The sequence below is a fragment of the Cantharellus anzutake genome, assembly GCF_015039405.1.
Source record: "Cantharellus anzutake strain C23 chromosome Unknown EI90scaffold_66, whole genome shotgun sequence".
In the NCBI taxonomy this organism is placed as follows: Eukaryota; Fungi; Basidiomycota; class Agaricomycetes; order Cantharellales; family Hydnaceae; genus Cantharellus; species Cantharellus anzutake.
This window is the reverse complement of record NW_024067016.1, coordinates 339410-468416: the sequence shown is the minus strand read 5'-3', so window position 1 is coordinate 468416 and position 129007 is coordinate 339410. Positions and strand designations below refer to the sequence as shown.

Genomic DNA, 129007 nt, shown 5'->3' with positions numbered 1-129007 from the left:
CTGAAAGGTTATCTTACTAGTTTGGGGACGGTAATGTTCCGTTCCCCCGTTCGCCTCAGGCCTCAGTAATCCGTCTAAGTATACGCTTGATTTGCTGTATATTGACGGGGTAGAAGTAAAGGCTAATCTGCCTTTTACAGCTACCCGAGGGTTTATATACAATCTTATACATTCTCGGCACAAATAAATAGAGAAGCTTCCGCGACGCTAAATTAGCGTCGCGACATAATTATTACACAACACAACATCAACTGATGTTGTGGGCGGAATATAGACATGGGCCGGGGCCTCACATCCTCCTCCCTTGCGATACTAGATCGCAGACAGGGTACTAGCATATATACACAAGGGGAAAGCAAGCATTTTTAAAGAAATTTTACGTTCTACATACAAAGAATGTATGCAAACGGGGGCACACTCATTGCAGGAGGCTATAATAGTATTTTGTAGGCGAAGCCCACTTAGAGTTTCTCCTGGAACATATGCACCCAGATCTCGACGACAGTGTTGTCGACGATGGAACGACTTTCTCGTGTTGTGAGTTTATTAAATACCATCGTCCACCGTGACGATGTTGACAGTGTAGGTCGTCGACGGCAGAGTTGTCGCCGACGAGAAAATGAATATCAACGACGATTGCGTTGACGAAGGACGAAGGGTACAGAATAGACAATCAACGACAGCATTGTCGTTGACGAAGGTAAGAGATTATTGATCAACGATGGCCTTGTCGTTGACGAAAATGGGTAATCAACGACGGCGTTGTCGTTGACGAAGGTATGGATGAGGGGGGGTCAGTTCCTCATTCGTTTACGCGGCGCTGACCCGGACGGGCCAGAGCCGGATGGGCGATTCGACGTAGTCCTACGAGTCGTCATGGACCTAGCCGTGTCGACGGCGACATCGTCACTCAGATAGTTGTCGTCGTAGTGACGAGTCTCGACATCAGCGTCGTTCATGGACGAATCCTCGTCTTGACGACGGTGCGAATAATGGACATGGTGCGCGGGATGGCCACGTCCATGAGAAGAGGGAGCACGCCCTCGCACTGGTGGTGCGTGGGTGGATTCGTACACCGACGAGTGTGCATACGTCGGAGGGGGGTATTGCGGCGGAGGTGGGGCGTTTGAATACGCCACAGGGTGTGGGCTCGCGTACATCATAGGTGGGTTTGAGTACGACGTTGGGGGAGGGTTCGAGTACATAAGTGCTCGTTCCTGGCATTGAATTTTACGACGCTCACGAGCGTCGTCAGTCATTGGTTTTATCCATCGACACGCGAGGATGTACATTCGTGCAATACGAGCCGGGGGTACTGGTCGGGAAGTCTTTTCGCCTCCGTCTCAATGTCGTCGCGTGACATACGCATTCGTGAGGCGCGGTTGTTTGTAGCCACCCTGTACCAATCGGTACAGGTGTCGATGTCCTCTTGCGAGGGCTTGCCCGTCTTGAACGACCAGGCAAGATGGTACATTGTAGCATAGAACCTCACACCCTCTTCAGTGTGTATGTAGTTACGAACCAACTCGAACCACTTAGGTTCTTTGTCGCGGACGAGCGCAGCCGCGTCTGGGAATTCGATTCTATCGACATGGTCGATGTCGTAGAAGCGGGTAGGAAGGGCCACCGATCGACAATATGTCGGTGGGGTAGGGGTTCGCCATGCACTTCAGTGAGTTTGGCATCGTAGTACTCGTAGTAGTGGTAGCCAGGTGGACGGTTCGCGACGAATTCTTCGAACGGGGCATCAGGGTCGACGACCCATTCGCCTTCCATCTCGTCATCGTCGGACGTGGGAGCCATCTCTTGGAAGAGGTGGTTTTTTTCGACGGCGCAGACTTGGCCGACGCAGATCCACCGGGCCAACCCCGGGGATAACGATGGTTTGGGGAACAGTGGGCTGTGACGACGAGGGAGCAGAAGATGTGATCGGGGCGGGTTTGGGAGACGCAGGGCGTCCCCTCGCCGTGCGCGCGACTCTAAAGACGTCCTCGTTGAGTTCGTCGTTGGCCTTTCGGAGGGATTCGACCCGTCGATGAAGACGGTCGTTTTCAGAACGCAGGTCGTCGGCCTCGTTCTGCAGCATCTCATACTTGTTCTGAGCTCATCAAGCTCATCACTCCTACGTTCGTCTTCGAACGTAGTCTCTTTGCGTTTCTCGAGTCTCTTCTCGATACGGGCCACACAACTTCTGTAATCATTTCGAGTTGATCGAGCCCTGTCTGCATGGAACGCGGCAGGTGGGGGTATTTCTCACTCGCGCTTACGCGAGTGGGCAGGACCAAATGGTCCTGTTTTGGGTTAAAACACCCGTGCTGGGCGTTCCAGGGGTGACAGTCTGAGCGACTGTGGAGTTGTCGTCCATTGACGACATGGCAGCATCCGTGGTGGGACTTACAGGTGGGAGTTTGGACTGGAGTCTACGAGGGCCTCCTTGATGGGGGAAAGGTCGAGGGAGGAATCAGCGAGGGGGATTCAGTAGCGTTCATTTGAGCGATTTCAAATTTGATGGTAGGAAGCAGGATTTGATCCCGCTTTCGTCGCATTTATCCGATATTATTTGGATATTCCCGGACTTGCCAGTTTAGGCAACTCATGGCTTCAACGCCATAGTTGGCCGTGATAAGGCATTGATATCCGCTGGTATCGGACCGGTAGGCGACGTTCACGCCGTGGTCATGATGGTCCGCTGGATCTATTGTCCGGCGTCTGATCCGTCGTTGACGGTTCAGTTCCTCGACGTTCTCTACCCCTTGTACTGTTAGGTAGTCATCCAATGCAATTAGATCGTTTACGTTGGCCAAGGGTTCCCAAGTAAGGTCACCAAGTCCCCATCGGACACGGAACCATAAAGACTTATCGTCGTCCCATCGATGGTCGACGATTTCCTTAACCTGGTATTCCCGTTCTGGGTCGTTGCCAAAGTCGTAAAACACTTCTACGGCGCGCCCAGGGAACAGCACAGAATCATTCGGCTCATGAGGTGCGAGCCGTGAGACGTGGAACTTCGCAAAGATATTTCTTTGCGTCAACACTGGGGGAAGCCTGAGGACGTAGTTTGATGAGTCCTCAAATACCTCCAGTATTTCGTAGGGGCCAATATAAGTTGGCAACAACTTATGCGCCCTCCCCTTGGGGAGGTTCAGATCTTTCGTTGAAAGATATGCGTAGTCCCCTTTCTTCAGTTTTGGGGAATCAGGGCGCCGATGTCGGTTCGCCTGGATAGCCTGTTCTACACGACTCTTAATAATAGCGTCGTGAGCGGCCTGGATGTTGTCCAGGGCCCGCTGGGCAAAGGATTTCACCCCCGGCAATTCGGATGACGGCAGAGACACGGTCATTTGTGGGAGGTATCCGTATACCAACTCAAACGGGGCGAATCCCGTTGATTTGTTCGCACTTGAGTTCAATGCGAATTCTACCATGGGTATATGCACGGCCCAATCTCGCTGATCGGGTCGGACGAATGACCAAAGGATCTGGACCACCGTCTGGATCGCTCGTTCTGCTTGGCCATCCCCTTGAGGATGGAATGCGGTAGTTAACTTGAGTTTAACACCCATGAGTCGGTGTAACTCAGTCCAAAATTGAGACGTAAACTTCGTGTCACGGTCTGACACGATGGATGTTGGCATGCCGTGCAAGCGCACGACATGTTGCAGGAACAGATGCGCCAGTTCAATAGTCTTGACCTGGGTCGTCACAGGCACTAGGTGAACCTGGCATGTTAGTCGGCACAGAACTACCCAGAGGTAGTTATAACTCAGGCTCGTCGGGAATGGTCCGACGAAATCCATGGCGATTGACTCCCAAGGTTTCTCAGGGACCGGGAGCTGGTGAAGCAGTCCCGGATATCTGAGTTTGCTTTTCTTGGTCGTCTGGCACGTCCCGCAGGACGTGCAGAATTTCTCGATGTCTTTTGACATCGAAGACCACCAGTAGTGTTTGCGTATGTACTCGAGCGTCTTCTTGGCGCCGAGGTGACCAAGGATGCGGTGTGCGTGCTCGATCGCGATGCCCGTTATCCTCTCCCCTTTATGAATAGATTCAGGGAGGACAAGTCGTGGCTCGCCTGAATCATTCAGACGGAAAATTAGGCCATCGACGATCGAGAACCTAGGGAAATCCCCAGGTTTTGCCAGGATCCCTCTCCAAGCATTGTGTTTGGAGTAGCCGTCTTTCACACTTGCGATGAAAGCTTTGTCCTCTACATGAGGACGTAGCTCTGCCAATGGCGGCAGTACATCTTCGAGGGAAAGCTCCCTCCTCCCTTGACGATCGTCAGGGGGATCGAGCACGGATGCTTCGAGATCTCGTGGCTCCTGAGCGTCTCCGATAGAGTGGGACGCGCCCAGCCGTATGCACTGCAGTCTCAACCTGTGCAGGTGTAATAATTCCCGTGCTTCCTCAGCACGCGCCAAGGGCAGATCGTCGCCCTCTTTATCAATTCGTATATCTGCGGATACGTAATCGTCGTAGTGGACATCCTTGTCTGACGAGGACTCATAGTATCGCGACAGGGCGTCAGCCACTTTGTTTGTGTGGCCTTGTACATACACGATGTCACAATTGAAACCGTGAAAGAAATTCTGCCAACGAATGTGACGCGGCGCAGTGTGATTCTTCTCTTTGAAGTAAGTAAGCGCCTTGTGGTCAGTGACCACAGTGAATTTCCGCCCACCAGTCAGCTCGTCGAGCCATTTGGTGAGCGCTTCCAGAACGCCTAGAGCTTCTAGCTCATAGGCGAAATACGCCCGTTGAGTCGGGGTGAACTTCTTCGACATAAACGCAGCAGGGTTAGAGGTTTGCCATTCTGCACCCTGTGCGAGCACGGCCCCGACGCCAGCGGGGCAGGCGTCCATGATCACCCAGACACGGTACTTGTTTTGGTCTTCTGAATCCGGTATATCCCAGATTATGGGCTTTAGAATCGGCGTCTTGCACGCGATTATTTTGATCTGCACGAAACATTTTTCGTGTAGGGCGCTCCAGCGGAACGGCATATGGCTGGTGCATATGGATTGCAACGGTCCAGTGTATGCACTGACGTTGGGTAGGAATTTCGCTAGGTACTCAATGAGCCCTAGGAATCGCAGAACCTCGGTGTGGTTCTCTGGCGTTCGCCAGTTCCTTATTTTCTCTAGTTTGTCGGAATCTGCGTGGATTCCGTTTGAGTCCACTTTACACCCCAGTATGTCGAGTACAGGGGCGAATGGCTCAAATTTTCTTGGGCTTACATAGAGCTTCTCGTCCCTTAGACGAGTATATATCCACAAGAATTTCTCGTTGTGTTGCTTCACTGACGTAGTTCCAGTGAAGATGTCGTCGAACCATACGTGGACGGCTCGACCGATTTGGTCCCTTAGGATCCAAGTCAAAACGCGCTGGAACGTGGAAGGGCCGTTACAGTCCCCTTGTTGCAGTACGTTCGATATGAAAGTACCGTACGGGGTACTCATCCCCGTGTATTGTACGCAGTCCAGTTCGATACGAATCTGTTCGTACGCGTCTGTCATATCGATCTTTGATCGATAAGTTACCCGAGCCATACTATCCATGATGAAACGCATGTCAGGCATGGGCATGACATCGAGAATGGAGTTCGCGTTGCGATTTCTCGCATCGATTACAGTCCGTAAAGAACTGTCCTTCTTTGCAAGACAAAGAAGTGGAGCCGCCGTTGCGACCGCCTTGCGTTCCCACCATTGGGCTCGCTCATAACGAGCGATCTTTTCTCGAAGCTGCGGTTCGAGAGCCTGAGGGCACGTAGCCCTTCTTTCTATATATTTTTTATTCGGATCAATCAAGTTGATCTGGTGGTTAACCTCCCTGAACGGAGGTAGGACCTCAGGGGCTGGCGCCATGACGTCTTTGAAACGTTCACGCCACCAATTCCTGAGTGGCACGAATTCAGGGTCTGTCATTGGCAGACCTTCTAAATGGGAACAGTCGGGAAGCCTGAGATCTTTCGACCTCGGGCTTGGCCAGTGATTGGGCCACTGGGAGGTATCCGCGTCTTTTTGAGCGGAGATGGCAAGGATGCGTGGCGAAGGGTTTCCAGCCTTCGCCGTATTGCGTCATGCCGTCTGTTTAGATGACAGTTCGGATCTCGGTGCACGGGGAAGTTTGGGGCGACCGCGTGCAGCAGCCCCCACTGAGGTTTTACCCCGTTCCGTCAGGACATCAAACGTTTTGATGTCGCCCGTCTTTATGTGGACGGTGTGAGTTTCGAAATTGAGGCACGCTCCGTTGGCATTCAGCCACGGAGCTCCGAGAATGGCGTCGTAGCGGTCAATGTTGACGACGTCAAAATAGTGAGTAGACGTAACCCCGTGAATGGTTATGGGAGTATTCGTGCCGTACATTATGCACGAACGACTGTTTTTGGTCCCCATCTGGAGAACCAAGGGGTTTGGCAACTCGAGCAGTGGGATGTGAACTGCTCGGACAAAATCTGGAGATAGGGCGTCTGTTTCAGCGCCACTATCAAATAGGACAAAGGCGTTTACCCCGGCGATGTTAACCTCGCCGGTGAGCGTCCGCCTTAAGTCGGCGCTGCGGTTTTCAGGGTATTTACCCGCCTCTCGCGAGATTCTAAACTTCGCGTCGAATATTGGCGGGATTTTCTTCAGAAGCTTGTTAGGCACTGAAGAACTCGTCACACTTTGCGTTGACGGTTTCCCCGATGAAGATTTTGGGACCGGTATAACACCGTCCCTTTTGTAGGTCTTTACTGCATCGTCGACAAGCTCAGCTACTATCTGCTCATCAGATGGCAGTTTGTCTGCTTGCCGAGCAGACGCTAATTTAATGGAGAAGTTTTCGTCCGTGGGATCCACGAACGTCATAGCACCGACGAACATGTCGGCGTCCACTTCTACGTACTCCTCCTCCGCCTCAGCGAGGAGGTTGGGATCGTATGGGTCGTCCACGAGTTTATCGTCGAACGCCTCATCGTCGGCCATATAGTCCTGCACCTCTGCAGGATCTTCAACACCTTCCGGTTCTTCTACAGGCTCCGAGTCCTGTAGGTCTCGTTCGTCAGACTCGACCGCTATGTTGTACATGCGCGGTTTGGGCTTGTCGTGATTTGGGCAATCACGTTGATAGCCTATTTTCCCGCATTTAAAACAACGCGGTTTCCCATCCTTATCCAAGGATGGCGTCGATTTCGTCGCTGTAGACGACGTCGATTTCTCTGTTTTTGGAGCTGGCGAATAGCTCGCACGGAAGGTTGGGCGTTGTCCGCTCTTCAGAGCTGACGTGTTTCCCCCGAATGTGTTTTTGTACACTTTCTTGGCGGACGAAGAATCAGCAGCTTTTTTGGGTGCTGCTGCGGCGTTGGCTTGTTTTTGCATCGTTTTTGACGCGGCTGGCGCTTGCGAGTCGTTACGATACGCAGAGATCGCCTTAATTGAATCGTATGCGTGGTCCAGGCGGAGCATGGCGGTCCACAACTCGTCTTTCGTTGTGTAGTCCACGGAAATGTCGTGGCGCATAACCATCTCCCGACGCATTTCGCCAGGGATGGCGTTCAGGAAACGTTCATTGAACGTTGCCTGGTCAGGAGGCGTGATCATCTCCCCAGCTGCACGATACAGCTGGTTATAGAAGTGTTTGATTCCTTTCGCGGAATCGTATGAAAGCGTTTTGAACGCTTTCGTGGATGCTACTGCTGCAGACTTCTTGATGAAGGTGCAGATAAGGATCTCTAGTAGATCCCAGAATGGGGGGGTTACCCCATTCTGCACTCCAATGCGTATATAGTGCATCAGGAGGTCTTGTGCCTCACCTTCAACGGCGGTTGTCAAAGTGTGGACGTGAAACTCGTTGTAAGCTTCACCCTTCCACCCACACGACGACATATAGGCTAGCCAGGAGTGCAGCCGGTTGTGGAATATCTTCGAGTTATTCTCTCCAGACCATTTGATGGTCGGAGTCAGTCCCTGCATCTTCTTGAGCAGTTCTGGGCGTACATCTGCAGGCAGTGGCTGCAGGATTCGGACCTCCACACTTCGGCGTGCAGATTCAAGAAGCTGAGTCATGAACTCAGATGGATCAGGCACTGCTCGTGCCGCCAGTGCTGCGTATGAACGCATGGTTGAATCAAACAAACCGGGTCGTACAGACGAGCGGTTTGGAAAGTTGGATGAAGGCTCCCGTTTTGCTTCGGTGCCAAATAGGTCAGGAAGTGGTGGGTTGGGCCAGGATGAGCCACCCTCGCCACCATCCTCGTCATCACCATCGCCACTCGGACGGCGGGGCCTTCTTCCGGAGTTAGACCTAACTTGGTCTACACGCCTCTTGCCCCCTTCTGGAGCCGCAGGCGGTTGTGAGAATCGGTGGTAGTTATCCAGCACTCGTCTGAGTGCTGTGCCGTGGGACAGTCTTTCGGGGTCTTCACCATTTGCCCCACGACCCACGTTGTATACGAATGCTGCGTCTGCGTCCAGACGGGCGTTAAAGTCAAAAGTAGATTCGCTGAGACTACGCTTAGCGAAGATAGGTCTGACCTTGGCGGGCTGTCCGCCAATGTCATCTACACGATCCTGGACGTAGATCGGGCATTTTTTCCGTGCGTAGTAATCGTACGGAACACTGGTGGCTTCCGCGTCACCGTCTTCCTCTTGTATCGTCTCCACAGTGGCCTTCATCGGCACTGCTTTCTTTCTCCCGTGGTCGGGAGGGAAATTACGCGTTTGAGTAGCGTCAACGCTTGGTATCTTCACCCCACTGTTCGTGGGTTGGGACGACAGAATGAACGGTGCGGGCACGAAGCCTGGCCTGAAATGGAATGGAGAAGTTCCACTCTCCCCTGTAATCGATGATCCAGCCAGTTGTCCTGGGTCGATCTCCCTACCCTTTCCTTTGGCGTCAGTGGTTACTGGCGCCATCGACGGGGTAGGTGGCTTAGTTCCACTAAAAATAGGAACAAAACGTCCGTCAGATTCTTGTACCTCGACAGACGCGCGTGAACTTGTCGCCTCTGTGACGACGGCAGAGACAGTGGGGATCCCTCCAGGTATGGGGACCCCACTGATTGGTTGACCCGTTGGATTAACGGGAACTACAGGGACCTCCTGGGGCGCTTGCGCCTCCACAGTGGGTTTAGTGATTTGTTGACCCGTTTGATTAACGGGGACTACAGGGACCTCTTGGGGCGCTTGCGCCTCAACAGCGGTTTTTTTCGTCTGGTCAGAGACGACGATGGGGTTTCCACCCATTGTTGGGTTAACTGGAGGGTTTGCAGATGGGTTATCCACCGTTGCTGCGGGTGGCTTAGGCTCGTCGCGTCGAGAGAGCGCGAGGAGAATTTCGTTAAGTTTCTCATTAAGTCTTTCCTCCACCTTAATGATGTTACGATCTAGACGAGCGATGTTGTCGCTATTCCCAGAGATCTGGGTATTCATGTTACGGACATCGCCTCTCAAGTCGGCGATGTCGTCGTCGACTTGGTCGACGCGATTTCTTAGTACTCGTGCCGTTTCAGACGCGAGGGAGTGGGTTGGGGATGGAGGACGCGACGCGTGCATTGGGACGAATGCCGCGAGAGTCTCCGCTGCGAGGGCTTCAGACGTTGTGACTTCGTCAACGTCTCTCATATAGGTGGGACGCGTCTGAGACGCGTCCCTGGGCCCTTGCAGGCCCAGATCGCCACCATCACTTGAGGTGGTGTCGTCTTCTGCCCTACGGCTAGTGGAGGGGCCGGCCGTGTTGGCGGGAGCGTTGGACGTGCTCCTGGTGTTGTATCTCCACGACATCCAGAAGAGGTGTCGAGTTGTTCAACAAGTTCGCGTGAGAACTTGATCGAAGTCGCGCGTTGTCAGGGGCCGACGACGCGCGCGTTGCCAAATGGGGTTTCGGCGCCGGTAACGTGGTGCCGAGAATGGAAAGAGAATAAGAGCATAAAAAAGTGAAAGGTTATCTTACTAGTTTGGGGACGGTAATGTTCCGTTCCCCCGTTCGCCTCAGGCCTCAGTAATCCGTCTAAGTATACGCTTGATTTGGCTGTATATTGACGGGGTAGAAGTAAAGGCTAATCTGCCTTTTACAGCTACCCCGAGGGTTTATATACAATCTTATACATTCTCGGCACAAATAAATAGAGAAGCTTCCGCGACGCTAAATTAGCGTCGCGACATAATTATTACACAACACAACATCAACTGATGTTGTGGGCGGAATATAGACATGGGCCGGGGCCTCACAGTAGCATGTATATATGCAATCCTGCTTCCATTTTTATCAGTCACCTGCCAAGACTTTAACCCACATAGATGTGGAGGTGTGTCCATGCACCCTCCCTCTACCTGACATCTAGGGCTCCTAGCAGATCAGACCCATATTGGCATATCTTTGTGGGCCAATCTGAATGTTGGGGACATAGCATATGACTACATATATCACCGCATGTAGCTGCATCAGCCCATAACTCTCTCACCCCTTTCCCTGATCTGACTCCGCCCCTTGATCTGAGTATCTCCCTGCTTTTATTACTTTGTTGCCTACCTCATCATTTAGTTCTGTTGATCCTTTTTCTTCCAATTGATTTATATCTCTCATGTATATAGCCCTATGTGTTGCTGAGGGTTGGAACCTCAGCTTTGTCTATGACTAGGTTTTTGGGTGATACTTGACTTGAACTGACAAGCGATCCCTGACACTGAATGCACATTTCAATCTGTGGATATGGCTCAGATTCTTGGATTGGGTATGGAGTTTATTTACTGCAACAAATAGACCATTGCCTGAACTAAACACTTTGCATACAAATGAAGATGGCATATATTTGAAATTGCAGTACGGTTTGTTAGAGGGTTCCTCCCAAACTGGATGGCCAAGCTTGCAGCGCAGCGCCGAAGGCGCTGCAAGCTCGGCCATCCAGTTTGAGGGGAACCCTCATAACAATTGTAGCCTGGTAATCGATGAACATGATGTGCGGTGAAATTTGCTACACCCTCTTTGAGATTTGAACTTGTTGAACCACGCTGAGTTTCGCAGAGCGTTTCAAATGCTCAACGAAGGCATTTTTGGAAACCACTTTACTTGGCATCGTCTGGTGAATTGACGCGAATGCTAGCAGGTAGATATGGAATGAGCCACCAAAAAATAATATACTTGTCACAGGTTCATGAATTATATGTCTGACTTGTCTGACTTGATCGACATACTCGGGTCCGGATCCAAATTTTGTAGTACAAATGTAGAAGTCACGCTCTGCTTTCAATACAAAAGATCACATGTTACACGGGGATAAACCCAAGTCCGATCATTTAGTCCATTCTGGGAGTGGGCTCAGGCATTTGCCGAAGTCTGAGGAAACAAGTCTGGGGCATGCGAGGTTCCCATGCAGAGAGAAGGAAAATCTAGACACATGCCCAGTTACTTTGCTATGAAGTCGGCACCCAAGCCGGTGTTGGGTTTAATTACTTATATATTACTTCGCATGCAATAAATATGTTAGGTGTTGCGGCCCAGATGGCAGAGTGTTAGTTTGTGGCTTCCATTTTGAAGGCATAGGTTCGATTCCCACTGTGTATATCTTTTTTTTTGTATTCCATGCTTGGCCTGAATACTTATATGAAGGCATGGATTCGGTTCTATTTTTTTCCGGTGTTCCTAATTTACTGGCATTGTGCATAAAACATTCCCACTGCAACCAGATGGGAATGCAAAAAGCAAAAAACAAAAAAGCAAAAAAAAAAAAAACAAGATTTACCCCAAGTGGGAATTGAACCCATGGCTTCAAAATAAGAACCACAAGCTAACACTCCACCATCTGGACCGCAACACCCAACACTTTTACTGTGTGCGAAGTAATATATAAGCAGTACAGCCCAACACCGGCTTGGGTGCCGACTTCATAGCAAAGTAACTGGGCATGTGTCTAGATTTTCCTTCTCTCTGCATGGGAACCTCGCATGCCCCAGACTTGTTTCCTCAGACTTCGGCAAATGCCTGAGCCCACTCCCAGAATGGACTAAATGATCGGACTTGGGTTTATCCCCGTGTAACATGTGATCTTTTGTATTGAAAGCAGAGCGTGACTTCTACATTTGTACTACAAAATTTGGATCCGGACCCGAGTATGTCGATCAAGTCAGACAAGTCAGACATATAATTCATGAACCTGTGACAAGTATATTATTTTTTGGTGGCTCATTCCATATCTACCTGCTAGCATTCGCGTCAATTCACCAGACGATGCCAAGTAAAGTGGTTTCCAAAAATGCCTTCGTTGAGCATTTGAAACGCTCTGCGAAACTCAGCGCGGTTCAACAAGTTCAAATCTCAAAGAGGGTGTAGCAAATTTCACCGCACATCATGTTCATCGATTACCAGGCTACAATTGTTATGAGGGTTCCCCTCAAACTGGATGGCCGAGCTTGCAGCGCCTTCGGCGCTGCGCTGCAAGCTTGGCCATCCAGTTTGGGAGGAACCCTCTAACAAACCGTACTGCAATTTCAAATATATGCCATCTTCATTTGTATGCAAAGTGTTTAGTTCAGGCAATGGTCTATTTGTTGCAGTAAATAAACTCCATACCCAATCCAAGAATCTGAGCCATATCCACAGATTGAAATGTGCATTCAGTGTCAGGGATCGCTTGTCAGTTCAAGTCAAGTATCACCCAAAAACCTAGTCATAGACAAAGCTGAGGTTCCAACCCTCAGCAACACATAGGGCTATATACATGAGAGATATAAATCAATTGGAAGAAAAAGGATCAACAGAACTAAATGATGAGGTAGGCAACAAAGTAATAAAAGCAGGGAGATACTCAGATCAAGGGGCGGAGTCAGATCAGGGAAAGGGGTGAGAGAGTTATGGGCTGATGCAGCTACATGCGGTGATATATGTAGTCATATGCTATGTCCCCAACATTCAGATTGGCCCACAAAGATATGCCAATATGGGTCTGATCTGCTAGGAGCCCTAGATGTCAGGTAGAGGGAGGGTGCATGGACACACCTCCACATCTATGTGGGTTAAAGTCTTGGCAGGTGACTGATAAAAATGGAAGCAGGATTGCATATATACATGCTACCCAGGGAAATCAATGTTATTAAGTTGCCATCATAGTGTACCTGATATTAATCAGAGACAGCTAGCCATGTGTTCTGCACTTGCTCCCTGTCCTTACTCCACATTGGTCACTGCAGGGGCTGTCCTGCTCTGCTCCATATGGCATTATTAAAGAGATACATTCCCACCACACCACAGCCCCATACCCAACTTCCCAACCACTAACCCAAACCCCCAACCACCAACCCAACCCATGGGCAATTACTTTCCAGGCATGCATACACTCACTCACTCACACAGCACACAGCACACAGCACACTCAGCACCCAGCACTCAACACTCACACACACAGCACACAGCACACCACACTCACACTCACAGCACACAGCACACAGCACACCACACTCACACACCACATACCACACCACACTCACACACCACACTTGCACACCACACTCACACACTGCACTCGCACACCACACTTGCACACCACACTCACACACCACACTCACACACCGCACTCACACACCACACTGCACTCACACACAGCACTTGCACACTGCACACACACAGCCCTTACCCAAACAAATGCATGCCTTGCAAGCTCAGCCAACAAACCACTGTCTCAACCCATGGCAATTACTCTCTGGGCATACTGTGCTGCTGGATGTGACTGCATGTATAGATGTCAGAGGAAGAGGACCCAATCAATCAATCATCATCTAAAAATACATATTCAGATACATCAACATCATATGGGTTTTCATGAAAATCAAGCTGTTCACGTCTAACATTATCTCGGAGCAACATTCCCCGAATCCCACCTTCTGGATTATTGACTTTTTGGAGACGGGTCAGGTCAAATGATGTTCTGAATGCAATTCCCTTGATGGACTTGACCCGTGAGATTGCAACATATGATAATCCAACTGCAAAGTCACTTGGTCCCAAATCAATCACTGCCCTTTCAAGTGTTAGACCTTGACTCTTGTGGATGGATATACCCCATGCAAGGGTGAGTGGAAATTGAGTGCGGGAAAGTGAGTGTCCATCTCGAGTGTCCCAACATGTAGTGAAGGGGGTAATGGGCACAACTGGGCAATCTGGATTGGCTTGAGATTGCCACCTTGGATCCACAGGGCCAGTGTATGTTGGGAAGCATACAAAAACAACCAGAGGAATGTCTTTTGTGGGATCAGCATGAGGTGCATATCCAATACACTCCACTGTTCCACGAGCACCATTTACAAGACCTGCCATTACATCAGTGCCTTGTGGGGAAAACCATATATTTATATGTCTCACCTTTATCTGTCCAAATATTCCGGGTGAGCATGACAGAAGCACCTTCAGCTAGCAAAATCTCATTGTCCAAACCTTCTGCCTCTTCTTTGGATGCAGTTGCTGCCCCTGTCCCATGGTTTATTGCCTTGATACAAACAACAGGTTTATTTAATGATGCTAATCGATGAAGGTTCAAGGTATCAACAAGCTCATTGTGTGGGAGGAGATGAATTTCTGTTGAGAAACTCTCTCTTTCATGCTGGGGGAGACTATTCCACATGCGTGGAACCAGAAGTTGGCTGAAATCATCCAAAGTGACCTCATTGGTCCGAAGACGTTGAAGGAAATCACGGAAATGTCTCTGTTCTCTATCCACACCTTCTTGGCGGAAGATTTGCTTGAGGGTGATTGACTCAGGAATGGAATGATAGAGACGATTTCCAACACAGCTGAGGTCATGCTTCAAATTAGCTGTGGTAAATAAAGGGGCTTCACCAACTGGTGGGAGTTGACAGAAGTCTCCAAAGAGGATTAGGGACATGCCAGCCAGTTGGTCATCTGCTGCTTCAGGGAAGATATCTTTGAGGCGACTGATGACCTTTCCAGCAGTTCTACACCCAACCATTGACTTCTCATCAAGGATAATCAACTTGATGTCCTTCCACCGGGCTTGAAGACGTGCTTTCCCAGAATTTGTTAACCCTGCCCACTTCTTGGCACCAATTCCCAGAGCATAATGGATTGTCCAGCCCCTAATTCCAAATGCTGCCACACCTGTGGGTGCAAGACGCACAACAGGGGATCCAAGGATGCCATATCCAGTGGCAAGGTCATTAAGGGATGTGCATATGGCCCCTATGAGGAAGGATTTTCCAGTCCCAGCGCTTCCATCAATGTTGATGCGGAGAGGGTTTGGCTTAGGGTTGGTATGGTCTTGCAGGTGCCTGAATAGTGCTTTGAAGTATGCCATAACCCAAATGAAGACAATTCTCTGGTTGCCTTTCAGCCTCTGGTATTCAACTGGAGTGAATTCCAGATCTGAACTGCCTCCTTCAGTGACTTTTGCCTCCTTCAAGAACTTTTCTGCATCCCTGAGAATATCAATGGGTGGTGAAGACTGGCTCCAGTTGTGTTGAAGGTCCACAGTGTCACGACCCAGCGTTCCCCGGGGCCAGACGACCTCTTCCCTGACCTTCTCCCATGCCCGAACACTCCCCACACACTCCGCTCGCCGCCCGTCGCCATCTAACCACTTCCCGCCACCTCTCCACAACCCCTCTCCTAATTGTCGTTGAACGACCTAGTGGCGCAGAGCGCTGCGACCTGTTGTCCCATGTTTCTCCGCACCTTGTTACCTCGCGGCAAAGGTCACGCTTGACCTTTGCTGTCTTGAACACGTGCCCTTTGTTTGTTTTCCTCCTTCTTTTCTCCGCCCGCAATCTCCGCGAGATCTGGCGACTTATTCCCTATTCAGTTCCCTAGCGCTTATATACAGCTTGTAACTAATGCTTGTACTGTAGTTCGAAATCAACTAGAATTACCCCTAGAGCTTACCTCTGTCCCCGCGAGACCTCTGACCTTCTAAGTATCGGGACCGCGTTGAGAACGAGGCGCAACGCTCCTCCTAGAGTCGTTGAAGCCGAAATCCCGGCTCACTCGCCTAAGTAGCCTCGGCCTCGAGATCGGTGGGGTTTATCCCTTGCTAAAGCTCGGTCAGGTGTAGGACGCCTTTACCACTAGCGGGCAACGCTCGGTCGCCTACGGCTACCCTCGGCGAACCTTCGCACGGTTCTGACACACAGGCCTTGTTCCCAATGCTGTGATTTCAACATCTGGTTGTTGATTGGGCCCAAGTAATGCTTCAAACTGCCAATCAGCTCTTGGGTTTAAACCCTCCTCCTGTGTGAGGTCCTCCAGGTCATCCTCATCATCTTCACCATCCTGATCATCAGTTCTGCTCTGGTCCAAAGAGGGTAGTCCATCATCCAGAAGTTCACGGTTTTCGGACCATTCAGTCCACTTCTCCACCCAACAATCCTCATCCTCCAGCCAAGCATCCCCTAGTTTCCATGGAAAATGAAGTAGCAATTTTGCATAGCAGAAGAGGGGATAGGTGTCTTCATTTTCAGGGTCTGGGTGTAGGATTGGATACATGATGGTGACCCGTTCCTTTGCAGCATTTGCACGCTCTGGATTTTCTCCACGTGCTCTATAGCTGTGAAGATCATACCTTCGCAAAAATGTTATGTAGGGAAGATCCTCAAGACCCTCAGGACGTGAGCTGTATTTCTCCCTGAGTGTCTTGAACTCTCTTGTTGCATTTTCAAAGTCAAGGGGGAGTGAGGGTCTTGGGGAAAGTGGGACAGATATGTAGGAGCGTGTAGAATGGTGCATCTTCAAACCATGAAGAAGGTGGCAGACCTCTTGAGCAGAGAAGTCTCGCTCAGTGATGAGGGTCTGGAGTAATTTCAAATATACCCCTTGCACCCTGTCTGAAGCATCAGACTTGTCAAGGATGGTTTGCAGGACTTCATCATATGCTCGAGATTTTGATTCAGCCTTTGTGACATATTTTGCAGCATATGCCAGGACAGCACCAAAACTTGTCACAGGATGGAAGTCAATGTTCCCATGCCAACCCAGGATGACAGTGTCATTGTAGGAGTTCAAGATTGGATCATTTCTCCTTGTACAAAGATCAATAATCCCTTTCTCATTATTGACAACCCTAGTGAGTTCTTCAAGGTCCTTTGAAAAGCCAAACCGACACTGGACTTCCTTTGTGTGCTTGTTTTGTCGTGAACAATATGAGGAAGGGCATTTAGAATGGCGTTGAACCCGGTTGAGGAGTTCTGCAAGTTCCTTGTGGGTGTCTTCCAGTGAAGGGTAGGATAGGGAGGATGCATGTTGATGGGAGAAAGCATGTACATCGGGATTCCAGGTTGACACAATTGGATCCCAGAAAGAAATGAAGTTCTGGATTGTCTCCTGATTATTGAGGTCCAAATCCTCAACAGATGGTGCATTCTTCAACCAGATGAAGCCATGTACATGGCTACTCCCCCTAAATTGCCACTCATAACTAAGGATTTCATAAGAATTAGACAATGAAGCCAAGTAAAAAGTTGAATTAACATACCGCCACCACATGTCAGCAATTTGGAACTTTTTTTTGAGGACCAAATCAACAAACAATTCCCATCTCTTCACAAAGTAGTATGCTGCAATGGCAGGATTGTCATTCAAGTCCTCTCGCCTCTTCCTATAGGCTGCCTGCTCCCCAACATCCTGTGATTCTGCTCACTGTGGCATGTGCTGGTGGAGGTCTGGCCATTGGAGATCTGCAGCTGAGGCAGTTATGAATGCATGAGGTGAATGGAGCTGGTACATCATGGCAGTGAGTTCACGCTGACGTGCCATCCAAAATGGTTTGGTTCCAGCAAGTTTCACCCCTGATCTGGAGACACGCTTTGCAAGTTCCCTCAGCTGATCAGGCCCAGCATCTGCCACCATCTCCCTTATCTGCTCCACTGTCCACTGCCGTTCATCTGGGTGAGTGGTAAGATACCATGAGGAGTCCTTTTTGGCCTGAGTGCGCATGATGGTGTTTAATGCCCAATAGCGAAAGCGAGGGTGCCTTGCAAAACGACCATCTTCATAGCGCATTAGGTGTGAAGCCCATTCAGAGAATGAGACTGGTTTTTGATGGGGAGTGTGAAAGTCTGCCTGGCCAGAAGGAAAGAGACTGGGGAAAGCCCTTGAGGCAATAGGGTTGTTATGCCATTCACTCACTGGCTGAGACTCAATGTGTGGCATGAGAATAGGTTCTTGTCCCACTTGTGCTGCCAAGCGCAAGTTTTGGAACTCAGAGACTCGCTCCTCATTCACATTTGGGACAAACCCTGATGTGAAAAGTGCCCTCCCCCCATTGTACCATCAGTTTCATCCCCATTTGATGGCCCTACAATATCATCACCCCCTCCTTCATCACCCACTTCACTGATCCTAATGGACTGCAAATGTCCATGGACACTGCCACTCTCTGGGAGTTGGGAAAGATTCTCCTGACTAATTATGACTTGGTGATATGCTGGGTGGTGCTCAACAAGCCATTCTAACCACTGCTGAACAACTTGGCGCCGGACATAGTAAAGATGCTGAACATCATGGCCAAGGACATGGTCTGGGCCTTCCCGTTGGATCTGTATGACCTCACACTCCTCAGGCAGGATGGGAAGCAACTGGCGAACTTCAGATGTATCACGGACAAAGTTGCAAATATGTCCAGAATATTTCATCTGTCCACCATACACAGTGTGGGCTTGCATGACAACATGGATAGGGGCAATCAGCATCTCCTCAATTTGTGTAAGCTCCAAGGAAGGATCATCCAAGACAAACTGTGGCTTGGGGCCAGGGTCCATGGAATTTTCTGCTGTGTACTTGGTGTCCTTTTTACACCTCACACAACAACCATTCTTGACTTTCAAGTCAAACCATGTCTCATGGCAGTTATTGCAGTGCTCCATCTGAATCTTCATCAGCTCTTCCCGGAACTTTGCCAACAGAGCCTGATCTCCTGGAGATACCGCAGATCAAAATCCCCTCCTCAAATCCTCATCATTGAGCCCTTGATCCCACTGTGAGTCTGATAGGGATGGTGGTGGGGATGGAGTCAGGGGAGAAGGTTCAGGAGAGGACTGTTCTGGTGATGAAACTGGAGATGGAGGGGGAGGTGAAGATCGATCTGCCATTTGCTCCTGGACTGCCCTCTGGCGAGCCCTCCTGTGATGATCCTCATCAACACACCTCCGACACCTGTTCCTATCCCCATCAAATGCAGAGACAGGTGCATTGTGGCCACGATTGCATTTTCGCATTGGCTCCGGAGGATTGGGCACAGGAGATGAAGGGGGAGGTGAAGATTGAACTGCCATTTGCTCCTGGACTGCCCTCTGGTGGGCCCTCCTGCGATGATCTTCATCAATACACCTCTGACACCTGTTCCTATCCCCATCAAATGCAGAGACAGGTGCATTGTGGCCACGATTGCATTTTCGCATTGGCTCTGGAGGATTAGGATCTTGAAAGGGATCTTGAGATGGCTCCTGATAGTGACTTTGAGGCAGAGATGGGAGTCCAGGAAGAGAGAGGGGTTCAAGACGCCCAGGGAGCGCATACATGCCATCATCAGCCCCACCTTGAGCTGGAGACCCAACACGAGTCCTCTGGTGCTGTCTACGTGTCTCTTCAGGAGTGTGTGAGAGACATTCAGAATGAAGTCTAGGGCCAGTAGAGTTTGGTGGAGTGATTTCTACACAGAAAAGTCATTCTTCATATCCTGCTGACAACAGAACACAACATACGTGGTGTACTCCTAGGTGTTTCTGGGGCTTTGGACCCAACTTGAGACTGAACATTCAGTTCTTGAAGCCCAAGAGCAAGTTGTGTCCCAATAGATGGATTTCGGTTATGTTGGGGTCTCTGTTGAGATGGCCCAGAAGAGTTGGGTGGTTGTTGGGACAGCTCGGCAGGGGATTGTGGTACAGCAAAAGTAGATTGGGAATGATTTGGAGTGGGAGACTCAGTTGAGTGTGGTGAACCCTGGCTAGCTGCATAATTCAACCTCCTCCTCTCATTTCTTCTCTTCTTCTTCTCTGCAAGGAGCACCTCATCCTCAGTGGGCATCTAAAATTTATTCAAGTTATGTAAGTCTTAAGATGTCAATTATAAATATTGCTGCACCCACAGTTTCAATGTGCACACCAAATAAACAGAAAAGGTCACTGTAAAGGCAAAATACCCTATTACAGGCAAATTGAATAAATTTCCTATCGTGAAGCAGGGAACAGGCTCGCTGCACAAGTTGACCAAATGGAGCAAGGCTGGCGCATTTCCCAAAGGGAAAAAGGGGCCAGGAATCCTGGCAACTTGCAGGCTCTGAGCGGTACTGGTCTTAACTGCCGAACTGATCCCAGTCTGTGCGGGCTAACACAGGGGCTGAGGGGCAGGGGTCGCACTTCAGAGACCTTTGAACCCTATAGATCTACTTCAGATAGTACTATTCACACAAAGTCCTAAGCCCAGGGCACTCAAGACTTCACAGGATGGGATGGGATGGGGTAGCAAGGAGTTGCACAGAGTGAGAGAGAGAGCTGCAGTAAGTGCGCGTGTTTTCAGCACAGCCACATTTTCGCGGAGTGCCATCTCCTCTTGTGTTGATAAAGCCAATCACTACATAAAGCTTAAATTTCACACCAGTTTAACAGATATGAAGCTTGAATAATAATAATGATTTTTTTGTATTTTTGTGTGCAAGGAGTTGCAGAGAGAGAGAGCAGCAAGCAGTACGCATGTTTGCAGCACAGCCACATCCTCGCGGAAGTGCCATTTTCCCTTGCCTTGATCAGGCTAATCACTACATAAACCTAAATTTCACACTAATTTAACAGATATAAGGCTTTAATTATAATTGTGATTTTTCTGTATTTTTGTGTATATTGTATGTTTTGTCCAGTGTTGCACCATTGCACACACACAGTGCACGGTTGAGATGTGCATTTGGATCCGATGTCCCACGGGGTGACGATTTCTCACGGGGTGACGATGCGCAATTCACAACGCGCTTTCCCACGGGAAAAAAAAACGAACCCCCTCTGTAAACAAACGCCTCGCAAGCTCGGCCAATAACGTGTCGTTCTCCGAAATCATCATCGGCGTATGGATCAGTGTATCAAGCTAGGCAAGCCAGCGAACGCACACCGATTATGCAATATACCCCGAGGCTATTTTTGTTATGAGGGTTCCCCTCAAACTGGAGGTAAAACTGATCTCCAATACCACTTCAATTCAGCCAGCTGAAAAATCTTTCTCCCCAACACTCGCTGCATTATCGTCTCGCCGTTCACAAGCACGCAAAACTTTCCAAATAGTTCAAAGTATCATGTATCCCCAATAAGACTGTACACCGTCTGAATTCTACTTAGAGAACGCTTGGGCTTGTAATGTATAGAGCTTTGCATAGCCTCCATCCGGTATACTCATCAGTTCTTGATGCGTCCCGGCTTCCGCGATGGTCGAGTCTTTCATGAACCTAGAAGAATCCCGGGTCAGTCCAGAGGACTCCACTGTGCAGCAAGATCACAAACAAGATTATATCGGCATATCTGGTGAGATAGCCAAAACGATGGGTGCTGAAGATCATGGTTTTATTGCCTTTAAGCACTCGGAGCCGTTCAAATAGATCTTTGGGGACGTTAATTCATTTTCGTCCCTTCGTATCTGATAAATGTGAGTGACAGGCTTACCAAATTCCGCTTGCGGATCGAGCGCCGCACTGGGTTCGTCGTAAACCAAGAGCGAAACTTCTTCAGGCTTGCGCATAAACGTTCTAGAGCTAAGATGCGGATGCATTTCAGTCTTTGGATTCGGTGACAAGGAATAGACCCACAGAGCCAACCGTTGCTTCTGGCCTCCGCTAAGATTTGTTCGTGTATCTTTCGAACTGAGGCGAATATCTTCTGGAATGGCATAAAAGATGTCGTTTGCTTCGGGTCCAGAAAAGGAAAAGTACTGTCGAAGATGACTCAAGTTCGTGTCCTCTTTCATGGGAAGTTCATTAACGAATCCTTCGGCTCCGCCCAGCTTCAGGGCTTCACGCACTTGCTCATCTTCATATTCTATGGTATTGCTCCCTAGACGGATACCTTCTTTGATCTAAGGCGGTTTTATCACACCAATGATCCTAGGTGATCAAAGCAACATACCGTCATCGGAAAGGTTTGGAAGTCCTGAAATAGAACATTGAGGGACTTCCGAAGATCCAACAGTCGGTAACGGTTTATCGGTAGGTTGTCTAAGTATATTGTGCCTTCTGTAGGATCGAAGAGCCTTGGCAAAAGCTTCAGTATAGAGCTCTTCCCTTCCCCGTTCATTCCGACAATTACACAAAGACCGCCCGCTTTGATATCAAAATTGACGTTCTTGAGGGCGAATGAGTCAGAGCCAGGGTACCTAAACGACACATTCTTGGAGCAGTGTGGAGCACGAACTATTGAGTATTCGGTGTATGCTTACTTCGAATCTAACAGAGACCCCTTCTCCCGGCTTCACGCTTGAAGGGAATCGCTCCGTACCGTCTTGCACTTGATTAGGGATGGAAGCAAGCTCGTAGAATTCCTTGATTGACAGGAGCAAATGATAGAAAGAAGATTGATCATGATACATCCTCAACATTAGGGAAGTAACTGTCAGCATTTGGTCTTGGACGACATTGAGGGCGACAAGAGAGAGAGGAATGTCGCGAGGAGTACGAAGAGCTTGCAAGGCGAACGCAACCTGTGTTTCCAGATAAATAATTCGAGTGACATAAACACATGTGTGTCCATACTTTAGGGAGCTCTCCACAAACGTCCTGGAGCAAGCGAATGAATATGCCCCTGTAGCTCGGCGACCTGTGTTTCTCCCACACCTGGTCTGGAAGGAGGGGTGCATGCTTGGGCATGGTCTCCACGAAATCTGATCATGAACGGCGGTGTCAGGGTAATCGGATCGCTTCGTTCATCCGATGGATGCACACCTCGCTTGATGTGTTGGCCGTAGTTTCCAGCAACAAGCTCTTGACGGAAGGGCGAAGGATTAAAGCACACGATGGCCTTGCGCTCAGCATGTATGTCTGGCGTTGGGTCCGTTCTTCTTGCCACGAACGCTGATCCGTTGCCGAAACGCATCAGGTGGAGCACAATCACCGTGAATGGTCAAAAATTTACATTCGGGGCCCAGAAGCTGCAGGTACCACTTCAGAAGCAGTCCAACAAAACTCCAAATAGCCAAATGGTAAGTCCCAGGGTTATTTTTCAGTAATCCGCGGAGTACAAAGAGTTGGGAACCCAGTTGTACCACACTCCCTGCTGTGTTTCTAATTATGTTGACAACATCCAAGGAGCGGCTTGATGTGAATGCCGCTGAAACTTGGACGCAACCCCAGGATCCTGGGAGGTTGGGAGGTCAAGTCTGAGAAAAGCTTGCATCGAACCTCAGTGAATAACACCAAGTAAACTTGAAATTGTCGCTAACCATCGAATAGATACAGATCGAAGTGGAGATTCACTTCTCTCTTCACTCTTTCCGAGATATTGTACGTAGATAGGACACTTCTCGTCAGATTGCAAGCTCCCACACCGACGGTTGCCCACAAGAAAGCCGTTTGATCTAGTTCGCGTTGGTCAATGGAGTGTCGAAACTATCACGAAAGAAAGGATGTGTAAGAAGTCCATTTTACGACAGGCAAACAAGCGCTCACGATCTCAAACAAAGCCACTGAGAAATGGAGATTTACCGCAGGAATGAGGGCCTCCAAGACACCTGATATTCTACGCCATATTCATTTCCATAGGTAAGTATGGACTGGAGGGGGACATACATAAAAATAACCCAAGACCAGGGACATATCCAGTACAACTCGCGTAGCCGCAACAGATACGGAAACAGGTCTATATATTTTCGAATGGGTTTTCGCGACTCCCGAGTATATTCTTCCTACAATGTGCCTCTTTAGTCTTCTTGGAGTTTCCCAGATACCAAAACTGATAGCCATCCTTTACGAGAGTTGAGATTTGATCAGAGCTGAGGGGCGATTGTTTGCTCTGACGCGGTTGTCTGTAATGGCTCTGCTCATTTGCTCAACTTGGAACAGCTGCCAAAGTAGAAACAATGAAACTACCGGTTCAGTGGACAATGCGAGCTGACGTAGGCAGGTGACCACAAGGTGACCGCCTGAGTTGACGTACCGTACTATGTAGCTTGCTGCTGCTTGGCGCCGTCTTCAGGTCCCGTGATTACTTGGCTTGAGGGACTGAGTCATTCACCTTGAGGCCACCCTCTCATCCCAAGACCAATATGGAAGATCTGTCTAGTTTACTTAATACAGCGCGCGAACTCACGTCGCATGTCGCGAGATCAGACTTGCCTCCTGTTAATCTTTCATTGGAGCAAATCGAAGCTCAATCGAGACGACTAGGGAGGCAGCAAGCCCACACCCCGGATAACGGCAAAGGGTTGGAGATCTTCACTTATTCTTCCTATCACCTGCTCAGTGCGCGTCCCTGTCATGTAGGAGCTACTTGCTTGCTAAAGCCAACGTCGACGCCCCGGCACTCGCGTCATCGATTGCCACTCTGAACACGGCTAACACTTTTCTTCCACTCAACCCACTGAATGACACGGATGTTTCCGGCTATCTCAAGCATGCTTACGAGCAAACACTGATATCAACTATTGAAGAAGGGAGACGGCAAACCGAACAAGAATTTTACCAAAATCTTGAGTTGAGGGCGCGTAAAGATTGGGAAGCGCGGAAGAAGCGCATCTTTGAAGAACTGGGAGTAGGCCAGGGTCCTGCCGAAACCGAGGGTGGAGACCGTGAGGGTAGAGCGCGATTTGCTGGTCAACATGCGGGGATGAGGAGCAAGAAACTCTTCGGCGCGTCCGTAAGTGTTTCTGCCTCTGGCGTTCGCCTACACTGATCTTTGGCTGTCACGATAGTATGTTGCTCCCCCAGCTCAATCAATAACAATGAACACGAAGTTTATGGCGTATCTTCGTGTTGTTTCGGAGCTCAACTCTCATCGCTTGGCAAGCACATCCTATCCACTCCTTGCCAACTTAAGCGAGGCCGCACGAGCAATTAGTGAAGATGTGAGCCCCCTGAAGGTCCCTGTATGCATTCGCTTACGCTCTCACTCAGGCGCTGAGAATAACGCACACCTACGATATCCTCACTTCCATCACTGGCGAACGACCAAAACTTCCACCGTCACATACCCAAGCTCATATCCTGAACTCCGCTGTCCTTGAAAGAGCATATGCTCGTGCTTATCTTGGCTCTCAGGAGTCTCAGGAAGCACTGGAACTGCGGAAGAGAATTGCTGAGGGCTCGCGAAGAGCCTTAGAATTCCAGTGGGTCGCCTGGAATATTTGCCATTTCAGCCTTAACCCTAATATTGTAAGGTATTGGGAGATTGTTGAACGCACTATCCAGCAAAACCCAATAGATGCTGGCCTTGGAGGTGATCCTTCCCCGGCGAACAAGACTCGTGCTTTCTTGAATGTTCAGTTCTATAAGAACGGTGCCTGGGATAGCCGTATTAGTGTAAGGAGGCGCTGATTACGGACTTCACGATACTAACACGTCTACACAGTTGTTGGCTGGGAAACCGCTGTGGGCCATCCTGTACTACCTCGTCCGAACGGGGCATTTAAAGGAGGCTATTGAAAGCGCCTCACAACATGCCACCATCTTGAATAGTCAAGAGGAACTTTTCACCACCCTTCTGCAGACATGGGCCGAGTCCCCTGATAGAAGGTATTGATTGTTGTATATTTGGTTCCCTACGCCGGGCTTACCTATCATAGACTACCATTAAACCTTCGGGAGCGTTTGCTTGCCAACTACAACTCGCACGTACTGCACGCGCGAGACGTCGATCCATTCAAGTTGGCACTCATCAAGCTAATAGGGAGGATCGATCCGCAACGACGCAACATTCCACTGGTCATTGCTTCCACCGAGGACTGGGCTTGGTTCCAGCTGGCTATGGCGAGTTTTCGATACCGATTTAGGGTTTAGACAGGTTCTGATCGATTCCCAAGATTGACGAAGAAGCTGTGTCTTTGAAAGACTTCGCACAGTCGCTTTTAACCTATAAAAAATCACATTTTGAACCCGAAGGAAAGCCACGGAGGGGCATCTGGGCATGTCTTCTTCTCATATGTGGTCTCTTCGAGCAAGTGAGCTGTTTTCACGAACAGCAACATCAGTTACTGATAAATTGTAGGCAGTTGCGGCTCTATATGAGATACCAGAACTACAAGTTGAGGCAGTTCACCTCGCCATTTCCCTGTCGTATTACGGTCTCCTACGCGTTCCCAGCAAAGCCGAGTCCTCTGATGTTGAGATTTGTGAGTGCGAAAGCTTTTCATGGAAACTTCATATGCCCAACATCGGAACTAGTGATCACATCTCCCGTACGACCAGCAATGCTTAATTTAGCTCTCCTCGTCAGCCGGTATATAAGGCAGTTTCAACGAACTGATCCCAAGGAGGCCTTGCAATATGTATACTGCATCACTCTCAATTCAGACAAGAGCAGTAGCCTGGCTCCGAAGCAAAATCCTTCCAGCCGTGAACAAGTTGAAATTGCTCGGCAACTTGTCCAGCGCGTCATCCTTGGTTGTGATGGCAAATGGGACGACCTTGTTGGAGCTTTTCGAGAAGATGGTACTAAAATTGTACGTTACTCCCTATTCGTGTGGTTTCCTAGTTGTTCTAGCTCATTGCCTCCTAGCCGGGGATACTCGAGCGCAGCTTGCCTTTGCTGCACCTGGGCTCACTTGCAGAGTACCACGAAGCGGTCCTGCTGCCAGCTGCTGATGAATGCGAGCAAGAAGGCAAGCTGGTTGACGCTATTAAACTGTACAATATCGCCGGTGCCCACGATACGGTTATTGCTTGCCTTACGCGTGCCCTTGGGAACGTTCTCTCTGAGCCAATGGGCGGAGAAGGCGATTCCCTAGAATCGCTAACTCGAAACATTCTCGACCATTATTCGCGTAGAGGAGATGCCATCGGGCCAAAGCGCCAGGATCTTATGTGCCTTCTGAAAGTAAGAGAAGCTGGAGTTGCCTACGATGACAAGCAATATGAAACGGCACTTGCGGTAAGTTCATTGTATGTGATCTTTACTGATCTCATCACCACAAAAGGCAATCGAAGCTTCAGGATTGATTCCGTTTGATGGGGATGTGCAGGCCATCACACGGAAAGCCGACTCCTTCAAAGAGAACGACGAAGCGATCACGATGAATTTGAGCCATATTCTGTTATTGGCCATGAACATATTACATGGGCTACATGGAAAGGTCAAACATGCTATGCATGGAGACAACTCTCGCACAGCAGTATGTGTTTCATTTTATGAGAATGACTTCTGCCCACATACTCATAACCAATCCAGGCATTAGCAGAGATCCGAAGAAAGTCTCGTGCACTGATGATGTTCGCGAGCATGCAACGATATCGTATGTCAGCGGACGTGTATGGCCAGCTAACACGACTGGATGTAGCTGTGGCGCATTGATTTGGGACATCTCCAGTTGTCTTGACCCATCTTGTATTTAATCTTGTTGTGTCAAGAAGGAAATGAATTATTCACGCGTGTTTCCCGAACGAAGGATGTTGAGTCCAACGACCTCTCAACTTCTTCAAGCCTTCTTCGCCACCAGTTATGTCTCTTCGATCTATGTTCATCCCGATGGCCGCCTGAAGTTCGAGATAACACCTCGAGGGAAAAAATCTCCTACGAGAACAAGGAATGACCCTCTCGTGATCCGCACCCGACTAACCGCTGTCGTGCTCGCCACCATTGTGAGCTGTGTGGTGGTCATTACCACAGTATTCGCCACACTTCCCAGTGTAGAAAAGGTATTTTGCGGTTGACCCACTCCATCAAGCTAGTTACCGATAAGATGTTCTAGACGTTGCCGAATGCTTTGACGCAGGCATGGTCACTTTTGGGATTGAAGCCCTCATTCACTACACCCCGCATCATACTACCATATCTCCTCGTCCCAGTGCTCTACAGTGGCCCTCTATTTACTTCCTTTCTTGCGTCAGCTCTTCCTTTCCAGCGTAAATTCTCATTCGAGCTTGACGTGGTCAATACATACTCAAGCTTACAGGGATTACGGAACTACATAATAGTGGGTTACGCGAACTGCACCCGGTATACAGCCAGTTCCAAATACTTATAGGCGCCAATAACGGAAGAAATTGTGTTCCGAGCCTGCATTCTTTCTGTATCGAGGATGGCAGGTGCTTCTTGGCAAAGAATGATTTTTGTGACCCCCCTTTGGTTCGGAGTTGGTGCGCCTCCATTATCGCAATATCCTAGCGCGTCCTTATTTGTTTTCTAGCTCATGCTCACCATGCTTGGGAAGGGTTTAACATGTACGGAGGCACACAGCGAGCTCTCGGGAATGCCGTTGCAACCTCAAGTATGCCTCTGACGCCACATGCCACTCCATTTTATTGATCATTCCTATCTCTTCTTAGTCATACAGCTCTGCTATACAACTCTGTTCGGGTGGTATACCTCCTTCGTTTTCCTGCGGACAAGGTCGATCTACGCCGTTTGTGCCGCACACATGTTCTGCAACTTTGTGGGTCTTCCAACAATTAGCGGAGATTTGAAAGATTTCCCTCGGCATAAGCTAAGTACGTGATTAGTCCGCAAGCCGCGGTTTAAACTGAACATCGACATCTCCTAGTGATTTGGTGTTCTCATATTGGAGGGATTGTAGGGTTTTTCCTGCTCTTAGGTCCATGGACCGCTGGGTTGTAGACCGCTCCATGTATTGTAGTGATGATTTATGTTATTGTTGGATGTTCTCAACTTCAAACTTGATTGTGGAAGTCAAGCAATTAGCAGTCTGAGCCTTGATCGACGATCACTGCGGAAGTCACGGGACACAACCTATGCGTTGCGGCACAGCTGAAGCCTGAAGCCTCACTTAGTTCTACCCGCCGTTCCACTACTTTCTCTTTATTGCTACAATTCATCAACACTGCAGCCATCCATAGCTCTTTGTTGTAGTTTTTATCAATGTCTCCTCCCCACTATGATTTTCTGATTAAGGTGGGAACCGCGTTGTTGAAGGGGTCCTGCGCTAACTTTGGCCTTCCAGCTTCTCCTCATCGGCGACTCTGGTTAGCCTATTAGGACATTAAAGTGTTTTAAACATGTGCTCAGGAGATTGTTTGTTGCCCCATTGCAGGTGTTGGAAAGTCCTGTTTGCTTCTCCGGTTTTGTGACGACGCGTGGACTCCCTCCTTTATTACGACTATTGGCATTGATTTCAAGATTCGGACCATTGAACTTGATGGGAAGCGTATCAAACTGCAAATCGTCTGTATCCATTGCTTTCTTGGACCAGCTCCTCCTGACCCGCAGTTCCTTACCACCCCACTCTGCATCTGTAGTGGGATACCGCAGGACAAGAGCGATTCAGGACTATCACGACAGCATACTACCGAGGAGCTATGGGGATCCTACTAGTATATGATGTGACTGACGAGAAGTCGTTTAACAGTGCGTATTCAGTTTCATCGATACGCGAGGCTATAACAACCCTCGTCTCAGACATTCGTACATGGCACTCCAATATCGAGCAACATGCATCGGAAGGCGTTAACAAAATTCTCATTGGTAACAAGTGCGATTGGACGGAGAAGCGTGCCGTTACCCAGGAGCAAGGCCGTGAGCTGGCACAAGAATTGGGAATCGACTTCATGGAGACCAGTGCGAAAGCGAATGAGGGGGTTGAAGAAGCGTTCTTTTCACTCGCAAGGTTCGCTAAGTTGATTCAGCCCCGGTTTCACTACTAACCCGATGAACCTGCAGGGCAATCAAAACTCGCCTCATCGATTCACAGCCGCAGAGTTCGACGGTCGGGCAGCCAGGTTCATCAGATAGCCTAAGGGTTGGACAGGGTAACACTCAAAACTACTCGTCTTGCTGCTGAGAGTATATTTGGGCTTGCTTCCATGACGTATTCATCTCTCCCTGTATCATACATCACCGATACATAGTTGTTGAATATTGTCCGATCTTCCCGGAAATTAGACGGCTGCATTCCAATTCCCTCCCCACCACCGCTTCGTACGCTCACCGCCGAACTCAAAGTATTCGTCTTTAGACGTGCTGGCATCTGTATAACTGCTGCTACGAGCAAAGGATGCCATCCCTTTCCAGGCATCGATTCGGGGATCTGATGCGAGACGCACTGTAAAGGGAGTATCGGGAGCAAGAATAGGCCGCAGAGAATTCTGCAGGCGCTCAGTGAACCCTGGCATCATCGCTGGCCCACCCGTCAGAAACACATCCTTGGAACATGCTCAGTCGATTGTGATTCGTAGAATGTGGTAGGGGTAGCATACCTTTACAATGCGGCTTCGCTCTTCTGCTGCAAAACTTTTGAGAATATTCTCAATTAGCTCACTCAGACCAGCAGAATCCACCCCTGCGGCGCCTGGTCCGAACCAAGCCTCGGGTACTCGCCACCGCTCGATGTTGAGGTGCACTCGATGGATGCCCTCAGTGTCTCCTTCCTCGTACTTGGGTCGAAATGCGGACATCAATGCTGAGCGCCTTGTTGTAATAGCCGAGTAGGTGTCAGCAGTGGTAAATGAGGGATCATGGCTCAACAGTTTCGACTCGATTGTCGTGAGAGTTGCGAGATCCTCTTCCTCTTCGTCCGACGCGTTTTCCAAACTCTATATCAATGAGTCTCATTGACCTGCAGCGACGGTTACGGAGTCACGAACAAACCTACCACTTGACGGTAAATGAGCCAATCGTCATCATTCTCGCCGAACATGTCCTCTGCCACATTCCATGAGTCGATTTGAGTAGCGATTTTCATTTAACATACCAGCTCCAGCTTTCTTGCGTTTCTTATCCGCAGGCACTTCATCAGCTAGATTGACGATATGCTTCATTCGCGTCTGAGACACAGCACTTTTCCTGTCCATTATCTGAGCCCTCCGCTTCTTTCGTTCTTTAATGCGGTTCATCACCTCCTAGTTTATGTATAAACATGTGAGGTGGGGACTGCAGAACAGGGGACGCACTTGATGACTCCGACGCATCTTGAGCGACCAGCTTTGAAAATCCTGTTCACGTTCCTGTTCCTCGCGTCTTTCAAATTCCTCTTTTAATTCTTTCTCCCGCTCTTTCTCTTTCTTCGCCCGCTGACGCGCCTCGTGGGCGGCTTTCATCAATCGTTGCCTCTTTTTCTCCTTTAGTTGTTCTTCGTCTAACTACCACAAGAGTCAGGGTCGGTCCTCTGGGGTTCAAAGGGATCTACTTTATGATCTGGGACGTCCACTAACGGAAACGTGGTTTCAGCCTAACAGGTTTGGGAATCAGAGACATAATTGCGAGACTAGAGGTCAACGTACATCAATTTCCTCCTCCTGACCTTCCTCTTTACGCTTAGCGCGTTTGATAGAAGTTTGTAACTTCTTAATGATGTCGTCCAGCATCGCATCGGACTCAACTCCTTCCGCCTTGAGCCTGGCCTGGAAACAAATGGGTGGGGATATGCAGTAAACCAACAAGCCTCTTACCGCATAGTCCGACTTCTTGTCTTTTGATCTTAGCTCCCTGATGGCGAGGAGATTGTCGAGATCTTGCTCTCGCTGGAGCATCTACCAGAAGTTAAGTATTCAAACACAGTTCGCAAGTGACTCTGAATGAGTCAGGTACAAACTTTTTCGCTTCGAACCTTAGCAGCCTGTTCCTGCAACCGGCGGCCGGCCTCTCTGCGTCGTTCAGCTATACGAGCAAGCTCTTCCTCCGTTTTTTCTTCGCCCTGTACTTCGAAATCGTGGCTCAGAACTAGATGAACGGAATGACGATAATATATACCGTGATCGTGAATGGAAACTGGACAATGATGTTTGCAGCCGAAAGCGATGATGGCACTTTGAGCTGTCTGATGGTGTCCACGTAGTTTGAAGAAACCAAGAAAAAATTATGAAGCATCCACTAACACGCTCAGTGTGAATAACACTGAATCCTTCGAACAAATGTGCTTACAGTTGCATGCTGAGGTGTGATCTTAGTGGGGAACCCTGAATATTTGAGGTTAAGAAGCTTTAGAAGATACTCTGAGGCTTGAGAACCACCCCAAGGTAGTCTATGAGGTAACATGGAGCACACGTGCGTCGTAAGAGATTACTAAGACCGCCTACCGTTTGGCCTGATTAAAAACACCCCTCCCATTCAAGAAGGGAATGACCGAAGTGGATGAAGTGTTGAACGAAATTACAAGGCCTTCTTGTGGAGCGGATGGTTCAGGGCAGTTATAAGCGTGCGAAAGCAAGGCGTCAACGGCGTATACTACTCTCGGAACAGAATAGCATTCGAACAAGAGTTCGGACATCACTAAGAGGGGAAGCTTGTGTGAAGCGTCGCCACGCATATGGAGCAATGAACTGACAGCGGCGATTGGCGAGAGGAGTGCAGAATCTCTCCGACATTATTACCGGATGACTGACAGAATCATCATCCAGCCCAAGTTTCAAAAAAGCATAGTCAAGACATCCTTCCTTGAAAGAACCATAGGTGTGAGGGTAAGAGCCTTGTCTATGACTGTACAACACAATCTTCACCAGAGCTTCGGCATTCAAAAGCACTTCTGCTTCCCACGGAGACTTGGCAGCCCCGCGTGATGGACCATCGACCTCCGCAGCAGCGCCAAAAAGCCCAAGCATCTTGCCGCTTCTTCTGTCTTTATATTTCGAAAACATATTGGGATTGGAGAATGGGGCCCCGGATGTTGCGAAGCCATATCTCAGGTCGGTTGAGCCTCCAGAACACACGGACCTTGAGCATGATAAAACCCATAACGCCAAGCCTCCACTCACCGTTGTCGATCACGATGGGGGTTTTTGCGGCGAAGTGCGTATTTCTGTAGTCCGTTTCAAAGGAGTCCAATGACAGCAAGGACTGGCTTGGGAGGTAGTGCACGGACATAAATGATTGGGCAAGCTATCGCGGGGCTGCAAGCGCCCTGATCGCGGTGTGACGTTACGCGAACATGTCACGACATGTGACTTACCTTCATACATTCAACCTCCCGACTCCGAAACCCGTTGCAACACGTTCAGCCTCTCTTACTTGAATCTTACAGCACTTCTTTCCTTCCTTTGGACGAATATACCTTTTTTTTGCTGTCTAATTTACATTCATGGCCGCCGCATCCGTCGGCTCCCTCTCTACATCGCTTTCTGCCTCCGTCACACGAATCTTGTCTTTGACCGGATTCTCCCCAGAGCTCAAGACTAAGGACATCCAGAACGCATTTTACGAGTGGGAAAGCCAGGCAGGCGGATTTAAAATCAAATGGGTGGATGATACCAGTCTTCTTCTCGTCTTTGCTGATGCTGGTGTTGGTGTGTCAACTCTGATGATATCCACGGAAGCCTGCTAAGACAACTGCCACAGCCAAACGAGCATACTTGCAATCCCTCCTTAATCCTCCTCCTACTCTAAGTTCTTCAACTTCACCCGATAGTCTCCGAGTCAGACCCTATGATGGACCCGATGCTCAGGTAATGCTCAGGTTTATTTTCTTATTCAACAACGCTGAAATTCCATTCGACTTCAGGCTGTAATCTACACCGTAAACAATCGTCGCAACAATAACACCCGCGGATCGGTCTCTGCCCCTGCAAACAGCCACTCTCGGAGCATAAGCGTCAGTGGTGCTGGGAAATCTGGTGGATGGAAATCGAACAATGGCGCAGGCCTCGCTGGATCAATGCACGCGCCTGGCGCGAGTGGCAGCGGAAACTCTTCCCCCACCTTGCCGAACCTCGCTACTCAACCGACTCTCAACTCACTCATCAGTTCATCGCTCAATATGGGATCATCTGATTCCATTGGGATCAGTGTTTCCCTGGAGAACGGCACCATAGCTTCACAGGGCCACGACTCTGCACCGCCACGTTTTGGAGATCCTGCACGTCGTATGGTGGGCGCTGCGTTAGGTGTTAGGCATCCCGGAATTGCGCCTAAGGGAACTCCTGAGAGGCGTGGCAATGGTATCAATAGTGGCGATATCAGGTCGTTGGGCAATGCGATGGGAGGTTTGGTCATTGCTGAATGAAGGTGGAGTTGTGGTCATGGACTGTGTCTATTTTTCGATTCTCTTTTCTTCGCCGTTATCCTTCATGATAAAGCATACTTTTTTAGCCTTTCAATCCATGTTTTGGCCATGCTATGGAAAACAATTAATACTGACCAATACAATTGATGTTGTCTATTCAATTTGGATGAGGCCTCGTGACGCCCCGTCGCCCGTGTTACATACGAACGCCACCTTGAGCCTAGGATGCTCGGTGCTCTGCTAATAGCTTACGTGTTGGGCGGTTTCACTCTGGTACCCCTCGTTCTCCTCGGGTTTTTGGCTATCATTGTGTACGCGTCTCCACCTGCGGATGATGCTGGCCCAACAAAGCCTCGCGGAGCGAAACTCGAAGATTCCAATGGTCCCGAGCCTTCTGGATCATCTCAGGGGGAAGATGAGAAGGCGTTCCTGCAGGTGCCATCTCGTCCACTTCAGGGTGGCTCACGGCCCGGCGGACTTTTGAGGAGACACCGGCCGAGGGGTCATACGTCAACCAAATGGTCCGCTCGTTCCTTGACGCACGTTCCAAGGACCCGAAACGCACCCGTCCCAAAGATCTTTACTATGCCGTTCTCAAAGGGACTGTTCTATTCTTATATGAGGATGATCTCATGTCGGATTGTTGGGCTGCCATCGAGCTATCGAGCTATGAAGTCACCATTCACCCCCCTGGAGGGCTTGATGGTGAGCTTTTTGCCAGGAGGAATGCAATAATGCTGCGAGTCAAGCCGCAAGATGCAGATGCTCATCCTACGTTCATCCCAACCCTAACCAAAGAGACGACTATCGACGAACTGTCCGTGGCTCCAACACCCGAGGAGGCAGAAACGGGAAACGGAGAATCTAAAAAAGCTCCAGCGCACCCCAGCATGGACAACGACATCACCATCAACGGTACCGCCACGCATCAGATGCTATTTGACGAGTCCAGACCTTGGTTCCTTTTCGTAAAGTCAAATACGCAAATGGAGGATTGGTACCTTGCACTTGTTCAGCGATCAGTCCATCCCTCTGCAACTTCCATCTTCGAGCCACTTACGGATGTGTACAACATGTCGGACATGGACACCCTCGTTTTAACTCTAGACAGTCAGCCAGATCCGATACCCATGCGTTGGCTGAACGCACTTCTGGGGCGCATGTTCTTCAGCGTGTACAAGACGGAGGCAGTCGAACAGTATATTATTGGCCGCCTGAAGCGAAAGCTTTCCAAGGTCAAATGGCCAAACTTTCTCTCGGACATCAAGGTCAGGGAAGTGAACGTTGGAACGACTGCACCTACTTTCAGCAAACCTATGCTGAAGCAACTCACAAAAGAAGGGGATGCTAGTGTTGAGATGGGTCTTCATTACAAGGGGGAGGTGCGAATCACTGTCGAGGCCACAGCAACAATCAATCTTGGGGCTCGATTCAAACCATATACCGTCAAGCTGGTATTGGCCGTAGTGTTAAAAGGGCTACAGGGAAATCTTCTCGTAAAGATTAAGAGCCCTCCTTCCAACCGCCTTTGGTACGCATTCACGACCATGCCCAAGTTAGAAGTTGAGGTTGAGCCTGTGGTCTCCGATCGACAAATTAAATGGAGTATGATTCTGAAACCTATCGAGTCGATGTTGAAGGACGTTGTACGTAAACACCATCACTGTTCATTCAGCACATCCATTCACCCCTACCGCGTGTAGATCACGGAATCCATTGTCCTCCCTAACATGGACGACATCCCTTTCTTCAACACCCAGCCATATCAGATACGAGGAGGCATCTTCGCAGACGCAGCCCGCAAACCCTTATCAGATGCCACTCGTAAACCCTTGTCACAGGTCGATCCATCGAAGCAACAGGCAATATCACCGGAGCCTGGTTTGAAACGTTCAAAATCCTCGGATCACCTTCCCCAATTGTCTGAGAGTGCATCGCAGAACATCCCCACTGATGCGGCTGGTCGCTCAGAACCAACAGTATCACTTCCTGCTATTGCTCTACATGAACCTACCAAGGTTCCCTCTGAACCTCCTACTCCGCCCAAACGGAATACATGGTTCGGTTATGTCAACCCGTCCCAAAAGTCCCTCAACAAGGAGGATGAGTCGGTCAATGCCGCCCTCATTCTGGAGGCGCAAAACGAGCCTGAAGTTGAACCCAGGGGGCGCGCTCAACGGCAAAGCATCACATCTACGCGCGCCCCATCTACATCACCATCACCTTCGCCGTCATTTCCGCCCAGTCACTCTCCTCTTGTGGAGGAATCCCCCATCATTCCTCCCGGGCAGCCGAATGAAGGCACTTTAACTACTCAATTACCTGGTACCCAGTCCCCTATGCCACCTGTATCACCCTCTGGTTCTCAAACGCTCCCCAAGCTCCGTTCTCCTTCGTTTCCCCACCAAGCAACTCGATCGGCTGACTTCGCCCCCAGCCGTTTCTTCTCGCGACCCCAAAATGATGAGGCAAGAACCGTGACCTCCTCGAAAGCCAGCACTTTGTTGACTCAGTGGAAGGCGAAGGCGACGGACAAGGAGGCGCTCAGTGCAACGGCTCGAGAGACCATAAAGAAATGGGGTTGGGGAAAGAAGAATGACACAATAGCTGGAGGAGCGTCGTCGAAGAAGAAAGAAGATAAACTAGTTGGTTCGCCACCAAAACAAACATTCGAGGAAATACGAGCTCAGGTTGAAGAACGCAGACAGGCAGAGCGACGGCGTGTCGAGGCCACTGCGCCGGGTGTTGGTGCCCCAACTCACCAGCCTGATCTCCCCACTGGTTCAGAAGGCGCTCAGACTTCCATAGTGATTGATGGTGGGTCTAGCCGTGGCGAGGCTACCTCCGCTCCTACCGAATTTTTGCTAGAGCGGAGAAGCTCGAATGCTAGTTCCTTCACAGGCGGGGTTTTTTCTAGTGGTGCAAACCCGAATGTCCCTGTTTTGAATGGGAATGCTAGAACAGGCTCATCACCTGGCCAATTCATTTCCCCTTCCCAGCCTAAAATCACCACCAAAGTAGCCACTCCCAACTCGTCCCCTCATCTTACACCTGTAGACTTACACTCATCGCGACCAAAACCAATCCCCTTGCACTCTGCACAGCCTAGTTCGGCGCCTAAGATGTCAATACCTGGCATTCATGCCTCACACCGTGGAGAAGTCCAGGCACTCGGATCTACTCCGGCGATGTCATCGGATTCTACATCGGCGTCGTCATCAACGTCCACGCTCCCACAAAAATTGCAGTCGATACAGAACATGTATAAGATGTTCGGCAACAGGAATAGCAAATCTACTGCTAATGATAGCGTACCTAATTGTGGCGATGGTCCAACAACCACTACAGGCTTAGGCCCGGGATTAGCTCTTGGACCCGGAGGCGCGACGCATATGGAGCCGAAGGAGTTCCTACCTGGGTCAAGTTTGACGGAGCCCGCCAAACAAGGTACTGAGGACTTAGCTTCCCAAATTCCTGATGCACCGGTTGGCACGCAATCTATCAAACCCACAATTGCAGATGGGATTATCATAGGATCTTCGCACCCTGTCACAATTAACCGCGGAAGTCCCTTGGACAAGAATGACATCCGGAGAGATCCTGTAGCTGACATTCCATCCGGGGACAGTCCTCCGCTTCCTCCACGGCCTCAATCTCAATCCGTTTTGTCTGCAACTCCAGCATCAAGTGAAGTTCGGCTTTGCACTCAGTCTCCATCCAAATCCTTCCATGAACCGCCATCTCAAACTGAACTTTCTTGCTCGCCAGCCGATGATCAGGATACCCTCGGGGTTCCACAGGATAACGAACTATACACTGAGGTATCGTGGAAAGCCTCGAGCGCAGACGACATAGCGGGCTCGGTACTCGCACAGGAGACAGAGGCGGGTTTGCCTGGAAATGGTAGCGCTAATCAACGGACTGAACTAAAACCAAATCCTGGTTCCGTCGAAGGTGCCGTTGCATTCGGTCGCAGCAACGCTCACCCCCCGGAAGTACGGCGTGAAACGTTGTGGGTTCCCCCTCCATACGACTCATAGGATTAGATGCCTGCTGTTGAAATTGATCTAGAGCTGTTCCTTTCCATTCTTTCCATTGGCACTCTTTCCCTATCGATTGATATATACTCTGTCCATTTTGTTGAACTCCCCTCCTCGGCGCACAAAAGAACGTAGCTTTGTTCATTCATTCTTCCGCCCGCTTACACTTGTATCGCTCTTTCGCTGTCTCGATATCTCGGACCACAGTTCCTTTGTCACGCATTTCACATCTCATCAAGTCTCCCACTTGTATCTCGGTACATGCCAGTATTATTACACGCGCACGCATTTGGTTGATTATTCATGTACAGCGCCGGAGGCGCTTTTTCTGTGATTTTAGCAGGGACCTTACAACATTGATTTGATATTTTTGAAACTCCGACTGACAGTAACATTTATGTAACATTGCATAAACAAGGCGGATAAGTATTGGACCCAAAGGAATAACGCGATTTTTACAAACTCTCCAATCCTTCCGCCTTGGCAGGCCTCCACGACCTTAAGATGTTATGGAATAACTACTTATTGACCCGCAAGCACGAGTGGCTAAGTACTTTGCTTAGATAACAGGTAGGTTGGCTGATGGGAGGATGAAGAGGAAGGATATTGGGTGGGTCAGAGGGTTACACGAATTACGAAGTGGGCTGTGGCGGAGCAGAAGGGGGAGAACCGAATGTGAAGTTCTGGAAGGGAACGTTCAGCCAGATGGTGTCCATGCTTAGATCCCTGGCTGGATCAGAGGGGAGGGGTCCACCAAGTCATCACATTCAGAACCGCCTACCATGACCACACGCTCGACTGGTCGTACTTACTGTGACTATCAACTTCGAGGTCTAACTTGGGGCGACATTTGGCGGCGTCATTGACATATAGCGATGATACCCTCGCGCGGGCCAGGACCTCAAGGGACGTAACAAAAAGAATAATTAAATCCTGCATCCGGAGCAAATAACTAATGGGTGGAATTGGTTATGCATGACTTCTTGATTGTAAGTGGGGCATGAGACTCGCCTGTGGAAGGCAGCAAGTTGGACCTCAGACATGGCGGCTGCAGCGAGGAGCTTGGCCACAATATCGATTTCTTCGTCTTACTTCTTTCCCAGTGGTACTTTGAGTTTGATGAAGAGCTAGTGGTTGTTGTCACCGGAATGTGTCAGACGTGCCTATGGGAGAGATGGTGAATGTAACTGGAAGGTGAGTTAGCTCAAACATACATCATTCTGCTCTGTACATGCCATCCGCACTCCTCGACGTCACGAAGCGCGTCATTTTGGATGCGCCCTCTCCCTCCAATGCTACCATAGAGATTTCCACAAACACGACCGTAATGCATGGAATAAGATGCGCACCCCGCATGACCGCAGCGTGTGCATTTGTCTCGATGTGCGAACCTCACGACCCCCCACAATAGTAAATAAGCAATCTACTGCCTGTTTCAGCTACCAATTGAATTTTAATGAATCTGATGTCAGCGACATGTCATCATGACCGCCGCTGACCACCGACTTGCAGGTGGCGTCAACTACATCCCCGAACGCCAAGAGGCAACCCAAGGAGGGCGCGGGCGCCCTACATGCGCGTCGGCTGTCCCCGTGGGGATTGGGGTCGTGAGTGGCATCAAGGTTGCAGCATCACAGCATGTTATTCACATTGTCATTAGATATCGTGCTCTCAGCTCACACACTGTGTTTACAAGTATTTCAGGTGTGTGACACAAAAGAACAAAGCGCTACAAACTGAAGCAATAAAACAACAAAGCAAATCACAAAAGGGAACAATTACATGAAACCTCAGCTTTGTCTCCAATGGTGGCAACATATGGTTGACTGGCCAACCATCGGCACAAAGGGCATCGGAATGTTCAACATGTACCAGTTTGTAAAGTGTTCACTGGCACCGTGTCCACCTCACCCCCCGACGGTTGATATCTAGCCACGTGGTAAGAAATTGGCGTCCACAGTTCCAAACCTCAGACAGTTCTCATTTGACGGATTTTGAAGAGGGGACATATTTGCATTCCCCTCATCGACACCAATGCGAGGCCGGGAGCAGGGGCATCTCTTCTGGAGTGCTGCGCACGAGCCCTGAGTCTGGGAGCGCTTCAAACCGTCAGAGATGACGATGACGACAATATGTATTCTCTTACGCACGGGAAGGGGATGTCAATTTTGAAGGCAGCAGCAGCATTTTGAGTGCTGCGCGTCCGCGTTGCTGATATCAATACTCTGTTTTTCCAAGTCAGTCAACGGAACGGAATAATGTTATCGCAAGGAAGGCAAGGTAAGTTCAATGGATCTAGTCATGGTAATTTAGGGGGCAAACTAAATGCATATGATAGGATAGCTGCGCCGAGATGCATTGAGTTGCACATGAGATAGCAGATGGAATACTGTCCTCGTCCAAGCAATACCACCTGCGTTCTTCGACTGACGGAGCAGTTTGGCCAGGTCCGAGGGGGCCCGAAGGGCTTCGTCTGCCTGCAAGCGAGCTTGCGAGGTCTGGAGGTCGGTCCGAGAAACATCACTCAGGTACTTTTCACTTCAGGACTTCAGCGCCGCATTCCACTCACCTCGTTGTCCAAATTCAACTCCAACGCTTTTACCCTGCATGTTGCTAATCACCGAAATGGAACTGACTGAAAGCTGCATAGTTTTAGTTTTTCGGTTCAGGGTCAAATAGATACAGAAGGTGGCCTATTGGATTAGTTATCCCAGATGGGGCAAGAATCGTGCACCTGTCAAATTTGGTCAATGCCAGTACAAAACATGCTGATCTGCGTAGCGGTATGCATGAGAAATGGCAGGGAGTATGATGGGACTGCCAGTCATCCTGAAGGCACGTAGGTGACCAAGTTGGAGAGCTGCCAGCTGTGACGAGAACAGCAAAGTGAGCAACTTAACACAACGAGCAATCTGTTTTGAGCACTAAACGCTGATCATGTCTTTTTGGAAAGTTAGCTGGGGCAGCGGCATTCATATATCGCACGGACTTAATGATCCTCTGAATCTGGTACAAGCCCAATTCATAAGGTGGATTCTTACCAGGAGTTGCATGTTGAACGGGATTCCTCATTCCCTTCAAAGAGACTAGTCTCTTAATGAATGGAAGTGTTTCATTGAAATTTATGACCGCTTTACAAGATTCCGCTCCCGAAGGAACACCACCCCGCTCCTGAAAACCGCATGAGCGCTCTCTCCATAAAAATGCTGCAAAGCATTCTTTGATGCGCGCGCCGATGCTTAAGGTAGATCAGCCCATTCACTAGCTGATAGGCACTGCCGGCATCTGAGACATGGGGAAAACTGGTGAAGCTGTGCACTAACCTGCCATGGTGGATCATTTTTTTCGTTATGACGTGAGTCGTACCCCATCCTTCCTCCATTCTGAGTGGACTTCTTACTCTATGTCAAGCTGAGAACGGAGTCTGGTTCCCTCCGCCATGAGGACGGAGAATCCTAACTCAGATCCTTTGGGAGGTGGGCTGAATCAGGATCTGGGCGCCCCGAATGGCTAACTCGCGACGCGTTATGATACGAATAACGTTAGCAGCGTGCCATCTTTTCCTTCATCTGGGCTCTCTTTGTCCCACCTTGACACGAGGCAACTCCAAGGTGTTCGGTCAACCCGTGATGGGGTCTGGTCAGCATACCGCTTACATGATGCGAATCGTACATCGGATCCTTTCTTTTTGGGCCATAGTTTCCTTATATCTTTTCGAAAGCTTTTCAGAGTTCCACAGGATGGTTTTTTTTTTTGAATTTCATTCTTACCCGTTTCGAATGGATAACTCGATCTAGGATAGCTGTGCTTTGGTCAGGAATGACCTCGTCGGATCTTTAGGCTTTGTGAAACGTGTTCAAGTCATGCATCCGCTGTACCACTGTACTACTGTACCTAATGCAGAAGATTGAGGAGGTTCCGAAAGCCGACCATTCAGCCACGAGAAGTCATCGAAGGGCCCGGTGTCGCTACCCTATTAATTTCTATCCGTCACTTCACTTTTCATAGTTCTGGGCTCTCCGTTTTGATCCGTTCTCGGCAGTTTGGCCAATTGTTTTCAGCAACGAATTGAGCATGGCGAGTCTTGCGGCTAAATATTTTGGCAGGAATTCGCCCTGACTTCATTATAATGGTAAGTAGTGTGTGACGGACCTCGCGGTGCTGATCATATTAGGCGCGCACATCAGTCCGAATGTTCGGTATTCTCGACCGCACGCGTCCCCCACGCCCCTAGTTGTAGCTTTTCTGCTCTCCTCCTGGAGGGGCGGTACGGACTGGGAGGTGGTCTAGTCTTAATTGTCCAACAGCCCAGGATTTGGGACCCTTATACTATGGACCACCACATACTCGGTCACACAGCCTCCTGTTTGAGACCCCAGTTGTGGTTAGTACCGCATGATATGGCAACTCTAACGGATCTGGGCTAATCAGCGGACTTTCCGCGTTATTCGTGATAGGGACTCAGCTGACTAAACTTCAAGTGTTCAAGGTGGCGGGGCTGGCGGAGGCTGAAATATCCGCTTCCACTGATCGATATCGATAATAGTTTTAAAGAGCAATTATCATAAATGGGAACGGTGCATTCCTTCCGTTGTTCTAGCACTGCTAACACAATCAGAACCGACGTGTGCCTTGATAATTTGTGGTAGAGACATGATGATGCCATGGGCGACCCATGATCAAACCGGCCTGCGGTGGGCTGTAAACCCTCTATTCCCCAAGTCGCCGACCCCCAATCGGCGACCAGCTTATTAGGGAGTTGAAGAACACGGACTCAGGACAGGGGGCGGTGACCGCCATTTTACTCAAATTGGGTGTTGGCATTTGTTATGAAATATTTACGGTGTCAATAGTTGTCCACAGTCAATTACCTAAATCGGAAGCTGCGTCACTAAGGACGGCTAAACTGGTTGCTACTCCGCCCTTTGTCCGCGACCACCTTGACCTAGGTTACAGAACGGTGCAACACGCCAAACCAAGTCGATAGTATATATACATCTGTTCTTTGTGTCCTGGAGGCACCTCCGTTGTTCGCAGATTGCATCTACATCAAGTGAGAGCTCTAACCCCTAGCTGTGGTAATTCGCAAATATCTGCGGCGACCTTATCAGATCGGATCTCTGACCAGTGTCGGTGCTTCCCAGTTGTTATCCTGGTCACTAGATCTTCGTGAGTCATGGATAATCATCTCCAGACGCAGAGCTCTCATAACGGTGCATACTCTCATGTTTCACGGTCGCGATCATTATCAAGTCGAGGGCAACATCCATTTTCCTCGAATCAATTTTTGCGCCCACAACTGACCACTCCGAACAATTTTCCCACTTCCCCTTCGTCGCGCACACGAGTGTTTTCGCTCATCAGGAATATTCTTAATATTCTTTTTTTTTTCTTCTTAGCAAAACCGGGCTCATCTCCGCGCGGTGTCGGCATGTCTACCATCTCCGAGCCGGAACCAAGGCCGAGTCTCGCAACTTTCCAACAGAGGGATGATACCCCTCGACATTCCACTGCCACAACCTCCTGTTCAAACGCGACGCACGAGGGGCATCTGATGATGGGTTCCCAAAGCGAACCACCTTTCCTTACGAGCTCCAGAAAGGGTCGTCGGTTTTTTGACAGGATGCTCGGTCGCGGCGCAGCAGCGAATGATGGCCCATCATCGCTGGTGTCACGTCCTACACCACACCAAAGGACAAAATCACTTAACCCGAATGCATTTCTGACAAAACTTCTTATTTCTTCTCCATCCCCCTCCACTGTCCCTGGCCGTCGAAGTATGGACTCACGAACACCGACGCTACTTCGAAAGACGCATCCCAACTCGCACAATGCTCATCCTTCAATTCAAATCTCACCCAACCAAGAAGTCCAACCCGCTCCCAATCTCAACACCCTGACAAAATCTGAACGTGCGGAAAAGATCAGAAGGAACCGAAAGGTCCTCCAAATCTTCGGTGATGGGTTGTTGAAGCGTGGCGCGGGTCCAACTGGTGATATCGCGTTCGACCAAGCTCTTAGCCATCCCTCCTCCCCTTGTTCCCCAGAAGGCTTTGATGGGCAATTTGCCCTTCACAAGAGACCCTCTCAGTTGTTGCTCGAGAATCGTCGTCATTCATCCCCCATCAGTCCCAGCTTCTTCCTTGAGACCCCAATCGATCCTCGCGCTCTCCGCCGTCCACGCTCTGATCCGAGGAAGTATGGCGAATCCGTTGTTTCACTTTCATCCGATTCTACGGAAACTGAAGTAGCAACCCGCCAACTCCAGGATCAATCTTCCAAGAGCGAAACACTAATGGGAGATCAACAACAACAGCAACAACCCACTCCTGCGACATCTGGAACACCTGCCCTTGTGGGATCGGATCTTTCTTTCCACTCCTCGGATTCAATGAATGGAACGGCCACGAACGGTAGTATTCTAGAGTATTCCCTGCCCATTTCCTCGGATAGGGCACCCGAAGATGAAGAACGTGCTAAGAAGCGCGCCACTCTTGCTAAGCTTCACCGATTTTTGGGGTCGAGAGTCCCTGTGGATCTTGTCCTCGGTTTGACACCGTCGGATGTAGAAGCTTCTTTGCCACCAAAGAGTGCATCCCCTATTGTGACGGAAAGCGGTCCTTCCGCCCTTTCCCGAGCGAAGTCATGGAAGAATTTCAAGTCGCACCGTTCTGCGAAGAGGTCTAACTCTGGTGAAGCCAATGGTGAACGGCCGGGCGTGAAGGGGGAGGACTCGGAGGACAAGTATCCGGTCGTGTTTCTATCTGATGGAGAGTTGGATGCCAGAGTTGGGCGGCTCACACACGCTCAACGGAATGATATAGTACGGAAGAAGAAAAAAATTACGAAGGTTAGCCTCAGGACATCCTTTTTGAGTTTTTTGAGTACTTACAGGTTTAATTCGCTCAGATGATGGGCGATTGTCCACCCGATATCCTCAATCGGCAGTCTTCTTCCATCCTTGAGGGGAAGGATCTTCTTCACTTCTCCAAGGAAACTGGGAAGAGCTTGCAATACGTGCACTATCGGTATTCCATCGACTCGTTAACTTACCTTATGCAAAATGTACGTCCGCGAACCGCATATTCATCCTGCTCGTAGCACTGGCTGACCTTGAGGGGCCGTAAATTCCAGGAAAACCAAGATCAGCTCCAAGATTTTGTTACTTACATGAGAACTGATGGAGAATCTGTCAAAGGCGACGAAGCAAATGGGATTTCGCGACCACGTGCCCTCACCACCGACTCGATCGTGCCGCCTTCACCAACGGAATCGTGGACATCCGACAGTACGAATCAACAGGGCATAACAATGGAGGAAAGAGAGAAAGCCAAAGCCTTCCAGCAACGACGCAGGCGAGCCGCGAAATTGTCTTCGTTCTTTGGTGTGGAGTATCGTGAGCTCTTCACGGAAGTTTTGGACACGATTGAAGATGAGGTCAAGAGCGATGCCAAAAGGGGCAGCTTGACGACCGAAGAAGTCCGAGTAAGTCTTCTCCTTTTGTCCATATACTCAAATAACGGCAACTCATTATCTATTACCGCCTGAAGGAATTACTTGTAAAATTGCGCGAGCTTAAAACCCGCTGATTGTCTATGTGTCTGTACTGTATTTTGTTGGGTTGTCATTTATATTCGATTAATAACGAGCTGAGTCTCATCTATCCTGAAAAAGTGGTGTCATGATCTGAGACCCAAGCGCGGGTATATGAATCTGAAATGGGGATTATAAAACGACCAAATCTCCCGAGCATGCATGGCACCAGAAAATGTGAGATTCGTCTCTGAAGTGTTGTGAACGAGAAAGGGAACGGGGATGTGTTGGATCAGAATCGGGTAGATTAAAGGGTGCTCGAGGTGATTGTGTGGAGGGCGAACTTAATTCTTCCTCCTTCATCGCGGTAAGGGGTGGTAGAGCCTGAGTGACCGGACGTGCGGCATGAGCCTCGCGCTCCGAGTCAATACGCGCTTTTAGCATGCTTAGGCTGATTTTACGTTTATGTCGCGCTTCAGGAGTAAGCGCGGAGTCCAGTCCCTTGAGTGGTCTGGGAATCGTAGGTCGCATGAATGCATTAGACGACGAGGCCGACGCAGCAGATAATGGGCGGGGTGGGATTTGGGGTGTGGAGGTCAGACGAGCAGTCATAGCATTCAGTTCGTCGCCGAGAACTCCCAGCTGGCGTTGAAGTTGATGAGTCTTTGTTTGTTCAAGGTAGAGGGCATTTTCCAGTGATCGTATCTGTGACCGTGCGGTGGAGAGTTCTAATGCGTGTTGCTGTCGCTGAATGTCCAATAACTCGTTCTCTATTGAAGAGGTTGGAGGAAGAGATGGTGATGGTTGGGCATTCTGTATGGAAATTTGATCCTTGAGTCGAAGAATCTCCTCATCTTTCTGAAGCCCTTCGGTTCGTAACAACTCGATTTCCGATCGATTCCGGGAGAGTATATCTTGGAGCTCCTCGGAGGCGCGATTTGATTCGTTCAGGGATTGCTCAACGGTGGCCACATCGTTTTGATATCTCCCAACTTCTTCCGTGAGTCGCACAATGGTGTCCTCGTACTGCGTAACAGCTTTATGATGGACGGTTCGACCAGCGGCAAACTCTTGAATACTTTGTCGTGCATTGTGAAGCTCCTCTTCCATTTCCACAAGCGCCTTTTCCAAACCGCCTATATTGGCCTCCAACACCTGCTTCTCGGATAACCAGCGCTTCTCAGATGACTGAGAAACGGTTCTAAATTCATCCAAACTGGAACGCAGTTCCCCAACGGTGGCTTCCAGCTGCGCAATTGTGGCGTCTCTAGTGCTGATGGTGCGTTGCATTCGCCCTTTCTCCTCGCTAAGAGTAACTTTATCTTGAGTGAGATCAACGACTTTGGGTCGTATCTCGTTCAATGACGCCATAAGTTGAACGTTCTCATTCTGAAGCTCCTGATGTGCTTGCTCAGCACCCTGGGCTCGTCTCTCGGCGGCCGCAACGCCCGCCTGCGCGACCTGTAGTTGCTGCTGGATCGTAACAAGCTTGGCAGAAGCTGCACTCTGAAGAGTACTGGCTTCCACATATTCTTTACGCGCCACCTCCACATCGGCGAGAGCCCGTTCAAGATCCGTTCTGAGCGCATTGTTTTCTTCGGTCATTGATGATAATGAAGCCCGCGCCGTAATAAGTTCCTCAGAGAGAGACGCATGTTTCGACTGCGACTCAGATGCCGATTTTGCTGTTATTCCGAGTCGTGACTCCAAGTCTAAGAGTTCTCCCTTCAGTTTAACGTGTGCCTGAAGGTAAAAGCTTGGTTAGAATCCCGGAAGCCGCCAGCATAATTAAATCACCTGTTTGGATTTCGATAATTGGAATTCAAGAGACTCAGCCCGCTCTTGACTTGCACGGAGGCTCTTCTCCAAAGCCTCGACCTGGCCATTTGCTTTAACTTCTTCTTGCAGTTCCTTCACCCGAGATTCGAGGTCTTTGGCGAACTGAGTGTTCTGACTCAGGGATGTACGGAGTAATGAAATTTCACGTTCCTGTGGGGGCACGATGATTGCTGAAACGGACAATCCCCAGCGCATAAGCGACACCTACCGCTTCAAGGTTCTTGGCCACGTATTCGTCCTCTCGCGCAGACGCAAGAGACTTTGCCTCCTGTACGTCTCTCAACTTGGCATTCAATGATGCAATATCCTCCCTCAGCTTCTGGGAGTCGGTCTCTGTAGCCTCGAGTTGTGAATAATGATCTTTCAGCACTTGGGGTGTATAAATTTCCAACGAGCATCTACGAATGAGGTCCATATACATACCACGCTCCCTATCATCCTCAAGTCTCTGGAGGGATGCGGCAAGTGAAGTCTTCTCAGCCACCAGAAGAGAGATTGTTTGCTGATGGTTCTCTAACTGAGCGTGGGGTTGCCCATTTGAAAGCGGTGGTGGGGAAATCTGCGCGGTAGGAGTCGTCGCCTGGGCAGGCCTTGGTAATTCGGACGAGGATTGGGGTATATGTTGAGCAGGTGATTGCTTGCTGTAGGGATATCATGTCAACTACACTGGGCTTGAACCGGTGGGAGTGGAACTGACAGCTCTCCAAATTCTGAAAGATCTCCAGCTTCGGAAGGGGCCGGGGAAAACGGGGTGTCTGGAGGACTCTGGAAAACGACGCTAGACAGTGGCGTTGGCGCCCTTCCTGGGGCTGCTTTCTTCCTCTGATGCTTCTTCAACTATTCGAAATTGAGTAGACGCAGCGAGTATGTGGCATACTTGGCCGCACCAAGGCTTTAGCTCTAGCAGCCTTTTCCAAACGATCAGCCTCTTCAGGCGTCGACATGTTTGCGATTTCCCAGATTTTCTAGCGCCTAAAGTCTTGATAGGCAATTTAGTCCGCTCCAATTGCTACTCATAAATTCGCACGTGGCATCCTAAATTTTATTTGCCAGAATTCCGAGCTTGGAACACAAAACAAAATCATCTAGTTTGAGAGTCCCATTGCTTATGAGTATATACTGCGATCAGCTAGGTGGATACCAGGGGAAGATTGGAAGGCTTTTGAGTAAAAAAATAGGAAAAAGGTAGCTGAAAGGTGGAATAAATACAAGTAACAATGAACGACACGGGTATGCTGACATGACCAACGGAAAGTATAGTTGACTTGGAAAGCGGGGCGACAACAGCCATGCGGGTGGGGGTTGACGGTAAGTACAAAGTGAGTCGCACCGAAACAAACGAGAGAATCCTTCAAAGCTTTGTTCACAAAAGGTAATAGAGCGAGAATCTGGACGTTAGGCCCAAATCTAATCCAAATACGAGCCATAAGTCCAGAACCCAAGAGATCGGACCAAAAGGACCTGCCTTGAGTGTACTGTCCCAACTCCCCGTGCAAAGCGCCATGCCGTCCGAGCTGACACCAAGGCAGCTAACGCGGTTTTCATGGCCTGTTAAGACGCCTACGCGCTCGCCCTTCAGCGTGTCCCAAACATTACAGGTCCAATCGTCATATCCCCCGAATAATATACGACCTGAAATGGAGAAAGCGACGGATGTTATGCCACTCAAAACGGTGTCATGAGTGTAAGCGTTTAATTCTCTGTCGGCGCGAATGTCAAACAATCGACAAGAAGCGTCATCAGAGCCAGTAGCAAACGCATCTCCATTAGGGAAAAACCTAGGATAGATGCATTCAGCGTCCGACGGCAAAATTACCTCAGTAAACTGACTGGATTGCATTAATATCAGATTCATGGCCATTGAAGGATTGAACGGCCTTTCCGGTGCGAATGTCCCATAACTTTGCTTGAGCGTCACACGCTCCTGATACGAATGTGTTCTGGTTTGGTGCTAAGGACAAGCTGAAGCACACGGAATTCAGTAAGTCTGCGCATCAGTGACTTGATCTTCAGGCATACCTCATGACGTCTCCAGTGTGTTCATTGAACTCCATAATGCGAACACCAGCCTCGATATCCCATAACATACAGGTCATGTCCCCAGAACTGGTCAATATCTGGTGATCATTGACAAACCGACAACAACTCAAGTAACCGGAATGCGCGCTCAGTTCCTTGGCGCCACGCTCACCGGCGCCCTCCCTTGACCGAAGGTTATAAATGGAGCAGATATTGTCCAGACCGCCGCAAGCAACGAAATTCCCAGAGGGTGAATAAGCGCAAGTCATGACCCAACTAGAGCGTAACGGGATGGCGTGGACTTTATTAGTGGTGTAAGCGTCCCATAGGATGAGTTTCCCGTCTTGAGAAGCAGATACAAGATGTCGTTTGTCCATTGCCCAATGCATGGCATAAATTTTTGCCAGGTGCCCCCTTAAAATTCTTCTTGTTCTCATCGCAATCCGTGGGAGGGGCTCGACCTCACCAGCCATGGCACGAACTGCAGAAGAGAAATATCAGGGATTCAGGGATGACAGTTTCGCCTCGAGCAACAAGGATTGGTGCATACGACTGGTGTCTTGTGTTGCATCTCGACGAGCGCGTATCTTCTCCTTCAGAACCTCAGCCTCGCGGCGTGCGGCAGCAATTCTTTCTTGAAGATCACCGTTAGCCGTTCCGGACATGGGTCGGCAAAACGCTTTTTAGGGATACAGAAGGAAATGCTGCAGTTTCAAGTGAACGACTGATGGGTTCTTTTTGGGACAAATGAGTACGCAAGTTGCTGGTTGGGGATGATAATACACACGCGGCGGGCAAGTTTTGAGTTCACGCAGCCCAAGATGCTGAAATCAATGGTGTTGCGATGGATGGTCGACGTTCACTATGTCGGCTGGCTTTAGATCGCTTAAGTCCGGGAACACGTGCATTATCTCTGCTGATTATTTGGGAGTTGCTCTCTCTTCCGCCACTGGCCTGGGTTACTTGTTGTTCCACACTGCAAGTCCTGTCACTATGCGCCCTTTCGTCCTCTCCGAACGGCCCACCTTTCCGGTAGCAGTAGCAACGTAAGTGCCCCGTTTTTGAGAACAACAATGTGGCAGCAAGAAACTATCTGGCTATGAGTTGCCTATCTCATAACCTGCTGTTGTCCTCTCACAACCCATTAATCAGGGAAGTTTTGGTACATCTCGATATTTCCACTAGATGCAGATTGCCGTTAACGATCGAATCGCTCCATTCTTGTCGATGACATGCGTCAGAGCTCCTATTCATCACACGCCGCTTAATGACGCTCTTCCATACTCGGGCTTCGAACAATCAGTTTGGCATCATTTGGTCTTGGGACTGGGATTATCTGCTCTTTCCAATATTGTAACAAATACTAACCTAACCTCACACCTGTGATGTTTTGGCCAAGTTTTCTCGCGGAGAAATGAAAGTGGACCAGTTATTCTGCTGATCAGGGTTTGCTCGCCTCGGATGCATAGTTGCTACAACCTCTATTTGCTGCGCCTCCGCATCGTGGGTGGTGACACGTATTTACATTGACGGGTGTCCCCCTCACATGCCACCATGTCATGGGCTGGACCCTTTGACCGAGGTTCGAGACACAGACTTAGACTTCGGGTCGGCTCCTACACTATCCATTTTGATTCTTCACCGCAACGAGCACACTGTAGTTCTGTGGCGCTGGACGCCATTTTTGGTAGTCGGCTGGACGTAAAGCCTCATGTCCTTGTGTATCTAGGAGGGAAAACTTCCCGTTGTTTTACCATCAGGATGCATAGGTATAAAATCTAGGAGAACTCCTGGGCAGACGTCCATTTTCCATCGTCTTCACCCAAGTCCCAATCGTCCTCGTCTTGAATAATTCCCTTAATGTCGTGTACGTCCGAGCAATCCAACCGTTGTCCCCGCACACATTCATGCATTCGTACAGCATCCTCATCCAGCATCGGTTATTCACGCCAACTACACAATTAGTTTGTCCCTATTCTATTGGTGTCAAGCTCGTCTCACGCATTCGCTGCAGCATAAATTCCAAACGAGGAGCTCACACCATGACCTGGGAGGTTGTTCATTTCTCTGTATGTCCTCATTACCTGCTCATCTTACCACATAGGAGCGTGTCACTGGAGACCATCATAACATGAGATGGACTGTAACATGCAAAAGTATGTTCGTTGCTGTGCCTTTCATAGCACAGAACTCATTTCGGTTGTCATCTTGTCACATCAACAGTCGATGGCAGGGCGCTCGGTACGGCGTCCGGGCCTCGCAAGGGCGCTGCAAAAGAAGAGGCCGCGAGGGTTAGTATTCAACGTTGCTGTTCGCGTTCAATTTCATTGTAACCCACCTTCGCCTCTAGCGTACTCTTCTTGCTTTGGGTGTGGAGCCACGATAGAGATGGCTTTAAGGACCCCTCATTGTCTCCGTTGTTTGATCAGTTGGTTGTCTTTCCCTCATTTTGTGCTATGCGGGCCTCCTTGAATGAATATTATTACCAACACCTCAATGTTGTTACATCTTACACTGAGAAGCGCCCCTACGGAAGAATCATCCCGTGATAAAGCTGGTCTGCAATAGAAACCATCGGATATTTCCCTTGGCTCTGAGGGAAGTGCTGAAAGGGGCGGACACGCAATACGTCCACCAGATTTCATGCTGCCGTCCTCAACACTATTTTGGTATCCGCCTTTGAATTCTCAGACCATGTGTTGTGTCCGCGCACTCGTCAGATATCAATTCGGATCTCATACCAGGTGAATCGTCGAGCGCTTAGACTGACATTGATATAAAATAAAGACGTCCTCACCAAATCCAAAATAGTTTCCTCTGAAATCGAAACTTAAAGATGCCCAGCGTGGACGTTGTCGGTGAGACATGATGTTGGGGTTGAGGCTGGCACGGTGGACAACAGGTAAGATAACACTTTGAGCTCGATTGGTGACGCAGTGCACTCAATGACCAGCAGCATAGAGTTTCAATCACTGGGCGATGACGGCACTGCCCTTTGCGAGACTCCTTGATTTTCTTAAGCGTGAATTCCGCCGTGGACCTTTCGGGCCAATTGGGGTTTAGTGTCCTACTATAGGCCGACATGTCCCCACACATGAAGCTTACGCAGCGGCCCCACCAATTGGATTGCGAGTGAAGGCTGATGAAAAGAGAGCCTAAAAGTGGAAAAGAAAGGGTCGAATACCACCAGCGAAGTCATTCCCCGAAGTTGGAAACAAATAGATTCATCTCGATTTAATGACGGACACAAATAGGTGTTCGCTGCCTCATGTTAAGCTCCGAAAAGGCAGCTCGATGTTGCTCTAGAATCATCGAACCAGATGAACAATATTATCAAATTTGTGAAAAATTTAGGTGCTTCGTTGCAGTTCCACAGTTTAAGTCAGTGTCCGCATGGGAAGTATACGTTTCGCCGCACGACGACGGTCTCATTGAAAGGAACACGTAAAGAGTAGTGTGTTTCAATGAGTTCTCTCGAGACATATGCCTCGTTCTTAGCAGCCCTGTTCAGAGAGGCTCAACCAACTGACCCGAAAACGGTGAGAAGACGCAAGAACTAATCTCCGCCGAGAGGGCTCCGCGAGTCGTGGAGATTTGATCCGCCTTGACTTGCCATGTGTCATGCAAAGATGCGAGATGTGGGGATTTGATTTGTCTGTCGCATGTACAGCAACATAGGTGGCGAGGCTAGCCGGGATTCTCGGGTTGTTCGAGCGGCGGATAACTACACTTCACACCGTGAGGAACGTCGACGTCGCGCCCTCGTTTTCAGGCAGGTCACATTGCCACCTCTCCGCGGATCACGTCTTGATCACTGTTCCAAATTGAGAGCTTCTCACAGCACCCTACGCGAGAAAGATTGTGTTAACTTGCGGGCTCCGTCGGCTAGTGCACATGCGATCATACGAGACGAAAAGCGCGCCGGAAGATGCACGGGGAAATAGACTGGTGGTCCCAAAGCGGATGACAATCACAGACCGCCATTGGAACAGCGGAAAAGTATCGAGACATGATGAGAACGCGAAACTGCCTAAAATTTACTGGCTACAAACAGTAGGGGATCTTTTGGATGGGGCAAAGCGGCTAGCCGAGGCCCCGGACCTTTTCCGCCGCTCTCGAACTGTGGTGAGATAGCAACAGCAGGGTGAGGGGCCCGAGGGTGCTGCGCATAAGTGAGGGAAACCTTGCCGATATCACACGCTCTCACCCCAGGGCCCAGAGAAGTTTCCAAGAACGCCTGTGCTTGAATTCAAGAGATACAAGGCAGTTGGACACAACATTTCAAGATTGCAAATTTCGCATGGAAGCTACTTTGATGGTTGAGCCCCCATGCGCTTTCCCATGACTCGAGATGAGTGCCAACAACGGGGATCCGCTACCCTCCCATGAGCGAAGTTGAAATCCTTCGACTGCGTGGGTCTAGGCCGAGGAGGACAGCAAATGTCTGAGTATCAATGCAGTTCTCGAAACTGGGAAATGATCTGTACACTGTTAGCGCATCAAGGTTCTGACGAATTGAAGGCCTGGGCAAGGTACCGTTGATTTGAATTAGGATAATTCCGACATTTCAGCCCAAACAGCGTTTTCGGATTTCGGTTTCGAACAACTATGCTACTTTTGTATTGGGGGTCCCCAAACTGAATGGCCTGGCTTGCAGCACCGTTGGCGCATGGATAGTCAAATTTATAGGCAAGGAGTGCCGTCAATCAAAGTGCATAATTGTTGGGGACATCCCTTCCAACACCGTCCTGGGGGACTCCTGCAGAGAGCCTTAGGGGGCGCTGCCCCGCTCCGGAGGCACCTGCGGGCCCTTTGGGTGTACCGTGCTGGTGCGTGCGAGTGTATGTCTCCGCTCCCACCGGGTCAAAATACCATACCTAAGGATCATTTCCATTGTCCAAAAGTACAATCAAATTTTGCCTTTGTAGAGTTGCGTGCTATTTGCCCTTCACATGTATTCCTGAAGTTAGGGTTGTTGTTGTACTCTATTTTGTTACCCCGCGGCCGCACTGATACGTGGCAGTGCGATCCCCACACTAAAGTGCATATGAGGGGATCGTCAATACATGGTAAGAGTGATTGGTTGATGTGACAGAGTCCCCTTGCTTGGGGTTGTTGGCTGTACTGGATCCTGAAGTTAGTGTTGGAAATCGGCCTCGAAATGTGTGTTTGTGCCGGCAATTCTGTCTTAGCGCCGGTCAACTCTCATCTGGTCCGACACCAACCCAATACTGGCATAACCCTATTTTCTGATCACTGACTTTGGTTTATCCCATATCTTCTTATTGTCGTCTCCCAATACTCCGGTGTTGTGCATTTCTCGCGGGGGCGCCGGTTCTGGCTTTTGAATCCGGTGTCCCATGAGATCATGTTGATAGCTAACCTAAATGCCCCACCCAGCGCGTTCCACAAAGAGCACGTGAATGGCCACGTGCTTCTTTTTTTTCGGAGAAGAAATTGTTTATTTTCTGTATGTAACTGATTCCGGTTTCTCACAATTTTGTATTGTCTGTGATAATACATATTTATAATTTCAACGGCAGCCAACATCGGTGGTTCTTTACCCTAATGGTTAAGACCGGACCTTGATCGGTCCATCTTGCTTTAGGGATTCCTGTTCGATTCAGAGTTGTTGTTTCTTTTTTGTCGTCGTCGTCGTTTTTTTTTTTCTTTGGCATCCAGAGTATTTGGGTTGGGGGTTGAGTGTTGGGCCGGGGGTTGGGAGGTTGGGTCGGGTGGTTGGGTCGGGTGGTTGTGAGTTTGTGTCTATTCAATTTTGAATCGGGCGTTGGGTGGGTTGGGTTAGGGGGTTGGGAAGGGTCGGGTTGGGCAGTTGTGTGTTTATGTGTCTATACAATTTTGAATTGGTTGGGCGTTGGGTCAGGGGGTGGTTGGGTGGTTGGGGGGGTTGAGAAGGTTGGGTCGTGGTTACGAACGATAGTCAACTTGACGCATTGCTTAGACTCATATTTACGATTTAAATACTCTGGTTGCTTTTGGAATCGTATTTTACATTTTCTTTTCGCATGCACGTGAGCGTTGTGGAACGTGCTGGGTGGGGCATTTAGGTTTAGTTCATGTTGATTCCCACGGAAAAATCTGTCCTCCCTTTGCAAGTTGGCAGTCGGTATATATGCATAACTGGTATGATACTCCATTGTCTCTCTGAACTCATTATATTCTGTATATTGGACACTGAGCGCTGGGCAAAGATGAAGTTGAACTGTTGAAGCATCTCTCCGGTCAGAGTTGAGGCAATAACAGGTCGAGCCTGCGCAGAACCATAGATTGTGTGTGATGGCGAGTTCCTCAACACGGAGGCACTGCTAGCTCGCCATACAGAGATACAACTCTCCTCGGCGCTAAGGGATTTCCAAATACGGCACCACCCAGACGGTTTAAACTTACTCGCGAATGGACTTATTCGTTTATTACTCTGCACTCTATATTCGAGAATGAATAGCCCTTTGTCAACTGATCCGTTTGAGCATTAGCGGCCTCTAGCTCTAATCTAATTTCCCAGAGAACCTAGTGATCATTTTAACAATGTTTTAACGTTGGCATTTGTGCCAGTAGGCATATGACAGACGTGCACGATGCGTTTGCGTCATATAGCACTAGAACAAGCTTTAACCTATGACCTCTGGCTGGCTCAGAGTTCGAACCTAATTAGGGGATGGTGACCGGCGTGGGAACGATCACGCCAATTGCAGTCCTGGTTGGGCGTGTCGGAGTGTCCTACTCACCGCTCCCACAATTTCAGCCTCAGTCTGTCCTTCTTTACTTATGTTATAATCTCCCCGCGCTAGTCACGATTATCTGCAAGCTGCCCTGATTGTGTGTGTGCACACACACATTGGCTCATCACGTTTGGCACCCCTAAATCCAACGCCGGCTAGCCGATCTTCTCCTCTTTGGTCTCGGGCTGCCGGCATTTACGAACCCTTGGAATCCACCTTCGTCCCCTGTCCCCCTTTTTGACGATAAAAATCCTTTATAATGAACCAACCCGTCAATTCCGAGCGTGAGGAGAGGTCTTCCACACAGTTTACCCTTTCGACCGATCGATCCAGCGACGTTTTCGAGATTTTTGAAGATTGTTTCCAAGCCGTTTCCCACCAAGCAGCCGAGGCGGACAGCTCATTTTTACACCCATTCAGTGGGAGTGAGGATTGCCATATGTCGCCCTTGATGTCGTCATCAAGATTGCAGCATGACGAACCTGTCTTTCCCATGTCCCTTCCAGAATGCAGTCGCTCGGTATTTTCTACACTTACTCGAGACCAACACGACGGATCGTCCTCGTCTAGCTCCTCAACACAATCCGAGTCGTTCTCCTTTTCACCTCCCCTTTCCCTTCCCGGACGGACACATTGCCGCGAGCACACGGTTGAGGCCGAGGCTGGAACTTCCTATGACACTACAATCACTACCCCTAGCCCTGGCCCATTCACGTTGGGATCGCAATCAAAGGGCAAAGGCCGAGCGCTGGACCAGTCTGCGCAGGGGCCATGCGCGCTACTACTTCCTTCACTTGATTTTGAGAGGGAGGAGGTAACTGACGAGGGGGAAAAGGCTCACACTTCCAAACCCAAACGCGTCATAGGGTGGGATCCAGAATCATTTTTTTGTGATGGATCTGAGCCCTCCACAGCGCGAGGAGCTAGCATCGCGTCATTGACCCAATCTGACCACATAGAATTGGAAAATGACCGAAAAACACCCACAGGCTCTGGCCTATCTCGTGCTTTCTCCCAACAACGATTCGAGCCCCCCCGGGTGATGCAAATGGTCGTTCCATCGGAAGATAGCACCAATGTCTCATCCCCTTCGCCCCCGTGGCTTCCTAGAATTGATGCGCCGCCCGCACCTATATCAAGCATCTCGAGGTCGAGATCAACCTCGCTTCGAGATATGTCGAAGCACATCAAGGTCAAACTTCAGCGTTCGCGAGAATTTCTAAGAAGAAGCAAACATCGAGATGACATTGAAGTTAGCACGTCCCCACCCGCCCATACACCCCCTACCGCAACTAGCCCACCGTCGATGGAGACGAGATCTGTTCAATTTTCCCCAGAACTATTCTCAGACGAGAGTAGTATAGATAAGAAGCTGAAGCTGAACCCGAAAGGGCGACCATTCACTGGTTCCCTCCCGTCTGTGACGCGCCCATCGTCTCCTTTCCCATCAATAGCTGTTCCCGTACTCACTACCGACCCGCCAGATATCTGCGGGCTCCCGCTAAATAGCGAAGAGGCCTCTGCGGCTGAAGCATTATCACAGCCAAAAGACTTGTTTAACATAATGTTGCCGGTAGAAACCCGCTTGCACATATTTCTTTGCTTAGTATTGAGCTTCGTGAGTGACTTATCCAGATTGGTCGAGGGAAAATCTTGGAGTGTAGGGATTGCTGCCAAGATGCGTTGGGTCGGCTGGGAAGCCGGTATTCGTGAACTAGTGAAGATTAGCAGGGTATGTAACATCACATTCCGTTTTTCGAGTCTTATGTGGCCTGTTTAGGTTTGCCGTGCATGGCAGTTTCTTGCATTGGATGGCCAGCTTTGGTCAACATTAGGCGCGTCACCTGGCTTTCCGCCGGATTTGCTTTCCAGGATCAGCCAAATCGCGGGGCCTTTTGTAACGTCGTTGCAACTTGAAGGGATACCAACACTTGGGACTAGTGATCTTGCTATAATTGCCAAGAATATTTCGACGATTACCCATCCCGTTCAAACTTTTTCGTCCCATGGTCACCCCCATGGGACCATCTCGCCCTCAATTCATCCTGTAGATGGGTGGCAAACGAATCTCACTGACGTCAACCTCAAGGGCCTGACTAACCTAACTACTCGAGGGTTAATTAAATTTCTTACGAGCTGCCCCATATTGGAGAATCTTTGCCTGCGAGGGTTGGATGCCGTCACCAATACAACTTGTATCGTCATTGGGGATTCTAACCCAAGGCTACGTTTGCTGGACCTTGGTCGCTGCCCAAACATGGATGCTTTCGGAGTGACGTTCATCTGCGAAGCCGTAGAAAGAAGGAAGAGGAGCGCATCCTGTCTAGGGACAGGGGCCATCGGCATGGGCCAGGAAGGAGTACTCGGCGATGGCACGACCCTTCGTGAGCTACGTATTTCCGGCTTGAAACGTGCCTCGGAGTGGGTCATGGCATCAATTGCACAAGCATTCCCTAATTTAGAGGTACTCGATCTGAGCTACTGTAATGGGTTGTCTGATCGATGTGTGGAGAAATTCGTCGAGTGGAAGGAAGATACATTGGTAGATGCGAGGAGAGGCACCTATGTCCAGCTCACCTCAATGGAAGCTGGTCTTGATCCAACAGATCGTACGATGTATAAGCGGCGCGTTACCAAGCTACGGCATTTGAACCTTTCGCATTGCCTAACCTTGACAGACCGTGCTTGTTCTGCCCTTGCCTTCACGGTTCCGAACATGGAGCTTCTGGAATTGGCAGGCATCGGTGCAAATTTGGAAGACGGCGGGTTGGTGCGATTGCTAAAGACCCTGCCTTATATTCGAAAACTCGACCTTGAAGATGCATCGCATATTACGGATGAAGTCCTCACTGCCATTACCCCATCTCCTTCCACGACTCGTCCCTCAGCAGCGATTCCGATAGCCTTGTATGGCGACAGCATGTTCATTTCCAAGCCGCCTGGCACCGTTGTAATTCCCCAGCCGGGAGAGTGCCTCGAGGAACTCATCATCTCATATGCTGCACTTCCCACCCCCGAAGCTGTTCATACACTTATACAGGCATGTCCCCGTCTTCGCAAGTTGGACGCGGGCAACACACGGATCACGGACGAGAGCATCCGGATTTTTGTCGAAGTAGCAAGAAAGAGAAGCATCAAGGATGCCGGCATTGTGGCAATTGACTGTGCGAACATCAGCCGCGCTGTTGTTGATGAGCTCGCTGGGCGAGAAGAAATACGGCCTCGTTACGGATTTCGATGTTGGGAGGTCACCAGCACTGGTCTGGGGTACGCAGACGCTCGAGATGGCGACAATCTCCCTATTGCAGATGGTGAAGGATTGGATGAGTGTGATGAGACTAAGGTCGTCGTGAAGACCTTTAGGTCATGGCAGGTTGTGGACAAGTGGCTTGGGGAGAGAGAGAAACGTAACAAAGCGCGGATGGGGGCTGAAGTTTCCCTTCTTCAGAGAAGGGAAGGTAGAAGTAGTCGCTGGTTTGGCAGAAGGTCCAACTCCGCATCCGGGACAACGACACCAGGTATGGGTGTTGACGATGACGACCGTGGATGTATTATCATGTAAAATTCCGAAAAGATTGTTGTATCGTTTGTGGCTCCTTGTCTGTATTTTGTACCCTGTAGACGCAGATGTATCTTACTAATCTCTGTCCTGCGTGTCCATGAGATCATGAATGATTTTTGGTTGTGCCGATGATGAAGGGTTAGAACGCTCCTATATTCATATTCTTTAAGCGCTTTGTCAACAGAAAATGTACTGGTTCTGTGTATTCGGCCGATAATTGGGAACTTCATAGCAGGCGACGGAATATATATATTTGGGGTCGATTTAAAGATCGACAGGATGCTGTAGTACGTCCGCAGTTCAAAACGAATCATTTCACATTGGTGCAGAATTGCTCCATGTCATTTCTGGATAATCGCCCAGATTGATGAGGAGAGTGCAATGCTGGATTAAGCAGGCGATGCCGCTCCAGCATTGTCCACGTCCACCCATCTATCAGCAGTGTAGCTTGTGTGTTTTATCGTATCCCGAACTTTCCGGTTTGCATTGCCTTGATCAATCCGAGATGCTGACCAGTTATTGTGTAGGGTTCTCCGGCATCGGTATGGCAGGGAAATTTTGTATGCAGACGGCTACAGGATCTGCAACTTAAGTCCAGAGGGCTTGCTTCCCCAGAACTACGCTGCGGACTGGAAATTCACACAAAAGCGCCGGTGTAAAAATTGGTCCCATCGAATGACTCGTTGGGAACGAACGGACGAGTTGCATACGCAATGCATGAACATTCCCGGTCGGTACTCAAGCGTACGGCGATGGGACAAGGAAATATTCGGTCTGTAGGAACAGGTTCCTAACAGCAACATTCTAGTATTGGAACAGGTGAGATAGTCTAGCACAAGTATTTCCTCCCTTTTACAATGTAAGTGCTTCGCATGCGACCATGACAGGTCTTGAGTGCTTCTACAAGGAGAACCCCAAAAACAGATAATGGGCACTCGAATGGGCTATCTCAGCCAGACAGATACGGCGCTCAAATTTCAGAGCGAGTGTTCTAACGACCCTCGAGAGCTATCACTCAGACGCTAGGAGTTCAGAGTGAGGGCGCATTCAAGTGGTGAATGACGACAAGGGGCTCGTGGGACTCCGGAAGCAAATGTTTGGCTGGGCGGCGAACAGTGGACGCGATGCACATCAAGACACTAACCATACATGGGTTTAAGTCATATCGAGACCAGGTAGGTCAGTCGCGTTGAGTAAGCACGCGCAGCAACGCTGAGTAGGCTTTGGATCGAAGACCGCTATTGAACCGTTCAGGTATTTCCGCCCTTGAGGTTACGCGACGCGTCGAGAACACTCACGCCAACGTCCAATGATGTAGTTCCAGCCATAACGCTGTAGTGGGACGTAATGGAAGTGGGAAGAGCAACTTCTTTTCTGGTTCGTTGTCTGTCCCTTATTCTGATAATGACTGAAGGAAGTTCACCCACAGCGATACGGTTCGTCCTGTCTGACGCGTATACGTCCATGTCGCGAGAGGAACGTGGAAGTCTGCTCCATGAAGGAGTCTCTGTTACCACTACGCTTAGCGCATACGTCGAGATAATCTTCGATAACTCGGATAATCGATTCCCAACTGGAAAAGATGAGGTCATATTACGACGCACTATTGGGCTGAAGAAAGATGAATACTCGTTGTGAGTGACCCTCTATTGCTCCTGAATTGCTTCACTTGTGATACAGTTGCGTTTCCCAGAGATAAGAAGAGTGCCACAAAAGCCGACGTCATGAACTTGCTGGAGAGTGCTGGGTTCTCCAGATCAAATCCATATTACATTGTGCCTCAAGGACGGGTTCGTTGATCTTCGTTACACAATGTCCTGCTTTTGAAACCTTTTCGTATAGATAACGAGCTTAACCAATGCAAAGGATCATGAGAGGCTCGCGCTCCTGAAGGAAGTTGCTGGTACAAATGTGTACGAGAATCGACGAGCCGAATCACTTAAGTTGATGGAGGAAACTGGTATGCTCTCGCTCGACGTCTCATATCTTGTGTTCATCCCTCCTTGTTTTAGAATCAAAAAGAAGCAAAATCAAGGAATCCTTAACTTTCATCGAAGAGCGACTCCAAGAATTGGAAGAAGAAAAGGAAGAACTGAAGGAGTACCAGGAAAAAGATAAGGAACGTCGATGTTTGGAGTATGCCATGTATCAGCGAGAGCTCGGTGAAGTCGGGCAAATGCTTGAGGAGGTGTGCATATCATTTATGATAGCGAGAAGGAAATCCACTGAACGTGGATTGCTCTCATTTCCAGATCGAGATAAATAGGAGGAAGGAGATCGATGATTCGAATGAGAAGCGAAATGAATTTGCGGCACGAGAAAAGGAAATTGAAGTGAACATCTTATTCTGCCGTACAAAAATTTATAGGCTCTAACGTTACTATTAGGTTCTGAAGGATCGGATTTCGTCCTTGGAGTCTTCCCTATCTGTTTTGGCCCTTTCGAAGCACGGGTTGACTAATGAAATGCAGGATCTGTTAAAGGCGCGTACGGAGCTTGAGTGCATCATTGAAGACCTTGGTCAGGCGGGTCAGAAAGGGGCGGCACGAAAGAAGGGGCTCAAACGAGAGCTTAATGAGGTGGAAAAGCAGATTTCCGGGGTTGAAACTGAGTTAATGGAGGTTGTTCCTGAGTGGGAAGATCGCGTCGCAAAGGAGAAGGAGGCCCTTGCTAGGTTCGTCTTAATCAATGCCAGACCCGTTGCTAGATATACTCACGGGTGCACTGCCTAGTTTGGACCGTGCACAGGCCTCCTTAGATACATTATACGCTAAACAAGGGCGTATCTCCCGTTTCAAGTCTCGGACCGAACGTGACATGTTTCTCAGAAATGAAATTGATGCTATCGCGGCGCACGAGAAGAGCCAGGCTCAAGTCAAAGCGAACATGCAAACTGAGCTAACCAACACACTCAAGACAATTGATGAGCTTATTCGCAAAGGCAATGAAATCGAGGAGAACCTGAACGAGCGGCGAGGCAAGTTGCAGGAAATGCAGGAAGAAGTCAACAATCTCCAGCATAATCTCCGCGAAAAGACAGAGCAGCGCAAGTAAGTACCATGTCCTGTTGTGCTAAATCTGGGTTTATCGCGTTGACGGTAGGGAAATGTGGCGTGAAGACGCGAAGCTATCGCAACTCAAGAACAATGCCCAGCAGCAGCTGCGGGAAGCGGAGCGGAATCTAGCTAGTACGATGGATAAAGTGAGCCTGGCTGCGGCTACATCTCGGGATTTCCGATTGACTCGCCAAAGGACACAGGAAGTGGCTTAGCAGCCGTTGACTCCATCGCCGAGCGACTCAGGCTTGATGGCGTTTATGGGCCTCTTTATCGTTTATTTGAAGTCCCAGATTCCAACTACAACACGGCGGTAGAACTAACCGCAGGTGCAAGGTAGAGTCTCATGAATCATGCCGTTTCCACTTGTACTTATCGTTCCTTTCAGTCTGTGGCACATCGTAGTTGATACGGATGAGACCGCCAGCAAGGTGCTCGACGTGATGTTAAAAGAGAAGACTGGTCGTGTCACTTTCATGCCTCTCAATCGATTGAAGCCGAAACAGGTTCAATTTCCCCAAAGCTCGGATGCACAACCCCTCGTTAAGAAACTTCGTTTCGAACCCTCTCTGAGCAAAGCCTTCGAGCAGGTTTTTGGGAAAACATGTGTCTGTCAAGACCTCTCTCTGGCTGCCTCATATGTGAGAAGTCATGGCATCAACGCCATCACCATTGATGGTGATAAGGTTGACCGTAAAGGCGCAATGACTGGTGGCTATTACGATGTAAAGCGATCGAGGATAGACGCCATCAAAGCGGTTCGAAGTTGGAAACCCCGCCTCGAAGAGTACACCCGGAATCATGCCGAGGTTATCTCGGCTCTCCATCGCCTTGACGCTGAGATCACGCAATTAACGGGACGTTTCCAAGCAGCGCAAACGAACCTAGATCAAACACATCACATGCGCGATCCGCTTCTAAGAGAGAAGCAGAGTATTCAGCGCGAACAAGAGCGACTGACAGAGAGGGCGACCAAGCTTCAAGGCGATCTGGACCAACTTGAGACTGAGCAAACTGCTCAGCAAGCCCGCAAGGAGGCTTATCAACAGGAGCTTCGCACCCCAATGGCCCAAGGAATGTCGGACGACGAACTCTCCGAAATTGAACGACTTGCAAAAGAAGCAGACTTCCTAAAGAAATCCCTTGTTATTTTGGCCCAAAACAAGAACGAGGCAAGTGGTGCCTTGTTGGGGATTTCTTACGCCTGACCTCACCCCAATTTTAGTCGGCGGAGCGCAAAAGCAATCTTGAAGTCGATCTTAATGAAAATTTGAAACGTAAACGAGAGGAGATTCGTGGCCAGATTGAAGCCATGGACGTTCCATCGAGCATTGCGGCCTCATCTCTTGGTGATCTCGAGATGAGACAACAAGAACTAGCTTCGCTGAATGAATCTGGCTCATCCCTCGAAGAGAAGTTAGCTGGTGAGGACCCCACAGACGATTCAGCAAATGTTTTCTGACTCAAACCGGCTATAGACCTCGAAAATGAACACACCTCAACGACCGAGGGACTCGATAATGCGAAGGAGGCTTTAGATAACCTCCAGACCACGCAGCAAGAAGAAAATCGTGGTATGTCCAGACATCAGAAGAGTACAGAACGGTACTTGGCGAAGCGCCAGCTGCTTATGACTCGGCGTGATGAGTGCAACAAGAACATTAGAGATCTGGGTGTTCTTCCAGAAGAAGCCTTCGAGAAATATACCAATGTCAAGGCGGAACGGGTGGGTGATCCTCGCCCTGATTGACGTTGCTCTGCCTCTAAATGAATAATCTTCGGTGTTATAGCTTGCCAAACGGCTCCGTGAAGTGAACGAATCGCTTAAGAAGTTTGCACATGTCAACAAGAAAGCCTTTGAGCAATACAACAATTTCACCAAACAAAGGGACCAACTACTGGAACGCCGTGACGATTTAGATAAATCCGCGGAAGCCATCCAGAAAATGATCGACACTCTCGATCAGCGAAAGGACGAAGCCATAGAGAGGACGTTCAAGCAAGTTTCGAAGAACTTTGAGGAGGTGTTTGAGCGACTTGTACCAGCAGGGCGGGGACGTTTGATCATGCAGAAGGGTGTTGACCAGGTATGTGCTGTGAGGCTCCGCATATTCAATCGTGTTCAGCACCACAGACACCTGAGGATGATGACGATGAAGGTATGGATGACGAAGAGCGGCCACGCCATAGTCGTATTGACAGCTACACTGGTGTCTCGATCAAGGTTCGCCACCACTGCTTTGTGGTTGGTCTGAGCGCAGAACTCACTCCTGACAGGTGTCCTTCCACTCCAAACATGATGAAGGCTTGCGCATTTCTCAGCTTTCTGGTGGACAGAAATCGCTGGTAGCACTGGCGACGGGTGCGGATGACTGAATTCACTGGCAGATCAATCATCATCCTGACGATATTCGATAGTGTTTGCCATCCAAAAGTGCGACCCTGCACCGTTCTATTTGTTTGACGAGATTGATGCGTGAGTTCACACTTCCCAAGCAATGACAAATGCTCACGGTGAACGATTGGCAGCAATCTGGATGCTCAATATCGAACCGCTGTTGCCTGTAAGCACACGCCCGCCATTCCTCTCATCGTGCCTGCTGATGATGACCTCTAGCTATGATCCACGAGCTCTCTGAGAACGCCCAGTTCATTACAACAACGTTCCGCCCCGAAATGCTAGTCAATGCAGATAAATTCTACGGTGTGTTGTTTAATAACCAGAAGGTCAGCTCTATTCGAAGTATATCGCGCGAGGAAGCCAGGGAATTTGTGGAACAAGAAGCAGTGGCACAGTGATTCACCACCACGTTGCAATCACCTACACTGCTCCGGCTTGTCGTTCATTCCATTGTATTATGGTGCCTATTTGTTGTATCTTACTAATAATTGTCTTCATGAAATTCTAAACTAGAAATGGCTGCTTCGCCGCCGTGACCTTGCTTGTGACAACATTTTGCTTCCTAATGTTACTGCAGCCATCTGTGTATAAATACCAAAATTGCTATCTTATTTGGGCACTTTAACCATTTGGTCAAGGAATGCATACCGTGGTTTTAAATATATTAAATCAAAAAAGAAAGAGGAGCGTGGTGGTGACACATAAATACAACAGAACGAGAGTAACAAGAGGCGCGTGCTCAACATCAAAAGGGGTACGGCAGTGCAACCGTATTCTATTTACGCCATTGATGGTGAGAAAGAAGGACCTGAGGCACGTTTGGCTGGAGAGTCGTTCTCTGCACGGCCACTTGGGAACGCCTCGGGTTCTTTCAGTACGATAATTTCACCTATCTTTGCAGTGAAGGTTGCGCATTGTCTTTCGCGTCCTCCAATTAGGTGGCATGATCATGTGAATGACATTTGTACTGTGGCTCGGAGTGCGCTCTCATATTCGGATGGGGGGATTACTTGTACGCTTCCTTCGAGTCCAAACTCCGCTCCCAAGAATCCATTACCTGGACATAGTACATTGGAATTGTACCCGATTCTTGCAAGCTAATTGGTGGAAAACATGCCGATATCTAATCATTGATGAGTGTTTGATGATCTCTCGAACGATTCTTGCGAAGTTGTCCACAATTCTGGTTCTAATAATGGGGGAGGTGGGGGCACGTGGAGGGAGGAAGTGTTCGGCGGTTCAAATGTGATCCTATGTGGAGATTTCCTCCAGTAAGAGGGGGAAAGAAAGCCCCGCTATGCTGGCCATCAGTTGCAGGGGACAGCGCAGAAGACGCTTTAGGATCGGCGCTATATAAAGCAATAATCGTTCTAAAGGAGCAAATGCGGGTGACGGACCCTGCATGGGCAGACCTTCTCCGGCATTCAAGGCATGGCAAGAGCGATGACGATATAAAGCTGTTAAAGAGATTAGTTTTATCCTCGAAGCCATGTCCACCCACGGACTCTTCAAAATCACCTCGGAATAGCACCAGCTTAGCTGCGCCTCGTCAGGGAGTGCAGGCGGAGTGGAATAAGTAGAACACTGTCACCATTCAAAGCAGACTTTATTGATCTGCGCCGCGGAGGATACTATCAAGAACAGACCGCTGTGTCTTTTGGAGAAGTGGGCGTGTGCTCTTCAGCCAGCACGCAGAGGAGAGAAGGGTGATGATGGGAGTAAACTACCGGACACGATCGAAGTTGCACTCGGAGGAAAGGTGATGGTGACGACAAATGTGGACACAGACCGAAACATCGCAAATGGGGCGCGTGGTACAATCATGGAGATCTTGTTACATCCAAGCGAGCCAGAGATCCCACAGGGTATAGCAAGAGCGAGGTTGAGGCGCCTCCCAGTATGTATTCTTGTCAAGCTCGACCATGGCAGTGAGAAGGGGGGGGGGGACCTGGAAAGGGGAGTTGTTGCGATATTTGCAGAGGAGTGCACTTACCGTATCACACTAAAAGACGGAGCAATAAGGACGGTGAAGCATCGACAGTTGCCAATGACAGGAGCTTATGCGTTCACGGATTACAGGGCTCAAGGACAAACGAATAAGCATGTGATGATCGGTCTAGCACCACTGCCAATGGGAGCGCTAACACTATTCAATGCATATATGGCGCTATCGCGAAGCTCAGGAAGGGATACGATATGGCTTCTGCGAGACTTTGATGAGAAATTATTCTGACAACCTGTGTGTGACGTACTCGCTGCGGAGATAAGCGGTTGGACAAGGAGACTAGGGGCAAGTGGGAGAAATTTGTAACAGAAGGCGGGACATGGTAGAATTGGCACGTAGATGTAGAAGAGGATAGACATGCTAAAAGGAATGTTGAGGATCGATGTATTGGCTGGTCACAAAAGGAGCAACGTGACAGGGTGGAAAAGCACACGTGCAAGGGCGAAGGGTGGGAAAAAAGGGAAACAATATAAACAAGGTGGGAAAAACGCTAAGGAATTCCGGGTTGGTAAGTGACCTTGCAAGCAAGGTAACTATGTGTCGATGATATTGGCAGGAAATGTTGTCACGCAAAAAACACTAGTGAATTCCTCATTCACGCTGCGGACATCGAGGGCCTGGGCCAGGGGATCGATGAAGACTTGTACGTTTTTTTCTAATACCTTTCGTTCCTCTGATAATGCGATCCTTTTGTGCATCATGATAGTTCTTGGCCAATACGCATCGATCATCCTGCCAACATATGCCGGAGGTGCAAAATGTCTGTCCTCCTAGTTTTTCGTAGCTTGAGGATTTTTCCACATGGTCATGCATAGCAATCCAGGACCTTGACCTGGTCGATCGATTATCAAATGGAAAGTTGACTGACATGTGGAAGGCATGTCTTTGGAACGTCTCTTGGCCGAAATAATAATTGTAAATATGAATGGCCAGCTTCCTGGATATATCTGGTGGTTCCTTCGAAGAGCTGGCTACTATTCACGGTTCACAAAGGGACTCAGTATGTTGTCCCAAATCTCCATCCATAGTGTTCCAGTTGCCGAACTGGCTGTTCATTGGCCGAGCCTGCAAGGCATTTGTTTACAGTGGGGGTTCATTTTTTTTCCGTGGGAAAGCGCGTTGTGGCACCTAGTACTCGTGACTCAGTCAATATAAAGAGGTGTCTCATCCTACTGTCTTAGATAGTAGATAAGCATCTGAGTAACTGCACTGGTGCACTGGTGTGATGGGCGAAAATAAACGAGGAATAAGTTTTTATGGAGGGGCCCAAAGGGCCCCAGAAGCTCTGGGGTGCCCATGACCAGTTTTTTCAATTACAATGCTTTATGCAACACTTCATCAGTGTTGCTACATCGAATGAATTGTCGGCATCGACTTCTGATGCTTTGTCATCGCCACCATCGCCGTCAATGCTGCCAAAGTTGTTCTCTCCCATTTTTGCTCACTTTTTTTTTTGTTCTTTCTTGTACTAGTGTGTTTTTTTCTTGCCTCTTCACTGCTGAAAAACTGTGGTATCATGTGTTGTTGTCATCTCCTTCACAGTTCAAGCTTAGATGTCGTTTTTCTTTTGTAATCTTATTCTCAAACTTGCCACCACCAAGCAATACAATGACAACACAACTTTGGATCACTGAGTGGGTTGTTTACAGAGGCGAGTTGCCTTTTTTGTGCAGACTGAACTTGCTTCGAACAACTCTGCAATATGGAATGAATGTAATGGCGCTGGGTTACTTGGTTGGGGACACATGGTGGGGGAAAAACTTTATCCTGACTCTCTTCCAAGCTGCAAGCCTGCCATGCCAGCAGATGTGGGTTGTTTCTTCTTTTGTGGTTCAGAACTTTGCATGGCTTTATGTTTGTGACCTCGACTGATATCACTCAATCAGTCAGTAGCTTTGTGTAGTGAATAAGAGCTTACATGGCAGTCACCGCTTGTCTGCTTTCCTCTGCTGGCGGTTGGGTTGGAATCTGGGTGGCATCACACTGGGAAGGCGATAGGGAGGTAGCTGGGGCCATCGATCTAGAGTATGGTGAGTAACAGTCAGTGCCAGCCTATCCTTGATGGCATCTCTGGGGGAAAAATGAATATACCAACCCGGAACTGACATTCACAGATGACCTTAGGCCTTCCTCTCCAACCCTGCCATCTGTGACCCTGGAACTCAGCCTATGTATGGAAATTTAGTTTATTAGTGTGGGTCCTGCACTTTGGGATTCTCACGTGGATGCTACTTCGGTGCCAGTAGAGGTAAGTGCAGCGAGCTCCTCATGCCTCTCTTCCACCTGTTCATCGGTTAATTTGACCCACTTGATCTTGTTATTCTTCCATCCATCGAGTACCTGGCACAAGTGATTGACGTTAGCAAGCTTTGGTTCGATCAGTTTGCCATCTGGGTAATTGGTCATGTCAATCACGACACAATGTTTGATAGTGAGTTTCAAATAGTTTGCTGGCACCCATTCCATCGATAATCTTGGCTTCCCAGTCAATTTGTCTTTGTATTTGGTCAGTGCATGTTGGAATACTGGGACGATGTCACTCATGGAGACACTCTCTGGTTATCTCGGCCATTTCGGAGTGCATGTTCCTGGCTTTTGCTGTGTAGGCTTTCGCCACACCTTACACCCCATGTTGGTGAGTAGTCAAGAGATGGTTCAGCTACATACTGTCTAATGTGCTGATTGCATGTGCCTCCATAAGGCGAACTTGCGCTGCCATGTCCATTTTTGCCACAACTCCCCAGTAGTACTTCGCCTTATCTGTTGCCCAGAAAACTGGCAAGAATAAGTCTTTCAAGTGTCCTCGAGTCATCATGACAACCACTTCGACATCGCATGATTCATGAACTGATTTTGCCTGTTGCTTTTTAGTACTAGAACCTTGTGCTCATTTTAGGCATTGAACACATACTATGTTTATCAGTTGGTCCCGCGCATGTGTTGCAATGGAATTCATAGATAATTCAGGTGAGATTATCGTTTCTTTTAGTGCACGGTTTTGTCAGGGACCAACCCGGGGTCGAGAGCGTCCGGGTATATCGCCCAGGGCTGAGGGCCCGATAGGGTGTGGCACGGGCATGCGTAACAACGGGCCCGAAGCAGGCGAGGGTCCGTGGCCACTTAGGCTAAAGTGGGAAGTGTGAGAAGAAGGTTGCTTCTCAGTTCCCACTTAGGCTGTGTTTATGTACATGTGGTTGGAGGTCACGTGGGGAGCGCCACGTCATCTATGCGCACAGCCATGTCTGCCCGGTGTAGGAGAAATAACGGCCTCACTATGGAAACCCATTATGGAAATATGCCAGATAAATCACAAAAACCTCATACGACAAGTAGATATGAGAAAATAGAAGGACCTGAATTTTAACGAATTTTACGAATTTTTACGAATTATTATGACTATACACGATAAATCGAAAGAAAGAAAAATAGCAAAAATACTTCAAGCTTACTATCAACGAGACGGAATTCTCGGGGGAATTTATAGCAAATATTAAACCAAGAATTAGGACAATCGACCAAGATTTGACTATAAAAATAATCAGAGAACCTCCATGGAAACTACTTTCCCACGTCCGAACACGTAGCCAAGGATGGAAGTACCACGGAACGAAGATTCCTCAGGAACTAATGCAAAAGTCAGAGTCGTGTTTACAATAGGAAATGTAGATGTCCTCCAAACGGAACCAATGAGAGTAATTACAGGGGAAACTACCTATAAACGATGGAGATATGACTAAAACTCCTGCAAAACGAGGACAATGCCTAAAAGGGAAGCGCGAAGATTAACCAGTAACAACTGAGACAAGCTTGATAGCCCATTAGAAAGGAAGGGATCCAATCTTAATCCTCCCAAATTTTCATAATACAAGGATCATGCGTTAATGAGATATCCAATAACGGGAATAGTGACATTGTTAGAACGTGCGGATTCGGACGACTCCGGAATGGAATCGGAGACTTAGCATGGAAGGACCTCGGCCTCAGCGACTCAGGCGGAGCGCTGTGCCATTGCTGGTTGTCCTAGGGGTCCCTAATTTCGGATCTAGCAGAGGGAAAGTCTCTTGGTGGGGAATTCCAGTCGATTTCGGACTGAGGTTACAAGTTACTAGGTACATTGTATATAAGGAGGGGTCCGGAATCAAAAGGAACAAGGGTAGGACAAAAGGAGACAAAGGGAGATGGAAAGAGGAACAACACCGAGGGTCAAGTGTTTGACTCAATGGTGTTTCCCAAAGGAGGAATGAAGGGCCAAGACCCAAGAAGGAAGGAAGGAGGATGGGAGTCGGGAATGGCTAGCTGACTGAATAGAAAGGAAGCAGCAGCCCAAATAGGAATGAGGGAGAATAGCAGAATTGAAATGGACAATGCAATAGTTGCAAGGTCCGGAGTAAGTCCGGAAAGTCCGAACTCGGAGGTTAAACTCCGGAATATTGGCAAAGGTAATTAAATGGAATGAGCTAACCAATACAATGGGTATAAGCGGAGGTGGGGTCAAAGTCCGAGGTTGGAACTAAGACCGGAAGTTCCGGAGACGAGCCGTGAACGGGATACCGGAGCGGAGGTCCGGAGTCGGGAGCATAGGTTTTGTGTACTCGTCTGGAAGGTGTCGAGGTTGGGGTCGGACCCGGAATGTTCCGGAGTCGGACCGAAGGTGGTGTCCGAGCCGGAGGTGGGATAACCTCTTGGGAGTCGGCAAGGAGAAAGTGATGGAAGGGAAGTAGGGCTCCGGAAGTCGGAGTTCGGAGTTCCAGGAGCCCGGAGCGGAGGTCGGGATTGTATGGATATGACAGACATCAAAAGTCCGAGCTTAGGGAAAAGACGATGTTTGCGTAGGATCCATAATTAAAACATACAACGAAATTTACATGGAAATTATTAAAAATGGGGAACTATAGTTATGCAAATTTTCAGCCCAAACAGTCCAGCCGTTGTGAAGTTATACCCATGACGGGAATATAGAAATCCGCATCATGTGTAATGACACGTGAGGGTGGCGATGCGCAGGGAACCGGCCATCGGAACCGAGATCTGCACTTCGGCAGATCGCGAAGACCAATTTCCGTCCAAATAAGGAAGAGCCCGGTCAAAACAAAGCACGGAAAGTGCAAAACAACCTTAAATCATGAGGGAAAAATCTGAAATAAATCACAGAAGCCCATATGAAAGAAATAAACACCCACGCATATCATAAATCCCGAACAATTAAACGGAAACGGCGCCCGCATACGAACGACTATGGGAATGATGCACGTGATTACTGAATGTGCATGCGAACTTTTGCTAACTCAACGAATACCAGGAAATAGGACACAACCTTGGTACCATTGGAAAGGTGGGAATAAATGAAAATTTATGATACCAAGAACGTGAGAAAACATCCAGAAATGAAGTTAGAAACCTGAAAACGCGCGGGAAAACAGCTTCAAGAGGTCCAGGGTCCTAAATAAAATACATAAAAATATGAAATCTTCAAGGACGACTGTCAGGGCACACCCGCCTGACCCGGCTCCACCTGGCCCAACCTGACCCGGTACCCCGCCGGTCCACCCCTCCTTACCTCCTCCCCCTTTCCCTTCTTCCCCCTCATCCTCCCCTCCTCAGTTTCTCCTTATCTTACTTCTCCTTTATTCTCTCTTTATTCTACATGGACGACTTTCTCTGTATCAATGTACAACTGACCCATCTGCAGCGTGCCCACCATGTACCCGGCCCGGGCACCTCGGGCGACTTCCCGCTGTGCCCAGCACGCGCGCCTGCACCGGATACCCTCGGGATCTCCCACGGAGACACCCGGGTGGTTACGGCTGTGTGCGAGGGTGACGTGGCACCCGTCATGTGATCCAAGCCGCATGTATATAAACGAACCTGAAGTGGGAACCGAAGAAGTAGCCTTCTTCTCAACTTTCCACTTCAGGTAAGTAGTACAATATTTCTCCTTTAATAATAATAACAACTTTCCACTTCAGTCTAAGTGGCCAGGGACCGCTGTCCCACATCGGGCCTGTCAGTACGCATGCCCGATCCGCCCCCCGCCAGGCTCTCGGTCCCGGACGCTATACCCGGACCCCCTCGACCCTGGACGAGTCCCTGACAGCATGGCACCCTTCCGTTGAGGTCCTAGGATTTCCTATGTCCTCATATGTGATATTTTTTTCGTTGATTTCCCCAAGGAGCTCAAGGTACTCCTCCTTGTAGGGCAAGGCTGGCAATGTGCCCTCTAGATAGAGCATTCATAAGCATGTAGTCTGAGTTCATGTAAGTCAAACTTTACCTTTCAAACGTTGGGCCTCAGCCTCAGCATGGGCCCATGCATTGCGAAGCATTGGCTTACGAGTCTTCTTTGGTTTTGATAGGTTATAGATTATCTGGCTGCGAATTTGATGCTTGGAATAGTGGCATCCATGGCCTGAGAACTCTAGCGCAATAGCAGAGATGCGGCTTTCAAAATCTGCCTTCAGCTGAATGACTTGGGCATTAAATGCCTGCTTCACTAGATCCCTCTCCCTCCGCTTGTCCACTGGGACCATTCACTACATTGGTATGTAAGTCCTATTAGTTGCCCTTGAAGTGAGCTTACCTTGTGCTGTTAGTGGCATTGACATCTTCGAGCGACCTGCCAAACGTGAACAGAACTGAACAACTGAACAAACAACAACAAATCAAGGGCCATTCAGTTTGATGGTTGGGTATGTGCCTGTCGAATTTAATAATAAATCTGAATGGAGCCTTTTTTTTTGGCGAATTTATGGTTAATTTACATTTATGCAATCAACCTGTTGATGCTCCTCAGCTTGCTGCTGCCATCCATGTGAGTAGGTATGCCTCACTGAAAGGTTGCTTACTATTTTGGGGACAGTAACGTTCCGTTCCCCCGTTCGCCTCAGGCCTCAGTAGGTCCGTCTAAACATAAGCTTTAATGAGCTGTATATTCAACGGGGTAGAGGTAAAAGGCTACCGGGCCTTTACAACTACTCCGAGGTATATATATGTAAATTACATATCTCGGCACAAATAAATAAAGAAATAACCACATCACTATAATGGGAATTATAGCGATGCAACATAATATAAATATCACTATAATCAGAATTATAGTGAAGTAAGGTTAATCCCTTACACTCACCTGGCATATGATAAAAGCGTCTGACCAATGTGTTGTAGAAGCCGGCTTCATTGAACTCTTTGGCTTGAGCCAAAAGAATGATGAGGCTTATGTCTGTTTCACTAAGCTCTTGATCATTATCAGGAAGTTCGTAAGGCTTGACAGCATGGCACGATGAACTAGGCACGCTAACTGATTGGGCTGTCAAGCGGTTTGAAGATGGTGTTACACTTGGAATAGGTGAGTCCAAATTCATTCCTCCCTGCTGCAGGGCTTCCAGGTTTTGGCAAGTTAATGGTGATCGTGTGTTGGAGGAAGGGATCAAGTGATCTCCCAAACCATCAGGGAAGGGGTACCCCCCCCTGGCATAATGGGCGAGTAGTGTATGGATGCACGCTAGAAGTCCTGGGTTCGATACCAGGCTTGTCCATTTTATGTCATTTGTCCAGTCACGCTGGTTTACGTCATAAGAATTTGGAGCTCCAGATAAGTCCAGTAGTCGCACCGGATACAAATTTCCTCATCGTGTAGGGGTGACAGGGACTGGGAAATTGACCCAACGGTTGGCTACAGTGAAGAAGGACACTCAATGCCTGAGTAATCTGTGGCCACAGAAGACTCACTGCTGTGTGGCATGTCAGCCTTGGGTGCAAGTGAAAGTCTAAAGAGGCTATCACTGACCATGTGAGTGTCAATGGATCCATGCTCGACCTTCTCCCAATAGCTGGACGAAACAGTAGCTGAACTTTGCTTCTGTTTCTTGGGAGTTAGGGGCATGGGTGGCATGGGCATAATGGTGTTTGGATCAGGTAGTTTGAAGGCAAGTGATGGTGTAAATGGGCGTTCAGAACTGTCCTTGCCCTTGCTGACAATGGAATTGGTCATTGTAGAATGGGCTACTTTGGAATGGGTCGGTGTAGAGACTGTGTTTGCTGCTGCCTGTGTCATACTCATTTGTTCCGCAGAAGTGGAACTGTCTTGACCAGTTTTGGAGCGGGATATGGTCATCTGAACCACAGGTGCACTAACGGACTGAGGGATTTTCAAGCATGCATCTAGGAGTTCTAATCTCAACTGTGGCCATCCTTCCTGGCTGTCAGGGCACGCCACTCTGCTCTGTGCCACTGCAAGAGGGCTCGCGGCTCTCGATGCTGACTAAGCTCATGGGGGCCAAACTCTCCAAAACTCTACTTTCTCCACTAAACTTGCTGCGTTCTCAATCCTAAACTCCGCAGTGGGTTCTCCGGGATTCCGCAAGGTCCAGGCTCAACTAATCTACTACCCACTCGTTGTGGGCTAGACAGTTGCCCTTATTCCTACTGTTGGATTCCACTCACTCACACCCATTCTAGCGCATCCTAGCACCTTAGAGAAATTGGGGGAGGGGAGAACTTCTTTTCACAAATCCGGTATGTACAGGATATAAGAAATGATTATTTTTAGAAATAATAGATGAGAAATATTGGTGCCATATGGCACCTGGGTACCTTACTAGGCGAAATAATAAAAAAAGGGTAACAGTAACTATCAATCAATAACTGAAATGATGGCAAAATATGAAAATATATGAAAATAAGCGATATCTCAACGGATTTGCGGAATTAAGAGCCGAAATTGGAAATGAAGCCAGAGATAACTCTCACACAGCCAATAAGCATTTTTACCAATTTATTAGACGCTGTGGGAATGAGTGAGGCTGGAATTCTGGGTTGCTGCTTGAGATCCCCATGCCTGCACATACTCGTGACCTGCCATGCCTAACTTGCCCAACATAGAACTCCGTCAAATCTCCACTGATTGAGACGTTATTGGTATCGTCAGAATCGTACGAATTAGGACTATTTTTAGATACCAAATTTGTACCGAGTTGTCATGTGAATGAAAGTTGTTTCCTAATTGTAGAATTGGGTATCTGAGCCGAGTCTGTGTGTGGGCGATTATCCTGCCTACACCACACCCTCCCATTGCTCCTCTTTCCTTCTCCTCCCTCTTTTCCTTTCTCCTTTGTCTTTCTTCTTTCCTTTCTCTCTTTATACAGACAACCTCTCCTCTCACCTGTGTAGCATGGACATGCCCGATGCCGAGTACTCCGTGTGGGTACTGCACTGCCGGGTACGCTGTGCATCCTCATTTGTACTTCTTTCCTCTGACACTTGGGATTGCCTGCAGAGCCATCTGTGATAGCCTGGCTCTACCCGGGCTGACGTGGCACCCCACACATGACCCGTTCCCGCCTGTATATAAACTGAGCCAAAGCAGAACCAAAGAAGTAGCCTTCTTCTCACTACTGCTTCAGGCAAGTATCTTACTCTAGCTTAGTTTAGTTTAGTTTAGCCTTTCATCCTAATGACAATCACTACTGCTTCAGCCTAAGAAGCTACATAGGGACATAAGCCCAGAGAAGGGCTGCCCACCATACAGTCTCACCACCCCACCACTGTCCAGGCTGCTAGCGCCGAGCTGTATGCCGCTACCTCCACCTCTCTCGAGCCATCCCTGACACTGGCCTTTGATTTTTTTTGAGGCAATGATGTTGATGGGTGCTTTTCGACCCTCATAATCGAATAGCACAACACTCACTGAAAAATATTCACGGTACTATTCTGCACTGAATAATGCACAAGCTGTGCTAATCCTGCATTGTTCGCTGTAAAATCCCAGGTCCCTGGGTTGGCTGCTCTATTCACAATGGGATTTCATGTGGTGGCTGTCCTGTTCACTAGCTACTCCTCATCTCTGTACTATTCCTTGTTTTATTCTTCATCTCTGTACTTTTTGTGTTCTATTTGGCCTTGAGAATATGTCTCTATATACAGTTCTCCAAAAAACTGTTTTGATGTTTGGCACTTTTCACTTGATGGGCTTATAACATTATGGAAACACATTTTAAAATCCTCATAAAATCATGGGATACATATTACCTACTATCTTATTTACAGATCTGTGAATTATCTAAGCAATATGTCCATTTTTGGTAAAGTTATTTAATTTACAAGGCACCCATGTCATCGAAACGGTTTTTTGGAGTGCTGTCATATCCGTACAATCCCAACCTCCGCTCCGGGCTCCTGGAACTCCGAACCTGACTTCCAGAGTCCTACTTCCCTTCTGCCACCTCCTCCTTGCCGACTTCCAAGAGGTTATCCCACCTCTGGCTCCAACACCACCTTCGGTCTGACTCCGGAACATTCCGGGTCCGACCTCAACCTCGACACCTTCCAGATGAGCATGCAACACCTATGTTCCTGACTCCGGACCTCTGCTCCGGAATCCCATTGGCATCTCCGTCTCCGGAACCTCCGGTCTCAGCTCCGACCTTGGACTTTGACCCCACCTCCGCTTATACCCATTGTATTGGTTAGCTCATTCCATTTAATTATGTTTGCCAATATTCCGGAGTTTAACTTCCGAGTTCAGACTTTCCGGACTTACATCGGTGTCAGGGCCCGGCCTCTGTCCGGGGGCGGCCCTACCTCAGAACTGGACACTCACGGTGTCCCAGGCAGCCAGGTGCTGGATCCTACCCCAAGCTCCTCAAACTCACTAAGCAGGGATTGAGTTGTCATGTATTATGGAAGGTAGCTACAACTTGCCTAAGCGGGGATTGAGTTGAGAAGAAGGGTAAGTTTCCCTATTCCCCGCTTGGCTACTATAAAAGGGAAATGTACTGTACAGTTCGTAACGTGACTAAGGGTAGGAGCCAAGCATGTTCCCGCGATGTGGAAATGGTGTCACATGGGTTAAGGCGAGTTGCTCACCTTGACCCATGTGATTTTTCCTGTGGGTTTGCATGTGGGCTGTAGTTGTGAAAGGTGTGTAAAGATGGGAGGATCAGGGAAGTGGGGGGAGGTCAGGGAAGGTGGTTCTGGGGTTGTATGGTCAGGTGTGGTTGCCCTGACAATTGGACCTTGCAACTATTGCATTGCTCCATTCAATTCCGCTATACTCCCTCATTCCTATTTGGGCTGCTGCTTCCTTTCTATTCAGTCAGCTGGCCATTCCCCACTCCCATCCTCCCTCCTTCCTCCTTGGGCCTTGGCCCTTCACTCCTCCTTTGGGAAACACCATTGAGTCAAACCCTTGACCCTCGGTGTTGCCCCTCCTTTCAGCTCCCTTTGTCTCCTTTCAGAGTACCCTCGCTCCTTTTGATTCCAGACCCCTCCTTATATACAATGTACATAGTAACTTGTAACCTCAGTCTAAAATCTACTTGAATTCCCCCAAGAGACTTTCCCTCTGCTAGATCCGAAATTAGGGACCCCCAGGACAACCAGCAATGGCACAGCACTCCACCTGAGTCGCTGAGGCCGAGGTCCTTCCATGCTAAGTCTCCAATTCCACTCCGGAGTCATCCAAATCTGCCAGTTCTAACAAGTGCACCTGGCACAACCTAAAAAACAAAATATCACATGTCAAGTCATGTGACATTGTTTACTGTACACACTAGTACACAGACTGACATCACTGGAGCATAAATACCGAAGGAGTTTGCATTATAATGCCCCCAAATCTAAAATGTGAGCCTTATCTGCTTCACAAACTGCACAAGTCCTTTCCCTCATTGATTCTGGTCACAGTGCTCGCCAGATTGCATCTACTACTGGCCATGGAGCTTCCACTATCACTCGGCTCTGGTCTCAACACCATCCTGATGTCCCTAAGCCCAGTGGTGGGCATCCACACAAGCTGTCAGGGACTGACATTCGCCATGCCCAACACCTCATTAACTCTGGCAAGGCTGACAACTCTTCCCAAGTCACCCAAATGCTCTGAAAAATTACCAACAAGAGCCTCTCACCTGAGACTGTCCACCTGCACTTGAAGGAAGCTGGTTGGAAAGCAGTGGTGAAGAAGAAGCGGCCTATGCTGAGCAGGAAGCATAGAAAAAACAGAATGGACTTTGCAATCAGCCACAAGGAGTGGACTCTGGAGGACTAGAAGAGAGTGGTGTGGTCAGATGAGACCAAGGTTAATCGCTTGGGCTCAGATGGGAGGAAATGGGTGTGGAAGAGGGTGGGTGAGCCTCTCAGTGACAGGCTGGTGCAAGGGACCAAAAAGTTTGGTGGTGGATCAGTCATGGTGTGGGGATGTATGATGTGGGATGGGGTTGGGATGGCATGCAAGATTGATGGGAGGATGGATGGGGAGCTTTACTGCCAAATCCTGGACGATGAACTCCAACAAACCCTATCATATTATGGCAAGAACCCTGCCCATGTCCTCTTCCAACAGGACAATGATCCCAAACATACCAGCAAAAGGGCCCATAACTGGTTCAACAATCATGGTATTAGGGTCATGGAGTGGCCCTCCCAGTCCCCAGACCTCAATCCAATTGAACACTTATGGAATCATGTGAAAAGGAAGCTTGGGGAGTATGAAGAACCTCCAAATAGTGTTCATGAGCTGTGGGATCGGTTTCAAGAGGAATGGGACAAGATAGAGCCAAGGATTTGTCAGAATTTGATTGAAAGTATGCCTAGGAGAATTGAGGCAGTGATTAAGGCAAAGGGTGGCTATACCAAATATTAATAAATATAAATGCTATTTTCTTCTCCCAAAAATCAACTCCAAAAAACTGTTTCGATGACATGGGCACCTTTTAAATTGAATAACTTTACCAAAAATAAATATATTGCTTAGATAATTTGTATATCTGTAGATGAGATAGCAAGTAATATTCCATGATTTTATGGGAATTTTAGAACATGTTTCCGTAATACTATAAGCCCATCAAGTGAAAAGTGCCAAACATCAAAATGGTTTTTTGGAGAACTGTATATCCACGGTCTGCTTGCACTCTACATGTAGTACTCAGCTCTTATCGTGATGATGGCAGGTGGATGATTAAAGCCACTTCCCGGCCCCAATAATAACTATCTTTTGAGCCATGACCAACTTATTGTACATATTGGTTCAATGCAGTACTCCACCCTTCCATGCCAACAGTACTACGTACTGCTGCAGGATTCTATCCTTGCTACTCAGTCATTCAGAAAGGGGCATGTGTTTGCGTCTACATCTCAATATACCAGACAAATCGTAAGCATGCAGGAAGATATTGTGGGTTTAGGCCATTAATTTCTTACCCTCCCTAGGGAAATGAATGCCACAGCATCATTGATCTGCCAGCTGGCTGGAAACGGGAGGTTTTCAGGATCTGTCAATCTACAGGACAATGCCTTAAAGATTGCATCATCATTAAGTCCTACAAAAGGAAAACTTTTCACAATATTGAAGTGCGTTGATCATTCAATTTCAACTCCTATATATAAGATAAAGTCCAATATTGCAGGCACCAAAACCCATCCATGCAGTGCATTACAAGTCTTTCTTTGAGCCACTGTCTGAGTGGCATGGTGTTCCATACTTGATCAATCAGCGTATGAGCAGCAAGATTGTTCATCAGCACTGGGTTGGCACCTCAGGAGAGGAACCTATGTGGGTTTCCAAGGGATTATGGATCCATGTTAAAATGTTAAGGATGGCTTGATCTCATACCATGAGGATGTTGACTTTGAGGTCGTTCCATGTGCTATGGGGCTTTTTATGGCATGTGAAAGCTCCGAATATGGGGGCTACCCCATTGGGGATTGGGCAGGCTTGTCTTATGACATATTGGTGAGTATACAATTTAAGCAGTTTGTGATTCTTACACTGGTTGGTTCCCCATTCCAGACAGGAGATCTGCTTCAAGCTCTTCAAGACTATGTTCAGGCATACCTTGTGGCTGTGCAAGCAAACCCCATGTATCAACAACAGCTGCACCTTCCCAAACATCAGCAAGTTCCTGTCTTGGATCCTCCAGGTCCGTGGAATAAAGTCGACTTGATATTGTTGGGCACATGGATGGCGAATTTAGATCCTACAGAAGACCCGCTAGATGTTGCCGGGTTATTCAATTTGGGTTCGACACTTTGGTCAAAATTTAACAATATGTTTTTAAATGCTCGCAAATCCCTGCCTGGCCCTCCTGAGGCACACTAGTACTAGTCTTCATTCCGATCATGTAGATGTCTGCCAACATAGAGGAATAATATCTTGTTGTTTCAACAAATTCTTTTGTTTTATGTTTTTCCGCTGGCATGAGCGGAGAATGTGTAAATGATAAAAAAACGAAAATGCAACCGATTAACTTGAAAAAAAAAAGGTCCTGAGATATATTTCTCAAGTGCTTTCTGCGTAAGTTTCGTTGTATTCCACGCAGTGGTTATTGAGAAAACTATGTACAACAGATTTCCATTACCAAAGAAAATGTTTGAGTGATAAAAAACTCAAAATGCAACGTATTTACTAAAGAAAAAAAAGGTCCTGAGGGACACATTTAGACTTATCTCCGCCCAATTTACAGCCCATTCTATCCAGCCATTGTCGAGAAAATTGTGTAAAAGGGGTAAAACCTAAAATCATGAAAAATAAAAATTATTGTTATCGCTAAAAAAGGTCCAAGTGTAATAAATGTACAAACACTTTGCAGCAAACCGAAAGTGACTAGCTTATGTGGTTGCTGAGATATGGTGCACTCTTTGTTGAGCCATGTTTTCAGGCAATGAGCAAGGGTGGAACCAAAACGAATCACGTGACAACTAAGCCGAAAATGGCTGTATCTCCGGACACCATCGAACCACGAAACACGAAGTACTCTCACCGATTTGCATTGCACTCTGAACACTGAGCACTCTCTATCAATCATGGTGTGTTCTACCCTGTGAAGAGCCAGTTCTACTGTCAATGGAAGATCTTTCCGATGCCCAAAACTAAGGTCCAGTACACGTGGTGCTGGTCTTTTTGATTAGTAACGACTAATCTTCATTCAGCTCTGCTATTGCTATCGATGTGGCACCAAAGGGGAAGCACTGCATTACCAGACGTGGGCTGATCACCAGAAGGCTGAAAGGTGGCATGCTAGCCATGATCGATATTCTTCAGATGTCCTGGGGATTCAATCGTCTACTTCCACCAGTACTACCGTGAACATGGAAAACCCTCCCTGCGATGCACCTGATCTACTAGAGGACCTATCACACCTAGCTATGAGCTCTAGTATTGTCATATCCGTGCATACCCGACCCCGACCCGACTTCCGGACCTCCACCCTCTTCACCTCCGGAGTCATAACCTACCGCTGCCGTTCCGATACTCACCTTCGGTCCTGGCAACACACCTCCTCCTACTACTCCGCTCCCCCTTCACAACACCTCCACCCTCCCGTTATCCTCCTACGCTTCCCCCGTCCGCTCCGATACTCACCTTCGGACCTGACTACTCTCCTTTCCGCCACTCTCTCCTCCCTCCATTACTCCTCCACCACCCTTCCGCCAAGTTACGACCTTCTACCGTTGTTCCGTACTTCGCACTCGGACACCGCTCATACCTTACTCCGAGCCTCCGTCATAGTCCCTACCTCGGACTTTGACTCCACCTCGGCCTTAGTCCATTGCATTGGTGACCTCATACTACGTAAACACCATTGCCAATATTCCTCGGACTTCCAACCCCGCCTCCGTAACCTCCGTAAGCTCCGCAACCCCCGAGCTTCGCGGACCGCCTTCGGTGCTCTCGCCGCCTGTAATGTATTTCTCGCATTTTCCCTTCATCCCTATTTGGACTACTGCTTCCTTCTATTCTAGCCAGTTAGTCATCATCCCCACTTCCCCTCATCCTCCTGCCCCTCTGGGCCTCGCCCTCTCTACCTCCTTTCGGACGTATCACAGGTCTTGCCCTATGACCTTCGGTACCGCTCCGCTCCCTCTACCCTTTGTTCCTGTTCGGACGTCTTCGTTCCGATTCGGTCACCCTTTGTTCTCTTTGTGCTTTTGCCCCTTCCATTATATATCGGCGCTTGTACATACTCGTCTTGGTTTCAGTCCGAAATCGACCTGAAATGCCCCCAAGAGACTTCCTGCTCACCTACTGTGAAATTAAGGACCAAATGGACAAACAGCAATGGCACAGCGCTCCGCTTGAGTCGCTGAGGCCAAGGTCCCTCCACGCTAAGTCTCCGATTCCACTCCGGAGTCGTCCGTTTCCGCCCATTCTAACAAGTATTTTGATTGTCGAAATGGAAACTTCCCCTCGCAATGCGCCGGAATTACCTGAAAATCTGCCTACAACCTTTCCACCGCCACCACCAGATCCTTGCGGTCCTGAGCCTGATGTACTTCTAGCACCACCACTCCCTGGATTCGATTGTGACCATGCAGGTGCCATATCTCCTTTAATTGATGATGCCCTCCCAAACAGGGAGGATTCAGATAATGGGTCCGGGATTCTCAGCGATGACAAGTCAGATTTCAGTGTCAACCCTTTGCATCCTCAATCTGCATTTTGTGATGAGATCAGCTCAGTCCTCCCCCCCCTCTACTTTCTCCCGAAAATAGTTCCATAACCTTCATACCTCTGATTCGCCAGGTGCCTCATTCCGGTGAGGTGGACAAGAATTCCCCAGACCCATTCCATTCTCTCACTGACACACTGCGCCGCACACCTTATGCTGAAACCCACCATTTGGCACCGATCCGAATTCTGTATCTCTTGGCTATTTGGCTGCATGCTGTTCACCATGTATTATTTCAGGTCATAGGGGTGATTCTTTCTGTGGTTCAACTCATTTTGAGTGCAGCTAACTTTTATCTTGATCCCTGCTCTGTTTCTGCCGTTTTGCTAACGACTGTCCATTCACACATGTCTATAGATCCTACATTTCAAGTCCTTCCCGTATGTCCTGTCTGCCAGGAAGTCTATCCTGCTCACGAATCCACACCGGCATCCTGCATCAAATGTGCACGCAACAACATGGATGTCCCTTTATTTGAAGAAAGCACTGATAAACATGGTAAGGGTGCAAAACCCAAGCGATGAGAGCCCACATTGCGTTTTGCTTTCAAATTGGTCAGTGAACAGCTACAAGAGTTACTGTGAGAGCATGGGATCGAAGAATTATTAGATGAGTGGTGTACACTTCCTGACTGTCATCTGGAGCTTGGAATATTTCAGGATATCTTTGATGGCCATGTCACCTGATCTCTGCTTGGCCCCGATGGGTGCCCATTCTTTTGCAATGAACCTGAGGATCGCATGAATGGTCCTGGTGGTGAACTTCACATTGGACTCACTCTTGGTGCTGATTGGTGAGTACTACTTCTCATTTGGTCTATATCAAAAATGGGCCCCTGAGTCTGTGTGTTCGCTAGTGTCAGGGCATACACCCTGACCTAGCCCATACCCACATCCACACCCACACTCACACCCGCACCTGCGACCGCACCCAGCTGTTGCACTCCCCACGTGCGCCCTGTGCCGGACGCTCAGTGTGGCCGGATGGCCCGGACCTCGGGTCTTGGGTCTCATGTGACTTCTGGATATCTCCGGAAGTTTTCGATGTATTGTGGCCACTGTGGGAAGATGAGAAGTTAACTTCCTTCTCATCTCTGACCCACAGTAGGCAAGTTGTATATACTTGCCTCTCTTCTATATACCATCTCTGACTCACAGTAGGATTGTGCCCTGGACAGGGCTGGCCAGACCAGAGACTGTGGACCATAGGGGAGGGTCATGGGGTGTAAGGGATTAACCTTACTTCACTATAATTCCGATTATAGTGATGTGGTTATTTCTTTATTTATTTGTGCCAAGATATGTAATTTACATATATATACCTCGGAGTAGTTGTAAAGGCCCGGTAGCCTTTTACCTCTACCCCGTTGAATATACAGCTCATTAAAGCTTATGTTTAGACGGACCTACTGAGGCCTGAGGCGAACGGGGGAACGGAACGTTACCATCCCCAAAATAGTAAGCAACCTTTCATGGGGACCCGGGAGTCATCCCCTGACAACTAGGTTCTCTTATTGTCGATCTTTGCAGTCTGCATCTCATTCATTGGGTCCAATGTCGCTCTGCATTGCGAACCTCCCTCCTCATCTCAAGTAAGATATTCTTTTCCCTTCGCGATTTGCCTAACAATCTACTAGGTACAAAACGTCAAACCTCTTTCTGACAGGCATCATTCCTGGACCCAAGGAGCCCAGCCCAGACCAGGTCCAATGCTACATGAGACCATTGATCAACAATCTTCTCCACCTGTGGGAGGATGGAATCGTCATAAAAACTGCCAAGTCACCTGATGGGAGATGTGTTCGTGCGGTACTTCTGTGCATTGTGTGCAATGCACCGTGAGTGCATAAGCTTGGCAGATTCGGCTCTCATAGCCATACCATGTTTTGTACTCGCTGCTGGGTAACTCTCTCTCAAAAACACGAGTTAGTGGCACTCCGGGTTGGAGGTACGTTGTATCAGGCTTATCGCTCTCATACCCTTTTGACTAATCTCAGGTTTCCCACTCCGTACTAATGCCGAGCATCGAAGAATGGGTGAAATATACCTCCATCTTTGGACAAAGGCTTCGAAGGAGAAACATGCCAAACAACACTCTAATCGCTGGTCCAAACTTTCTCACCTCCCCTATTTCGACTTGTGCCGGATGATAGTGATCGATCCAATGCATAACCTCATTCTTGGTAGGATGCATGCAGGGACAATGAGTTGCACTCACAGACTGATTAGATGTCTTTCAGGTCTTAGCAAAAATCATTTCTATCATATGTGGATCGCTCAGAATATCCTCTGACCGAAGCACGAGCTCAACCAGCTTCATGCACTTCTTTCGAAGGTAAGTCTCGCTCTCTTTCGATACCAATGCACACTCTCATCAAGCTCACCTGAGCGTTAGTTCACAGTTCCGGGACACATGGCCACACTCCCATCTGCCATTGGAGAGCCAGCAGGAGGTTCACTCACAGCAGATCAATGGATGCTGATGGCCACAGTTTTTGGTCCAGTCACAGTAAGTATTGAACTATCTGTTACTACTCCCATCTTTTGTTAATTAATATCCTCATGAAGGTACCTTTGATATGGGACACACATCTCCCAATGGATACCAGGTGTGCATGAGAGGCACAGTCTCAGCTAATCAATGACCATCTGGCCAAGAAAGCTCAGGACAAGAAAGAGGTGAAAGACAGGCATCACCAAGCAAAGATATGGAAGGAATTGGTGGCTGACTCATCGGTATGTGGTGATGTTGCAGCCTTGCATCTACTCACTCCAACATTAGTCAATTCCAACCAGAACCACAGAGTCTTCATTGCATGCAGTCACATCGATCTCGCAAGCCACTACCAACTCTTCGAAGTCAACCAAGTTGTGAACTCATTCAGCTAAGAAAACTGCTGCTGTGCCGTCTGCAGATTTGTCCTCCAATCTGCATCCCGATGAACCCAAGAATTTTTCCAACCTCACAAGGGCTTTGAAGTGTTGGTTATCCTGCACAATTACTGAGACACAGATCACTGAGGGCGAAAAGTATATGATTGATTATCTCAAAGGTGTTCATGAGGTGAAGTCTCCTATTTTTCTGGTTGCCAACATACATCACACTTGGAAATTTAGATTTTTGGTCCTGATATGATCAAACCCAATCATCACTATGCCGTGCACACTGCAGAGTTCATGCGAGACTTTGGACCCATGTACGGCTTCTGGACCTTCCTCTTCAAGTGTCTCAACAAAGTCCTCAAGAGTTACAAATCAAACAATCATGGCTTTGGTCAATTAGAGGTGTCGTTCTTCTGCGAGTTCCATCGCACAAACCATGTGTCCCAAATGGTGCATTGGACATGTATATGATAGGAATCATCTGAAATATTTCTCCAGCTCAATGAAGCGACCTTCTCACCCGACCCAGTTGAAAGAGTGGCCGCTGTGCTATTAGTACATGTCAGCCATGATGATCGCAGGACTGTACAAGCTTTAGCAAGGGAGCTCAACAACATGAAGATAGATGGTAGGTCCCTTGCATCACTCCTATGATTTCATTGACCAACCCTGGACATCAGAGGGAGTACCACGCCACATGCTCATGTTGGGACCGGCGCCGAAGAAAAAGATGAATCTTTCAATTGCAGAGTGTATCTCTATAATTGGGCATCTCCAATGTTGCAACTCAACTCTTCGGTTGCATCAATACACTGCCATGAACCCCCCTCCAAATAGTATTCCTCTCCCAACCTCCTGCTGGAATCACCACTATGCTGTGGTCAGATCAAGGTGATACCTTGCATCTCAGTCAGCCAAGAACCCTCGGAGCTCGCTGGTTGAAGTGGAACTTCGAGGCACATGCATGTGTGGGGAGCTCACACAAGTTTTATCCTTCGATGAAGACCTGGGTCTAGGTGGAAAGAGAGTGTCTTTTGGCTTCGTGAAATGGTTTTATCCATATGTCCCTACACAGCCAACAGTTTGGGATCCATTGTACGTATCTCGTTACAATCGTTCGGCTATGTTCCTCACTGACGGAGCCTTCCCAGTGCCAAAGAGGTACATATTAAACTTTGGTATGCTGACAAGTGGTGGAACAATGGGATCATGTCAATCATTGCATTAGACAACATAAAGAGCCATCTGGGCCAGCTTGAGCTTGAGCTTGAGGGCGTCAAAATTTGGGTCACAATAACCATCAATCCTGTAAGCTGGCTTGGCTCTCCAACTTTTTCTTTTTCTTACACTCATTCATACTACAAGGATGGGCAGGGCATTTAGCATCTCAAAATATTTTACGATGTATAGTTGACACTTGTTGATATCTATTTATGCAAGTTGTCTTCGCTCCATGTTGGCACTACCACCTCAATGCTCTTGAACCTCTCTAGATCTAACACAACTTCACCCTAGTAAGCAAGGCAACACTCATAAATGAAAATGATGTATATTTGTGGCCATACAAAGGTTTTTTTCGAAGTGGCCATTTGGACTATGCTCTACTAGTTGACCCCGTCTCGTTGCTCAAGTTTCTCAACCACATCTAAATCTATCTTGTTCAGCATCTCATCAGTCACATCCATTGCATCCCACCAGGGTAGGTTCTCAGTGATAACCATTTTTGCCTTCATCTCTGCCTTGATTGCTGGACTGATCAATGATCCCGGAACCGAGCACTTCAGAAGTTGCCCTGAGAATGTCTCGCCTATAGGCTCTGCATGTTTTGCTGGTCTATGAGTGTTACGGGCATGCATTGTCAGGTTCTTAATGCATGCCTGTGCTCCCATTGCCTCTTTCCAGTGATGATCAGCAGCATAAAGGAACTTGACGAACCTGCATCACCGGTCAGCATTGTTCCCTATCCATCGCTAAGCAGCACTATAACTAACCTTTGTGCTTCTCCACTCATTCTGTCTACAGACCAGGCGGTTTGTATCCCCAGTGTTATGGAAATGGGAATTTCCCATTTTAGACTCTTATGGGTTCTGTATCACATGATACCAATCAATAAATCAACGAAAACCCACTGCCACACTACCTGTTCAACAACATGTTAAACCATCTGTGAAACCACCTGTAAACCCTTATGTCCAACCCCCTTCCCTATTCCTGTGCCAGAATGGACGAAAATGGGCGCTTCCGGCCCATTTTTGTAACACCCAGAGTCTTCGGGTTCAGTGTCAATTTCCATCTCAATGTCAGATGACATGTAATCTGTCAGTATGACGGTTTCCATCTGTGCTTTTGTTGCAGTCACTTTATTTTCTAGTCCACTAGTGCTGATGCCATCATGTCTCCTTGATGCTTTCTGGTACACCGGCATCATATTAGCATCTGACAGCCAAACACCCGGAGTAGCATCACATACTGATTTTAGTCATGCCATCATTGCGTTTCACACTCGTGCATTCACCAAAGTTTCACGTCCCTTGGGAGTTTGAGACCTACTCCACAGGGACTTGAGGTATGTGAAGTGTTGCAGTACCATGTTGAAGATGTCCTTCTCATTGATTTTCCCTTCTTTAATGGCTGCTTTGATCATCTATTGCGAGGCTCACATAAGGACACCTTGCACTTTGTTAAACTGATATATGCACTTCTTTTTGTAGGCTTACCCTGACCGCCTCTTCCAACACTTTAAGGTTCTCTGCTGTCTTGGGTCCTGACAGCCACTGTGGGATCAAGATTGGCGTTCCATCTTCTCTGCATGGCCATGGGGTAGTTGATGACGAAAGTGAGGGCAGATCTGCTGCCTTGGGCTTCTTCACACTACAGCCAATTACATCATGCAGCGATTGGCAAACCATTTCCTAAGAGGTGAGCAGCCTGGTTCAGCAAGTTCTTATGCAACTCTGTAATCAACTTACTTGTCCCTTTGGTGGCCATTTACCCTTTCTTGTTTTGTTTTGGTGAGTGCCATTATCCACAGCCCCTTCCTCCGCCTTCTCATTTGTCTTGTCTAAGTGCTGGGCCAGAGTTTCTTCAACCTTCTGTTGAACCAGGGTTTCGATCAACTCCGCCAACGATTCCTTGGAGTGTGAAGGACCATGGTGAGCAGCATAGTGTGCTGGACCCACATCCTGGCCATGAGCATTGGTAAGACCCTGGTCTATGGAGCAGGGGGATGACACCTCATATCCGAAGCTCTGGGCATGAGATGGTGCGCCTGAGAGTGCAATATTTATGGGTTAGTAGACTTGTAATATCATGAATATAGATCGACTGACCAGAGGTCATCAGGGAGTTCTGAATGTACATAGGCCCACCCACGCTTTGATGGTAGTTGGTGGGGGTCGGAGTGCTCAGTATTCCTAACAGACATCAGTGAGCATCCAGATCTATCCTATTGAACCTTTCTGATCCTCACCATTGTTTGGTAGCATGAAGTATCCACTACTAGTGCCATTAATAGTAGTACTAGCAGTAGTACCACTATTCATCCCTGGCCACATGAAGGGCAATGTCGTCGTCGGCATATTGTTATTAATATTCTGGGAGGCTGGTGTGTATGGGTTATTAGTTGATGCAGGTATGGTACATGCGGTGTTATCATACCAAGTAATGGTGCTGATTGCATTTTTTGCAGTGTGTGGACAGTTGGACCAGGCTCGGGAGGATTTCCTTCAGGATGCAAATTCATGGTTTTTGCCCAATGCAATGCTACTAGTGCTAGTGCTTTAGTGCTATGGGTTTGGGGGAAGGGGGGGACTGGCTTGAGGATACTGGATATTCGTGCTATATAGCAGAAAAATACCAGCCGTACCAGTGCTCTGGATTACCATTTCGGGTCTAAAAAGCCGAAGCTTTGTTTATCTGTATATCAATAGTGGGCGAAAAGCTGAATCTTTAAAGCCGAAGCTTTGTTTGTGTGTATGTACATCGTGATCTGTTTAGGTGGAATATTCTTGGAAGTATTCAGCATGAATAGTACCAGGATCAGCTAGCCGCATGCCCTAAATTAGGTCTGTTAAATCCCTGCACTATTCCTGATAAATCCACTGCAGGAGTTCTGTCCTGTTCCTGTCCTTTTCTGTAGTGTTCTAGTGTGCACAATAACAGAGGATATCATGACTATTCCTGTACTATTCGGCCCAAGAATATTGATCCTCTAAATGCAGTGACTGTGGTGCCCCAGACAGTCTAAGACAGAGGTCTCCCTACAGTTCAGGTTTGTAGCTTATCGCAAGATTAAGAACTACTCACCAATGCGCGAATATCCCACATCAGAGTGCGCACTTCTAACAACGGAGCCAAGAGGCTGTCCTTTACCATATGTGCCATCTCTTGCATAAATACCTCTCTTGGAATAATCCCCTCAATATTTTTCAGGTCCAGTTGCACTGTCTTGGGCAACTGTCCTGCATTGTTGTGAGTATATATGTTTATGAACGAAAAAATACTCACCATTCACTTTGCATGCCATGGTATAGTCCAGGACATAGCTGTCACTCGGTTTTTTCTTGAAGAGCTCCACTTCTTTGTCATCCAAGGTGTATAGCCGACAGCTTGCTTGAATGTAGCTCTCAAACACACACTCAGCAGCTAGCCACAATGATTTTAAGTAGTTTAGCTCTGTTAATGTGAGTGAATCATCTCCAAACTAACTACCCATGTGCTTACCATCCTCCTTATCCTCATTGTTCATTCAATACATGTTGAATGATAGTTGTTCTGTGGTTGCGCAACTAGTAATGTTGGATTGTTATGACCAGAACTGAATTGTCACTTAAAATCGTGTGTCACGTTCTGTATTGTAACCCAACCCAACTGACATGACGATTATCGACTCTTTGACTGAGCTCCCCCCCTTTCCCTGCCTCCTCTATAGGTGGTCCATACACATCAATCGTTCCCTCAAACTTCAACCATCTCTGCGTTCATATCTTGGTAAGCGCTCTCCTTCAAATTATGTTGAACTCTCAAGAGTTTGCCCTGCAGGATCAGGATGGTGAGAAGGCGCAAGCACACTATAGTTATGACCAATTTGGGAATGGACTCTCTATCCCTTTCCCAGAGTGGTGCAGTGAAACTCAAAAAGGCATGGTTAGCCATGGACGCAGCCCATGATGAATTGATGAAAAGTAAGCTTGAGACCACTGGACATCGCCTTATCTCATCTTACAATCTTGTGGCTGGTAGCGACCTCACAAGCTGTTATTGATGGGCTCTGAGAGATCCAAGATGGAGGGCCTGTAGGAGAAATTGTTGACAACTGGGAGGATGAACCCGCGGGAGATCAACTAAATCTACTTGAGGATGTTGGGCTTAATTATGAGCAGTTATGTCAACTGATATCAACGATAGCCCCAAAGCCATGAGTTCTTCTCATCTTTAATCGACTCAGTGACCATTCCAAACCATTTGTTCAGGTGGAAGAAGGGCCACAAGTGGAGTACCCAGATGTCCAGGCTTCATGCACAATGGACTGAGCAACTCAACTCTCTCACAATGCTTTATCTGTCTATTAAGACAGCCAATCCAACCTGTGCACCGGTGCATTACCTAGAACCCCTGCCAGATAGCAACTACGTCAAGATATGGTGTATCGACATCTTTGGTGAGTTATATTATACTGTATCTATTGTCCATCCTTATTTTTACCTTGCAGATGGTCGTTTGCATGAATATATACCTTGGGGTGGGACAGACAACTGCATGCATGCGCTCTTGCATGCCGGATACCTTCCCCCAACGCCAACGGACCCTCAGGTGGCCTTCTCCCTGCGAACACTTGATCTCCTCCACTCGCTTTTCTGGGTGGCATCAAATTTTGGTATTCAGAGCTTTTCTCGATTGCTCACTGATATGCACAAGGTATACACATCTTTCGTTATTTCATTCTCATTTGCTCATGTAGAACATTAGACTGTATTCCAGCATCATCTGAAAACACAACTTTCACTCGCATTTGACATGTATTACCGCATCTTGTCTCAACTGCATGGGTTGGTTCAGCGAGAACTTGGACATGATGTACCGGATCATCGGCTCAAGCATTCATGCCCTGCCTGCCACTATAAAGTAAGTAATATAATTAGAGAGCTGTAGCACATGTCTTAATAGTTTGGCCTTTCAGGTTGAGAATGAGCAAGAGCGCCCTGTTCAGTTTATCATAACTGGCAATGGGAACACGTCCCTCTCATGGCTTCATCATCACTTCGAGGGTGATGCTCGCAGATTTGTCAGCGATTACTTCATTTCCTGAGAAAGTGTTGACCAGTTTGCTAGTGCTCAAAAGCATTCACGATGGGGAGCATCAAGTGAGGTAAATGTATCCTTTGCAACCATACAACAATTATTGACCTTTTTACTCTATAGACAAAAGAGGACCCATTGGTGTCAACTATATCGGATGCCTGCTTGGCTTGGAAGAATGCCCAGCCAATCCCATTGAAGTCAAAGGCTGGAGCTCTGCAAGTTATGGATGAAACAGGTATTTTTTCAGTTGTTTGTCGGCATGGGATTGTGCAGTTCCTCGCTGATATGGTTCAAAGTGGAGAGCTGTGAGCAACAACCTCCGATATCTGTGGTCTGGCTAACGTTGTCACAGAGCAAAATACTCATTGGCTTCTACTGAGAAGCTCATAGGCATGTTTGGAAAGAACATATTATTTGCGTATGATGTTGGGTGCATGTCATGACCAACAAATCCCGGGGCTCCGTCAGCAGTGGACCAATGCCAATAGGCGAATCCGCTGACCCGAAACCCATCCTAACCAGCCCCCAACCCAATGTCTGGCCCCCTGCCTTATTGTGTGAGACTTGGCCAACAATCAGAACCTAGACCCTGCTGGCATTCCGACCTTACCTCCAGTTCCCGAGCCCTTGGCGCTCCCGGCATTCAGTCCCTCCAGTTCCTATGCCAGCCTTGTCTCCATCTGAACCACACTCATTGCTTCCCACTATGTGGTCACAGCCATGCCCCGCTTCCATGCATTCCGCACCCTCTGCCCACTCCGTGCCCTCTGCCCATCTCTGCACCCTCTGCCCACTTCTGGTTGCCCTTGACACCTCTGGTTAGGTCAACACTCCCACTCCCCTCTGTACCTCTGTTGGCCTTCATGCTGTCCTTGTGTGACAGTGCTGACAGATCAACCTCTGTTCATGGACTTGTGTCAGCACCGCACCGACCCCGCTTATTTGTGGACTTGTATCGGCGCCACATGCTGACCTCCGCTTTTGTCCTCTGGCCATTTTTGTCACTTGGCAACATAACATTCATTCCTTGCCGAGTGCCTATTATGTTCACCCCAATATTGGCATTTGATCCGTGTGCTATTGCACTTTCCTATTCATTCATTTAATCTGTCAATATTGGTACTTGATCTGCTTTGACTTTATTCATTCCTTGCCTCCCATTTCCCAGGTTCTTGTCCTTGGTTTAGTTTGACAAGTCCCCGCTCATTTCTGCACCAGACCGACTGGTCCCTCTTTTGATTTCTCTTATCTACTTATACCTTGTAAATACTTTTGGGGACCCCAGTCTGAAATCAACTAGAGTACCCCCCCTGTCTGGTCTGAGTCCCTCCTTCTGCAAAGGGGGCTTCCCCCCCTCTGAGTCCATGCTCGCAGAGTCCGCGCTCCTCCTACAGGTCCGCTCCGCCTGCAAGTCTTGTTTGAAGTCCGCTGTGAGTGTCAGTCTGTAAATACAGGATCTCCCCCAAACGTCAAGCTCAGGGCACAGCGCTCCACCTGAGTCGCTGAGGCTGCAATCCCACTCTGCTAACCTTGAACAGCGCTTCCGGATGCACCGCATATTTCCGCCCGCATATCCGTGCGCGCTGTAGGAGAAATAACGGCCACACTATGGAAACCCATTATGGAAATATGCCAGATAAATCACACAACCTCATATGACAAGTAGATATGAGAAAATAGAAGGACTTGAATTTTAACGAATTTTACGAATTTTTACGAATTATTATGACTACACACGATAAATCGAAAGAAAGAAAAATAGCAAAAATACTTCAAGCTTACCATCAACGAGACGGAATTTTCGGGGGAATTTATAGCAAATATTAAACCAAGAATTAGGACAATCGACCAAGATTTGACTATAAAAACAATCAGAGAACCTCCACGGAAACTACTTTCCCACGTCCGCACACGTAGCCAAGGATTCCTCAGGAACTAATGCAAAATTCAAAGTTGTGTTTATAATAGGAAATATAGATGTCCACCAAACGAACCCAATGAGAGTAATTACAGGGGAAACTACTCATAAACAACGGAGATATGACTAAAACTCCTGCAAAAACGAGGACAATGCCTAAAAGGGAAGCGCGAAGATTAACCAGTAACGACCGAGACAAGCCTGATAGCCCATTAGAAAGGAAGGGATCCAATCTTACTCCTCCCAAAATTTTCATAATAAAAGGATCATGCGTTAATGAGATATCCAATAACGGGATTAGTAACATCAAAAGTCCGAGCTTAGGGAAAAGACGATGTTTGCGCAGACTCCTTCCCAGTCGCTCACATGATTTCTCCGAGGTTTAGCCACAACTTACGTTGCCCTCCGAAATCTGTCGAGCGACTGGTACAACTTGCAACACGTGATGTTCCCACACTAAGTTGTAATGAGTTGTACATAGGTTACGGAATATAATTTTTAGTATTTACGCATGCGGTCATTGCACCCAACCCAACCCGTGGAGACTAAGGGAGCACATCCAAGGTTGTGAAGTCAATATCCGGGGGTGCGCGAAGTTTAACAGTTTATATATTACTTAGTTACCAGTCACTTGTTTGTGCCCGGTGGCATAAGTGGTATGGCGTTAGCTGAGGCTATGCAGTCTTTTTAAGTGGCACATGTTCAATTCTCACTTAGGCAAACTTTTTTTGGGCCCTCCCATGGAATAATTGTTTGAAATGGTTGTTTTCTGTACACTAAGGAATGGAGGGTATGAAAAAAAAAAGTTTCCTAAGTGAGAATTGAACATGTGCCACTTAAAAAGACTGCATAGCCTCAGCTAACGCCATACCACTTATGCCACCGGGCACAAACAAGTGACTGGTAACTAAGTAATATATAAACTGTTAAACTTCGCGCACCCCTGGATATTGACTTCACAACCTTGGATGTGCTCCCTTAGTCTCCACGGGTTGGGTTGGGTGCAATGACCGCATGCGTAAATACTAAAAATTATATTCCGTAACCTATGTACAACTCATTACAACTTAGCGTGGGAACATCACGTGTTGCAAGTTGTACCAGTCGCTCGACAGATTTCGGAGGGCAACGTAAGTTGCGGCTAAACCTCGGAGAAATCATGTGAGCGACTGGGAAGGAGTCTGATGTTTGCGTAGGATCCATAATTAAAACATACAACGAAATTTACAAGGAAATTATTTAAAATGGGGAACTATAGTTATGCAAATTTTCAGCCCAAACAGTCCAGCCGTTGTGAAGTTATACCCATGACAGGAATATAGAAATCCGCATCATGTGTAATGACACGTGAGGGTGGCGATGCGCAGGGAACCGGCCATCGGAACCGAGATCCGCACTTCGGCAGATCGCGAAGACCAATTTCCGTCCAAATAAGGAAGAGCCCGGTCAAAACAAAGCACGGAAAGTGCAAAACAACCTTAAATCATGAGGGAAAAATCTGAAATAAATCACAGAAGCCCATATGAAAGAAATAAACACCCACGCATATCATAAATCCCGAACAATTAAACGGAAACGGTGCCCGCATATGAATGACTATGGGAATGACGCACGTGATTACTGAATGTGCGCGCGAACTTTTGCTAACTCAACGAATACCAGGAAATAGGACACAACCTTGGTACCATTGGAAAGGTGGGAATAAATGAAAATTTATGATACCAAGAACGTGAGAAAACATCCAGAAATGAATGAGATATAGGGACATGAAGTTAGAAACCTGAAAACGCGCGGGAAAACAGCTTCAAGAGGTCCAGAGTCCTAAATAAAATACATAAAAATATGAAATCTTCAAGGACGACCTACTATAACAACGAACAATACATTTGGAGGATTAGGATGTGATAATACAAAGGGGAATCAGGGAATATGAACGAAATTCACGAAAACCACTAAACTACGACGGACCATGGCGGGAATTTTAGGGAACGATATTCTAATGAAGTGGAGAGCTATAACATATTCATTTGAGTAATTCTTGACTACTATCAACTTTTTCTTTCAGTTTTAAACCTGAATAATTCATTCATTTACCATTTCAGTCTCATTTTAACTAAATGTCACTAAATAAAAATGGAATAAATCAGCTGAAGGTCTCAGCACAGCCATACGCATAGTAATGCGAAGTTTGAATTCAGAATCATCGAGTCATAGCAAATTTAATGGTATATATAGGGAATTTGAAATAGGTAACTGCGGCAAATGCAGCGCAGCCAAGTTCCAATTAACCATTAAAATAGCTTAGGCGAGGGAGGACAATAAGAATTCTAGGCGCAGTCTGACCGCAGTAGAACCGCAGTTCAGCGCAGCAAAAGCGCAGTAGAACTATAGCATGAAAATTTCATTTTTATTCAGCTTGAGAAAAATACACTGTAAATAAATCCTGTAAATAGAAGGTAGAGTGTGAAAAAGGAAGGCGACCCAAGGAGTATAAAAGGGAGACCGTTTCTGCGACTTTTCGCCCCCCCTTAGAGAAGTAAGAAAATAGAGTATTATTTTTCTCAAGCATTTCTGGTTGTCACTCCAGTGCGAAAAAGTGATATACAGTTAAGATTGCCACTGTAGTAAAAGGCAGCAATTAAGGAGAGAAATATTAAGTAGATATTTCAACAGGAGAGCTGGTTAACACTCCAGATTTCAAAGTGTAAACACAAAACAGTTATTTTGCTACTGTTAAAACAAGCAATAAAATAAGACAAAAATAAAACAAACTCAAGGGACACTCCAGACACCATCCAAATTCATTAACTCAATAGAATCTTTGAAACTTCACCAAGTAGAAGATTAAATTCAAGTTTAAATCCAAATTAAGCAACACTACACAGAATTACACCTAGACAAATTAATAAATTTCAATAAAGAAACAGCTCCACAGGGCTCGGTTTATCTGTAAGTCAATTCCCAGGAACTTTAAAACTAACCCATAAAAATAGAATTAGCCAAAACACTCGGATTGGTACTATATTTACAATAAATAACACTAGTACACTTCCTAAAGAACCAGGGAACAGCTTGGTGGTGGTCTCGTTTGAACCTCCCAACTGACCTTCCTTCGTTTTCTCCTTCAGCGCGCTCCAACAGAACTCTGCATCACCTCCGACCTCAACTCAGACAGAACCCAATCTGCCTTCTATCCACCTTCTGACAGTGTTCCGACTCTGACAGTACTTCCGACTCCAACAATAATCCCATCTCTGACAGTGCACCTTCTCAGCAACTTTATCGAAATCATCGATTGGGGATTTGGTGAGAGAAGCCAATTTTAGGTGCTGTACTGGCTCTTTTCATGGCACTGCTCACAACAGATCCTGCCAGCTAGACTACCTTATCGGTTTACAGAAAGGGGCAGGTATAGAAGATGGTGAGGGAAATGAACACGTCTTTTCAGAGAGCAATGCTCTTGCCCCTGTCATTCGTCATGCATCTCCTTATTACCACCACCTTCGAATCCATATCCATTTCTCCAAATGGGACGAAACCAAATATGAAAAACTAGGTGCGTCTCTTTTACTACATATATGTTCTAATCATTCATGATGTTGTACGTTGATAGGCAATTTCCTGTTAAGCAACTTCAAATCTGCCAGCAGGATCATTAGTGATAGTAAAAAAAACCCTCAATGCCACTCAGCAGCTATCCCCCAACTTTGACCCTGACCAAGACTGCCCACAGTGGTTATCTGAGGAGCGCAATTATCTTTTGTCCCTTTGATCCCAACCTGATGACGAAAAAATCAAGATTGAGTATTTGGAAGCCATTGAACATGTCGAGCATGCTGAGTAAGTGGTTGTTAACCTCTATTTATTATGTAGCCTTGAAATTGTTCTATTTTAGGGCAACCATGCATTACTGGACAATGCAGGCTGCGATGCCACATATTGGCCAGCACCTGGCTCAGGCGAACGAAACTCTCAACACTGCCCATCTAGCTGCCTCAGCAATAGAGGCTAGGTTGTCACTCACCACACCTTGGACACCCGATTCCCTTCAGCACTGCGAAGCTTTGGTTTTGCGCCAACGATGGGACTACCATCAAGTTCTTGATGAACTTGAGCAGCGAGCCATATCACTGTCAGGGACTCATCCAGGGTCGAGGGAGCCTGGGTGTAGCGTCCGGGGCCAAGAGCCTGGTGGGGGGCGGATCAGGCGTGTGTACTGACAGTGGTCCCTGGCCACTTAGACTGAAGTGGAAAGTTGGTATTGTCATTAAAGGAGGAATACTGTACTACTTACCTGAAGTGGAAAGTTGAGGAGAAGGCTACTTCTTTGGTTCCCACTTCAGGTTCGTTTGTATACATGTGGCTTAGATCACATGACAGGTGCCATGTCACCCTCGCACACAGCCATAACCACCAGGGTGTCTCCATGGGAGATCCTGAGGGCATCTGGTGCAGGCACATGTACTGGGCACAGTGAGGTGCCTGGGCTGGGTGTATGGTGGGCATGCTGCAGATGGGTCAATGGTACATTGATACAAAGAAGGTTGTCCATGTAGGATAAAGAGAAAATAAAGAAGAAGTAAGATAGGAGGAAAGTGAGGAAGCATGGATGAGGAGAGAGGAAGGGAAAAAGGGGGAGGAGGTGAGGAGGGGTGGACAGCGGGGTACTGGGTCAGGTTGGGCCGGGTGTAGCCAGGTCAGGTGGGTGTGCCCTGACAATCATGCCAACTGGAACTTGAGAAGATCGGTTTGCCGAAAACAGGTGAGGACTATGTTATTCAGATTACATTTTGCCTCATTCATTCATGTAGACTATAAGGCTCAACAGCAAATTTCCGCATTGGTGGCCAAGCGAGGGAAGTCATTAGATTCGGTACTCCAAAAGTACAACAACTTGGCCGCTTCTATGGATCCTCCCAAACCAGCGCTTACATGGCAAGATGTCACGGACCTCAACTTCCTGTCTGACATCGTTCTGTTACGTGGCCAAGAAGATATCAGAGAGAAACCATAGTTCAAACACCACTTCTGCAAAGCGACATGTGCCTGGCTGTTAGAACCAGGCGGATTCGGACGACTCCGGAGTGGAATCGGAGACTTAGCATGGAAGGACCTCGGCCTCAGCAACTCAGGCGGAGCGCTGTGCCATTGCTGGTTGTCCTGGGGGTCCCTAATTTCGGATCTAGCAGAGGGAAAGTCTCTTGGGGGGAATTCAGGTCGATTTCGGACTGAGGTTACAAGTTACTAGGTACATTGTATATAAGGAGGGGTCCAGAATCAAAAGGAACAAGGGTAAGACAAAAGGAGACAAAGGGAGATGGGAAGAGGAACAACACCGAGGGTCAAGTGTTTGACTCAATGGTGTTTCCCAAAGGAGGAATGAAGGGCCAAGGCCCAAGGCCCAAGGAGGAAGGAAGGAGGATGGGAGTCAGGAATGGCTAGCTGACTAAATAGAAGGAAGCAGCAGCCCAAATAGGAATGAGGGAGAATAGCGGAATTGAAATGGACAATGCAATAGTTGCAAGGTCCGGAGTAAGTCCGGAAAGTCCGAACTCGGAGGTTAAACTCCGGAATATTGGCAAACGTAATTAAATGGAATGAGCTAACCAATACAATGGGTATAAGCAGAGGTGGGGTCAAAGTCTGAGGTCGGAGCTAAGACTGGAGGTTCCGGAGACAGAGACGCAAACGGGATTCCGGAGCGGAGGTCCGGAGTTGGGAGCATAGGTGTTGCATACTCGTCTGGAAGGTGTCGAGGTTGGGGTCGTGTCAGGGCACACCTGCCTGACCCGCCTCCACCCGGGCCCACCTCACCCGGTTCCCCTTCTCCCACCCTGCACCCCTCCTTCATACCCCTTCCCCCTCTATCCCTCTCCCACTTCCACTCCTATTTCCATTTCTATTTCTATTTCTATTTCTACTTCACACGGACGACCTTTCCCTTATATCCATGTATTATTGACCCGCCCGCGACGCACACACGATGTGCCTAGCCCCGGACGACCCCGGACGGCTCTAGGGTGCAACCTAGTGCGCGCGCGTGCAGCATACACCCTCGGGATCCCCCACGGGGACACCCGGGTGACTGCGGTTGTATGCGGGGTGACGTGGCGGACCTCATGTGACCCAAGCCGCATGTATATAAACACACCTGGGGTGGGAACCGAAGAAGTAACCTTCTTCTCAACATTCCCACTTCAGGTAAGTAGCATAGTTCCCCTTTTAATAACAACTCAACATTCCCACTTCAGTCTAAGTGGCCAGGGATCGCCGTCCCACATCGGGGCTGCCAGTATGCACGCCCGATCCACCCCCCGTGAGGTCCTCAGCACCGGACGCTACGCCCGGACCGCCTCGACCGCGGACGCGACCCTGACAGGTCGGACCCGGAATGTTCCGGAGTCGGACCGAAGGTGGTGTTGGAGCCGGAGGTGGGATAACCTCTTGGGAATTGGCAAGGAGAAGGTGATGGAAGGGAAGTAGGGCTCCGGAAGTCAGGTTCGGAGTTCCGGGAGCCCGGAGCAGAGGTTGGGATTGTATGGATATGACACTGGCATAAACTTCAATGTGCCCATGAAGAGATCGAGATTGTTGGCACTGAAGCTCATCGGATATGGGCATTTATGAGTGAGGAGGAGGCCCACCTGGATTGAATCATCAAGGCTACTCAGTCTACATATCCTGACCTATCCAAGTACATCATACTCATTTCTGAATACCGACTCAATGTGAATGGCCACCTTCGTTCCAAACTGAAACTCCTGGAGAAGCAAGGTGACACTGGCATGCCTCTTCCCACTGCTCATAATGTGGGAGATCCTGGTGCCATGGCAGACACAGTCCAGACTCATGCCTCAACCCCTAGCAGTAAGTTGAATTCTCATTCTATTCATATCGCAGCACTTCCTTAGCATAATTAATGTAGCAGTACCTAACTCTGCCCTGCCAGACAGTATTCCAACAAACACCCAAGACCTTATAATGCTGGGAGATTGTCAGGGCACACCCGCCTGACCCGGCTCCACCCGGCCCAACCTGACCCGGTACCCCGCCGGTCCACCCTCCCTTACCTCCTCCCCCTTTCCCTTCTTCCCCCTCATCCTCCCCTCCTCAGTTTCTCCTTATCTTACTTCTTCTTTATTCTCCCTTTATTCTACATGGACGACTTTCTCTGTATCAATGTACAATTGACCCATCTGCAGCGCGCCCACCATGTACCCGGCCCGGGCACCTCGGGCGACCTCCCGCTGTGCCCAGCATGCGCGCCTGCACCGGATACCCTCGGGATCTCCCACGGAGACACCCGGATGGTTACGGCTGTGTGCGAGGGTGACGTGGCACCCGTCATGTGATCCAAGCCGCATGTATATAAACAAACCTGAAGTGGGAACCGAAGAAGTAGCCTTCTTCTCAACCTTCCACTTCAGTCTAAGTGGCCAGGGACCACTGTCCCACATCGGGCCTGTCAGTACGCACGCCCGATCCGCCCCCCGCCAGGCTCTCGGTCCCGGACGCTATACCCGGACCCCCTCGACCCCGGACAAGTCCCTGACAGCAGAAGAAGGCTTCAACTTCATCTCCCCTGCCTCCCCTGCCTCCCCTGCCATGGTGACGGAAGAACAGTACGATGACCTCCTAGCCCGGTTCCAGGAACTGCAGGCTATTGTGGAGAACCAAGTCCTTAACCATCCCCCACCTGCTCCTGCGCCTGCACCCGCGCCTATCCCTGCACCCGCTCCCACACCCGCCCCCAGACCCAAGCCACCTAAGGTCGCCCCCCCCACGCCCTTCTCGGGAGCCAGTGAGGACCTGGACCGTTTCAAAGCCGAATGTGGAATCTACTTCCACGTCCGCGTGTCCGAGTTCCCCACCGCCCTCTCCCAGATTCTCTTCGTGTTGTCCTACATGAAGGGGGGGCCGGCAGGAGCATGGGCAACGCAACGCACGATCTCGCTGTTGACGGCAGGGTCCCCGGCACTCACCATGGACGAGTTCAACACGGAACTCGACGACATGTTCCAGGACCCAAATCGGGAAGCCACCGCCTGGCAGAAGCTGGCGGCCATCCAACAGGGGAGCGACTCCGTGGACAAGGTCATCCAGGAGTTCGAGATATTAGGGCCTGCCTCAAGACTGGGTGACGTAGGGCTGGTCGACTGCTTCGAGCAAGCGATCAACGCCCGGCTCCGCGAGAGCATTTACCGTCTCCGCCCTATGCCCACCACCTGGGCTGAATGGAAACGCGAGGCCACCCTCCTCGACAACCAGTGGCGACATTTCCAGGCCACCCAGCCACGAGCACCCCCGCCTAGACCCCCACTCCCACCAACCAGACCCCCTCTAGCCACCACCCCCCCTACGCGTGGCCCACACCCACCACCTCGCAACCTACGCCCGCACCCGCACCCCCAACCCCCGCAACCCGTCCCACGCCAGGAACAGGTCCACAGCCAATGGACCTCGACCGATCGAGGACTGACCAAAGACGGAAGGGGTTGTGCTACAATTGCAACGCCCCAGGCCATGTCGCATGGGAGTGCCCGCACCCTAAGGTCCACCGAGTCCGACGCCTGCATCCGGAGGACCTACGAGCGTTGATGGAAGGGCTGAAGAGGCAATTGGGTGAGGGACCAGAGGCAGAAGAGGGAGAGATGGGGCCAGACCCCCAGGAAGAGGATTTTCAGGAAGGCGACCGGTGAGGGATGCGCCCCGGCCGCCTGTAGAAGATAACCTGTGTAAATACCGCAACGTGCGCGAGTCAACGCCACTGCAGAAATTCCATCGAGTTATCGCAAAGAAAAAGAGGAAAAGCGCACCCTCTACCCACAGAAGTGAGAGACGCCCAGAGCTGACACCTGAAGTAGCGGTGTCCCCACCCGCCATTTACGTCCTTTCCAAACAATCCCCCAGGTCACTCAACCTCACGGTGACGTTGACCGCCCTGACCTCTCTCGCCCCCGTATCAGTGTCAGCCCTCCTGGACTCAGGGGCCACCGGGAACTTCGTGAGCCCTGAGTTCATCCGGAAGCACAGGCTCGAGACCACCCCACTCCCACAGCCCATACCCGTCCGCAATGTCGATGGCACCCCGAACGAGAATGGGGCCATAACGGAAGAACTGGAAGCCCTCCTGACGTTCGGACGACATACAGAACGGGCCCGCTTTGCAGTTGCAAACTTGGGATGCCAATCCCTCATCATAGGGCACTCGTGGTTGCTGCATCACAACCCAGAGGTGGACTGGGCATGACAGAAGGTCGTCATGTCCCGCTGCCCATCCTCCTGCAGGGGGTCACGAGTGGGAGACGACCAAGACCTCATGGTAGAGCCCGGGGACGGGATCTATGCTGCGATCCTCCCCCGGGGTGGGGACATGACCTGAGAGCAACCACGATGCCATCCCAGCGGATGGCCCAGGAGGCCCACGACCTGGGGGCAGAGCCCGTGCCGTTCGAGATGTTGGTACCAGAGCACTACCAGGACTTCCGGGACGTGTTCTCTAAGGAAGCCTTTGACCAGCTACCCCCCCGGAAGCCCTGGGACCACGCCATAGACCTGGTGCCGGACGCGAAGCTACCCAGAGGAAAGACCTTCCCTCTCTCGCGACCCGAGCAGAAAGAACTGGACGAGTTCTTACGGGAAAACCTGCAGAACGGGCGTATACGCCCGTCCAAATCCCCGATGGGGGCGCCAGTCTTCTTTGTCAAGAAGAAGGACGGGTCGCTACGCTTAGTCCAAGACTATCGGAAACTGAATGAAATCACGGTCAAGAACTCGTACCCGCTCCCCCTCATCTCAGACGTTCTCGCCCGCCTTCGCAATGCCAAGTACTTTTCGGCCCTAGACCTATGTTGGGGGTTCAACAACGTCCGGATCAAAGATGGGGATGAGTGGAAGGCAGCGTTTGCGACCAACCGGGGGTTATTTGAACCCATGGTGATGTTTTTCGGCCTGTGCAACTCCCCCGTGACCTTCCAGACCATGATGAACGACATCCTCTGGGATTTCATCGACCAGGAAGTCGTCATTTGCTACATGGACGACATCCTCATCTTCACCACGACCCTAGAGGAACACCGGAGGGTAGTACGGGAGGTCCTGGAGACGCTGCGAAGGAGGAAGCTCTTCCTGAAGCCCGAAAAATGTAAATTTGAGCGGACACGGATTGAGTACTTGGGCCTCGTCATCTCGGAGGGCAACGTGGCGATGGACCCTGTGAAAGTCCGTGGAGTTCTTGACTGGCCGGTCCCAACCAAAGTGAAGGAGGTGCAGTCCTTCCTAGGGTTCGTGAACTTCTATCGCCGGTTCATCAAGGACTTCTCAGAGAAAGCACGCCCCCTCCACAAGCTGACCCGGAAAACCCAAGCCTGGAATTGGGGCCCGGATGAGGACGGTGCCTTCCTAGCCCTTAAAGAAGCCATCACTACTGCACCCGTCCTCTCCTTCCCTTCAGACTCCGGCCGCTTCAAGCTTGAATGCGACGCTTCGAACTTCGCAACCGGTGCAGTCCTCTCCCAGCTCCAGTCGGATGGGGAGTTCCACCCGGTAGCGTTCATGTCCAAAAGCTTCACGGACGTAGAACGCAACTACGAAGTGTACGACAAGGAAATGCTGGCGATCGTCCGAGCCCTTGAAGAGTGGCGGCACTTCCTAGAAGGCGTTGAAGAGAGGGTTGAGATCTACACCGATCACCGCAACCTGAGCTATTTCCGGACGGCCCAAAGGCTGAATCGACGCCAAGCCAGATGGACCCTCTTCCTCTCCCGCTTCCACTTCACCCTCGTCCACCATCCTGGGAAGCTCATGGGGAAGCCGGACGCACTCTCCCATCGTGCTGACCACCCGAAGGGGAGGGACGACAATGAGGGGCTAACTCTTCTCCAACCCGCCTGGTTCGAAGCCCGCACGACAGAGGCAGTTTCGGTAGAGGGTGAAGAGGCGGGTATTCTGGGAAGGATACGTGAGGCAAGGGACCATGACGAGAAGGTAGTGAAGGCCATGCGAGAGCTGGGTGAAGGGACGTTAAGGTCGGACGAATGGGAGAAGCAGGGTGACCTGATCCTGTACCGGGGAAGGGTGTATGTCCCAAAAGACCCCCAACTCCGCCATGATCTGGTACGGCTACACCACGACTCACGGGCGACGGGGCACCCAGGGCGATGGAAAACCCTGGAACTCGTCTCCCGTGACTACTGGTGGCCCCGGATGGCTGAGTATGTCGGGCGATATGTACGCGGATGCGACACCTGCAATCACGTCAAACCCTTCCCCTCACGAAAGGTTGGGAAGCTTACCCCGAATAAGATCCCCACCCATCGTTGGCAGGTCATCTCAGTGGACATGATAGGGGAGCTCCCAGAGTCCAGAGGGTATAATGCCATCCTGGTCGTAGTGGACCGGCTGTCCAAACGCATCCACGCGGTCCCCACCATGATGACTGTGGACTCGGAAGGTATCGCACGACTCTTCTTGGAGCATGTCTGGAGACACCATGGGCTCCCGGAAGAAATCCTCAGCGATAGAGGGAGCGCCCTTGTCTCCCGCTTCTCGAAGGAGCTCGCAGACCTCCTAGGTGTCAAGCTGACCCCTTCAACCCCCTACCACCCCCAGACGGATGGACAGACGGAACGGGTCAACCAAGAGATCGAGGCCTACCTCCGGGTGTTCGTCAACCACCGCCAAGACGACTGGGCGGACTGGCTCCTGCTAGCAGAATTCTCCTACAACAACCGCGTTCACTCCTCCACTCACCGAACCCCCTTTGAACTCGACACCGGCCAACACCCCAGGATGGGGACAGAACCCACGCGCACATCCGAGGTGGAAGCCGCCGATGCATTCTCATCAAGAGGAGGCAAAGGCAGCCCTAGAGCACGCAGCGGACGAGATGGCATGATATTACGACCGGGACCGTGACCCGGCCCCTAAGTATCGAGAGGGTGACCAAGTCTGGCTCAATGCCCACAACTACATGACCGACCGCCCGACTAAGAAACTGGACCACAAGTGGCTTGGCCCCTTTAAGATCACTCAAGTCATCTCCCCAGCCGCCGTTAAGCTCCAGCTCACCGCCCGACAGAAGGGAATCCACCCAGTTGTGTCCGTGACGAACGTCAGGCCACACCTCCCGGACGGTATCGCAGAAAGACCCGCTGACCCACGCCCAGGCCCGGAACTGGTAGAAGGAGAGGAAGAGTATGAGGTCGAGAAGATACTGAACTCTAAGTGGCTACGCCGGAAACTCTGGTATCTGGTAAAGTTCACTGGCTGGCCAAACTCTGAAAACCAATGGCTCCAGCGGGACCACCTAACCCATGCCCCCGACCGAATCGAAGAATTTCACAGGACACACCCCCAAGCCCCAGGGAGAGAAAGGGAGAACCACCTGGCCGCTTCGAGGCGAAGCGGCTTAAGGGGGGGGTGATGTCAGGGCACACCCGCCTGACCCAGCTCCACCCGGCCCAACCTGACCCGGTACCCCGCCGGTCCACCCTCCCTTACCTCCTCCCCCTTTCCCTTCTTCCCCCTCATCCTCCCCTCCTCAGTTTCTCCTTATCTTACTTCTTCTTTATTCTCCCTTTATTCTACATGGACGACTTTCTCTGTATCAATGTACAATTGACCCATCTGCAGCGTGCCCACCATGTACCTGGCCCGGGCACCTCGGGCGACCTCCCACTGTGCCCAGCACGCGCGCCTGCACCGGATACCCTCGGGATCTCCCACGGAGACACCCGGATGGTTAGCAGGAGAGCTGGTTAACTCCAGATTTCAAAGTGTAAACACAAAACAGTTATTTTGCTACTGTTAAAACAAGCAATAAAATAAGACAAAAATAAAACAAACTCAAGGGACACTCCAGACACAATCCAAATCTATTAACTGAGTAGAATCTTTGAAACTTCACCAAGTAGAAGATTTAATTCAAGTTAAATTCCAAATTAAACAACGCTACACAGAATTACACCTAGACAAATTAAGAAATTTCAATAAAGGAACAGCTCCGCAGGGCTCAGTTTATCTGTAAGTCAATTCCCAGAAATTTTAGACTGACCCACAAAAATAGAATTAGCCAAAACACTCAGATTGGTACTATATTTACAACTAATAATACTAGTACACTTCCCCATCCTAACTAAAGAACCAGGGAACAGCTTGGTGGTGGTCTCGTTTGAACCTCCCAACTGACCTTCCTTTGTTCTCTCCTTCACCGTAAAAACTTATTCCTCGTTTATTTTTGCTCATTGCACCAGTGCACCAGTGCAGTTACTCAGATGCTTATCTACTATCTAAGACGGTAGGATGGCTGGTACACCCCAGACACCTCTTTATATTGACTGAGTCACGAGTACTAGGTGGTTGTGGAGTTGCACATCGTCACCCCGTGGGACTTCATCGGATCCAAATGCACTTCTCAACCACACCAAAGGCATTGCAAAGCTCGGCCATCCAGTTTGAGGGGAACCCTCATAACAATTGTAGCCTGGTTTCCAGCCCCTTTTTCTCAAGTCGTTTTTTCTGACCTTCATGATTTTCTTGCCCGGACGTTGTCGTTTCTTGGTCTGCTAGTCTAGCTGGCTTCAAGCTTAGCATTCGAAATGCAATGAAATTAGTCGCTTTTTTGTCAACTCAATGCCAGAAGACCGCGAAGAGGGACGGAGGCCACATTCACATTCGCGGGATGGTGCAAAGTGGTGGTGATGATGCTGAATGAACCATTGGCCCCCCTCGGGGTTCAGCGTGTCAAAATCAAATGTAAAAATCATTGCACACCGGAACGATTTCCTGCACAACCGATTACGGGACAGACTCGTACCCAGCCGCGCAAAATCTCGACTCAGTTGTTGTTGTATTACAATACAAAAGTCACATGCGACGGACATAAACACAAGTCCGATCACCTACTCCGGAAACCAACTCGCGACACTTCGCTCCGACGACTCCCCCTTTGACACGCGGTAACCAGATAGTACTGCAACGAGCTGCCTTCACAGCGTCTAATCATCTGCAGCTGAGGTTCAACCTAGTAGTCAGCCATGACAACTCGCGGACATTCCAAGCGTGTTTATTCTCTAGACGGTACATCACAGCCTTGCTATAGTGTTTTTGTCATCTCCTCATTCCGATGCAGTCTTCGAGGCTAGAGATATCAGGAAAGCGTCCCCAGCCCTGGCGCTTTATGTCAGACCTATACTTTCGGGAAATAAATTTGAGAGAACCGAGGTGAAACGAAACTCGACCCCAGCTTGGGAGTACACTTGTTCTCTGTGGGTCTCTCGCGATCAGGGTAGATCAACCCGGATAGCTCACTGAAGTACGCACTTTTAGGACTGCAGAATTATCTTCCGTCTTGTCCCTTCGCCTCAAGCACTCTCGCTGGCCGTGTTTACCCGCCGAGCTTGGTTCCGTGCACATCAAGATAGAGGAGTTGTTGGACCGATGTAAAAATGACCAACGTGAGCTGGTTATCTTTAGTCTTACTTCCTTGTGTAGCCTCATCTCATACTGCTCTAGGAGCTACCCTAGCACTCCGTGACAAACGAGGTCGAGAGGCAGGCTCCCTCATTGTGCAGCTGCGGGAAACTACGGCACATGCCTTCGAAGCCGCTGTCGAAAACGCCACCTACGACGTTGACCAAGGGCTGCTTGATTTGCCTCCGATTCCCCAGCCGGTTCAAAATGTTGTTGACTCCACCGCTACAGTCCGAAATCTGGGTGTCGTGAACTTGCTCAAACAAGTGGTCGGAAAGACAAAGGTCGTGGTCGATCTTGTCGATAAAACAGCTAAGGTACATGTTGCTCGATGGTGGCGTGTCTTTAGTTTGCGCTGATGTCGTTGAAAGCTCCATCCTTACGCAAATATTGCTTGGCAAATCTTGAGTTCGGCATACCAAGTATGGATCTGTCATTACCATAGCGAGAGCCCGTTGTACCTGACGATTTCGAGCGGTTGTCGCAGACCGTTCAAGGACAGACTGAACGAGATGATGCACTCCTTAGTCTGGTCGACTCTATGGCCGATCTCTATTCGTTCGTCGATGATGTCGATGAATTGAAAAACAAAATCAAGTCTCTCGAGCGTGTCATTATCCGAATCTCTGTCCAAATGACCGAATGCGGTATTTTCATTAAGCAGTTTGTGTCCCATGGATTCGCAGGTAAGCTGCTCGATCGCCCATTGGCTTTTCAGTGTTGAACATCCAGTGTGCGGCAGGCCGACTGGTACGCCAACCATTCTCGAACACCTCCCAAACCATCTCGAACCTCTCGCAGGCGCTGAAACAACTCGGGGGAGAGCTTCAGCTTGGAGTAACGGCTCATACTGCATTCGTCTCGGCTCAAATATCCAGGGACGTGGAGAAACTTGGTGCGATGACCTCCATCTTCTGTGCACAAGACACTGCTTAACTTAAGGATTATAGTTGAGATCCAAGCCTTAAAAACTCTCAGCCCCGCAGCTATGGATGCTGGAAATCGAGATACATGTTTACCCGGGACTCGAGCGGACATCCTGGAAAACCTCATTAATTCTCTGATAGATCCTTCCGGTCATAACATCATCTGGTTTCGTGGACCGGCTGGATCCGGCAAGAGTACGATACTCAACTCCGTTGCTCAATACTTCTCAGAGCTGCACCGACGTGGCTCTTTTCTGTTTTGGGACCGAAACGACCCTGTCAATAGTGACCCTGTCCGTGTGATTCGTACTCTTGCCTTCCAGCTGGGTCGTTTCAAACCTCAGATTCGGGCGAAACTGGCCGCACAGATCGAAAATTCGCCCGACATTACTACATCCCCCCTCGATACGCAATTCAAGCATCTTCTCGAGCAGCCTCTGGCCGAACTCGCAAAAGAGTCCGATCTAGCCCCTATTGTAATCGTCCTTGATGCCCTTGACGAGTGTGGCACTGCAGGGACGAGGAGAAATCTCCTTCGCACATTCTCCGAAGGCCTTACTAGGCTTCCGAGTATGTTCCGGTTATTGGTGGCCAGTCGAGATGAGCCCGACATTCGTGCTGCCCTCTCACACCTGGATGTCGACGTGCGGGACGCACCGATCGGCGATAAGTCTACATTATCCGATATCAAGCTGCTTTTCCAACAGCAGCTTGCCAGCAACGCTGACGCCTTCAAAACGTATTCTCTGCCACCCGATTGGCCGACAGAACCTGTGATAGACAAACTAGTTACTCTGTCCGGGGGCCTTTTCATCTGGGCATCTACAACCATTCGCTTCATTCAATCCGGCTTTCCCGAAGAACGGTTGGAAACAGTATTAAGTGGATCGGTGCATGACCCGTCGGACGATAGGTTGAATGAGCTGTATCGGGTCGCTCTTACTCATCCATTCAAGTCATACAACGAAAGTGAATTTAAAGTCGTTCATTCCATCGTTGGCGCAATCGTAGTCGCTCGTGAGCAGCTAATGGATGAGCAGCTTCGTCAGCTCCTAGAATTGGGCATAGGCAAGGTCCAAGCTGTACTCTCTCAGTTGCAACCGCTGCTGCGGGGGGACTATGGGCGTCCTATTCAAGTCTTGCATACATCTTTCACCGATTTCTTGTGCAACCCCAATCGGTGTCAAGATCCGCGATGGTACATTAAGCCATCCGTCCATCACTTTGACCTCGCATCTCGCTGTCTCCGAATCATGCAACGAGATCTCAAATTTAACATCTGTGGGATCGAGACGTCCTATTGCCGAAACAAGGAAATTAAGGGGCTTCAGGAGCGTGTCAATCGAGCCGTAACACCTGTACTGATGTACGCGAGCCAATACTGGGTAGACCATCTGGAATTTGGATCTGGGCCAGAACCAGCCTCGCCCCCTCCTACAAATGAAATCATGGATTTCTTCCTTCACCGATTCCTACACTGGATTGAAGTGTTCAGTGTGATGGATCGGATCTCCATGTTGAGCGTAATTCTAAGGAGGCTGGTCAGTTGGGCTAGTGTAAGCCGCTTTTCTCATGCGCGATGGTAACAATTGACAGACCTTATGGATAGAATTACGCACAAGGACTTGAAGAAATTATCTCAGAAGCATACAAATTTGTGAATGCATTTGGGTATCCAATCAGTCAGAGCCTCCCACACATCTATCTGTCAGCTTTACCGTTTTCACCTCAATCTGCTGTTCTGCAATATGTGCACCATGCATTCCGGAACACTCTGTCCATTTTGGGGCAGGTTTCCAAACAATGGCCTGTGGTTCGCCAGAAGCTTATGGGGCACTCCAATTGGGTCACATCTGTTGCATTCTCTTCTGATGGCACCCGCATTGTCTCAGGCTCTGGTGACGAGACAGTGCGAATTTGGGATGCGGCATCCGGGGTGCCAATTGGTGAGCCTCTGCAAGGGCACTCCGATTTGGTCACATCTGTTGCATTCTCTTCTGATGGCACCCGCATTGTCTCAGGCTCTCATGACAAGACAGTGCAAATTTGGGATGCGGCATCCGGGGTGCCAATTGGTGAGCCTCTGCAAGGGCACTCCGATTGGGTCACATCTGTTGCATTCTCTTCCGATGGCACCCGCATTGTCTCAGGCTCTCGTGACAAGACAGTGCGAATTTGGGATGCGGCATCCGGGGTGCCAATTGGTGAGCCTCTGCAAGGGCACTCCGATTTGGTCACATCTGTTGCATTCTCTTCTGATGGCACCTGCATTGTCTCAGGCTCTCGTGACAAGACAGTGCAAATTTGGGATGCAGCATCCGGGGTGCCAATTGGCGAGCCTCTGCAAGGGCACTCCAATTGGGTCACATCTGTTGCATTCTCTTCTGATGGCACCTGCATTGTCTCAGGCTCTCGTGACAAGACAGTGCGAATTTGGGATGTGGCATCCGGGGTGCCAATTGGTGAGCCTCTGCAAGGGCACTCCGATTGGGTCACATCTGTTGCATTCTCTTCCGATGGCACCCACATTGTCTCAGGCTCTGATGACAAGACAGTGCGAATTTGGGATGCAGCATCCGGGGTGCCAATTGGTGAGCCTCTGCAAGGGCACTCCAATTGGGTCACATCTGTTGCATTCTCTTCTGATGGCACCCGCATTGTCTCAGGCTCTGGTGACAAGACAGTGCGAATTTGGGATGCGGCATCCAGGGTGCCAATTGGTGAGCCTCTGCAAGGGCACTCCAATTGGGTCACATCTGTTGCATTCTCTTCTGATGGCACCCACATTGTCTCAGGCTCTGGTGATGAGACAGTGCGAATTTGGGATGCGGCATCCGGGGTGCCAATTGGTGAGCCTCTGCAAGGGCACTCCAATTGGGTCACATCTGTTGCTGATGGCACCCACATTGTCTCAGGCTCTCGTGACGAGACAGTGCGAATTTGGGATGCGGCATCCGGGGTGCCAATTGGTGAGCCTCTGCAAGGGCACTCCAATTGGGTCACATCTGTTGCATTCTCTTCCGATGGCACCCACATTGTCTCAGGCTCTGATGACAAGACAGTGCGAATTTGGGATGCAGCATCCGGGGCGCCAATTGGTGAGCCTCTGCAAGGGCACTCCGATTGGGTCACATCTGTTGCATTCTCTTCTGATGGCACCCACATTGTCTCAGGCTCTGATGACAAGACAGTGCGAATTTGGGATGCAGCATCCGGGGTGCCAATTGGTGAGCCTCTGCAAGGGCACTCCGATTGGGTCACATCTGTTGCATTCTCTTCTGATGGCACCCACATTGTCTCAGGCTCTCGTGACAAGACAGTGCAAATTTGGGATGCAGCATCCGGGGTGCCAATTGGCGAGCCTCTGCAAGGGCACTCCGATTGGGTCACATCTGTTGCATTCTCTTCTGATGGCACCCGCATTGTCTCAGGCTCTCATGACAAGACAGTGCGAATTTGGGATGCGGCATCCGGGGTGCCAATTGGTGAGCCTCTGCAAGGGCACTCCGATTGGGTCACATCTGTTGCATTCTCTTCTGATGGCACCCACATTGCCTCAGGCTCTGGTGACAAGACAGTGCGAATTTGGGATGCGGCATCCGGGGTGCCAATTGGCAAGCCTCTGCAAGGGCACTCTGATTCAGTCAGATCCATTGCATTCTCTGCTGACAGTGCCTGCATCTCCAGTGCCTTGGTGGATAAAATGGCTCCATCATCACCTGCTTTGGCATGGGCAGCCAGCTGTATGTCTCAATTATGGCCTTTGTTATCTTAACTGATATACATTCCAGGCCATCCAAATGTGTGCAATGGAACACTGATGTCCTCCAGTGACTTGCTTTGTGATGATGGCTGGGTCACTACAGCAGATGGACTACTTCTCTTTTGGGTTCCACAGGAGCATCGCCTTGGTCTATGCTGGCCTCATACTCTTGTGGTTATAGGGGCTCAGCCAACTCAACTCAATATGCAATGTTTTGTTCATGGTCCACAATGGACACAGTGTCACACTGGAACAAGGGATTGCTAGACTGGTGGTTTGTACACTAATAGTAAGGGTGGGTGATTGTAAGGAAGGGAGGCTGTGTCACAATCCAGCAACCTCCAGGGACATGGACCTCCATCCTACCCTTTTCTGTAAGGAAGGGGTCCTACTATTTTATTCATTTGTTATTTTCTTGTTGTAACCATGTATTTACATATGTGTGGCCCGGAGTGAGTGAAGTCCCTTCACTCTTCTCCTCACCCATGTTGAAATACTAAGTTCTGTATAACCTAGCTTTTGACTGCCTGGGGATTGAAGAGGCACCAAGGTCGGCACCTACACCGACCTTACATTTTCCCTACCTCCATTCCCATGCTGAACCCTTTGCTCTTTGGCCATGACCTGCCAAGGCCTTGCTGTTGTAACATATCAAGCAACCTCTTTATCTACTATTCTCTGTGTCAGGGACTGATCTGGGGTTGAGAGCACCTGGGTATATGTCAGGGGACGACTCCCGGGTCCCCATGACCCTCCCCTATGGCCCACAGCCTCAAGTCTGGCTAGCCCCATCCAGGGCACAATCCTACTGTGGGTCAGAGATGGTATATAGAAGAGAGGCAAGTATATACAACTTGCCTACTGTGGGTCAGAGATGAGAAGGAAGTTAACTTCTCATCTTCCCACAGTGGCCACAATACATCGAAAACTTCCGGAGATATCCGGAAGTCACATGAGACCCAAGACCCGAGGTCTGGGCCATCCGGCTGCACTGAGCGTCCGGCACAGGGCGTGCGCAGGGAGTGCAACAGCCGGGTGTGGTCGCAGGTGCGGGTGCGAGTGTGGGTGTGGATGCGGGTATGGGCTAGGTCAGGGTGTATGCCCTGACAGTATACCACCCAGCACTGAGGGCCTGTGTCACGACCCGGCAATTCCCACGGTCAGGTGACCACTCCCCACACCTTCTCCCACCTCTGCTCCGACCCTGTCAACTCCGCTGCCTGCCCAATGCTGCCTGAATGAGCCCATCACCCCTCCCTGTCATTACTACCTTTTCCACAGCCCATGATGGGCCTACAAGTCATTCCCTATGACTCTTGTTTCTTGACAGCTGTGCACAGCTGTCCTTTTCCCACTTTGTTTTTATCCTTCTTAAAGCTGCCCACAATCTCCATGAGATCTGGGGACTTATTCCTATTCATTCCATTATTGTCAGGGGACGGACCCCGGGTCCCCATGACCCCTCTCTCTATAGCCCACAGCCCAATCTGTAACAGCCTAGTCTCAAGGCACAACTACTATGGGTAAGAAAGTGAATAAGATAAAGGCAAGTAATGTACACTTGCCTACTGTGGGTAAGAAAGTGAGAAGAAGGTTAACTTCTCACTTCCCACAGTGGCCCAATATGGCGAAAACTTCCGGGGATACCCGGAAGTCACATGAAGAGTGGGAACCGGGCCCGGAGCATGCGGCGCGCGGAGCATGCGGGGCAGAGCACACATGCGGGTCCGGGTCCGGGTCCGGGCTAGTCAGGGTGTGTGCCCTGACAATTATACTTAAATACCGGTTGTACACTACCTCGTACTCCAGTTCGAAAATCAACTAGGGTTACCCCCTGTGCTTCCTGTCTGACTCAGTCGCACCCTCTGCACTCTGAAATATCGGGGCTGCATCAAGTACGAGGCGCAATGCTCATGGATGAGTTGTTGAAGCTGAAACCCTGCTTCACCGCGATTGTCATCCCTGCCCTTAATGGGCTGTTACACCGAGGCAGCAGACCTTAACAGTCGCTGACAGCGAACCACAGTAAAGTTTCCCATGCCCTGACAGTATTTTCAAACTCCCCTCACTCTTGATGTTGACACTATGTCTCGCAAACCCACGACCCGTTCTCAGACCTGCTGTCAAAAACCCGTTTGATTATGGAAGAGGGGGTAAATGCGTGAGTCCGAATGCAGGCGGGGCTCAACTAGAGGGGGGTCCGAGGGCTCCGGTAGTGAACCGAAGCTTCTCAGGGAGCCCGGTTCTGCTGGATGGTACAAGAGGCTCTAAGAAGGACGCGGCCTCAGCGACTCGGAGGGAGTGCTGTGCCTCCGTTACGTCTCTGTTAGTCCTTGTATTTCTTATGTCTGAGGTGTCTTGTAGAACAGGGACAGGATTCACTCAGAGGGACTTTGGGTGGCATTTTAGTCGAGATTAGAACTGAGGAACTACAGGTTCTAATCTACGTGTATTTATTAAAGGAGGATGGGGAGGACTTTAGTCAAAGCCCGAAATGACAAAATGGGGAAAACACCGAAAGGTACCGAATGATACCGAGAGGTACCGAAAGGTTCCGAACGATATCTAAAACGGGGAACCGAGGTGTCGGGCCAAGGAGGGCGGAGTTGGAGGCCGGAAAATGAATGGGGAAGACAAATGGATAAAGGGGGTTAGCCGACTGAATGGTAGTAAGAAGGTAGTCGTGCTAAGAATGGGAGATGACTAATAAGTGATAACGTGAGGGAGATCACCGAAGGATGCAGGTAGCTCCGAAAACGGAGTTGCGTATCCGAAGGATGTTGGGTGACTCAAATAAATGAAATGGGTGGAGGAAGGGTTTAAGGGCATGTCAAGGGATGTCGGAGGTCCGTCGGGATATCGGAGCAAATCCGGGATCTCCGAATGTTCCGACTCGGGACCGAGGTTCCGGGATGGGAGTGGCCAAGGTTCGGTGTGCCGCAACCAGACCGGAGCTGAGACAGTCAGGAGGGAAGGTGACTTGGAGAGTGGGGAGGCAAGGTGTAGGGGATGGTGAAGTTGTTAGGAAGGTGTGATGTGGTGGGAGTGCACGGGGTCGGGATTCCGGGATATGACACCTGCCCACCAGTGGCTGGTACTTCCGCATTGCCATATGCACAGTATACCTCTCGCATATTGTTTGATAGGGAAGAGTCAGACGAACCTCTGTTCGAGAGTTTCATGGCAGACTGGGCAGACTTATGGTCCTCAACGCCAGCAAAATGCCATCGATACCACTGGCAGTGAATGCTGAGCGACGTTGACAGCGATTCACTGGGCAACAAGGCCGAGGTAATGGCCCAGACCCTGGTCGAGCCGGTGCCAGAACCTGAGCCAGAACCTGAGCCAGCACCACAGGAGGAGTTACCCACCAATCTGCCGGATATTGTCGACAAGGAAATCGAAGAAATTGACACTGAGCAAGCTGAGCAAGCCCTGCCAAAGGGACGAATGGTCTTCATGCTTACCAGGGTGATCACCGACCTTGCTTGAACCACTCACGACATCCATCAAATCATTCTGCTGCCAGCACCACCACCAGCTCCTCCACTGCTGCCTCGTCCCGAACCGGCCCACAAAAAGGTCTGTGAACCCGAACCATTTGATGGTTCTGACTGAAACAAACTTCGTACGTTCTTTGTTCAATGTGAAGTAAAATTTATGACTTGTGCCCGATCTTTCCTGACTGAGGCTGACAAGGTCCTGTTCGCCATCTCCTACTTGAAGGGAGTGGCACTGGACTGGTTTGAGCCCGATATCCTTTGTGGCCACCACCCCAGTCGAGAACCACAGTGGATAAATGACTGGGCAAGGTTTGTAGGAGAACTCGAACATAACTTCGGCCTGTTGTCAGGGACATGTCCGGGGTGGAGGGGGCCTGGATGTAGTGCCTGGCAGAGGGACCCTCTCAGGGTGCGAAGCGAGCGTGCATGCTGGCAGGCCTGATGCGGGATGGCAGTCCCTGGCCACTTATACTGAAGTGGAAAAGGTGAATTATTATTGAAAGGGAAAACTATACTAACTTACCTGAAGTGGAAAAGGTGAGAAGAAGGTTACTTCTTCAGTTCCCACTTCAGGTACATTTATGTACATGCGGCTTGAGTCACATGACGGGTGCCATGTCATCCTCAGAGACAGCTGCAGCCATCCAGGTGTCCCCGCAGGGGATCCCGAGGGCATCCAGTGCAGGCATGTGTGCTGGGCACAGTGGGGAGCTGTCCAGGGTGTCTGGGCTGGACGGGTCAATAGTACATTGATGCAAGGGAAAGTGGTCCATGTAAATAGAAGGAATAAACAGGAAGAGTAAAATAAAGAGAAGGGAAGAAAGAGAGAAAGAAAGGGAGAGAGAAAGAGGGGGAAGGAGGGAGGAGAAGGATGGGCAGTGGGGTAGCAGGTGAGGTGTGGCCGGTGAAGGAGCGGAGCTGGATCACCTTATGTAACCAGTTTCCTACGTCCAATAACGATATTAGAGTTTGTGCTGATTTGCGTACTGACCGTGTTTTGGTTGCCAAATATATGATTGTTCACTGTCTAAACAACAATAAACACCCCCCAACGATCTCACCTGACGTATAGATCGTCTATGGATAAAATTCTATATTGACTTTACTATGATTTCTAGTCAATATTACACCTATATTTACCACTTTTCAGTAGGACGTGATTTTCCTGATAATTTACTGAAGGAAAACTACTAATAAAATAATTCCACAATAAATGTTACTCAATACAGGAGTGACCAAACTGCTCTTTCTATCGCTTAGAGTGCGTGCTAGTTATCTAGCAGGTTCAGGATCGCTCACTTTTCTCCTGTGGTGTGATAACCAAAAATTGCTGAGAGATTATTCAATTAAAAAGTCCCTCCACCAAATTCTCACTAATTCTCACTATGACACTTTTGTTCAGCTGTGTCTAACTGACCCTAACTCACGCTTAGAGTGACGTGTTAGTTTTATATTAGCTAACAACTAATATTTGCTTTTATCTTTTGGAGCAAACAAACCAACCACTGGTGAGGAGAATTAAACTTTTATTTCTACCTGAGGTTTGAGAGGGGGCAGAAGCGGTGGCCTTTTATGCTTTTCAGAGGCCTCTCTACTCCCACGCCTCGCACTAGTTACATGTGCTACATTTGTATTATAGATAGTTCTAGAATGATATAGGGGCTTGGGCTGTGTAAGCTTAATAATGGACTTAGGACATGACTCAGCAATAAGTAATTCATTTCTTTGTCTTTTGGGCCGATCTCAGCGGGATCTTGTAGCGCTGAAGCTATGCTCTACACCGCCTTAATTACGAACGGTTATCTTTAGAAATGACTCGGCTATAAAGGAACTTTCTAGACTGTTCTCTAATTGACCCCTTTTTGTGAAGCCGCATCATTACTAATGTTCTAGAGCCTTCCCAATTAATTAACTGATCCGCGGACTTCTGAATCACTTCATGCTTATGATCCGAGATCCAGATCATCAATCATTCCTTTGTTCCGATTTATTTGAGCTTAAAATCAAAAAGTTTTGATGAATCATGGGAAAATATACAAGATCCGGTTTTTTAGCATTTCCTCCTCTTCTGATGCGATCAAAAACTGTCCGCCCGCGCCGGGGAATACTCTATCATATGGTATTCGGTCCGCCAGACTTCCGGGCGCCAATATATTTCCCTTGAGTCACATTACTTTTTGTAAGAATTAGCAAATAAATATATATGAATTATAAGGTGTTTCGCCGTTTGAGCGATATCTCCGTCAGTTTTGAAGCTTTTAGAATGAAACAAAACCGTGGATAAAGTTAAGAAACAGTCCTTTCAGATGGTAAAAAGATTACAGTCAAAAGTTTACTGGTTCCCGAGATATTCACATTTCTTTCCCAATGTTCCTTCTTATTCTGCCGTCTATGTGCTATTTTCTTGTTGTAGGGTTATATTCTTTGAATATTACACCTATGCCAAGTTCTAGGCATGATTGTAGTAGATTAAATCTCATACTACATGGGTGTAGATAATTTATAATGATCTAATGTCTGTCCAGTCTCATAAAGATCATGAGATCTGTTAAACGTCTGAACTTGTCACCTGTTCATTGACTATTCTGATAGATCATTGTTTTATTCTTTGAATATTTTTTCTCCTACACCGGGTGGACCCAGTGGACCCGGGTCAGGCGGGTGTGCCCTGACACCTGTGTGATCCTGTTGGCAAGGCTAAAGAATGTTTGTTCAACCTAACAATGAAGGATGGACAAACTATCAGGAAGTACGTTACTGAGTTCAACCGCTATGCAGGTAAGTTGGACAACTGGGGCGAAGGAGCCCTCCACACCTTGTTCTACTGTGGTCTGCCTGACCATATCAAAGACGAAATCACTCAGTTTGGTAAACCAATGTCATTGTACGACCTATGGGACCTTGCTGATGAAATCAATATGCTGTAGGCGGGATAACCTACTATACCTTACACCACCAGTATTTTTGCGGTTTTATGTTCCTTAAGGATTTCCCATATGCAATGATCACCTACCAATGCCAATGGTGCATAAGAACATTTTATTTCATTTTATTATGGAGTACAATTGTGCATAATGCGCTGGTACTGAATTGGTCCAGCCCAAAAACTATGCTTGGCACCACTGGCTGCCAAAAGACGATCAAGGGCTCAAAAAATAGAGAAAAATCATAACTATGGATTCCCCGAATTTCATCCAGATCGACCCAGCTGTTGTGGAACAATGGTGGTGGCGATTTCTCATCTTACTGTCATATCCATCTATGGCCATCGTCCTCCACTACCTCCGATCCTTCCAGACTACCTCCACTCCTTCGTCACTAACCTCGGAGCCCCCATATTCCACAATCACCTCCGACTCCCTCAATGATCACCACCCCCTCAATTCAATATATTACCCATGCCTCCCTAAGTATGGAGCCCCGAAGGCCTCTGGACAGCTCCAACATCCACTAGTGCACTCCCACCCCTGCTGGGCAATTCACTTGCTTGCCCTGCAAGTCTACCTTTGGGCCTATCCCTCCTTTCCGTTTCTGGGTTATAGCCTGCCATTCTGCTAACCCCATAACCTGACTCGTCGGTAATATTCAGTCAGCTAATGTTTAACTCCGTTAGCTCTGCTCTGCTCGGCCCCACCATTCACAGGCCTGCCCTTGCTGTAACTATATATACTTAACTTGTAGATAGGTTACACCTCAGTGATAAAATCGACTAGAGTTGATCCCCCTTTTTAGTTCTTGCTGCCAGTAAGTAAATTAGGGCACAGATGTGTTACTAGGCACAGCGCTCCTGGTCTGAGTCACTGAGGCCGAAGCCCTCCGCCACAGAGACATCTCCTTCATCTTGCTTCTGGTCTCTAACACTTACCGTGAGGTTCTGCACAATGTCAAAAGGCATGTGTGTCAGGGACTCGTCCGGGGTCGAGGGGGTCCGGGTATAGCGTCCGGGACCGAGAGCCTGGCGGGGGGCGGATCGGGCGTGCGTACTGACAGGCCCGATGTGGGACAGCGGTCCCTGGCCACTTAGACTGAAGTGGAAAGTTGTTATTATTATTAAAGGAGAAATATTGTACTACTTACCTGAAGTGGAAAGTTGAGAAGAAGGCTACTTCTTCGGTTCCCACTTCAGGTTCGTTTATATACATGCGGCTTGGATCACATGACGGGTGCCATGTCACCCTCACACACAGCCGTAACCACCCGGGTGTCTCCGTGGGAGATCCCGAGGGTATCCGGTGCAGGCGCGCGTGCTGGGCACAGCGGGAAGTCGCCCGAGGTGCCCGGGCCGGGTACATGGTGGGCGCGCTGCAGATGGGTCAGTTGTACATTGATACAGAGAAAGTCGTCCGTGTAGAATAAAGAGAGAATAAAGGAGAAGTAAGATAAGGAGAAACTGAGGAGGGGAGGATGAGGGGGAAGAAGGGAAAGGGGGAGGAGGTAAGGAGGGGTGGACCGGCGGGGTACCGGGTCAGGTTGGGCCAGGTGGAGCCGGGTCAGGCGGGTGTGCCCTGACAATGTGAGGGTGGTGGTGTCGAAAGTCCCATGCAGCGGAGCCAAGATCCATACTTCAGGAGATTGCGAAACTGGTTTTCGGTCCAAAATGGAAATCACAAGACATACCGAAGTAAACAAACAACCAAAATGCACTCTGGAGTGCTCAGAAAAATTCAGAAAAATCACAAAGGATGCATATGAAGATCCAATTGGCATGGGGACTCTCGCGAACACTTTCTGGGATGTCTAACCCTGCGCATGGGCCAATTTTACGATTCTCACACCTGCCACTCGGTCAAATCTCAACCATTTGGGACAAATTTGGTATTGGGAGAAAGCTACAAACCTGGGGAATCGAATGGAGAGGTTGGGAAAGGATGCTATGGGTAGGAAGAGATGGATGAGTGTAGTGTGATGGTGGAAATTGGTGGAGGACAGCAATTATTAGTGGATATGGCCCACTTATGTTATGGATACAGAGTCTCCAACGACCATATCCGTCACATAGTCAAAGACTTCCCCTTTCCACCTCTCTCTCTCTCTCTCTCTCTATCCCGATACCTTGGCATCCTTACCCGTTCAACTCCATTCCCCCCCCTCGTGCAAAGCTTTCCCCATTGGGGTTTTGGTGCTGGCCGAGGTTGTTTGTGTTTCGCGGGATTTCCCACGACCTTTCCATTTGTAGATAGTCACGCGTCGTGTACGGAAACCGCTAACTACTACTACACTCTACATCTGTCTTGTGCACCGTCCCTTGTAACGACCTCCTTTTGTGACTCAACTGAACCTGTGTGCCTGTACAACTCTCAACATGTCTTATAAGTCTGGTCATATTGAGTCCTCTGGCAGCTCTTGCTGTGAGAACTCAAAGTTGCGAGTTGAAGACTCTCGACTTGTATATCATCCTATGGAACTTGTGTCCTATGGGACTTCATCACTCAGCTCTCCCCCCAGTGCCCAATGGACGATGTCATACAACAATCTTGGAGATCGTGAACACTCTAAGGTGCATACTCCCGTGATGCCGGCACGCTCGCTACGCAAGTGCCAAGTAGCCACCCATCCACCATCTACCCCTTCCCTCATCAGTCATCATACCTCCTCGCCAACGGTACATTCCCTATGGGAATGCCAAGTCACCGAAGGCCCCACTAGCCATTCCTCACCATATGCTCATGGTAACAACCCGCTACCGGTACGTTCACACTGTGAACGCCAAGTAACCGATAGCAACGATACGAAATCTTCACCCATCTCGCGAGCCGCGACCGCACGCATGGTACACTCCATTGAGGAGCGCCAAGTACCTGTGGCTGATCCGTCCATCCTGTTGTCCCCGACTACACACCATCCATTCCTTAATAGCTCACTCCATCACGACTTACAATTGATGGGGATTCGATCATCTGTTCTCATGCAAGACTGGAAACACTCATTGATTACACTTCCTGTTATGGTACAGACTAGATACAATGATCATCATCCCTCTATAAGAACGGGTCGAGATGGGAGGAACTCTCCCCATTCTCGTAACAACTTATCACTCTGTCTTTTTTTTATTGAACTTCCACATTGGCTGTTGGACTTATCGGCCATATGTCAGGGCTCGGTCCTCGATCAGGGACAGCCCGACCTCAGTCCTAGGTGTGTGTGGTGTTCCAGGTGGTTGGGCGCTAGACCCTGTCCTCAGCTCCTCAAACTCACTGAAGGGACTAAGCAGGGATTGAGTTGTCATGTATTACAGAGGGTAACTACAACTTGCCTAAGCGGGGATTGAGTTGAGAAGAAGGGTAAGTTTCCCTATTCCCCGCTTGGCTACTATAAAAAGGAAGTGTACTGTACAGTTCATAACGTGACTCCGGGTAGAAGCCGAGCATGTTCCTGCGACTCGGAAAAGGTGTCACATGGGTTAAGGCGAGTTGCTCACCTTAACCCACGTGATTTTTCCCACGGGCTCACATGCGGGCTGAAGTTGTGAGAGGTATGTAGGGATGGGGAGGTCTGGGGAGTGGGGGAAGTCTGGGAAGGTGGTTCTGGGGTGTGGTTGGGTGCCCTGACAGCGGGGTCAGGGGCCGATCCCTGACATCCCCCCTCTATGCCACTTCGCCTCGAAGTGGCTGTGGTCCGTGGTTGGGGGGTTTCCTTTATCCTCCTTGGTCTGGGGGCTTCCGGGTGGGCCTGGTGGAATTCTTTCAGGAGGTCTGGGGAGTTCTCCAGGTTCTCTCTGGGGAGCCATTCATTTTCTGAGTTTGGCCAGCCAGAGAATTTGACGAAGTACCAGAGCCGTCCATACCGGTACCTGGAATCCAGGATTTTCTCCACTTCATACTCCTCTTCTCCGTTCACGATGTCCGGGCCAGGGAGCGGGTCTGCATGGCGTTCGGAGATTCTGTCTGGGGCATAGGGGCGGGTGTTTGAGACCGAGACTACTGGGTGAATTCCTCTTTGACGGGCCGTAAGCTGTAGCTTTACTGCTGCTGGGGATACCACCTTGACGATCTGGAAGGGGCCGATCCATCTGTGGTCAAGCTTCTTGGTTGGTCAGTCTGTCGTGTAGTTTTGAGTGTTGAGCCAGACTTTGTCCCCAACTTGGTAGACTGGTGCTGCCTTCCGGTTCCTGTCATAGTACCGTGCCATCTCTTCTGCTGCGTGCTCTAGTGCTGCCTTTGCCTCCTCTTGCATCTTCATCATCCGAGAGGCAAAGTCATTAGCCCCTTCGACTTCAGACATGCGGGTCGGTTCGGTCCCCATGCGTGGGTGTTGCCTGGAGTCAAGCTCGAAGGGGGTGTGGTGGGTGGAAGAGTGGATGCGGTTGTTATAGGCGAACTCGGCAAGCGGCAGCCAGTCAGCCCAGTCATCTTGCCTGTGGTTGACGAACACCCGGAGGTAGGTTTCTATTTCCTGGTTGACACGCTCCATCTGGCCATCAGTCTGTGGGTGGTAGGCTGTTGAAGGGGCGAGCTTGATCCCTAAGAGGTCTGCTAGCTCCCTGGAGAAGCGGGAGACAAATGCGCTGCCTCGGTCGCTGAGCACTTCCTCTGGGAGGCCGTGATGCCTCCAGACGTGTTCGAGGAAGAGCCGGGCCACGCCTGCTGAGTCTACCGTAGTGACTGTGGGGATTGCGTGAATGCGCTTTGAAAGTCGGTCTACCACTACCAGGATTGCGTTGTACCCCTTGGAGTCTGGGAGTTCTCCAATGGTGTCTACTGAAATCACCTGCCACCTGCGGGTGGGGACCTTGTTCGGGATGAGCTTCCCAACTTTCCGAGATGGGAATGTCTTCACTCTGTTGCAGGTGTCGCACCCCGAGACGTACTGTGCAACATACTGTGCCATCCGGGGCCACCAGTAGTTTCGGGAGATGAGCTCCACAGTCTTCCACTGCCCAGGGTGGCCTGTTGCCACCGAGTCATGGTGGAGTTGTACCAGGTCATGGCGGAGCTGTGGGTCTTTTGGGACATACACCCGGCCCCGGTGGAGGATCAGTTCCCCTTCCTTCTCCCATTCATCCGAGTGTAGGGTCCCCCTTTCCAGCTCTCTCATCGCCTTTACCACTCCCTCTTCATGCTCCTTCCCCCTGCGTATCCTGTCCAGGATGTCTGCCTCTTCTCCCTCCACTGTGACCCCCTCCATAGCTCTGACTTCAAACCAGCCCGGGTGTAGGAGGGTCATGTCCGTGTTGTCGTCCTTCCCTTTCGGGTGGTCCGGCCGACGTGAGAGGGCATCGGGCTTCCCCATGAGTTTCCCTGGTTTATGGACTAGCAGGAAGTGGAAGCGGGAGAGGTAGAGGGACCACCGTGCCTGGCGCCGGTTTAGCCTCTGGGCTGAGCGGAAGTAGGAGAGGTTTCTGTGGTCAGTGTATATGTCGAACCTCTCAGGGGTGCCTTCAAGGAAATGGCGCCACTCTTCCAGGGCTCGGACTATGGCAAGCATCTCCTTGTCATAGATTTCGTAGTTCCTCTCTGCATCTGAGAAGCCCTTTGACATGAACGCCACTGGGTGGAATTCCCCATCTGTCTGGAGCTGGGAGAGTACCGCCCCTGTTGCGAAGTTGGAGGCATCACACTCCAGTCGGAACTGACCTGAGTCCGATGGGAAGGTGAGGACCGGTGCTGAGGTGACAGCCTCCTTCAGCCCGTCAAATGCTTCCTGTTCCTTTCTCCCCCAGGTCCACTGCTTCGACTTCCGGGTGAGTGTGTGAAGGGGCCGGGCCTTCTCGGAGAAGTCCTGGATGAAGCGGCGGTAGAAGTTGACGAACCCCAGGAAAGACTGGACCTCTTTGACCTTCGTGGGTGCTGGCCAGTCAGTCACTCCCTGAACCTTCACTGGGTCCATGGCAACGTGGTTCTCCGAGATGACAAGGCCCAGGTAGTTGATCTTCCGCTGCTCAAACTTGCATTTCTCCGGTTTGAGGAACAGCTTCCGGCCCCTCAGTGTGGATAGGACCTCCCGGACGACCTTCCGGTGCTCCTCCAGGGTGGGTGTGAACACCAGGATGTCGTCCATGTAGCAGATGACCACCCCTCGGTCTATGAAATCCCTGAGGATGTCATTCATCATGGTCTGGAAGGTGGCCGGGGAGTTGCACAGTCCGAAGAACATCACCATTGGCTCAAACAACCCTCGGTTGGTTGCAAAGGCCGCCTTCCACTCATCTCCCTCCTTGATGCGGACGTTGTTGAACCCCCACCGGAGGTCGAGGGCTGAGAACCACTTGGCATCCCGGAGGCGGGTGAGGATGTCGGAAACTAGGGGGAGGGGGTAGGAGTTCTTGACAGTGATCTCATTCAGCTTTCGATAGTCCTGGACCAGCCTTAGGGAGCCGTCCTTCTTCTTCACGAAGAACACTGGGGCCCCCATGGGGGATTTGGATGGGCGGATCCGCCCATTTGCCAAGTTCTCCCTGAGGAAGTCATCGAGCTCCCCTTGTTCTGCAGGGGACAGTGGGAAGGTCTTTCCTCGTGGCAGCTTAGCCTCGGGGGTGAGGTCAATGGCGTGGTCCCAAGGTTTCCGGAGTGGTAGTTGATCAAAGGCCTCTTTCGAGAAGACGTCTCTGAAGTCTCGGTAGCACTCAGGCACCATCTCCTTGAGAGGCTTCTCCCCTGGGGTGGGGTCCTGCGCTCTTTGGGCCATCCGCTGCGATGGGGTGGTGGTCGCCCTCAGGTCGTGTCCCCATCCTGGGGGAATCACGGCTGCATATAGTCCATCCCTGGGTTCTACTGTGAGGTCAGGCTCCTTTGGAGCTATTGGCGCCACCCTGAGCCTTTGGCAGGCAGGTGGGCAGCGGGACATGATGACCTTTTGTCGGGCCCAGTCCACTTCCGGGTTGTGGTGTGTCAACCACGAGTGACCAATAATGACTGACTGGCGCCCAAAGTTGGTCACTGCAAAGCGAGCTCGCTCCGTGTGTTGACCAAACGTAAGGAGTGCGTCCACCTCCTCCGTGATGGATCCATTCTCATTTGGGGTGCCATCCACATTGTGGACCGGGATTGGTTGGGGTAGGGGGGTGGTCTCCAGGCCATGCTTCCGGACGAATTCATGACTGACAAACATCCCTGTGGCCCCTGAGTCTAGGAGGGCGGAGGTGGTCACTGAGGCGAGAGAGGTGGTTGCAGTCAGCTTCACCAGAAGGTTGAGGGAGCGAGGAGGGCGTTTGGATAGTACGTAGATTGTGGGTGGGGGAACAGCAACCTCAGCCGAGGCGCATTGTGGGTTCTCTCTGCGGGGTTTTGTGGGTGTGGCTCTTTTTTTCTTAGCGATCACTCGGTGTAACTTAGGTTGCACTGTAGTCCTGGAATTGCCATGGTATCTACATGCAGGTACAGTGACGCTGGGGGACGACCGGGGCACATCCCTCACCGGTCGTCCTCCTGAAAATCCTCAGCAGGTCTCTCCTCCCCCGCTTCCTCCTCTGCACGGTCCAGCTCCTGGGTGAGGGGGCGGTTCTTCAGCAGGTCTGCAATCGCCCGGAGGTCTTCCGGGGCCAGACAGGTCATCTCCCTAGGGGCCTCCCCTTGTAATGTGGCCCGGGCCTGATAGGGTCTCGGCCTCAGGCAGTCTCAGGCTATGTGCCCTAGCCGGTTGCAGTTATAGCAGGGTCCAGTGTGCCTCTGCTCGGTCCTGGGGGGGCAGATGCGGTCCAGGTCCATGGGTTGGGGGCCGACTTTCAGGGCTGGGGCTGAGGGTGTGGATGCAGCGGGAGGGGGAACGGGCCCGGGAGGAGGTCGGGAGTGAAATGGGGATGGCTTGACAGCCAGGGGGCGGGCTTGAGCTTGGGTGGCTTGGAATCGTCGCCACTGATTGTCGAGGAGGGAGGCTTCACGCTTCCATTCTGCCCATGTCGTGGGCATGGGCCGGAGGCGATAGATGTTTTCGCGAAGGCGTGGGTGAAGGGCATGCTCAAATCGGTCCACAAGAGCAACGTCTCCCATTCGTGACACTGGGCCGTGCAGCTCAAACTGCTGGATCAGTTTGTCTACTGACTCATTCCCTTGTCGGAGTGAGGCAAGCTTTTGACGGGCTGTGGCTTGTCGGTTTGGGTCTGCAAACATAGAATCGAGTTCCGCCGCAAAGTCATCAAAGGAAATGGCTGGGGCTCCTGGGGCAAGGAGGGTGTTGATGCGTTGGGTGGCCCATGGTCTGGCAGTCCCTCCTTTCATGTATGACAGGACAAACAGGACTTGGCTGTGTTCGTCCGGGAACTCGGCATGGCGCATGCTCATGTAGAGTCCACATTCTGCCTCGAAGCGGTCTAGGTCATCTTGTGACCCAGAGAAGGGGGTAGGGGTGGCTACTTTGGGTGGCTTATGAGCCGGAGCGGGTGTAGGGGCCGGGGCTGGGGCCGTGGGTCTGGTCTGGGTGGCCAGTTGGGCCTGGAGATCTTGGAGCTGGCGGGTCAGCTCCGCTATCTGATCTTCCAGCGACATCGGGGGGGATAGAAGTAGGTTGAACCCTTCTTCTGCTGTCAGGGCTCGGTCCTCGATCAGGGACAGCCCGACCTCAGTCCTAGGTGTGTGCGGTGTAGGAGAAATAACGGCCACACTATGGAAACCCATTATGGAAATATGCCAGATA

General features: G+C 49.4%; 25 protein-coding genes across 25 annotated transcripts; 17 read left to right on the top strand and 8 right to left on the bottom strand.

The window, feature by feature from the left end:
• Window positions 1–21219: 21219 nt before the first annotated feature.
• On the bottom strand, window positions 21220–22717 carry EI90DRAFT_3077157 (P-loop containing nucleoside triphosphate hydrolase protein; the record flags this gene model as incomplete). Its single annotated transcript, XM_039061712.1, has 7 exons — window positions 22700–22717; window positions 22387–22647; window positions 22077–22337; window positions 21761–22026; window positions 21618–21706; window positions 21459–21555; window positions 21220–21403 (listed from the first exon to the last, which is right to left on the bottom strand). Coding segments are annotated over exons 2-7 (1004 nt in total), but the record flags the coding sequence as incomplete, so codon positions are not given.
• Window positions 22718–24176: 1459 nt separating this feature from the next.
• On the top strand, window positions 24177–27526 carry EI90DRAFT_3282146 (nucleoporin-interacting protein NIC96). The gene is made up of 14 exons (XM_039066885.1): window positions 24177–24365; window positions 24425–24692; window positions 24735–24797; window positions 24853–25005; window positions 25055–25266; window positions 25318–25459; window positions 25509–25672; window positions 25723–25930; window positions 25960–26097; window positions 26145–26268; window positions 26321–26598; window positions 26655–27026; window positions 27073–27267; window positions 27324–27526. The coding sequence occupies exons 1-14, from the start codon at window positions 24208–24210 to the stop codon at window positions 27444–27446; spliced, it is 2598 nt and encodes an 865-aa protein (XP_038911132.1). The 5' UTR covers window positions 24177–24207; the 3' UTR covers window positions 27447–27526.
• Window positions 27527–27541: 15 nt separating this feature from the next.
• EI90DRAFT_3282145 (uncharacterized protein) lies at window positions 27542–28764 on the top strand (the record flags this gene model as incomplete). The annotated part of the gene is made up of 6 exons (XM_039066884.1): window positions 27542–27790; window positions 27844–28068; window positions 28120–28231; window positions 28282–28362; window positions 28421–28582; window positions 28636–28764. 6 exons carry the CDS (start codon window positions 27542–27544, stop codon window positions 28707–28709), a joined length of 903 nt encoding a protein of 300 aa, XP_038911131.1. The 3' UTR covers window positions 28710–28764.
• Window positions 28765–28830: 66 nt separating this feature from the next.
• EI90DRAFT_3282144 (rab-type small GTP-binding protein) lies at window positions 28831–30154 on the top strand. Its single transcript, XM_039066883.1, has 5 exons — window positions 28831–29003; window positions 29053–29074; window positions 29143–29273; window positions 29348–29715; window positions 29769–30154. Exons 1-5 carry the CDS (start codon window positions 28971–28973, stop codon window positions 29887–29889), a joined length of 675 nt encoding a protein of 224 aa, XP_038911130.1. The 5' UTR covers window positions 28831–28970; the 3' UTR covers window positions 29890–30154.
• EI90DRAFT_3001079 (actin-like protein Arp5p) lies at window positions 29888–32960 on the bottom strand. The gene is made up of 15 exons (XM_039056324.1): window positions 32798–32960; window positions 32543–32739; window positions 32371–32479; window positions 32123–32315; window positions 31968–32067; window positions 31785–31916; window positions 31639–31740; window positions 31496–31576; window positions 31328–31447; window positions 31234–31275; window positions 30998–31186; window positions 30799–30946; window positions 30700–30749; window positions 30305–30640; window positions 29888–30250 (listed from the first exon to the last, which is right to left on the bottom strand). Exons 1-15 carry the CDS (start codon window positions 32904–32906, stop codon window positions 29987–29989), a joined length of 2172 nt encoding a protein of 723 aa, XP_038911129.1. The 5' UTR covers window positions 32907–32960; the 3' UTR covers window positions 29888–29986.
• A 135-nt stretch (window positions 32961–33095) lies between these two features.
• EI90DRAFT_3282142 (uncharacterized protein) lies at window positions 33096–34202 on the top strand. Its single transcript, XM_039066882.1, has 3 exons — window positions 33096–33325; window positions 33378–33484; window positions 33541–34202. Exons 1-3 carry the CDS (start codon window positions 33121–33123, stop codon window positions 34039–34041), a joined length of 813 nt encoding a protein of 270 aa, XP_038911128.1. The 5' UTR covers window positions 33096–33120; the 3' UTR covers window positions 34042–34202.
• Window positions 34203–34216: 14 nt separating this feature from the next.
• Window positions 34217–38454, top strand: EI90DRAFT_2977560 (uncharacterized protein). The gene is made up of 2 exons (XM_039055914.1): window positions 34217–35687; window positions 35745–38454. Exons 1-2 carry the CDS (start codon window positions 34560–34562, stop codon window positions 38079–38081), a joined length of 3465 nt encoding a protein of 1154 aa, XP_038911127.1. The 5' UTR covers window positions 34217–34559; the 3' UTR covers window positions 38082–38454.
• A 5013-nt stretch (window positions 38455–43467) lies between these two features.
• EI90DRAFT_3292427 (uncharacterized protein) lies at window positions 43468–45377 on the top strand (the record flags this gene model as incomplete). Its single annotated transcript, XM_039067333.1, has 3 exons — window positions 43468–44931; window positions 44991–45146; window positions 45216–45377. Coding segments are annotated over exons 1-3 (1737 nt in total), but the record flags the coding sequence as incomplete, so codon positions are not given.
• A 13-nt stretch (window positions 45378–45390) lies between these two features.
• Window positions 45391–45787, top strand: EI90DRAFT_3077122 (uncharacterized protein; the record flags this gene model as incomplete). The annotated part of the gene is made up of 2 exons (XM_039061711.1): window positions 45391–45566; window positions 45632–45787. Coding segments are annotated over 2 exons (215 nt in total), but the record flags the coding sequence as incomplete, so codon positions are not given.
• Window positions 45638–46717, bottom strand: EI90DRAFT_3077121 (uncharacterized protein). The gene has a single exon (XM_039061710.1). It carries the CDS (start codon window positions 46224–46226, stop codon window positions 45807–45809), a length of 420 nt encoding a protein of 139 aa, XP_038911124.1. The 5' UTR covers window positions 46227–46717; the 3' UTR covers window positions 45638–45806.
• A 2099-nt stretch (window positions 46718–48816) lies between these two features.
• On the bottom strand, window positions 48817–50137 carry EI90DRAFT_2935820 (G-protein beta subunit; the record flags this gene model as incomplete). Its single annotated transcript, XM_039055148.1, has 4 exons — window positions 48817–49231; window positions 49284–49415; window positions 49473–49953; window positions 50023–50137. 4 exons carry the CDS (start codon window positions 50135–50137, stop codon window positions 48817–48819), a joined length of 1143 nt encoding a protein of 380 aa, XP_038911123.1.
• Window positions 50138–51278: 1141 nt separating this feature from the next.
• Window positions 51279–51980, top strand: EI90DRAFT_2395678 (uncharacterized protein). Its single transcript, XM_039052967.1, has 4 exons — window positions 51279–51526; window positions 51577–51628; window positions 51696–51763; window positions 51823–51980. Exons 1-4 carry the CDS (start codon window positions 51380–51382, stop codon window positions 51856–51858), a joined length of 303 nt encoding a protein of 100 aa, XP_038911122.1. The 5' UTR covers window positions 51279–51379; the 3' UTR covers window positions 51859–51980.
• A 4491-nt stretch (window positions 51981–56471) lies between these two features.
• EI90DRAFT_3130524 (uncharacterized protein) lies at window positions 56472–59774 on the top strand (the record flags this gene model as incomplete). The annotated part of the gene is made up of 2 exons (XM_039064314.1): window positions 56472–57944; window positions 57993–59774. 2 exons carry the CDS (start codon window positions 56472–56474, stop codon window positions 59772–59774), a joined length of 3255 nt encoding a protein of 1084 aa, XP_038911121.1.
• Window positions 59775–60705: 931 nt separating this feature from the next.
• On the top strand, window positions 60706–63133 carry EI90DRAFT_2393806 (RecF/RecN/SMC N terminal domain-containing protein). The gene is made up of 12 exons (XM_039052966.1): window positions 60706–60949; window positions 61009–61028; window positions 61093–61151; window positions 61204–61408; window positions 61468–61564; window positions 61617–61734; window positions 61787–61962; window positions 62027–62107; window positions 62162–62448; window positions 62507–62824; window positions 62877–62976; window positions 63034–63133. The coding sequence occupies exons 1-12, from the start codon at window positions 60833–60835 to the stop codon at window positions 63043–63045; spliced, it is 1590 nt and encodes a 529-aa protein (XP_038911120.1). The 5' UTR covers window positions 60706–60832; the 3' UTR covers window positions 63046–63133.
• Window positions 63134–67593: 4460 nt separating this feature from the next.
• On the top strand, window positions 67594–68376 carry EI90DRAFT_3292423 (uncharacterized protein; the record flags this gene model as incomplete). The annotated part of the gene is made up of 4 exons (XM_039067332.1): window positions 67594–67744; window positions 67793–67879; window positions 67943–67996; window positions 68052–68376. The coding sequence occupies 4 exons, from the start codon at window positions 67594–67596 to the stop codon at window positions 68144–68146; spliced, it is 387 nt and encodes a 128-aa protein (XP_038911119.1). The 3' UTR covers window positions 68147–68376.
• A 622-nt stretch (window positions 68377–68998) lies between these two features.
• On the bottom strand, window positions 68999–69780 carry EI90DRAFT_3130522 (uncharacterized protein; the record flags this gene model as incomplete). The annotated part of the gene is made up of 4 exons (XM_039064313.1): window positions 68999–69104; window positions 69155–69256; window positions 69332–69403; window positions 69458–69780. 4 exons carry the CDS (start codon window positions 69778–69780, stop codon window positions 68999–69001), a joined length of 603 nt encoding a protein of 200 aa, XP_038911118.1.
• A 3630-nt stretch (window positions 69781–73410) lies between these two features.
• Window positions 73411–75376, bottom strand: EI90DRAFT_3246217 (uncharacterized protein; the record flags this gene model as incomplete). The annotated part of the gene is made up of 6 exons (XM_039066562.1): window positions 75020–75376; window positions 74844–74905; window positions 74385–74700; window positions 73814–73868; window positions 73508–73753; window positions 73411–73481 (listed from the first exon to the last, which is right to left on the bottom strand). The coding sequence occupies exons 1-6, from the start codon at window positions 75344–75346 to the stop codon at window positions 73411–73413; spliced, it is 1077 nt and encodes a 358-aa protein (XP_038911117.1). The 5' UTR covers window positions 75347–75376.
• A 5511-nt stretch (window positions 75377–80887) lies between these two features.
• Window positions 80888–83726, top strand: EI90DRAFT_3130520 (uncharacterized protein; the record flags this gene model as incomplete). The annotated part of the gene is made up of 6 exons (XM_039064312.1): window positions 80888–80959; window positions 81017–81146; window positions 82268–82734; window positions 82772–82911; window positions 82969–83129; window positions 83206–83726. The coding sequence occupies 6 exons, from the start codon at window positions 80888–80890 to the stop codon at window positions 83724–83726; spliced, it is 1491 nt and encodes a 496-aa protein (XP_038911116.1).
• Window positions 83727–89517: 5791 nt separating this feature from the next.
• EI90DRAFT_3019914 (uncharacterized protein) lies at window positions 89518–90299 on the bottom strand (the record flags this gene model as incomplete). The annotated part of the gene is made up of 4 exons (XM_039057419.1): window positions 89518–89825; window positions 89887–89970; window positions 90027–90158; window positions 90215–90299. The coding sequence occupies 4 exons, from the start codon at window positions 90297–90299 to the stop codon at window positions 89518–89520; spliced, it is 609 nt and encodes a 202-aa protein (XP_038911115.1).
• A 431-nt stretch (window positions 90300–90730) lies between these two features.
• EI90DRAFT_3130516 (uncharacterized protein) lies at window positions 90731–91304 on the bottom strand (the record flags this gene model as incomplete). The annotated part of the gene is made up of 4 exons (XM_039064311.1): window positions 90731–90799; window positions 90863–91017; window positions 91064–91231; window positions 91280–91304. The coding sequence occupies 4 exons, from the start codon at window positions 91302–91304 to the stop codon at window positions 90731–90733; spliced, it is 417 nt and encodes a 138-aa protein (XP_038911114.1).
• Window positions 91305–92059: 755 nt separating this feature from the next.
• On the top strand, window positions 92060–93300 carry EI90DRAFT_3130515 (uncharacterized protein; the record flags this gene model as incomplete). Its single annotated transcript, XM_039064310.1, has 7 exons — window positions 92060–92216; window positions 92268–92473; window positions 92525–92680; window positions 92736–92823; window positions 92888–92919; window positions 92978–93162; window positions 93210–93300. 7 exons carry the CDS (start codon window positions 92060–92062, stop codon window positions 93298–93300), a joined length of 915 nt encoding a protein of 304 aa, XP_038911113.1.
• Window positions 93301–98036: 4736 nt separating this feature from the next.
• EI90DRAFT_2935838 (uncharacterized protein) lies at window positions 98037–98486 on the top strand (the record flags this gene model as incomplete). The annotated part of the gene is made up of 2 exons (XM_039055150.1): window positions 98037–98331; window positions 98389–98486. Coding segments are annotated over 2 exons (393 nt in total), but the record flags the coding sequence as incomplete, so codon positions are not given.
• Window positions 98487–99546: 1060 nt separating this feature from the next.
• EI90DRAFT_2936089 (uncharacterized protein) lies at window positions 99547–99789 on the top strand (the record flags this gene model as incomplete). The annotated part of the gene is made up of 1 exon (XM_039055153.1): window positions 99547–99789. One exon carries the CDS (start codon window positions 99547–99549, stop codon window positions 99787–99789), a length of 243 nt encoding a protein of 80 aa, XP_038911111.1.
• A 9936-nt stretch (window positions 99790–109725) lies between these two features.
• EI90DRAFT_2936052 (uncharacterized protein) lies at window positions 109726–111759 on the top strand (the record flags this gene model as incomplete). The annotated part of the gene is made up of 3 exons (XM_039055152.1): window positions 109726–109914; window positions 109980–110163; window positions 110198–111759. Coding segments are annotated over 3 exons (1935 nt in total), but the record flags the coding sequence as incomplete, so codon positions are not given.
• Window positions 111760–113993: 2234 nt separating this feature from the next.
• Window positions 113994–114203, top strand: EI90DRAFT_2936090 (uncharacterized protein; the record flags this gene model as incomplete). Its single annotated transcript, XM_039055154.1, has 1 exon — window positions 113994–114203. The coding sequence occupies one exon, from the start codon at window positions 113994–113996 to the stop codon at window positions 114201–114203; it is 210 nt and encodes a 69-aa protein (XP_038911109.1).
• Between the last annotated feature and the right edge of the window lie 14804 nt (window positions 114204–129007).

Bases quoted from the DNA above. Each gene is read 5' to 3' on its own strand.
- EI90DRAFT_2395678 (XM_039052967.1), top strand. From the start codon at position 51,380: ATGCATTCGTACAGCATCCTCATCCAGCATCGGTTATTCACGCCAACT. The intron at 51,629-51,695 runs GTATGTTCGTTG...TCACATCAACAG, and splicing joins ATGGACTGTAACATGCAAAA to TCGATGGCAGGGCGCTCGGT. The intron at 51,764-51,822 runs GTTAGTATTCAA...CTTCGCCTCTAG, and splicing joins CAAAAGAAGAGGCCGCGAGG to CGTACTCTTCTTGCTTTGGG.
- EI90DRAFT_2977560 (XM_039055914.1), top strand. From the start codon at position 34,560: ATGGTCCGCTCGTTCCTTGACGCACGTTCCAAGGACCCGAAACGCACC. The intron at 35,688-35,744 runs GTACGTAAACAC...TACCGCGTGTAG, and splicing joins AGTCGATGTTGAAGGACGTT to ATCACGGAATCCATTGTCCT.
- EI90DRAFT_3282146 (XM_039066885.1), top strand. From the start codon at position 24,208: ATGGAAGATCTGTCTAGTTTACTTAATACAGCGCGCGAACTCACGTCG. The intron at 24,798-24,852 runs GTAAGTGTTTCT...CTGTCACGATAG, and splicing joins AGAAACTCTTCGGCGCGTCC to TATGTTGCTCCCCCAGCTCA. The intron at 25,673-25,722 runs GTATTGATTGTT...TACCTATCATAG, and splicing joins GCCGAGTCCCCTGATAGAAG to ACTACCATTAAACCTTCGGG.
- EI90DRAFT_3282144 (XM_039066883.1), top strand. From the start codon at position 28,971: ATGTCTCCTCCCCACTATGATTTTCTGATTAAG. The intron at 29,075-29,142 runs GTTAGCCTATTA...GCCCCATTGCAG, and splicing joins TCTCCTCATCGGCGACTCTG to GTGTTGGAAAGTCCTGTTTG. The intron at 29,274-29,347 runs GTCTGTATCCAT...CTGCATCTGTAG, and splicing joins AGCGTATCAAACTGCAAATC to TGGGATACCGCAGGACAAGA.
- EI90DRAFT_3001079 (XM_039056324.1), bottom strand. From the start codon at position 32,906: ATGTCCGTGCACTACCTCCCAAGCCAGTCCTTGCTGTCATTGGACTCC. The intron at 32,316-32,370 runs GTCAGTTCATTG...TTCCCCTCTTAG, and splicing joins TCCTCTCGCCAATCGCCGCT to TGATGTCCGAACTCTTGTTC. The intron at 31,448-31,495 runs GTAAGAGGCTTG...ATTTGTTTCCAG, and splicing joins ACAAGAAGTCGGACTATGCG to GCCAGGCTCAAGGCGGAAGG.
- EI90DRAFT_2393806 (XM_039052966.1), top strand. From the start codon at position 60,833: ATGACGACAAGGGGCTCGTGGGACTCCGGAAGCAAATGTTTGGCTGGG. The intron at 61,963-62,026 runs GTGTGCATATCA...TCTCATTTCCAG, and splicing joins TCGGGCAAATGCTTGAGGAG to ATCGAGATAAATAGGAGGAA. The intron at 62,825-62,876 runs GTAAGTACCATG...CGTTGACGGTAG, and splicing joins GAAAAGACAGAGCAGCGCAA to GGAAATGTGGCGTGAAGACG.
- EI90DRAFT_3077121 (XM_039061710.1), bottom strand. From the start codon at position 46,226: ATGACTGCTCGTCTGACCTCCACACCCCAAATCCCACCCCGCCCATTA.
- EI90DRAFT_3282142 (XM_039066882.1), top strand. From the start codon at position 33,121: ATGGCCGCCGCATCCGTCGGCTCCCTCTCTACATCGCTTTCTGCCTCC. The intron at 33,326-33,377 runs GTGTGTCAACTC...CAACTGCCACAG, and splicing joins CTTTGCTGATGCTGGTGTTG to CCAAACGAGCATACTTGCAA. The intron at 33,485-33,540 runs GTAATGCTCAGG...ATTCGACTTCAG, and splicing joins ATGATGGACCCGATGCTCAG to GCTGTAATCTACACCGTAAA.